At 33.2% G+C, this 121,896-nt stretch overlaps 17 protein-coding genes across 21 annotated transcripts; 7 read left to right on the top strand and 10 right to left on the bottom strand.

Annotated features, from left to right (window-relative positions):
* The first annotated feature begins 270 nt into the window (after positions 1–270).
* Positions 271–3,118, top strand: LOC125822491 (protein SET DOMAIN GROUP 40). Its single transcript, XM_049501893.1, has 6 exons — positions 271–466; positions 559–709; positions 1,056–1,187; positions 1,338–1,478; positions 1,713–1,979; positions 2,254–3,118. Exons 1-6 carry the CDS (start codon positions 318–320, stop codon positions 2,878–2,880), a joined length of 1,467 nt encoding a protein of 488 aa, XP_049357850.1. The 5' UTR covers positions 271–317; the 3' UTR covers positions 2,881–3,118.
* Positions 3,119–5,737: 2,619 nt separating this feature from the next.
* LOC125822473 (uncharacterized) lies at positions 5,738–9,349 on the top strand. Its single transcript, XM_049501873.1, has 4 exons — positions 5,738–6,214; positions 7,705–7,788; positions 7,876–7,965; positions 8,651–9,349. Exons 1-4 carry the CDS (start codon positions 5,804–5,806, stop codon positions 8,912–8,914), a joined length of 849 nt encoding a protein of 282 aa, XP_049357830.1. The 5' UTR covers positions 5,738–5,803; the 3' UTR covers positions 8,915–9,349.
* A 3,178-nt stretch (positions 9,350–12,527) lies between these two features.
* LOC125821806 (sucrose synthase 7-like) lies at positions 12,528–16,952 on the top strand. Its single transcript, XM_049501169.1, has 15 exons — positions 12,528–12,765; positions 12,876–13,030; positions 13,136–13,328; positions 13,416–13,534; positions 13,611–13,827; positions 14,034–14,129; positions 14,212–14,385; positions 14,467–14,583; positions 14,669–14,835; positions 14,976–15,200; positions 15,289–15,855; positions 15,937–16,075; positions 16,169–16,260; positions 16,518–16,541; positions 16,650–16,952. The coding sequence occupies exons 1-15, from the start codon at positions 12,532–12,534 to the stop codon at positions 16,678–16,680; spliced, it is 2,550 nt and encodes an 849-aa protein (XP_049357126.1). The 5' UTR covers positions 12,528–12,531; the 3' UTR covers positions 16,681–16,952.
* Positions 16,953–17,385: 433 nt separating this feature from the next.
* Positions 17,386–19,945, bottom strand: LOC125821807 (DEAD-box ATP-dependent RNA helicase 21). Its single transcript, XM_049501170.1, has one exon. The coding sequence runs from the start codon at positions 19,857–19,859 to the stop codon at positions 17,730–17,732; it is 2,130 nt and encodes a 709-aa protein (XP_049357127.1). The 5' UTR covers positions 19,860–19,945; the 3' UTR covers positions 17,386–17,729.
* A 6,275-nt stretch (positions 19,946–26,220) lies between these two features.
* Positions 26,221–29,864, bottom strand: LOC125822087 (uncharacterized). Of its 2 annotated transcripts, none has more exons than XM_049501453.1 (11): positions 29,558–29,864; positions 28,316–28,421; positions 28,159–28,172; positions 27,864–28,082; positions 27,672–27,743; positions 27,489–27,575; positions 27,360–27,398; positions 27,173–27,277; positions 26,922–27,087; positions 26,649–26,758; positions 26,221–26,469 (listed from the first exon to the last, which is right to left on the bottom strand). In XM_049501453.1, the coding sequence occupies exons 1-11, from the start codon at positions 29,780–29,782 to the stop codon at positions 26,383–26,385; spliced, it is 1,230 nt and encodes a 409-aa protein (XP_049357410.1). In that variant the 5' UTR covers positions 29,783–29,864; the 3' UTR covers positions 26,221–26,382. The 2 variants fall into 2 exon arrangements, with proteins under 2 accessions (XP_049357410.1, XP_049357411.1); XM_049501454.1 differs by lacking the exon at positions 29,558–29,864 and adding an exon at positions 29,113–29,208 and having other exon boundaries at positions 26,255–26,469; positions 28,316–28,422.
* Positions 29,865–31,442: 1,578 nt separating this feature from the next.
* Positions 31,443–35,651, bottom strand: LOC125822274 (NAC domain-containing protein 86-like). The gene is made up of 6 exons (XM_049501661.1): positions 35,446–35,651; positions 34,087–34,364; positions 33,546–33,923; positions 32,776–33,171; positions 32,588–32,663; positions 31,443–32,086 (listed from the first exon to the last, which is right to left on the bottom strand). Exons 1-6 carry the CDS (start codon positions 35,600–35,602, stop codon positions 31,458–31,460), a joined length of 1,914 nt encoding a protein of 637 aa, XP_049357618.1. The 5' UTR covers positions 35,603–35,651; the 3' UTR covers positions 31,443–31,457.
* A 10,469-nt stretch (positions 35,652–46,120) lies between these two features.
* LOC125821986 (pentatricopeptide repeat-containing protein At1g06710, mitochondrial) lies at positions 46,121–49,244 on the bottom strand. The gene has a single exon (XM_049501356.1). The coding sequence runs from the start codon at positions 49,242–49,244 to the stop codon at positions 46,290–46,292; it is 2,955 nt and encodes a 984-aa protein (XP_049357313.1). The 3' UTR covers positions 46,121–46,289.
* Positions 49,245–50,487: 1,243 nt separating this feature from the next.
* Positions 50,488–57,016, bottom strand: LOC125821985 (PH, RCC1 and FYVE domains-containing protein 1). 4 transcript variants are annotated; one of them, XM_049501352.1, is made up of 9 exons: positions 56,862–57,016; positions 56,088–56,174; positions 55,416–55,505; positions 55,229–55,303; positions 54,905–55,099; positions 52,051–54,117; positions 51,407–51,553; positions 50,827–51,224; positions 50,488–50,737 (listed from the first exon to the last, which is right to left on the bottom strand). In XM_049501352.1, the coding sequence occupies exons 1-9, from the start codon at positions 56,910–56,912 to the stop codon at positions 50,617–50,619; spliced, it is 3,231 nt and encodes a 1,076-aa protein (XP_049357309.1). In that variant the 5' UTR covers positions 56,913–57,016; the 3' UTR covers positions 50,488–50,616. The 4 variants fall into 4 exon arrangements, with proteins under 4 accessions (XP_049357309.1, XP_049357310.1, XP_049357312.1 ...); XM_049501353.1 differs by lacking the exon at positions 56,862–57,016 and having other exon boundaries at positions 55,409–55,505; positions 56,088–56,180; XM_049501354.1 differs by lacking the exon at positions 50,488–50,737 and having other exon boundaries at positions 51,097–51,224; positions 51,396–51,553.
* Positions 57,017–66,936: 9,920 nt separating this feature from the next.
* On the bottom strand, positions 66,937–67,952 carry LOC125822490 (glutathione S-transferase U20-like). The gene is made up of 2 exons (XM_049501892.1): positions 67,632–67,952; positions 66,937–67,281 (listed from the first exon to the last, which is right to left on the bottom strand). The coding sequence occupies exons 1-2, from the start codon at positions 67,950–67,952 to the stop codon at positions 66,937–66,939; spliced, it is 666 nt and encodes a 221-aa protein (XP_049357849.1).
* Positions 67,953–69,428: 1,476 nt separating this feature from the next.
* On the top strand, positions 69,429–73,232 carry LOC125822489 (protein ALTERED XYLOGLUCAN 9-like). The gene is given in 3 exon segments (XM_049501891.1): positions 69,429–69,557; positions 69,559–70,640; positions 73,129–73,232. Coding segments are annotated over 2 exon segments (1,086 nt in total). The 5' UTR covers positions 69,429–69,543; the 3' UTR covers positions 70,631–70,640; positions 73,129–73,232.
* On the bottom strand, positions 72,106–74,095 carry LOC125822488 (berberine bridge enzyme-like 21). The gene has a single exon (XM_049501890.1). It carries the CDS (start codon positions 73,693–73,695, stop codon positions 72,106–72,108), a length of 1,590 nt encoding a protein of 529 aa, XP_049357847.1. The 5' UTR covers positions 73,696–74,095.
* A 272-nt stretch (positions 74,096–74,367) lies between these two features.
* LOC125822400 (expansin-A13-like) lies at positions 74,368–77,865 on the bottom strand. The gene is made up of 2 exons (XM_049501797.1): positions 77,132–77,865; positions 74,368–75,070 (listed from the first exon to the last, which is right to left on the bottom strand). Exons 1-2 carry the CDS (start codon positions 77,623–77,625, stop codon positions 74,761–74,763), a joined length of 804 nt encoding a protein of 267 aa, XP_049357754.1. The 5' UTR covers positions 77,626–77,865; the 3' UTR covers positions 74,368–74,760.
* A 3,256-nt stretch (positions 77,866–81,121) lies between these two features.
* Positions 81,122–84,119, top strand: LOC125822390 (protein CLMP1-like). The gene has a single exon (XM_049501785.1). The coding sequence runs from the start codon at positions 81,149–81,151 to the stop codon at positions 83,483–83,485; it is 2,337 nt and encodes a 778-aa protein (XP_049357742.1). The 5' UTR covers positions 81,122–81,148; the 3' UTR covers positions 83,486–84,119.
* Positions 84,120–85,480: 1,361 nt separating this feature from the next.
* Positions 85,481–87,139, bottom strand: LOC125822398 (1-aminocyclopropane-1-carboxylate oxidase-like). The gene is made up of 4 exons (XM_049501795.1): positions 86,955–87,139; positions 86,635–86,861; positions 86,106–86,439; positions 85,481–86,022 (listed from the first exon to the last, which is right to left on the bottom strand). The coding sequence occupies exons 1-4, from the start codon at positions 87,060–87,062 to the stop codon at positions 85,729–85,731; spliced, it is 963 nt and encodes a 320-aa protein (XP_049357752.1). The 5' UTR covers positions 87,063–87,139; the 3' UTR covers positions 85,481–85,728.
* A 9,323-nt stretch (positions 87,140–96,462) lies between these two features.
* LOC125822401 (uncharacterized) lies at positions 96,463–97,209 on the bottom strand. Its single transcript, XM_049501798.1, has one exon. The coding sequence runs from the start codon at positions 97,207–97,209 to the stop codon at positions 96,499–96,501; it is 711 nt and encodes a 236-aa protein (XP_049357755.1). The 3' UTR covers positions 96,463–96,498.
* A 6,894-nt stretch (positions 97,210–104,103) lies between these two features.
* LOC125822397 (light-induced protein, chloroplastic) lies at positions 104,104–106,084 on the top strand. The gene is made up of 3 exons (XM_049501794.1): positions 104,104–104,658; positions 105,323–105,518; positions 105,613–106,084. The coding sequence occupies exons 1-3, from the start codon at positions 104,189–104,191 to the stop codon at positions 105,925–105,927; spliced, it is 981 nt and encodes a 326-aa protein (XP_049357751.1). The 5' UTR covers positions 104,104–104,188; the 3' UTR covers positions 105,928–106,084.
* A 687-nt stretch (positions 106,085–106,771) lies between these two features.
* On the top strand, positions 106,772–113,713 carry LOC125822394 (pyrophosphate--fructose 6-phosphate 1-phosphotransferase subunit beta). The gene is made up of 16 exons (XM_049501790.1): positions 106,772–107,061; positions 107,735–107,896; positions 107,988–108,109; positions 108,219–108,272; positions 108,378–108,484; positions 108,608–108,713; positions 109,291–109,354; positions 111,189–111,277; positions 111,805–111,936; positions 112,083–112,253; positions 112,330–112,445; positions 112,533–112,644; positions 112,818–112,902; positions 113,006–113,050; positions 113,246–113,314; positions 113,457–113,713. Exons 1-16 carry the CDS (start codon positions 106,863–106,865, stop codon positions 113,531–113,533), a joined length of 1,710 nt encoding a protein of 569 aa, XP_049357747.1. The 5' UTR covers positions 106,772–106,862; the 3' UTR covers positions 113,534–113,713.
* The last annotated feature ends 8,183 nt before the right edge of the window (positions 113,714–121,896 follow it).

Genomic DNA, 121,896 nt, shown 5'->3' with positions numbered 1-121,896 from the left:
CTCCGAGTTCTTTCCTTACTCAAACGTCCATCAAAAGAAAAGTCAATAAATGCATATTTTTGTATGATATATGTAAAAATATACATTTTTTGATATAAAATAATGTATAAATTTTGTATATTTGTTTAAATTGTAATTAATTTTGACCAACTGGCTAAATGTGTAAATTGCCTAATCATATTTGGGCCATTAGCTTTTGGACTTGGGCCCAGTTAAGCTGAATTGGCCCAGTAAATGAAACAGTAATCCAATTTGGCCATCAGCATTTTCTCTAACAAAAGAAAAGGAAAAAAACCCAGTTCCACAGCAAAGCCGCCATGGAAGAAGCTGAAGAATTGAACCTGAAGAGCTTCCTGAAATGGGCAGTGGAGCTGGGAATCTCAGATTCTCCATCAACTTGTACAACCCAATCAGATTCATGTTTGGGAAACACCCTTTGTGTCTCTAATTTCCCTAAAGCCGGAGGGTATGTATTAATCACAACTCTTATTTTTATTTTTATTTGGATTTTATTATATGAATCTGATGAGGCATGAATGATTTTTTCAATTGATGAAGGAGAGGTTTAGCAGCAGTTCGTGATATTAAGAAAGGGGAATTGATTCTTAGAGTTCCAAAGGGAGCGTTAATGACTAGTCAAAATCTTATGATGACCGATGAGGCATTCTCCATTGCTGTCAAGAATCACCCTTCTCTGTGCTCCACACAGGTTATTCTTCTCTTTAATATGGAGTATATGAATTAGAACTTGCGTTTTGCTTTGTTTTGGACTAGAGGTAGGAACTTTATGTTTTTGGAGTTTTATATGATCACCTAGTAATATGAATTTAACTCAATGTAATTGTTGTACTTATATGCTGAATTTTTATGTTGAGTCTGCAGTTTCTTCAAGTGTTTTTATAGTTAACGCTTTGCACCAGTTGGTTGTGCAAAGTGAATCAAATATCCACCGTCAGAGTGTTTAACACTTGTTCTACTCTAGTGATTTGTTTGGAAAGTAATGATGGTTTCATTCAATTTCATGTTTATGTTATTTGATCTTATTTTTACTGCAGATATTGGCTGTTGGATTGTTAAATGAAGCGAACAAGGGTAAGAGTTCAAGGTGGTGGCCCTATCTAAAACAGTTTCCCCGCAGCTATGACACACTTGCTGATTTTGGCAAATTCGAGATACAAGCATTGCAAGTTTGTAGCAATCCCTACAAGTTAAAATGTATTTCATAGTTGGAAAACACTTCTTCTGTTCACTGCATTGCTAATGTCTATCATAAAGCATCATAATTGACTGAAATTCACCATAAAAGACTTCATCTTATATATCTCCACTGCTTTTAGATTGATGATGCCATATGGGCTGCACAAAAGGCTTCTCGGAAGGCTGAAGAGGAGTGGAATGAAGTGACTCAGCTTATGCATGAACTGAAGCTCAAGCCACAATTCCTCGCTCTTAAGGCATGGCTCTGGGCCTCTGGTTCTGTAAGTATGGAGTGAACTCAAGTGCTAATCTGGAATAGTGCTATGCCATTTCTTACTCTAGTGGTCTGATTAGAAATCCCTAATCATTGCAAGATTCAAATGCTGTGTTTGATTCGTGATCTATCTAGCACGCTGTCTGTCTCCATTCACAATGTACTTGAGCACCACTGTCTATCAATTAGACAATTTCTTGACATATTCAAGGTTTAACATGAAAAAAGTTTCTTACTGAAGATCTCCTCGCGCACCATGCATATACCTTGGGATGAAGCTGGATGTTTATGCCCTGTGGGAGATTTCTTCAATTATGCAGCACCTGAAGAGGAAACATCTAATTATGAAGATCAAGGTGCTGGAAAGCCTTATTCTTTGCAAGAAAACGGTACACTTAAATCAGAAACTGAATTGGATGCTGCCGCTAGGCTAATAGATGCTGGATATGAGAAAGACGTTTCTTCATACCATTTCTATGCTAGAAGAAACTACCGGAAAGGAGACCAGGTGATTCTGAAATGCTTCCTTCCTTTTAATACTTCTTTTCTTTATGTGTGGCATTCCGTGAATTTATAGAAGTGGTTCCTTTCCATTAATAAGTTGTGAGGTGGATGCTCCATTACTTGATATTCAGGATATCAAAAGAACTACAAAAATGAACAGCGCTTGTATTGCATCAAATGTCCAGTGTCATTATCACGACAGTTCGCCATCTCATTTTGAATTATTTTCTAGTTTGAAGGAGTTGCACTGATCCCACTAGCTTGATTGATTACTGCAGGTTCTTCTAAGCTACGGAACCTACACAAATCTGGAGCTTCTTCAACACTATGGATTTCTTCTGACTGAGAACCCAAATGACAAGGCCTTTATACCTTTAGAACCAGATATGTATTCTCTCTGCTCATGGGATAATGAGTCACTATACATTCATCCAGATGGGAAGCCATCCTTTGCACTACTATCAACATTGCGATTCTGGGCAGTCCCTAAAACCAGTCGCAAATCTGTTGTACACCTTGTTTATTCGGGGAACAGACTTTCAACAGAGAGTGAAGTTGTTGCAATGAGATGGCTAATAACGAAATGCAGAACCGCATTGGAAGTTCTTCAAACAACTGCTCCAGAAGATTGTAAGTTGCTCAACATCCTAAATAAGTTTCAAGATAATCATAAATTCCCGGAGATCAAAGAGATGCCACCACCACTTGCTAGTGAGCTTTGTGCTTTTATTGAAAAAAACAAGAATGTGGTCAGTGAAGGAATTTACTCCATGTCATGTGTAGCTAGAAGGTCCATTGAGAGATGGAAATTAGTTATTCTGTGGAGGTATCTCTACAAGCAAATACTTTGCAGTTGCATTATACATTGTAGTGCTGTAATTTATTATTTAGGGGTCGATCGGTAGGAAGTATTAGGAGAAATAATTCATATATTATTTAGGTATGGTATTATTTAGTACTATGTTTGGTAGGACTTTTGGACCTAAATATAACTAATTCATACATTAGTTATACATCCTACATGGTATTGTAGGATGCATTACTAATACCTTCCATTAGATGGTATTAGTAACACATATGATTTAATATCATGAGTCCATGACATTAATCTATGTAATGACAAAATATCCCCAAAATCATTTTGTTTAGTTTCTTGATTTTATGTTTTATATATGTACTAGTAAATATATTTAAATAAATAAGCTTGTAAATTTTATTATTTAGAGAGAGTTGTTTGCTACTAAATAAATGAAATACAAATCAATACAATATTTGAAATATGAGTTGTTTAACATTTACTTATTGAAAAAACAAATATATCAACACACAACGTTTGTGATCTTAATTAAATATGTTATTGTTGAATATACATGTGGTTTCTAAGTATTTGTATTTTATACGATTTATACATATTAAATTTACAACTTGCAATTTTTATGTATAAATGTAGATTATTTATTTGACTTTACTATTATTTACCGTATTTTCGATTTTAAAACTAGATGATCTATCTTTTTTAAAATTGAAAATTGACAGTAATTTACTAAGATGACAATTATTTACCCAAATAATTCAAGTTAGAAAATAGCAAACATGACAACAAACTTGTTCTTCTCCAAGCTAGTTAGAAGGCCATAAAAAAATAATATGGTCTGACAATTATCTACCTTGACTCGATTACATGAAATAGAAAATCTCATAATAATTCAAGGCTAATCTTTTTGTAGAGTTTTGATCCAAATACAAGTTGAGCTGGGAAGCAATAAACCAAGCATGAGATAAAAAATAAACCATGCACTATTAATTTGTGTATTATTAATCCCTAAGTCACTAATTCCTGATTTATTTACCAAACGACCCCTTATAAAATTTGAGAAGAAATCCAGCTAAGAGTTAAATTAAGGATAAACTACCTTATTAGACATACATCACTACTATATATACTAATATTATCTTTACTTTCAAACAATTACATATATTACCACTTTTAATAATTTATACCATATATTAATATATTATTTGAAGATATAATTAGATTATTAGATACCCACATATCTTAAAACTAGGATTGATTAACTATCTGTTTAATTAACTCTTTCACTCCAAATCAATCACTATCTCTTAATTCTCCCCTCCCATATTTATCACTCAATTATGTGTCCTCCTTTATGATTCAAGAATTTCATCGTACAATTTCATTCCAACAATAGCTAATCTACTCTCTTTTTCTCAAGATATCATCACCATGACAGACAAATTCTCCTGAACTCAAATATTATTTTGTATTGTTCATTTATAACTAGATCAAATCAAAGTAACTGCTACAGAGAAAACTTTAATTCAGAGTGTGTCTTGATTGTTTGTCTCCGGAAGAAATGGATCTTAGTTTTGATTATGTTATACTACAACGCAAAAAGATCAAAGGGAGTATTGTAGAGAGTTTTTGTTTGTTGGTGTTCTTCTAAGGCTTTTTTTGGTTACCGTGACATGGATTTGGTAGTACCAATATCACTTTGATATAGCCCTTGAAACATGTGTATCCAGTAAGTAGTAGTCTTAATTAAGATCTGAGTTGTATTTTTAGTAATGGGGTGTCTGACCATGTATATGTATCCACCATTAAATTTCGGATACATGTTTTTTAACAACACGATGATATTAATGATACGACAAATACTCTACAGTCGTGATTTATTCCTAAATTCATGTATTTCAGCTACATTTCATATTTAGATACATATAATTAAATGTGTATGCTTATTATGTATTCGAGATACATGTTTTTGGATATAACGTATGAAATTTAAATACACATAATTAGATGTATATGCTTCATCTCTTTGTATATTCCATATTTAGATACACATAATTAGATGTATATCCTTACTATGTATTCGAGATACATGTTTTTGGATATAACATATGCAATTGATACTTGATACATGGAATTAATACTAGATACATGTAAAAGATACATGAAATTATATATATATATATATATATATATAGAGAGAGAGAGAGAGAGATACATAATATCAATACTAGATACCTATAACAAATACATAAAATTAATGCTAGATACTTCTATGATACATATGAATGTACTTGCAGGACACTCGTGTATCTAAGTGTTTAGTTTGTTGGATACATCATATATTGATAATAGATATATCAAATTAATGAATTTATTATTTTAAGAGTAATAATTTGAAATTAATCAAAATTCATTACCAAGATATACATGTTTTTATCTTATATTAATAATATTAATGAATTTACTATTTTAAAGAATAATAAAATGAAATTAATTAGCTATGTATTTTGAAAATCCTCAATTACTCCTCTAATTAAGGAAATTAGTTCCAAACATGAATTAATTTAAATAAATAAATTTTGTATCTCAATTTTAAAATTCGGCAGATACATGTATCTCATGGATTCATACTCATGTATCCTAAGCATAAAATATGGTACATGAAGTAATATTTGAAATTATTGGGAATCTTAATAATTAAGACCTAAATTAGTGGGATTTATGTGGTTTGCCCTTAAATTAAAGGATGATTTTTGATAACTTTCCTCTTATTATTTTCAATTTCAAGTTAAATAATTATGTATACCCCATAGCTCATAGTAATGAAGGGACCAAATCTAATACTTAAAACGAAACTTACAAGCTTAAAGTGTGAACAACATAACTTTTACTTAAACTCTATGGACTAAAATGTAATTAAAAAAACTAGTATCAAATTAACAGTACGCGACCTGGCAACTTCACACAAAACTTATAGCAGTAGTCACATTGCTCAACTATAAACCCTAGAAGAAATGTTGAGAAGAAGAATCACTTCACTACTATCATCGTCTACCCTCCAAAATGTTCCAATCTACAGCGAACCCATCAAGATTTCTCAACACATATTCACATCTTCACAAAAGTTTCCATTTTTGCAATTTTCTCAACGCCCCATCTCCAGCGTTGGATCATTGGGGTGTCAGTTTCGCAGAGCTTACAGTCTTCTGAGCCTAAATGATTTGCAAGATAACAAAGGTGCTAGGAAGCAGAAGACTCGTAAGGGAAGAGGTATTGGGTCGGGTAAAGGAAAGACGGCGGGTCGAGGACATAAGGGTCAGAAAGCTAGAGGGACATATAAGTTCGGGTTTGAAGGTGGACAAACCCCACTTCGTCGCCGTGTGCCTAAACGTGGGTTTAAGAACCCATTCAGTCTCACATTTCAGGTATTTTTACTCTTGGGTGGATTGGGATTTCTGCTTTTGGTTTGATTTCAGCAGTTGATTGATTTCGTGCTTATAGCTGGGATCACGTCAAAGTTCAAATTTTGAATAGTCTGAACATTCTCTTGAAAAAAGTTACATTAAATAACATTAAAATGATTAGATAGAGGGTAGAACATTCATTGAGTAAATATGAGATTTCACTAATTAGTTTGTAGTTGCTTGCTGATAGAGTAAAGGAATAATTGTTCCATAACCAAGGCTCTACTTTTTGTTAATGTATGGAATCAATAGAAAGTAAGACATGTGAAATGGGTGTGGCAGTTCGGAAAATTTGGTAGTTTGTTTGTGTGTTATGTGAAGGTCGTACTGAATTAGCCATTTGGTGTTATCTTATTGCGTCTGTTTATACTTTTTAGCTTTGTAGTACTTACTTTTTGTTACGTATGTAGTACTTATTGCAGCTTTCTTGATTTCAGACTCTGTAGCTTCTTCTTTCCTAGAAATGATATTGTCGTGTAGTGATCCAGTAAAAAGGGTAGGTCTTGACTCACTAAATCCATCTGTGATCTTAAGCTCTTCAAGTTGTTGCTTTTGATCTCTCTGTCATCAATCAGAACTTGTCCCTTTATTGGATCATAGAATCTGTCTATCAAGCCAATAATTCCAGAATCACTTTGCCCAACAAGTAGTACTGTTTTTCCAGGTTCGTGCCTGGGAAGATTGATTGATCAGGCTTAGAAGGATTATAAAAGAAGACATTCTTCAGCTCTATCTTTCCTCTTTATACCTTTGTGACTTAAAGCCCTTCAGCATTCTCAAATTCAATCTCAGTTTTCAATCGAAGATGGCATATACAGATGCAATGGCGCTGCTACCTGTGCAAAGTCAGAAGTCATACTTTCAGAATCTGCTATATTTTTCCCGGTACTCATCAAAAGGAAGAAAACTTAAAACAGTTGCTATGAACTGAGTAAGTTTTTGTCCATTAGTCTTCCCCCATACCAATATGTTAGGGCAATGGTAGTTGCGGTTAGAAATTGAGAGCAAAACAAGCCAGCACCAGAAAGTAGTGACTGTCTAATATTTTCTTTTCTGGGGCTTCCTGAGATTTTTCAAAGAGGTCTAACATTCTATATTGAGAAGAGAAGGCTGTGATAGTCCTGTGATTAATCACTGCTTCACTTGCTAGCCTGAAGAAGCTTTCTAAGAGTAAAGGTTGTATAGATATTAGTACAACTTCTACTTAAATATGTTGTTTGCACCATACAGGTGCCATCAATTATCATGACAGGAGGAGGCACATCTTTTTCTTACTAAAATTCCCCCTTTTTTGGATGGTATATGGTAAATACGTCACTAATTATTTTGTCATTGAGTAAAGATATGTTAATATTTGTTTAGTTATTAAAACCATGATGGCTTTAAAACCTTGGAGTAGTGTTAGTGGTTCTCTTCTGATTAATTGTTCCTTGTTTATGTGCTCCATGCAGCCAGTTGGGTTGGGAAAGATTGCAAAGCTGATAAATGCTGGAAAGATTGACTCGTCAGAGTTGATCACAATGAAAACTCTAAAGGTAATTGTAGCTTATGGTGTAAGTATAGCTTTATATTGCTTAAGCATTTAGCACCTTCCTTTACAAATCAACTTCTTATGCCAATAGGATTCCGGTGCAATAGGGAAGCAAATAGAAGATGGAGCCAGGTTGATGGGGCGTGGAGCTGAACATATTCAGTGGCCCATCCATTTAGAGGTAATATTCAGTCAAGACTAATTAATATAGCCTTTTTTTATTCAATTTGGTATTCATTGTTAAAAAACAATACTCCCTCTATTCCATATTAACTAAATTCTGAGGCAATGCACGGACATAATTTAAACCATACTTCTCACTATTGTCCTTTGTGATTTCATAAATATAACTTTGCAATTAGTGCAAGTTATCTCCTAGAAAATATCAAACATCATTAAAGGGATGGGAAACTATAGGAAAAATTTCAAGCATCCATCTTGAACTTTGAACAATGAAAACAGACCTGAAAATTCAATTAATATGGAATAGAGGGAGTAATTTTAAATTTGGTAGTGCGCTTCATATAAAGGTCATTTGGTAGAAATAACATCAATTACAGTTTGTTTGAGTTGCAAAGTGGTTCTCGACCTGTACTGCTATTTATAGTAAATGTGTTGCAAGGTATAAGTATTTGTAAAAGCTCATGTCAGTTTAGCACTTTCAGAAATGTGCTGTGTAAATATATTGATGGTGGAGAGGGGATATTTTCTTGTTCCTTAAACATGGATATGTTTGGCATGATCCTTTTTTCTCTCTTTGTTTATGGTATCAATTTATTGAGAATATCCATCACATTTGCTTGCTAGAATGACCAATGATGTCTGTCATCTCAGTGTACTCATCCAACACTAACTGTTAATGACAGGTCTCAAGGGTGACCGTTAGAGCTAAAGCAGCCGTGGAAGCAGCGGGTGGGTCTGTAAGGAGAGTGCATTACAACAAACTTGGGTTACGGGCACTACTGAAGCCTGAGTGGTTCGAGAAAAAGGGCAGGTTGCTCCCAAGACCAGCAAGGCCTCCACCAAAACTGAAGGATAAGGTGGATAGCATTGGGCGGTTGCCTGCCCCAACCAAGCCACTTCCTTTTGTAACTGAAGAGGGTGAATCCATGTCTGCTGCCCCGGCTTGATAGTGACTAGCTTTCTTCATGTTTTATAGATCTAGGTTCCATTGCAAGGGAGCAGTTTTTGGCTTCATGTAGCTTCCCTACAGCCTTTATACTTGGCTTTGAGTGTTCCCCAATTGCCATAGATATTCAGAAATAAAATCTTTTCACTTGCTGAAGTTTTTGAGTGACCTTAAGTTCACTCAAGGATGTATTTTCATAGGTATTTCTGGATTCCGAACTTTAGCTTTTGCTTCTTTAGATTGAAACCGAGTGTCTTAATGTTTCATTCCAAAAGCAGGCATATGAAGAAACTTTTCTCTAGAGATGGAATCTCTTTTCTTTTACATTCCAATGTCTTCCTTTTCTATTGATAATAAAGCTTTGATGTTCTGAAGATGACAATTTGTATAATTTAGAGCAAAGTGGACTAATTAATTAGCGATTGATTTCATCTAATGTATGATTGGTCATAAGTTCTAATTATGGTGCCTCAATATTCTGGCTGCTTTGCAACTATAAAGATTATGTGAAATAAGAAAGGAGAAAGCTCAAGAGAGTCATATCATGAAGATCCTGTAATATATCTCTTGATTTCTTTCCTTAGATGGGATTCTTGTAACCTTATAAATTCCTTCATATTTATGAATAGAATCATTAAGTTCTTCCACTTCCGGCAGCCTGGGAAGAGGTCTCTGCTGTTGCCTTCCACTTGCTGGCTTGGTTTGGCAGATCTGATGTTGGCTTGCTGCTCCACATCGTCTTGTCATTCATGATACATTACGGTATTCTTCTGATGTAGAATCTCTATTTGAAGGTGTGCTTTTCACTTTGTCTCCTTGACAGTTTCGTGTTATTGCCTTGGAGCTGTTTTGGGTAAAGGTTCAGTTTTTTGGGAAGAAGCTGCTAATTTCTTGAGGAACAGACACTAGTTATTTGCCCTCGTTGTCAGTTTCTTCACTAAACAGTAGTTGAAAATGTGTGATGATAAAGTTTCTGCCTCTTTAACAGTATCCAAAATTACAGATTATAAATTAAATGGGTCTAATTATATAGATTGGAGTAGGAAAATCAGGATCTACTTGAGTAGTGTTGAAAAGGATGACCATCTTAGTCAGGACCCTCCAATTGATGAAACTAAAAATGCTTGGATAAGAGATGATGCTAGACTGTTCTTGCAAATTATAAACTCTATGGACAATGAAGTAGTTGGTTTGGCTCATCACTGTGAATTTGTTAAAGAGTTGATGGATTATCTAGAGTATCTATATTCTGGCAAAGGTTATGCATCTCGAATTTATGAAGTTTGTAAGGCTTTCTACCATCCCGAGAAGGAAGCTAAGACACTCACCATATACTTCATGGAGTTCAAGAAAATTTATGAGGAACTGAACATGCTTTTGCCATTTAGTACTGATATCAAGGTGCAACAAGCTCAGAGGGAACAAATGGCTGTAATGAGTTTCTTAGCTGGACTTCCCACTGAGTTTGAGACTGCTAAGTCACAGATACTCGCCAGTTCTGAGATCACTTCTCTCAACGATGTTTTCAGTTGGGTGCTGCGTACAGAGAGTACTCCATCCAATGAGCAAACCAAAGTAGTTGTTACAAAAGGAGAAGAAAAAAATGATGCTAGAAGAAACTGTTTTGTGAGTTAAAACTTTTGGTTGTCTCCTTTTCTTAAACTATTTTGTGAATCTGTCTTTAATTCATCGATGGAACATGTTATGTTGATTGCAGTTTCAGGCAATGTCAAAATGTTTTTTAGCTGGAAGAGAAACTAATGTTGAAGCTGCTGCAACATCAACAGATGAATGGGTGGAACAGTATCAGCCCGGTGTCTACGTAAGATTGACAATGCTGCCAAGTGGAAAGAAGGGACTGAAGGGATTTAGGTTCAGGTATATTTTCTTTCATAAGTTGTATGAAACACAAACTTCCACCTTTTCTGCTCTTATCAAGTCTTTTGATTAAAATCCTCTCACTTTAAACATCCTTTGTTAGTATGTTAAACTGCTTACTAGATATCTTTTTGATTGAATTTTGCAGTAGGAAAAAGTTTACTGTGAAGGAAGTAGAGAAATGGTGGAAAGAAAACAAGCTTTCTGTCTACAAGAATTATGATAAGTGATTTAATCACTTAATGTGCTTAATATGTGAGGAGAAAAGTGCTATTTTGTACTGCCTATGGAATATGTAAAGACTATCTTAAGATTAATTGGTATTATTTGAGAACTCTCTTTTTCCTAAAGTATGTTTTTTTTTTCCAAATATTTTAATTCAAATTCTTCTCACTTAACTGTTTTGTGTCATTTTCAATATGTAAATTTTATTTCAAAAATTAAGAAATTGATGGCCAATTTCAGAAATTAGATGTTTTGATTTCCTGTCATATTTCCATATGTTAATAAGAAACCTCTTGATGAATGGCAAATATTATCATATTGTTACACAATGAAAGGCAACTCTACCTATAACATTCTCGTTTGGTTGAAAACAAGTTATCCCGAGATAAGTTATCATGAGATAAGTTATTCCACTATGTATATGAATAACTTATCACATCACTAAGGGCTCGTTTGGTGTGAGGTATGATAATCTTAGGATAAAATATAAGATTATATTATCTCATGTTTGGTTGGAGGTATTAGATAGTTATTGGATTAATTATCCCACCATTTTTGCCATAGTGATGGTATAAGTTATCTCATATACATAGTAGAATAACTTATCCCAAAATTAGTTATCTTGGAATAATTTGTTCCCAACCAGACGAGGCTTAAGGTATAAATGGTGGGATAAATAATTTCAGGATTGCTTAATATCTCCAATCAAACACAAGATAAAATAGTCATACATTTTAAGCCTGGAATTATTATACCTAATACCTCACCCTAAAGAACTCTTGTTTAGAACTGAATGGTCAAATTCTTTGGCATGGTATTAGAGTCGCACTCTTCTATTTATTTATTTATTTATTTATTCAATATTGCTTGGGGTTTTTCTTTCTCAAATTACTCTATCCAGTGGTTTTGAGTTTTGAATCCACTTCACTGAAAATAATACGACGCAAATTTTGGATATAAAAAAATTCTTGAATTTCCATTCGCTGACCCGTTTCTACTGGACTCATCTTAATGTGCCAAGTGTAAAATATATTTACAATCCAGTCAAGTAAAAAACAATTATAGTTATATTGAGTAGTAACTTTGGGAAAAAAAGTAAGTTACATGCAAAAACATTAAACAGGGATTGATATAAAGGTACTTGTCTATCCTGATGATCAAGATTGCTATTTTGATGTTCTTTTTGGTTTTCCTCATAGTCTTTCTCATTTGGTATTTGTGTCGTGAGATAGTGAATATTCTCATGGGTTGATCATCAATCAGACAGAAAGAAAAGAATGATACCAATACCTCAACCATTCACCCAAATGACAACAAAATTCCTTTCTTTTCTTTTTTCTTTAGGAGAAAGTTTTGTTCTTTCTCCTTTCTTTCCTCTTTTCCTTGTAACTGTTCATCTTTGTCTCTTGCTAATTACCTATAAATTCCCAAAAATTCTCAACAAAAATCACAAAATCAATAAAAACACAATTCTTTGTGTAAATATCAATACCTTAAGCTTTAAACTCACCGAAAATGGCTACTACACCAGCCTTGAAGAGATCAGAGTCCATAGCTGATAGCATGCCAGAAGCGTTGAGGCAAAGCCGGTATCACATGAAGAGATGTTTTGCCAAATACATAGAGCAAGGCAAGAGGATGATGAAACTGCATAGCTTGATGGATGAATTAGAGAAAGTGATTGATGATCCAGCAGAAAGGAACCATGTTTTGGAAGGCTTACTTGGCTACATATTATGTACTACAATGGTATAGAAAGAACCATGTGCTGCACTTATAATAGTTTTCTTCTATTATTGTTTCCAGATTTTGCATGATGTACATTTGTTCTTAAAATCTTCTGTGATCAAATTTTGCAGGAGGCTGCAGTTGTTCCTCCCTACATTGCCTTCGCCACGAGACAGAATCCCGGGTTCTGGGAATATGTGAAAGTGAATGCTAATGATCTTTCTGTTGAGGGTATTACAGCTACAGAGTACTTGAAATTCAAGGAAATGATAGTTGATGAAAGCTGGTATAGAATACATTGCAGCTTTAATCATACCTTCTATGGTTTTATACCTTCAATCAGAAAAGTGAAAACTTATAAGGATTACCTTTGTGTGAACATGAAATGCAGGGCAAAAGATGAATATGCACTGGAAATTGATTTTGGAGCAGTAGACTTCTCAACGCCTCGTCTGACTCTATCTTCTTCAATCGGAAATGGTCTCAGTTATGTTTCCAAGTTTCTAACTTCAAAGCTAAATGCTAGCTCCACGAGTGCACAGTGTCTAGTTGACTACCTGCTCACGTTGAACCATCAAGGAGATGTATGTCAAGCAAAACTAAACTTCATAAATGAACACTTGTCCTAAGAGGAAAAGATAATAACAACTTTCCTTTATGTTCAACTGCAGAAACTGATGATCAATGAGACGCTCAGCACTGTCTCAAAGCTTCAGGCAGCATTGGTTGTAGCAGAATCATCTATTTCTTCCATACCAACTGATACACCATATCAGAGCTTTGAGCTAAGGTTAATTAGTTTTTCCTCTACTTCCTCCCCCTTTTGGCATGCTACAAAGTACTAAGTGGCTTCAATTCTTGTACAGATTCAAAGAGTGGGGTTTTGAGAAAGGCTGGGGTGATACAGCTGAAAGAGTCCGAGATACCATGAGAACACTTTCTGAGGTGCTTCAGGCACCGGATCCATCAAACTTTGAGAAATTCTTTGGAAGGGTTCCAACTGTTTTCAATATTGTATTGTTCTCTGTTCATGGATACTTCGGCCAGGCTGATGTTCTTGGCTTGCCAGACACCGGTGGTCAGGTAAGCATCTAACTTTTACATACTTCACTATAAAAGAATTTTTAAACTATCAGGTCACCTAAAAGATAATCACAAGTAACCTCCATTAGAAACGGAATAAAATACCTGCAAAAATCAAGAAGGTTACCTGCTACAATAGGTTAAAATACACTATTATTTACACTTATCATATTATATAAGTTAAATCCGTTGCTTTTGATCAACAGGTGGTTTATGTTTTGGATCAAGTTGTAGCTTTTGAAGAAGAAATGTTACAAAGAATTAAACAGCAGGGGCTCAATGTTAAGCCTCAGATTCTTGTGGTGAGTTCCTAGACAATCGACATGAGTATGCAATAACATAGAGGTTGTTTAGAAAAGCTAATATCATATCTTGATTGCACAGTTAACCCGGCTAATCCCAGATGCAAAAGGAACAAAGTGCAACCAGGAACTAGAACCAATCAAGAATACAAAGCATTCTCACATACTCAGAGTTCCATTTAGGACAGAAAAAGGAGTGCTTAATCAATGGGTTTCTCGATTCGATATCTACCCTTATCTGGAGAGATATACTCAGGTGTGTATCTTTATATAAACCTTGCTCAACCAGAGTTTTTCTTTCTTCCTAAATTACATTTTCTTTTTGCCTTGACTAAAGGATGCTTCTGACAAAATCATCGAGCTAATGGAAGGCAAGCCTGATCTAATCATTGGTAACTACACTGATGGGAATTTAGTGGCATCATTAATGGCTAGAAAACTTGGGATAACTCTGGTAACTTTCCCTAATCTTTGTCGATATTGTTTCTTCCCCAAGTTAGTGTCTTAATGTCCACTAACCTAGACCATCTCTGTACTAGGGAACAATTGCTCATGCTCTGGAGAAGACTAAATATGAAGATTCTGACATCAAATTAAAGGAACTCGATCCAAAGTACCACTTTTCGTGCCAATTTACAGCTGATTTGATTGCAATGAATTCTGCAGATTTTGTTATCACAAGCACATATCAAGAAATAGCTGGAAGGTAAGAACTAGAGCAGACGAGTAATATAAAATTAGAATTGTTCTTTTACTACCATCAAATACACATCACAAATCCAGTTATGTATTTACTCTAATTATTGAAACTTCATGGATCTCATTCTTATGTGCTTACATTTGCAGCAAAGACAGGCCAGGGCAGTATGAAAGTCACAGTGCATTTACCCTTCCAGGGCTTTATAGAGTTGTTTCAGGCATCAATGTCTTTGATCCTAAATTTAACATTGCTGCTCCTGGGGCAGACCAGTCAGTATATTTCCCTTACACAGAAAAGCAGAAGCGTTTGACTGATTTCCGACCTGCCATTGAGAAGCTTCTTTTTAGTAAAGTGGATAATGACGAGCACATGTAAGTCTTAGTTCTCAAACTTCAGTTTAATGCCAATAGGAACATCCCACAATTCTACGTATTAATGTTTTACTTCTTTCAACCACAGTGGATATTTAGAAGACAGAACGAAACCTATCCTCTTCACCATGGCAAGGCTGGACACAGTGAAGAACACAACTGGACTAACTGAATGGTTTGGCAAGAACAAGAAGCTCAGAAGCTTAGTTAACCTTGTTGTGGTTGGCGGTTCCTTTGATCCTACAAAATCCAATGATAGAGAAGAAGCAGCTGAAATAAAAAAGATGCATGTGCTGATAGAGAAATACCAGCTTAAAGGTCAGATTAGATGGATAGCAGCTCAGACTGACAGATACAGGAATAGCGAACTCTACCGCACAATAGCAGATTCAAAAGGAGCTTTTGTGCAGCCTGCTTTGTATGAAGCATTTGGTCTTACAGTCATTGAAGCAATGAACTGTGGATTACCAACCTTCGCTACCAACCAAGGTGGCCCTGCTGAGATTATTGTTGATGGGATCTCAGGCTTCCATATTGATCCAAATAATGGAGATGAATCAAGCAACAAAATTGCTAATTTTTTCCAGAAGTGCAGGGAGGATCCTGAGCATTGGAACAGGATTTCAGCCCAGGGTCTAAAGCGTATAGATGAATGGTAACTCACAAATAAACAATTGTTCAAATTGCAGAGAGGCATATGTCTTGTTGACATTTTCTTAATCCTGATATTTTGCAGTTACACATGGAAGATCTATGCAAACAAGGTATTGAATATGGGGTCAATCTACACTTTTTGGAAGACATTGTACAAAGATCAGAAACAGGCAAAGCAAAGATACATAGACACTTTCTACAATCTCGAGTTTAGAAACTTGGTATATTGCTGCATGCCTGCATTTCATTATATTCCAAACATCCTTATGAGATATACTTTTCTTATTTTGTTTCCTAAATTACACTTACTGCAGATAAAAGATGTGCCTATCAGAATTGACGAAAAACCAGAAGGACCAAAGGAGAGGCCCGAGAGGGTGAAAGTTAAGCCACAGTTATCACAAAGGTATGCACTAAAATGTTTTTCAAGAGACGAGTACTAAATTAGAACCATACAGCAAATAGCTTACTTCTTCTATTCACCTTTTTAAACCACCAGTTATGTCAATCAAGTAGACAATCAACAAATTTGGTTGTTTCTTTCCTATATGCTTGACTGTTAATACTCCTACATGGTTTAGGGTTGTCTTCCTTCATTGTTTTTTCCTGTACTTCTTTCCCTACAACTGTACTGATGTATATCCATTTTTGATATGGTACCAGGCGCTCACAATCAAGGTTGCAGAAGTAAGATTTGATACAATTGCTACTGCATGAATCACGGATGTGTCTATTTCTTTTATCCTCCCTCCCCTTTTGAGGAGGTTACTAACGATTTGAAGTGGCATCCTGCAGGTTGTTTGGATCATCGAACAGCCAGTCATGATACTTGTTCCCTCATTGTCAACAGAAACACGCAAATAAAGAGAAAGTGTAATTTTTTTAAGAGTGTGATTTGTAATTCAATTTCAAGACAGAATAAATGAAAACCAGCAGTGGCTGTGTCTTTGCTTGCTTCCAAATTCCAGTTTGATTGCTCAAATCTATCTTTTGAATATTGGAAGTCCAGTGTTTACTTGCACAAGTATGGATATTCTCAGCAAGTAAATCCCTCTTATTCAAAAAGTGTAAATCACAACTTCAACCAATAATGAAACACAGACTAATTATAGAAGATGTTTCAGATTTCAATCAATTTTTCTCAAATTGTAAATTGGAAAAACAATATGGCAATCAAATTCTTAAACAGAAATAACACCAGCTTACAAACTTGGGTGTCTACCCCCAAAAATTTTAAGAAAGGAGGTTGAAATGGTGGTGCATGACTTGATTGACAGATTACTGAGAGTGCATTTGGGTAAAAACTGTGGATTACACAAATGAAGAATGTTAAGTGCAGCTGTGCGAGGCTAGATAGAGTTGAAGCAAATGAGAACCGCAGAACATAACATAATAACGTAAAACAATCATAAAGGAAGTAGGTTTTTCTACTAGAATATGGACTGGTTTACCGAAAAATTCCATACGCACATGTACCTGTTGTCCAAGGAACTTGCTAACTAATGGCAATAAACTTCATACTTCACCAAGGTATTTAAGTTCCTGAGACTATCTTAAGATAAAGTAGTAAAGAAGGAAACACAAGAAATGTTTAAGAGTTTACAGGAAGATCTTCAGTAAAGCCTAGGCATCGACTAACGGAATCAGAATTAAAAAACAAATCCCTTCAGCAAAGCTGACAGCACATTACTACTTGTTAGTAACAGAAAAAAACTCAATTGCCAAACATGTTACCACTTCACTTCCATTATGTTTGAACCTCCACTCTATCTACCAACTCCATCATTCACCCACCTAGCTCCATTTTTCAGCAGATACCATTATAGAAACTCCCAACACTGGACCCCTACAATAGCATATGTAGCAATTCCAACTTTAATGAACAAATACAGTATCATTCCTCCTAGGTGGTCTGTCGGGAATACTTCCTGGCTTGAACTTCGAAGCCTCGTGTCGGGCAAGTTCTGGGGGAACAGGACTGTTGCTTTGTGTGAGCATTTGCTTAAGATCATAAAAGACTTCAGTATCATGCATGGTCAAGAATGTTGTGGCTACACCCGTCTTTCCTGCACGACCTGTACGTCCAATACGATGGGTGTATGCTTCAATATTGTTTGGCATATCATAGTTTATCACATGGGCCACATCAGGTATATCAATACCACGACCAGCAACATCAGTAGCAACTAACACATTGTACCTCTTGGTCCTAAATCCTTCAAGGCTGATTTCTCTTTGCTCCTGAGACTTTCCACCATGCAGTGTGGTTACCCTGTAGCCATTTTTATCCAGATTCTTGGCAACAAAATCAGCCTGCTTCTTAGTGTTGATGAACACAATAGCTGTCTTATCTCCAAGCTCATCCAGCAATTTCTGCAGCTTATACATTTTCTCTGATTCCTTTACCATGAACACGTGCTGAGTGATGAGGTCAGTAGTCTTTCCAGCAGTGCCAATAGTCACAACAACAGGATTTCTCAAGTATTTTCTAGCCAGCCGCTCCACAGCAGGTGGCATGGTAGCACTGAACATATAAGTGGTTCGATAAATCCTCTTCTCATCAAGCTCTTCATCCTCATTCTCCGGTTTCATATTACTTGAAGGCATAGCATCCAGTACACCAACCACTTGAGGCTCAAAACCCATGTCAATCATACGGTCAGCTTCATCAAGAACAACATAATTACACTGGTTCAGAACACAATAACGTCTCTCCAAGCAATCAAGAAGCCGCCCAGGGGTTGCAATCACAACTTCACAACCTTGCCTAATCCTAAAACCTTGCTCCTCTATGGACTGCCCACCAACAATAGAAACAACTTTGATACCCAAATAGTGTGCGAACTTGACAGTCTCATCCTCAATTTGTTGAGCAAGTTCTCGTGTGGGGGCCATAACAACAGCATATGGCCCCTCCGCCTCATTCTCCTCACTCAATGGAGGAAGCCTAGTGATATAAGTCAACATAGGAAGAACAAAAGCAGCAGTTTTACCTGAACCAGTCTCTGCGACACCAATCACATCACGCTGTTGAAGTCCAAGCGGAATGGCAGCCATTTGTATGGGAGACGGCTTTTTGTAGCCAGCCCTATCAACAGCCTTGAGCAACTCAGTAGTTAACTTGCTCTCGACCCAATTCCTCATGGGACGGGGTATCCTCGACCCCTTGTAGGATATATTGTGATCCTCCCTGAATATCCTCCAATCTCTCTCCGTCATTTCCTCCAGCTTCTTGTCTGACCAATGGCGATCGACCCTCATGTCAAAAGTGTCATACATGTCGGCATCCTGTTCCTTCTTCTTCAGGGCAGCTGCTTCTACTGCAGACTCCTCAACGCCATCCTTCTTCCAGATCTCCTCCAGCAGCTCCCTCTCGTTCTTGGCAGCAAGCTTCTTCTGCTCCCTTCTGTCCATTCCAGCACGGAATCCGCGACCAAAGAGTAAGCGGGCTTCGTGAGGGTTTTGGTATAGAGCGTTCATGTCGCGAGATGTGTCCTCGGTGTTCTCCCAATCAAAGGAAAATCGGAATTTCTCACTAGGTTTAATCACCCGCTTCTTAGGTTTTTTGGAGCCGAGGTACTGCTCTTTGATTGCATCAAGCTCTTTCTCTCGCTCTCGCTCAGCTAATTTGTCCAATCGAGCTCGCTCTCGTTCCTTGACCTCTTCGTCGCGCTCCCTATCGCGCTTCCGGCGCTCCACCTCCCGGTCCCTCGACTCCCTTTCTCTTTCTCTGTCTCTGTCCCTGTCCCTGTCCCTGTCCCTGGAGCGATGGTGGTCACCCCTACTATCTCTGTCACGATGATCCCGTTCATGGTCGTTATCGGTGGAGGAAGGGCGGTTGTTACCCTGTTGTTGGAGAAGCTGTTCGGCCCGCCGTTTCTGTTCGGCGATTTCATCGTGGCGGCGCTGTAAGGCTAGCTGCTCTCGCTGTGCTTTGGTGAGGAAGACGGGCTTCTTCGTCGGATCCGGTTTGGTAGTTCCGAGCTCGTCCACTGACCGACTCATACCGTCCGGCTGATGCAGATAGGGTTCTTGTACAAGGGAAAAGTCGCGATACTGTTTTCTCCTTCTGATTACCGATTAGGGTAATTCTTTCTATTCTGTGGGGAACAATATTTCACTTGAGTTGTGCAGGACTCCTATCCTATATATGCATCACGCTTTTAACACATAAAACAATTTAGTAATTGTGACGTTCACGTCTGTTTTTGCGCGCATTAAAATTAATGTAGGAAAATAATTTGGTAATTAGATCTAATTTCGCACGCATTAAAACTAACACAAGAAAATATTATGGTACTCGTGAAATTCAAATCTGTTTTTGCATGCATTAAAACTAACAAGGAAAAGTAATTTGGTTATCGCGATGTCCAGGTTTGATTTCATGGGAAAATAATTTGGCAACTGCAATGTTCAGGTGTGTTTTGCGGGAATTAAAACTCACACGAGAAAACAATTTGGAACTGCGATGTCCAGATCTATTTTCGCGTGTATTAAAATTATTACGAAAAATAATTTGGTAACCGTAATTTCCAGATGTGTTTTCACGTGCATTAAAATTAACACAGAAAAACAATTTGGTAACCGCGATATCCAAGTTTATTTTCGCCCGCATTAAACTAACATCTGAAAACAATATGGTAACCACGATGTTCAGGTTTGTTTTAGTGCGCATTAAAACTAACACACGAAAATAATTTGGTAACCGCGATATTCAGGTTTATTTCGCGTGTATTAAAGTAAGATAGGAAATAATTTGGTAACCACAATGTTCAAGTCTATTTTCACACACTAAAATTAACACGGAAACAATTTGACAACTGCGATGTTCAGGTGTATTTTATTGCGCAATAAAACTAACGAGTTAATATCTCATATGGTCACTCAACTTTGAATTGTTCATTTAGAAAGTCATTCAGCTTTGAGTTGTTCACTTAGAAATCACTCAACTTTGTTTTATAATTCAAAAGTCACTCAACTGTTGATATATCACTTAGAAAGTCACATAACTATTGATATTTCACTTAGAAAGTCACTCAATCAATTTAAATATTTTTTTCTTTTTTATTGAAATTTAATTTTCTGTTAAACTATTTTTTTTAAAGAAATAATAATATATTTATTTTAATTATTTTGTTAATCCAAATTATTTAATTATTAATTTTTTTGAAATCGTACCATAGCAATTGACCGCAGGAAAACCTTTTCTGTTTTAGCAATTATATAACTCGAATCAAATATGTTAAAAAAATGATCCAAAAAAGAAGAAGAAGAAAGAAGTTGGAATTGATGAGAAGCTTAATAAAAAATACGCAGCACAGTACCACTTTTTTTTAATAAAAAAATTATAGGTAAAAAGAAAAATTATACTTCAACAAATTCAATAAAATAATTAAAATAAGCATCTTATTAATTTTTAAAAAATAGTTAATTTTTTTTTTTGTATTTTACAAAATTCAATGAAAAAATTAATTTAAATTAGTTGGGTGACTTTTTAAGTAAAATATCAATAATTACATGACTTTTTAAGTGACTTTTGAGTTATAAAACAAAGTTGAGTGACTTTCGAAGTGAACAACTCAAAGTTAAGTGACTTTTTGAGTGAACTATTGAAAGTTCTGAGATATTAACTCTAAAACTAACATAGAAAAACAATTTAGTAACCGCAATGTCTAGGTATGTCTTTGCGCGCATTAAAACTAGTTCTACATATATTTGTTGTTCGTCTTGTATTCCCAAGATACTTAGAACAAAACTTTGAAGAACTTGGTAAGACACAATAAAGTTTAAGAACATTTTCACAACTAGAAAATTAAAACTAGTAGAGAAACTAGAATCAGAAACAAATTAGATAAAATATACGAAATATTTATTTTTCTTAAAGAAGAATTGTTGTCAATCTGTGTTTAAAGAATCTTACTAATTCCAACAAACTTTGCAGAAACACGAAGTTACCAAAGTTTAATGAACCAGTGAAGAACAGAAGAACATAAATTAATTCACAAATCTAAAATCTGTAACACATACCAGAATCTGGAAAAATAGAAAGAAGATCAAACCCACTGAATGCACAGTGTCCCCTTAAGGAAATTATTCCCCTCTAGTATCCGAGGTTTGATTTGGAATATGTCCTCCCAGGATAGAATGATCTCAATCACCAGTGTATTGATACATAAAACGCTGGTGTCAGCGAGCCACTCAACGGCAGTAAAGTACACTTAAAATACTAGATTTAGTAGTAGAAGAAGTCCAGAAAAAATTCTATTTTAAAATGAGAAGAAATCCCTCAATTTATAGAAAACAAAGGGTAGTGTGAAAAGGTTCTTATTGTGCCTTACCGGAAAGGTCACAAACCTTTGGAAAAGTCACAATCTTTTGGAAAGGTCACCATTTTTCATAAAAGTCGCAACTTTTCATAAAAGTCACAACTCTTCATAAAAGTCGCAACTTTTCATCAAAGTCACTACTCTTTATAAAAGTCGCAACTTTTCATCAAAGTCACTACTCTTCATAAAAGTCGCAACTCTTCATTTTCCATTCACACCTTTTAAAACTCAAAAATCCCCCGCATGAATGGGGAATGACTCCAAGACAAAGAAACAGACAAGTATGTGTACTTTACAAACAAGAATTAATTGCATCTGGATAAGTAGGTTTCCCCTTGGACTTTCCGTAGTGAACATATGTCGGATATACTCGGTCAATTAGTGGTGTATACCTAGACAACCATATGTCACACAATTAACCCTTTACCGTTTATGGTTCTTACGGTTGTGTTCGTTTCAGCCATGAACACCTCCTGGTTTCATGAGTGTATAGAGAATAGGCTTTTGATAATAATTCTCTTTGAATCGGCTTACACTTCACACCCACATAGGTGATTTCTAACCGTGTTATCGCGTAGATACACTATTTGGTCAAATCTGCCAAACTTAGCAAATCATTAAAAACATTAAGCTTTAGTAACTCATTAACAAGCCTTAATGTTGTATCCTTATTCCTGAGCATTGTCTTCATCATGAGAATGGATTGAGTTTGTTGACAATGCTGAACCGTCAGTCACAACTTTGTTTTTCTCCTTGAATCTAGCTCTTGGGATCTCCAGTCTGCTAGATAGAGTTACCGCCATGATGACTTGTCCTAAGCCGTAAACTCATTCCCTTAGATGATCTTTAAACTTTCTCTCTAGTTAGGCCTTTTTGTAAATGGATCCGAAACATTATCCTTTGACTTTACATAGTCAATTGTGATAATTCCACTAGAGAGTAGTTTTCTAACGGTATCATGTCTATGTTTTATATGACGAGACATTCCGTTATACATCATGCTCCATGCCCTACCTATTGCATCTTGACTATCAAAGTGTATGCATACTGATGCCAAATGTTTCGGCCAAAAAGAATATCTATGGAGAAATTCCGGAGTCTTTCAACTTATTCACCGACCTTATCTAGAGCACCTAGCTCAGAGATCATTGTAGAGCTAGCGATACATGTCTCTTTTTAAAAAAAATATTTCCAAGAGATTGCTCCTCTACCAAGAGTAAATACATATCCACTCGTGGATTTCACTTCATTTGTCCGGTGATCCAATTCACATTACTATATCTTTTCAATACTGTTAAATATTGTTATAATGCAAGACATAGTTTTAAGTATTTCTTAAATACTCCAAAACTCTTTTCATTGTCATATAATGAGTTCGATTGGGATCACTCGTGAACCGACTCAGTTTATTAATAGCAAATGCTATATCTGATCGCGCACACTTCGTGATATACATCATATTTCTCAATACTTTAGCACAATCCAATTGTGAGTCACTTTTGCCTTCACTCTTTTGAAATGCAAAACTCACATTTACTGGAGACTTGACAATATTGAAATCCAAATATTTGAACTAGTCAAGTACTGTTTCAATGCAATGAGACCGCGAATATGCTAAACATTATGGAGTTCTAAGGATTCTTATACCTAAGATTGCATCAGCAACTCCAAAATTTTTCATTCCAAACTTGCTTTCTAGCATACATTTAGTAGCATTTATGTCATTAGTGTATTGATAATCAACATATCACCAATTATACAAACAAACAATGACCTAGTGATTTTAATGTAAACACATTTTTCACTTCCGTCGTTCTTAAATCCATTTACCAACATAGTTTGGTCAAATATCTTATGTCATTGTTTGGGCACTTGTTTTAGTCCATAAAGTGACTTAACAAGTTCGCACACTTTCTTTTCTTTACCAAGAACCACAAAACCCTCGGGTTGTTTCATGTAAATTTCTTCCTCCAATTCTCCATTTAAGAGAGTTGTTTTCACATTCATTTGATGAATTTGGAGGTCATATACCACAGCTAATACAACTAACATCCAAATGAATGTAATTCTAGTTACTGGCGAGTATGTGTCGAAAAGATCAAGACCTTGTTTTTGTCTTGTTTTTTATCTGTCAACAGTTCCATCGACTTTCATTTTCCTTTTGAGGATTCACTTTGAACCCAAAAGTTTATTTCCTGGAAGAAGATCAATTAACTTCCAATATGGTTGCTCAAGATTTCATCAATCTCACTATTGACACCATCTTTCCAAAAGGATGAGTCTACATAAGACACAAGAAATGTTACAAAATCATATTCGAAGGAAGTAACTCTTAGAAACTATTTTCCTCCTTAGATAAATAATAAGAAGGTTACCTGGTGTAATCTTTAACCAGAATAACACCAATTTTTTTCTGTACATTCTCACTTCGACCTTGCTAAACAAAGCACCAAATTATGGAGAAGTAATGCCTTAAACTTCTACTTCCATGATCTGTTTCTCTCAATCAGTAGAATACAAGAAATACCAACAGTATAATAATTTCCTTAAGATTGTTGTTCGTCTTGTATTCCCAAGATACTTAGAACAAAACTTTGAAGAACTTGGTAAGACACAATAAAGTTTAAGAACATTTTCACAGCTAGAAAATTAAAACTAGTAGAGAAACTAGAATCAGAAACAAATTAGATAAAATATACAAAATATTTATTTTTCTTAAAGAAGAATTGTTGTCAATCTGTGTTTAAAGAATCTTACTAATTCCAACAAACTTTGCAGAAACACGAAGTTACCAAAGTTTAATGAACCAGTGAAGAACAGAAGAACATAAATTAATTCACAAATCTAAAATCTGTAACACATACCAAAATCTGGAAAAACAGAAAGAAGATCAAACCCACTGAATGCACAGTGTCCCCTTAAGGAAATTATTCCCCTCTAGTATCCGAGGTTTGATTTGAAATATGTCCTCCCAAGATAGAATGATCTCAATCACCAGTGTATTGATACATAAAACGCTGGTGTCAGCGAGCCACTCAACGGCAGTAAAGTACACTTAAAATACTAGATTTAGTAGTAGAAGAAGTCCAGAAAAAATTCTATTTTAAAATGAGAAGAAATTCCTCAATTTATAGAAAACAAAGGGTAGTGTGAAAAGGTTCTTATTGTGCCTTACCGGAAAGGTCACAAACCTTTGGAAAAGTCACAATCTTTTGGAAAGGTCACCACCTTTCATAAAAGTCGCAACTTTTCATAAAAGTCACAACTCTTCATAAAAGTCGCAACTTTTCATCAAAGTCACTACTCTTCATAAAAGTCGCAACTCTTCATTTTCCATTCACATCTTTTAAAACCCAACAATATCTATTATACCTCCAAATAGTAATAACATATACTAGATAACTCGATATGAGAAGAAATGTCTGCTCAACCCACTTCATTACATATTAGTCATATTCATTCTATGTTATCAAAGTTTTCAAAATTGCCATCCATCAAACCTAGCGGATCCCTCAATTATCAATTGAGATATCTGATTTCATTTTTTTGGTCAAATCCGACTTCATTTTATTAACTCGCAAACTAATAAAATCAGCTCTCAATTAAACTATCCGATTTCACATCAGTAATTCATAAACTCGTAATTAATAAACTCTAACTCTCAATTTTATTACCTGATTTCATCTCACTAAACCTTTAATTTCTTCTCGATTGTCTGGATTAATTAGTCACTTTAAGAAATGACTTCTATATCTTCAAAGTAGGTGTTAGCTACACATTACGAACATGTCAAGATGTGAAGCCCATTACAGTTAAAGAATGACAAAAGTCTTATTTCAGTGGATTTCTTATAAAGTTTGGACAATCTTCCTCTCTTTGAGCTAGTTTTTGCCGTATGATTTAGGCGTAAAACCTAATTTTAGATGGTACCAGAGCAAGACTTATGTCACCCAATGTTAACCCTGTAAAGCAAAAAACTGAAGCTGATGGCTAGTACCGTTGGTTTAACAATGCATTAATCAAGCAGAAAATTTGCTTGTGACTATGCAAGACTCTTTCAGAGTACTCCCATTGACTTCGACTTTACTGATGAATAAATTGGTTTCGTTCGAATCTAATCTTATAACTACATAGCAGATCAATTGACAGGCCAAAATGCGACTAAGAAAAAGAAGCGAAAAATCATGAGAAAGAATTGCTAGTTACTGGCAAGCTACAACTGTAGGTTCCATTGGGATGGAAGTATCTCTTTCGCACATTTCAGGACCAATGCTTATGATCCCTTCTCCCTGCAATAGTTTACATGCAGCCAGAATGTTAGAGTGACTTTCAGTTCCTTCTTTGACGTGTTGTGGCAGGTAATATGTCTTGTTTTGGATTTTTCATTTTTAGGTGACAGGATAGTGTAAAAAGTTTGTCATTGTGTAGAAGTTAATCGAACTTGTAATTGTATGCAAAATTGTCATACCTTTGCGATGTTTCTGAAATATGTAGTGTTATAATTTCCTGTAGGATATAAAGCTTCAATAATATCTGATAGGACCAGTTGTGGTTGAGAGACAGCTCCATCATACCAGTCTTCAACAAGCAAAAGGTGAACACTATCAGTCCCAGAAATAATAGAAAACAAGGTTCTCTATTACTACTAGTTATTTCCTAATTAAATTGATTATGCATTCAACTCCAAATAATCTTTGATAAAAAAAGCCTTGATTATGCAGAAACAAGAAGAGAATCCTACCGAGGACTACAGAATTTTGCACTCTTTTATCATATCTCCATATGCTTTGATTTGTGAGAAAAGCAAAGCAAGTTTGATCTTCCAAATTGATGTTTCCGAGAAATGTGGAGCCATTATAAACCGCTGGATCTGAGCTATATGTTTCATCAATCACTACATCCACAGTCTACAAAACAAAACAAAAAAACAAATGAGTGGAAGAAGATTGACATATTGATAATTTAAATGATCAGATGAGTGAATTAACATACACACAAAATGGCATGAATCTCTTCCAAATCATCAGGATTAGACATATTGTATGTGACTTTGTTGATGGAATCATCAACATTGACTCCACCAGCATCCTCTACAAACTGCATTATCAAATCAATATAGCTAAACTCGAGAAAATGATCAAAAAGAACTGTTGAAACTTGGAAGTAAGAAAAATCTAACCTTTAATTTGTATGAATCTCTTGTAAATGACCACACTCCCTATACAAGAAAATAGGTGTATGTTAAAGGGAAACTGCAAAACAAATGATTTTTTATAAAAAAGTTGGGTTCACGAGTCGGTGTACACACATCTTTATACTCCATCCAAGAGACAGTTGGTTTTAATGAATTCCTACTAGTTGCAGCTTTGCTCAAGCACAAATAATTCTCCTTAATCTGTCCACAAACGAAGCAGAATCCGAAATAAACAAGAAATTCTTCTAACTATTGTCGTCATATTGGAAACTGAGGATGTCTCATTTCTTCACTTACTGCATCGTAAACTTGGTTTGCCCTGTATTCCATATTCGCAAAAACTCCCAAGTATTTTATCCACTCTGCACGCTGTCAAAGTAGTACAAATTGCGTGTAACCATCCAACCAGAGATCAAAGCAAAGCTCCATGAAATAGAAAGAACTTAAGTGCATAGTCAGAGTGTGTTAAATCTTTAGTCCCTTATGTACCTGGAGAGGTGCATCTTCACCTATAGGGACAAATGTGGCAAAGTTGCAGGGTTGAGCTTCATCCGTGTTGGCGATGAAGTGAGCTGCATATTGTGCAAGTTGTTGATGGTCAGTCTTGTTGATGCTCTCCACTTGTCCGTCCTGGTATAGTTTTAGTACACATTGGGAGGCCACATATGTTGATGTAATGCCTTTCAAGTTTCCCAGTAGGCCTAGTAGCTGAAATATTCCATGCAAAATTTTTCAATCTAGTAATACAGCTATCAGAATAGTTACTAAAACTGTGCATTCTTACCTCGAAAAAGGAAACTGTGAATTGAAGGAAAGAAAGAAAAGGAAAAAGAGAAACGGTCAGTGCACAAGTTATCCACGTGTACCAAAAAGACATATAAAGCTTATAATATGATGTTATAAAGTGGAAAAAAACAAGGAGGATGATTAAAATGGCGTACCTGGAAAAAAGTTGTCAGTCTCAATTGAGTAGTTTGCTAGTGGGATAACAAAAGACTTTATTCTTGAGGTGCAATATTTTGTTCTACTGGCCATTCTTGTGTTGTTCTGCACAAAATTTGCATTCTAGTAAATCAGGAGAGAATTGGTTTTCTAGAATCATATTGTTATGATCCTATTGCAAGGTAGGGGACTTTGGTTAAAAGAGCTGATGCGGGGCTCATATAGCCTTGGTCTCCCCCACCTTAATAGCTAGCTTTAAAGGTGTGGGCATGTGGCTATATAGCCTTGGGCTCTCCCACATTCACAGCTAGCTTTAAAGAGATGGTTCTCCCAAGGTTGTATCACGTATTCTTAGATCACAAAAGAACTAAGAACTTGCAACTAGCTGGAATTCACACAAAAGCATTTTGTTATAGTAGATGACCAGCTCTAGATTCCAATATTAACGCGGGCACCAAGGGTGTTCAAAATCACTATATATGCATATTCCAGCAATGAACCCCCTCTGTCCCTGTTGCGGATAAATATATATATCTAGTTGAAAGAATTTTAAAACAAGGAATCTTTACTCTCTATAAGTTTTGGTTCTGTCAAAGGTATGCTCTTATACATGGCTGTAAAATCCCCTGGCTTCTCCTAAAAAGGGAAAAAAAAAGAAGACGAAAACGAGCTAATTCATGACTTCATTGATCAATAGAACAATGTAGCTGTAGGTAGTGACACTTTTACTTCTTTTTTTTCTGCAGATTGATCATTAGCCAAGAAAACAATACTAACGGAAAGTTCAAAACTAAGCAACTTGTGCCATGGAATTCAGCAACCAAGAAGTACTTTGTGAGTTCTTGGATTGTCAACTACAGAGGACCAAATGAAAAGAAGTATAACTCTTTTTCTTTTTAAAAAAATATTCTTGACCCTACTACTTCTAAGGTCCAAGTTTTGTGGTCCAACAACCCTTATCATCTTCTTTTCAAGTAATTCTAGCCCTGAAATAACTTCATCTTTTTTTATACAGTTCTACCTAAATTTCAAACAAGACTGAAGGTGTGAAAAATATTTCACCCAATTAAAATTGGTAACAATAAACTACTATTATAACTTAAATCTACACGGACATTGTCAGTGAATATAACTTAAATCCTACTTCTTTCCAGAGCCTGTACGTTCTAGCAATGAACTATACAATAACAATTACATAATCTCTTTCATGGCATAAAAAAGCTAGAAATAAATGTTCTTACCTGGATAAGAAGATAACTCTTTCCATCAAGTGTGTTCTTAATAACCTTGAAGGTTTGTCCATAGTATATCCTAAAATATGCAGAATCTCCCACTTTTGATATATTCCCAACTTTCACTGTTGGAGTTGCTGCATTTGCATACTCTAAACTCTGGATGCACCACAACAAAACAAACAAAATTTGCACCACATACAAATTAGTAGAAAAATGTGAGAGTAAATACATATTTATGGTACATACAATGACAAAATTAGGCTAGGGGATTGAGTGAAAGGGTGAAAGAAATGCTAACACTTATAATCCTTTCTAAAAATATAATCAGTCTAGTCTATCAGTGTAATTTAATCGGTTATCATAGATTCAAATATTAAAGTAGGTAGTGGAGGGTGGGGACATACTTCACAGAAACAGTTGAATTTGGGGTTATGAATTATTTGAGTTCAGTAATGTTGGCATGTGAAAAAAGGACTGTACCTTTTAAGTATAAGTTCTTTTTACTGGTTATTTCCAATTTATGTGACCCGTGAGTATACCGAAAATATTAGACTTGTTTTTGTCATCTTGTTTCTATATGTTTTCTTATTTGTTCTAAAGTGCTCAAAATCTTGTTACTGTTTTAGCATCCATCATGTGCTGTCCATTACCATCTTGCCACCTCCTTAATTCCTTTTATACAATAATCTTTTAAATATTTAGGAGTCATTTGGTACGCGAACTAAATTATCACTCAATCATTGTCTACCCATCATTGTGTGTTACATACATTTGCATTTTCCATATATATATACATGATCAGAAATTATGAGAAGGATTATTTTGTGAGATAGGAGTAATGATATTTCAAACAAAAGATGTTAGTTTATATTTCTTTCATCTTATCTGAGTAATCAAAAGTATACTAACTAACTATTTGGTAGAAACAGATTTAAAATTTGAAGTTTAAGAATTTCAAAATTTATTAAGTATATAAATTTAGATTAGAAGTATCGAATTATATCAAACTGTACTTACCACACACCCCTCCCCCGCACTATTGGAAATCAAATTACTATATGATATAATTTAAAATCCATATTACAATTGGGGAAAAGTAAATTCAAATAGAGATATATATATTCTGCTTTTAAAGATCTTAGAGAGCCAAAACAAAAACTTGGTGCTTATTGTAATCATTTAGACTTTATTGGGAGAACAAACAAGAAGTAATGGAAGTAAAAATAGTGCATGAAAAAAAAAGATAAACAAGAAAAACGTGAAGAGACTGACAAAAAGCATAAATAGTTGAATGTACAAGTACAATATTGGACAGACACTTTTAGGTAAAAAGAAGAAATAAATGAGGACAAAAAGAAACCAAACAAAAGCAAAAACACTTGAGCATGTTAATTGGAGTTTGATGCTTTTGCTACCTTTAAGTCTCATCTTTGCTATATTTTCACAGGCTCAACAGTTCTAAGCGTGAACATTCAACTCTCCACTTGCAAAACTCTAAGGTATTCAATGAATAGCACCACATATCTTTCTTTTTCGGAATTCAATGATCTGACTAAATCAAATTTACATCTTAGTCTAGGAAAAAGACTTGGCTCCTTTCTTATCGCAATGTTCACGATTGAAGATTCCACATTTATTAGTTCACGATAAATACAGGGAATGAAACAAGTTGATGAACACTTTGTCAGCTCAAAATTAAGATAAACATTAAATCATGACTAATTCAGAAAACAAAAACTCACTATTAAAGTATAATTTGATATAGAAATTAAAAAAAGTACATTTTATGTTTTTGGTATCTAATTCTAGGGGGGCTCTTAAAATTAGGTCTTCCCCAACACAACTATAGTTAGCAATACCACAAACTGTTTAGATGTGAAATTAAAAAAAAAAAAAAAAAAAGAAGTCAAAATGAAGGGACAATAATATGATGCAACCAAATGCTAGAAAGAGCAACTACAAGTGTAAGATAATTAGGCCATTTTTTTTCCACATTGCAACAATATTTGATCCCTTTTTCTTCTTTGTCACCAATTGGGAATTTATTTTGCTTATAAAAATCCCATTTATAATCTTGAACTTTCTTGATCTTCTTCTCCACCCTCTCTATTAAGCAATATTCTTCATAAACACCCTTCTTGTCTTCCAATTTGAAACCTTTTGCCTCCAACTCCAAACATTCACCAAAATAGATCCAAAAAGTTTGTAAAATTGCAACCAAAGTTCTCATAGTTGTTGTCCATGGTCTAGTGACAAAATTATTAATTGAATATTTGGGAAAATCATGGAGTGGAACTAGGTTTTTATGAATTTTAAGTGTCCTAGAAGGTGTCACTTGATGATAAAATGTCTTGGATGCTTGCCTAGTAGCTATAAAAAACCCATGATTCACTTCAACTTTTTCACACACTTCAAAGCTTGGGGAATTTGAAAAAACATCATTATCCAAAAAGTTGTCAAATCCTATTGAGAAGTTGTTTGCTTCTGTTTCATTGAATCCATTAATGAAGCTGTTGCTATGACCACTGTTTTCACCTGTAATCTAGGATATATCAACAAAGAAACTTAACAGTAAAAAAAAAAAAAAAAAGTTATTTATTTTGCGTCATTTTATTTTATATGAGGATATGTGACATAAAGAAAAATTGTTTTACATACCAGATTTACTAGTATTAATTAGGAGTTGTGATGATTTTAAACATATCATAATAGATATTCAGAGGCACTATGTGAATAAGTACTAGTAGAACTTAAAGCAAATGTTGAATTTTGAACCTATAATAAGAGGTCTATTGAATTAAGTCCTAGTTTAGATCCTAGCTCTACCTATGATATTTTTATAGCTATAAAACATGTTCATTAAGAATAAAATGAGACATCCAAAATTAAATAACATTCAAATATAGAAACTAATAAGGTGCAAATTTCTTGTTTTGAAACAAAATAAAAAAACAAAAAAAATATTATATAAAATGGAAGAGAGCAATAAAACTGAAAAGGAATACATATATATATATAGGGGAGTCTATATAATACCTTGAAGCTCATTCTCTTCTATGTGAACAGCTGAAACATTTTCTAGTGGAACAGTTTTATAGTCCTCAAGAAATGCCTGTCAAAGTACAAAATAAAAATTAGTAAATCCATAACACAAATTAGATTTAAGGGATTAATTGCGGTTTAATTAATTAGTATATTACTAGTTAGATTAATAAATTTATTACCTTCTCAAGATCCCTGTTTGACATTCCTATCCATCTCAAATTTTCCACCATTCTATCAGATTTAAAGTCTTGATGATGATCAAAATCTCCAATATCAATGGACCTAATTACATTCTCATCTTGTTCCATCATATTGAATGAACCCAAATCACCGTGATGATGGATTTGGTTATTATTATTAAGAGGAATTAGGAAAGAGAAGTCATCATCAATATTAGGAGCACAGGATGTATAATCTTGATTGATTAGATGATTTTGTGAAGCTTGATGGATAAAACTTGATTGAGGCATCTTTGCATGATCAACATAGCTGCCAACTTGAGGGAAGTCTTGAATCTCCAATGGAGGTAATGTGAATCTGTGTTGCAACCTTGCACACTCTAATGCTATATCAACCTGAACAAGTATATATAAATGACTTTTAACTTATATATATCGTTTAATAATAGAAATTTTACACTATCAGACCATCTAAGTAAGTAACGATCTATAAATTAAATAACAAGACTATGTACTAACATGTAAAATGATGTTATCTTTTTAGACTGTCACTCACTAACGTACTTTAAAAAAGATTTACACTATTAAACCTAGTGGGATTCGAACCTCTACCATTAGAGTGAAGGTGTGGGCAGTTACTATGCAGTATATATGCCCCCCACATGTTGGTGACTTTTCATTGTAATACCATATTTATATAGTAAAATTATGATATTAAATTAAACTACAGTAACAAATTTAGCATGTTGACGATCGACGACATTACATACCTTAGATGGGGGAAATGGCAATGTTCCATAATTTGGAATGGGCTGCAGACTGTTGTTGATAGTAAAATTAGGTTCATTTGACAAATATTGCATCCATTTATCATCATCACCATCACTTGGAGCAGAAACATTATTATTAATTGGAGAGCTTCGTCCATGCACAGCCATGGATATTGTGGATGATGATGATGACGGCATTAATCCATGAGAACTTTCCATCATATCATGACATGATCTTCCCCCATCATGAGAGTAAACATGATCAACGCTAGATGATCTATCACTTGTTGCTGCGTTACCATAATACTGCTGCTCCCCTATTTTTGGACCATTGATATTCAAATTCTTCTTTATTACTCGGCAAAGTGCATAAGCATCCTGTGTATAGTATTTCAAGTCAAATTATAATTAGAGGTCTGGTTCAATTTAACGTAGATTTATATTAAAGGGAATATATATGTAGATCAAATGTATTCTGTCAAATTCTGAATCTGTCACTAATATTAGTAAAATCGATTAGTTAGGAATTATATTTGTTTACCTGCAAGCCATTAGCAACTTCACATTCACGTTCATCTAATCGATATTCATGCATAACCCAATCAGTTCTAGCTCCATGAGGTGCTCTCCCTCTATAATACACCAATGTTTTCTTCATCCCCACTGCCCTTGTCTGTGAATTTACTTTCCTGTCCTTCCCCGTCGCCTTCCAGTATCCAGCTTTCGTTGCCCGATTTGTCCTTGATCCATTTGGATATTTACGGTCACGGGGACTGAAGAAATACCATTCTAGATCTTTACTAGGCAATAGAGACTTTCCTGTAGTGAGCGATGATATGAGTCAGAATTTTCACCAAGTAAATTCAAAATAATTTTAAAATCTGCCTATGAAAGTGAGATCTTCTTGGGAATTGAAGAATGATTGAGTATATGAAAATTTTGACAAAAAATGAAAACTGAAAAGGACGTGAAAGAGATTCTTCAAACATGGTAATCATCAAAGGGATTAAAATAATTTTTTTTGATAAAGGGAAAAAGGAAAAAAAAAAAAAAAAAAGAGTTGCAACTGATGAAATAAAACAATATTGCAATCATGTCATTTTCTTTTTGAACACTGACTTTTGACTTCAATAAATCATCATCGAAATAACAAAGGACAGTCTTTAAGATTCAATAGAAGATCAAAAGATGTAGGGGCCAACTTCCTTTAAAACATTTATATATTTTTATAATAAAGCATATGATTTTTAATTTGACTGTTAAAGTGTGATGCAAAGTGTCAATAATCAGAACCTATTAGTCATTAAGCACGCGTATGGAATTACTATATGGATTTAATTATCTTGCAAGTATTTTCATTTTCATTTTTACGTACTCAAACTAGAAAGAAGAAGAAAAAATATCCCTTGATCATTCCATTATTTTTATAAAAATAAAGTAATTAATGGACACTGCCAAACATTTATTGTTATAAAATTAATAAACACATGGTTAATTAAGGAAACAGTGATTGGTAATATCTTTGTTATATATACCTTTCTTGACAATCACTTTGTGCTAAATCTTTTTGGCTAATTAAATATCTTTTCGTTTCTCTACACCTTCAAAATGAATGGACATAGTCTTTAATTATAGCTTCTATGATAAGCTGATCCGAACATCACAATTATCAATTTATTTATTTATTTATCGACAAATAGAAGCCTAATATTACACAAAAAATTAAGCTATAACGTGCATGTTGCACATGGTAATTTATTTTCCTTTCATATAATTATTGATTACACATAAATTAAATTATGTGAACAAGGTGTGCGTATATAGTGTAGTCAAGATTTATTTATGTTTTGGTTCCACTAGAGAAAATCAAAAGAATTAAAAGAGTTATACATATAGGTACCTGGTAAATCCCATGGCTCACATTTGTAAAGATCAACTTCAGGAATGATGTCAAGTTCAATTTTCTTGGCATTGATTTTTCTTTTCAAATAATAAGCCACAAGTTCTTCATCAGTGGGATGAAATCTAAAACCAGGTGGCAATGAAACAGGTGCCATATATATATACTCCTAATTTGGAACTTCTCTCTTCAACTTTTCTTTTTTTTTTCCTAATTTGGCAATATTGATTGAAGAGGAAGATCCAAATTAAGAAGAGAGGGGAACTCAACAGTTAGAGAAGGAAGATGAGGAAGTTGAAAGGAATTGGATGGGAGGGTTTTTATGATAACAAGACAAAAAGAGAAGTAAGTCCAAAAAGCAAATAGGGTGGCTGCCACCCCTACCTTTAGCTACTTTTGCCTTTAAATTTGTTTTTTCACATCAAATGATAGCTTTACTTATCTTTCCTCTCAAGCTCAAATTAACAATATAGTATAAACTCCCCTTTATTTATGTGCTTTCTTATTATATATTCTTTGCGGTTTGATTAATACGAAAAAAAATTCATTATGAGGGATAAAACGCTATCTATTACGTCGAAGTTTGAATCGCAATCTCTAATTTTGATATTAGTAAACAAGGCAATAGCATATCAATAAATATCATGATTGTTACATGACCATCAAGTTGTGAGGCTTGCCCAAGAATTATTCTCAATTAAGTAATTATTTATCATTTCATCACAGCCGTTAATAATATATTCTTGGCTCGCACAAGCAGTATCTAAATCTTTCTCAGAATGCACATAAAAATTGCTGGAGTCAGTGTTTTCAAAATAGTAGATAATTTAATAGGTAGGTATGCATGTATATTATCTATATACAGTATATATGCGTTGACATATATTAGTTTCAACATTTGTAACTAGTACTTAATTTCATTTTAATATGTATTTGCAAATACAAAACTTCATTACTTGAACTATGTATAAAGAGGTGTATTCAAGATAATATGTTAGACTTTGCTCCCAAATCTTTAACTTTGTAACAATTTCTTTAAAGTTTATGTCCAAATAACTAGTTAAAATTTTCTACAAATTGTTTTTTTTTTTTTCAACTTCAATTATTCTGTTCAGTTTCAACTAGAATGTCGTCTAATTCTAGTTGTTCAACTTCATATATTTACTTCTTTATATTTTGAATCCGCTCAACCACAATATATATATATATATATGTGTGTCGTGTTTAATTTTATACATGGTAGTTACAATAATATTCTATGCTTCAGATTTGTCCATTCGGTATTTGGCTAGTAGAGGTAACCAATATACGTATAGGGGTAGTAGCTAGGGGGGTATTTGTGTAATTGCAAGAAAGACAATTCTTCTTTTCTTTTGATAGAAGAAGAAAGAGAAACTGTATTGGCGGCTTTCGTAACTGCCAATCTGCTAAGAATGTTCTTTTCACATGCCTAATGCCTATTCCCCGCTCCCTCTCCTCGCCGATCTACCGACAATTCATCGCCTAATTAAACACAATTCTCTAATATCTTTATTAATTTTAATATTACTACAATAATACATAGTATTAGTCGATTTAATTTCTATAGGATTGATGAGACATTGCTATAAATATTTCCATCACAATTCACAATTTATCAAATTTGGCAATGGATGAAATACTTATAAGAGGCTAGCTAATATTCTACTTTGAAATTTCTGTAATGTATGATTACTTTTGTTATTTTAATTCGAAATGAGAAAATTTTAAATTTATTTAATATAAAACGAAATTCCTTTGTTTATATATGAATGAAATTAATGATTATTTTTTTGTTTCTCTCTGTATCTAAATTGAAGTCCAACTAGTATATATTTGCATTTGGAGGAGGGGGAGAAGCACTCCCTGGATTCATTCATATCTATGATATATAGCTTATGCAGGAATCGGCGAGGAAAAATAAAGAGAAGGGTGTCGTGATGGGGCCTACTTTTGCCACGTGAATGAAAAGATCCGACGTGGCAAGGATCACTTGTTGCAGTCTATTGTCATTGTCATTAAAATTCCCTCTCTTCCACTATTGCTTTTCCTTTCCATCAATCTATCTTTTGGTGCTTTGCTTTCCCCTTTTTCGACGTTTTATTTTTTTTATAAAAAAAGTAGAGGAAGGAAAAATGAACGAGTATATTATAAGGTGCAAAATCAAACTCTTACCAATAAAATACTAAGTAAATATTTAGATAATCAAACAATTGAACTACTTGAACTCGCATGGAATTTTTGTTCATCTTCATTATTGTTCTTCGTAAGTTTTCCTCTTTGTCTTTCTAATTTCAACTTACAATATATATTTGAATTGGATTGGTAGAATTGCATGTTCATTTTTGTCCAATCAAACAATACTTTAAAAAAAATAGTAACTAATATAGTATGTAGTAGATTATCCAATTCAATGAAAAGGTAATAATGTATTTTGGATTAGTATGAATGCAATATAGCATTGTTTTAAAATTAAAAATTCATTTCCCCTCATGCATTCAAACCTCATTCTATTATATAGTAGTATATATAAAAAAGAAAACATAGTTTTATATATTCTATTTTATTTTATATGTGTCTCATTGTTCACACTATGCCCAAATATTATTTAACTCAACAATAATCATTAGTATTCGAACTTTGTCATATTGGAAACCCCATAGAAAAAGAGGGACATGAAAGGGTTCTAACTTATGTAATGAGGAAAGTAGTTTGAACATGCATTCAAAATGACGTAATTATAAAATTAATCAATAATATTAAATTACATAAACAATTCCGACCTTTAATATAATATTTTATAATTCCACTTAATTAAAGAAGAAAACACTTGCCGAAAGAATGTCCCCTAATGCACAAAACGAACGTCACATGAATCGACAGCCCAAAAGAAGAAAAAATTGTTGGGATTATTTTATTTATTACTATATATAATAATCTGAAGAAACAAAAGCAATCACTTGTTTCCTCCTAATAATCGAAGTATTTCGTATTTTTTTCTTGTTAAATTAATCTTCATGACCATAACAAATTAAGACGTGTTAATATAAGCATTAAATAAGAAGGTTTAATTTAATTATTCTACGTATTTTGCTTTATCCAACTCATCAACTAAGATCCTCCATCATTAGCAACAGAATTTTATTGACTGGGGATTAATAATCATGCTGATAAAGTTAATGTCTCAAAATACTTTTTAGTAATAATATTGGATAAGGTTTTTCTAAAAGAAGAAGAAAAAAAAACCGTCGAAGTTTGACTAGATTTACATTGGAACAAGAAAAAGAGGAAAATTAAATCCATTTTAGAGGATTAATTTTACATATAAAGTAACTATTACTAGTCACCGTTGAATAAACTTAGATTTACGTTTTTCTAAATAAACTACATTTTCTGTCGGAGTTGAAAAGCTCCCAAATCTGCCTTTTTCTTTTTACCCCAACTAGAGAACATCAAACATATTGTACTTAGCATTCCGCTCAATTCTAAATACCCTCGACTATGCGAATAGGATAGTGACACGTTATTAATAAATTTATTGATTGGAGTTATCAATTCAAACCATTAAAGATAAGAGCAAAAAAGAGTCAAAAGGTTGACATCAGGTGGATGAAGACAATTTTGTACCAATTTGCGTAGTTAAAGAGCATTTTAAGCCATTTTCCGTTATTAATAACTATAGTCATTCCCTAAAACTTTGAATTTATTATATTCAAAGAGTAATATAATAATAGCATTACTCTATTTATTGCTAAAATTTTTAAGAGTAGTATGGTGGAGTATATATGATAAAATATTGCATACATTAACTTTGTGTATTAGTAATACCTTGTTTGGTACATTTTTTATGCTATATATAATAATACTTCAATTGTGTATTAAGGTGTGTATTACTAATACCATGCATTTCTGAGTATTAGTAATACAAAGAGATTTAATGCGTGTAATAACATAATTAAAGATCCAATTACCCCTAAAACCCTTTTTACATCTTTTCCACTATAATCATGGAAGATATCTTTGTAAATAAATTTTTTTATACAATGCATGCTATTTTTAAGGAAAAGTTGTATAAAATAGCAAACTATTAATTCAAATTAAATGTTATAACCACAGTTTCATTTAATTCTAATCTGTAATAAACACTTGTCATTCGCCCCTCTCCCCAGAAATCTCACTTGCCTCTCTCACTTCATACAAACACAAATGTATAAATTGCATTTGTATAAAGCGAGAGAAAACTATATATACAAATACATATACTTTCATCCTATACACTTATAATTAATACAAACACAAATTATACAAATTACAATGTATAATTTGTGTTGTATAAAGCGAAAGAGATTTGATATACAAATATTTTATTTCGATTTAATTGTATAAAATTCAAATTTTATGTAGATATACAAACATAAACATATACATATACAAATGCAATTTTCATAAACACACTCCCGATTTATACAAATCAGGTGCCAACAATTTTTATACAGATCTGATGCTCCATAGCAAACATAAAATTTGTTATGAAGCGCAATTATGCAAACTATAGCTATAGCATACAAATATGATTTTTATGTTTGCTAAAACTAAAATTTACTCTATTTTTAATACATGAAACCAAATAATACATGAAAAATAATCTATATATAACTAATGCAAGCATTACTAATACACTCCGTTTCACATTCTTCTCATACACTCTACCAAACGACCTTCATTGTAGAAGGAGAAGTAAAGATCCCATAAATTGTTCAGGTACTGTCCCTAGCTATCATGTATGAATTTCGCTCATCCACAGTAGGTTTGACTCAATGCTTGATGAACTTTTTCCTAAACACATACAAATCCCAGGAAATTTGTCAACATGAAACAACATTTTACCCACATGAGAACAATTATCTAATAGGCAGCATTTAGATGAAAGACAAAAATTAGCATTTCCATGTTATGAATATTAGAAACTGACAAAAAGAAAAGGTATAAACAACAAAGGAGATGAGTCAACATGTGGCAGTGATACCCTCTGATTTGGCTTGTGAGAAGCACATTTTACTTGGCCACCAGACTCAGTTATGGGAGAAAATGATATATGACTGTACACTTAGGTACCAAATGGATCTTAAACCATACTACAGAAACTGTCCTTTAAATCATTCTCTATTTATGAGCTACATAATCATAACAGTTGCAAGACTCTATCAAAACTAAGGTTTCGAACATGACCACCTGAGCAGCTACAACAAGTCTCCTTTTTCTTTCTTTTTCATTGTTTTTTTTTTTTTTTGGCTCAAACACAAAGTCTTGCATTTCTTGTAGAGGTGAAATTAAAAACATATCGTGGAGCATCACAAACTACAACAGTTTGTTCAGAGGCACAGAACACACCTGAATTAAGTTCTACAAAGTGTAGCAAGAAGTCCTCAATAACGGACTTATGATCCATGATTTAAAAAGATGGACTTAGGTTTCAGAGGTAGATCAAAAACCTCAACAAAAGTCATGGAAATGAATAAGATACTAAGGACGTTAAACTACTTAGTTAGGGATTGTTTGCTATTGCTTATGCCTCTGCAGAGAAGTAAAGTTCCTGTTTCCTCTCTTTCTCTTACGTATCTAGTTCTATAACTTAATCATTACTTGACAATGTAAGGTTAGAACATAATAGAAATAAATGTGTGGCAATAAGTCGAAACTTTTTGGTCTCCTACTTATGATTCAACATTTAGCTCAATCTAAAACAGATGTCTTTTTTACATCAATGGCATCAGCTGGAGCTTGCACCGAATTACTTACCCACGGAACTCATTTAACCCGACCCTGCATGAGTACCAATGTCCCTTCCCCTTTCACTTCTAGGAAAAACTTTTGGGATGAGCCCTTCTACTCGTCTTTTTTATATAAGAAGGAAACTTCCCGATCCCAGACCAAGCTCTGATCAAGGCATACAAAAGCATCAACCTCATCCTAAAAGGCCTGCTTTAGCTTTAGGGTTGATTTATGTGGCTCAACTCTCAAGATTTTGAGTCAAGAGTTCAGGTGTTCAAAAAAGGTGGTGATGCAGCATTGGCATTTTTAGAAAATTTACGTGGCTATATACTTTGTAGCAAGCAAAGGCCATATTAATTATTTATAGTTGGAAAAGGTAATTGTGTATTGGCCTTTGCTTCGAGAACAGCATTTGTGCAGGCCCACCAATGAATTACGGACAGATTCATATAATAGTTTCTTTAGAAAGTTTGTGCCATGGAGTAATAAATTGATGCACATTATGGATCAAATTGTTTTATAGAAGGAGACGGAAAAGAATTAACTCACAGAGTAGTTACCCTAGATGTCAAAGCTTTTACTACTTCTTTTGCTGCTTTACCCTTGGAAGCTTCCTCTTTAGCCACTGACCAGGCTTCTTCAACTTTTGTTGACTCTTGAATTTTCTCCTTTCTTGTTTCACATAATCTTTCAAGACTTTCAACCTACAGTATATATGCACAGTAGTCAGAATCTTGACTCTTGAGGAACCTAATTAGAACTTAAGACCAATCAAACATTATATGAAAAGAGAAACAGCATATTTCCACCTAATTAGCTTGAGAAGAGAAGCAATCTTCTGCTTATCTAAAGTTCATATAGTAGAATGCCAACGCACTTGGGGGTTGTTTGGTTTGAATTCAAGTTATGATGGGATTATTTTTTATTGAGTGTTTGGTTTGTTGTATTCAAAATAATAAATTTTAAGAACAATTTATTTGTTTACAAAAATTCCCTTCATGAATGTAAAAAATGATGTAACAAAAGGGTTGAAAGAGACATTTTTGTCATTTACCTATTTTATCCCGGGATAAGTTATCCCGGGATTACTATACCACCCAAGGGGAGGGATAACTTATCTCGGTACTAATTATTAATCCCGGGATAAGTTATTCTGAACTTGTCAACCAAACAACAAATTAAAGTGGTACAATAATTTAATTCCAGGACTATTTGGTATTATCCTTCACACCAAACGACCCCTTAATGTTCATGTTATGCCACAAAAGATGCAGAGCCTATGGAAAAATCATACATGTGAAAGGCATACATACAGAAAAATGCCTTGTCAATGTCCATCCATCTGTACGAAGTAGCATATCTAAGCATTCCATTATGCAGTAGATGAATTATGATATCCTATATTGGAACCCATCTTAGGTATTTTCTTCCCATCTCACAATTGTCAAAATGCAAGTTTCCTTTTTAGAGTTGAACTCACAAAAGAAAAGTAATTGATATCAAAGTACAGGTTCACTAACCAACAGCAACATTTGAACACAATGTAGAGTATGACATCAAGCCACATTACGGAGAAGCACGACTAAAGATCTGATAAGGATTATGAAAGTTTTTACATTATCAGTTAAGACTACAATTCCCGATAAAGCTATAGAATAAACATTGACAATTATCTATAAGCAATCCTTTTTTTCTCTCTAGTTATTTCAGCCATTTATTATCGCCAGTAATTTTTAACTTTTCTGTTTGTCCTTCACAGGTTTTCGAACAGACTTGTTACAAATTCAGCGCCAAACTCACCGCTCCACAAACAAGTACTAGATTGTGTACTGGAAACAGAAGCTTTTGGAGTAAATTCATACTGTCAGGAACCAACAGAATTGAAGGACATTCTGAAGATGAAAGAAGATTGCATACAGGGAATAATAGCAGTTACTTAATCAGTAAATCCAAGGTTAAGCATTGAGAACTTAATAAAACAAAGACAGATGTGAAGAACCTGAGAAGGTCTGATTGTCTTTGCTGAAAGTCCAAGATTCTGTTTCCTCCGCGTATAACCCGCTCGACTACTGATGGAACTGTGTGCACGTCTATTGCTTTTCAGGGGATCCACAATTTTGTGATGGTGAGTCCTGGATATTATAGCTCTCAAGCCTACAAACCAAGTCTCAGCCTGCATTTTGTCCTTGCAAGTCTGAAAATGAAATATAAAAAGAAAAGAAACAACAAATTTTAATAAAATGACAAACAGAAATTCAAATCACGCAGGTTTGTACTTTATAAAACATCCCCCAATTAAACTAGGAGGAATGGACAATTTACCAGATCAAGAGTACGCTCGCCATTTCCATATAAAAGTGATATGCACTGACTTCCCATTTCAGGCTGACGAATTTACCTTAATTAGAAAACAAAACACTCGTCACACAAAAGGAAATTTCACGGTTTAAGAATATATCTTGAGAAAATGTCATGTATATTAATATGAAAGGTAGCCTCACTGCTTACAGTACTTTGGCTGCGGATGACATTTGTGATTGAAGTTAACCTCAGTTGGTTTTCCTTCTCACCAGATTACCAAATCAAAAACTTTTCATCCTGGAAAGAAAGAAAAAACCCATATAATTCACCAACAATAATTGAAACATCAAATGGCAATTATTCATAAAATAGAACAAATGAAAATGGTTTGGCCTGAGGTGTGGTGATATAGGTCTAACTTGCTTTTGATAAAAGTAAGAGCTTAAAAGGACAAACATACAAATTTCCTCGGTGGTCCATCTCGAATTAGACTTTCATAGAGACACAGCTTTGTCTTTGGAAGAACAGATTAGACTTTAGTTTAAGATCAAGCACCAAAGGTTTACTTTTTCTACTTTTCAACCTTTCCATGAAATGCAGATGCCTAGACTACAGATTAGAAGAGGTTTAACAGAGAGGAACTTGGTATTGTGTCCATTAGTTAATTATAAATTCTTTACCTATTTGATGGGAAAAAAACAATCATCAACCCTATAGCAAACTAAGAATGCAACCCCTAATTTTAATTTCAAGATTAATTATGCTTAAGCATCCACAGTGACCTTTTTTGGCTTTTGACTACAAAATAGACTTTTCACATTTCTCCGCACATCCCAAATAAATCTTTGCTTTTAAGATGAACAACAGAACATAAACAAGAGAAAGACGATATGTAGTAAAAGAGGTAAAATATATTTGAGTACACACGAAGGACAGAGATTGAAAGTTTGAGATACAAGAGAGAATATATCATCTTGAATGTCTGATTAATAATTAGGAACTTGAACAATAGTTAAGCGTACAATCTCTATCCAAGAGGCACTTCCAGTCTTTCACATACAAATAATAACACTTCTAGCATAGAGGAGCTTTGCCTGTCTCGGATTAACTCATTGTCAAAACAATTTGAATATTATAGTTTATGTTAAAAAAGAAGAATTTATAGAGGTCTAAGTTAAATTCTAATGTACAAGGGTTTACTGTCTTCTTAGTTCTGCAGTTGGAAAAGATCACCGATGCTTCACAATCGGGATCAAAGTAATGAGAGATTCAGCAGAAGGTATGATTTGGTTAAGCTCTTACTTAAACTAATCACAAGAACAGGACTCTCGTTCTACAGTAGAAATGAGAATAAAAATTTCTACTGGTTGACCCAGGAAAGACATAGTTTCTCGTTCTACAGTAGAAACGAGAAACTAAGTTTTTTGCTGAGATCACCCCTTCATTCGTTAGTAGATAAAGTATCAGCAAAAAACATAGTTTCTTGTTCAACAATTTCCAAGAGATTATCTAACAAAAAAAAGGTTATATCTGCAATTCGATCATATGCTGATCATAGAAGACTCATGAGACAATAACAAAAACAACTGTGCCTAAGTCCCGAACAAATTGGGGTCGGTTATATGAGACATTCATCAAGGAAAATAATATTAGTGAGCTAACTTAAGCTATAAGAAGATCTAATGGTGTTGGTGAATGATCAAATTAGAGATATAATCCTTCTGAGGAAACTTTTTTTTTTTTTTGAGATTGAATCCTTCTAAGGAAACTAAAGGTTTAAAATTTAACCAAATATGAAGGGAGGGAAAATGTCAAAGAAAAAGTTCTAATGAGATCATCAAGTTTTCTATTTATCTTTCAAAGCAACAAGAACATAAACATATTTTCATCAAATTTTTCACCAGGACTCTCTGCAAGTATTTTCTGTTATGCTGTGATGTGTATCATCAGCCCTCTAGACCTATATTATGCTATAAAATTGTGAAAAGGTCTCAATAAAGGCAATCAACTCAAGGCCCTGATATATAGCTTTCGCTCAGAATTTGTATACTTTAGGAGGAACAAATACTGCAAAACAAATACAACAATGTCACAAACATATTACTGCTTCCTCATGGAACAATATAGGAGCTCTGAATGCCTTGATCACAGAATTGTCAAAAGAAGTGGTGGATCATACCACAATGCATCTGGTGGACAGTTTGGAGAGAGAGAAGTGGGAAGTGTTTTAAAGATAGATCCAATTCCATTCAGAAAGTTAAATGGAATTGTATAATATCTTTCTACTTTTGGTGTAAAGAAGTAGGTTAAGAGGATATAGATCATTTTGTAGATTTATTAAGATCTCTGTACGTATCTTCTTTTCTATTTGTTTTTTTAAAAATCTAACACTTTTTGATGGTATCCAGTATGTCCTCAATGCTGAGGAATACACATTTAACAGTTTTAAAAAAAATTGTCCTTCACCCATATAGCAAATATCAAGAATCTAGTCCAGGGACAAAAGAATAATTTACTAGACAGAACATTGAAAGCAAGAAAAGAAGAAAAAACAGTTCAAAATTTGAAGAAAGAAAAACCTGTTCAACGGCTCGATCAGAAAATCCTGGCTCATTCAGCTGCCGGACCAGGTACTTGGTAATAACAAGGTCAAACTGCAGCCTGACAACCAGCGCAGCTCCAAGAATGTATATCAGGTGCACAGCAGGTAGTGCCTCAGGATGAGATAGTCTCAATGCATCATATCTCGACCTCTAAAGGAGCTGAATATTGGTTGATTTCGATGCATGTAACATGTAATACAAGCTCTCAGAGAGTTCAAGTGCAGTCTCCCATTTATTCATACTTATTAAACCCTTGATGAGGTTAACAAAGTCTGTCAGCTCTGGAACTGCACCTTTCTTTGTCATGTCCACATATAATTCAAATGCCAGATCAATTTTGTTTGAAACAGAAAGGCACTCGATCAAAGAAGAGTACATTTTCTTATCAAGATGCAGAAATGGTGAAGATGATGAAATCTCTTTAAGTAGCTCAACGGCAAATTCAAGTCTTCCAGCTTTTTGATAGCTATCAATTAGAAGCCTATAAACTGGAATAACCGGAAGAAAATTGATGTTGCTCATGTCTTCTAATATACCCAGACTGACTAAGTACTCCCGTCTGAAGCCTTCAATAACCTTAAGATGGCTGGCCATGTGTTTTGGCCAACTTATTTGTTTCATTTCCTCTAGGAGTTGGAGAGCCTCATCCAGAAGTCCTTCAGCACAACAATGCTTTATTGCAACTGAATAGGTTATGTAATTTGGCGCACAACCCTTATTACCCATACTCTCAATGAGTTCAAGACATTTATTCACTTTTCCAGTTTTGCCAAATCCATCAATCATTGCAGTATAGGTTACAACATTTGGATGACAACCCTTTTCTTCCATCATCAACATAAGTTTATAAGCTTCATCTATTTTACCAACTTTACAAAGGCCATCTACCATCTCTGTGTAAATAACAACATTTGGGGGGCAAGAACTCTCAAGCATTTTAGACAAGACTTTTACAGCAAGATCCAAACGTTTATCCTTAAATAGCCTATCAATTAGAGAGCTGTAGGTGTATATGCTTGGACTATATCCACACTCTGACATTTTAGCAAATATCTCCTGTGCATCATCTAGTTTACCAACCTTGCAAAACCCATCAATCAATGCATCATAAACAATATGATTTGGCTCACATCCTTCCGCTAACATGACATCCAAAAGATTGTGAGCTTCCTTCACCTTGTGTGCTTTGCACAATCCATCAACCATAGCTCCAAATGTAACAACATTTGGTTCCTTATTACCATCAAGATCAACCTTGAAGTATAAATCTACTTCAGGGGTATCTAAACTCCCCTTCATTCTGGCAAAGATCTGGCAAGCCTTCTCTAAATGTCCAGCTTTACAGTATCCATCAATCAAAGCAGTGAAAGTGACAACATTTGGGATGCATCCTTGCATTAACATTGATTCAAAGAGCTCATTTGCATCTAAAATTTTCCGTTGCTTGAGGTAAGCATGGATAATAGCTGTGTAAGTCACTACATTAGGAGTACAGCCCTTTTGAATCATTTCATTCAACCAATTACGAGCCTGTTGAATAAGGCCAGATTTACAAAAGCTATCAATCAAAATTGTGTAAGTATAAACATCTGGAACAATTCCATTCCGCTTCATTTCTTGGAACAACAGGAATGCCTTGTCCACTTTGGAGGCATTACAAAGAAAACCAATCACTTTCGAGTATGTACTGACATCAGGTACAAACCCTTTGCTCATCATTTCCTTAATAACACTAAAAGCATCCTCATATTTTCCAAACGCACAGAGGCATCGAGCAAAATTGACCACATTGACTTTATTCAGTACTAGTCTTGCAGTCAGCATTTCACTATATACATTTTCAGCCAACTCTAGCACATCCTTGCTTGGTAACTCCTCGTTGCCACAAATACCACCAATCAATATGTTGTAAACGACGTATCCTGGCTGGCAGCCACAGCCATCCATTTTTTTTAGCAATTTGTAGGCATACCAGTAATCTCCTGATCTGCAATATGCATGTACAAGAGAATTAAATATTTTCTGACCTGGATAACAACCTTCAGAAAACATAAGATTCAGAACCCTCTTGACGCGACCAAGTTTTCTCCTGTTTAAGAGTGCACAAAGCAAAACTTGATATGTTACAGTATTAGGAATACACGAAATAGTGCGCATTAGGTTGAGAAAATTCATTGCTTCTTCAAAGAAGGAACCTTCACATAATCCTGAAATCATATTAGTATATATCACTGTATCAGGCACAAACTCTTCCTTGTCAATTAAATCAAGGGCATCTCTCCATTTACCCACTTTGCACAATGATCGCGTAAAGCTATTTATTGTATGCTTATCCATCTTAAAATTCAACTCTGACATCTCCTTGTATATTAAAGATGCAGTCTCCAATCTATCTACTTGCAGAAACACCTGAACCAATGCATTATAAGTCACAGCGGAGGGCTTGTAACCAGAATCCTTGAGCCTCCCTAGCTCCTCCAGTGCTGTATTCCACAACCCATTCCTGCAACACTTTCTTATCAACACATTAAGCAACTTTCCAAGCACTTCCTTATCGTCTTTTCCTATATCATTAAAAAAATGTTCTGGTACACCAACACATCCTATTAAATCCAACAAAGCATCATAAACAGATGCATTATGCACATACCCAATTTGTCTACCAGCCCATTTAAAAAACTTAACACCTAATTCAGGGTTATGTATATTTCTCAACACATCAACCACTAAACCAGGGTTGAGTTTCTCCCTAAACAACCTAAGAGCTTTCTCAGTTCTCTCTCCAAACCCATCATGGCCGTTCCTAATAGCATTTATCACCAAGAAAACATCATTTGGAAACTTACCAGTGTCAGTTTTGGAGCTAACTGAACCCAAGATTGAATCTTGCAAAAAACCCAATCCTTGAACTGAAAAAGATGATTCTTTTAACTTATTTTCTTCTTGTGGAGTATATTCATCTTCTGGGAATTTCAATAGTGGGTCTACCAATTTATCAAGTTTATTGTCGGCGCACATGAATCTTGAAGAAATTTTGAATTGATTACCAAGAAAACGAATGGGAAGTGATTGAGGAAGAGCATACTTGAAGAGCTTTAAGGTCATTCTACGGCTAAGGGTTTTATGCCATTGCGGAGGCGCCGGACGACAGCCGGGTTTAAATGACAAGTGAAAGGGCATTCTGTAATTTTACCGATACTAAAAAAGCCAAATAAAAACAATTGTTATTTTGAAAAATTAAGATACGTACTAATTAATTTCTATTCTTACCGAATAATGGAGAAAAAGTAATATGATGAAAAAGTTAATGGTGTTAAATTGAGGTTAATAAAATAAAAGATAATTTGGACAAATATTAATTCTTTTAGTTAATAGTACTTTCTTATAGTCTATGCAGAAGAAAAATATGATAAATAAAATGAATTGGAGAAGTATAAAGTATTACACTAATTTTATACATTTTTCCTTCATTCTATGATCTCCAATACAATAACAAGTCGTTAATAACACTAAATACAGAGAGTATGCTCCATGCTAAGGGTCTGGCCGGACTTGCCCAAAGAGAATTAATTAGAGGCTCAATTAAATAAATTGAGAAAGTGTGTTTCGATAAAATGAACTAAGAAATTAAAAATCAAAGCAATAGAAAATAGATAAATAAAAACCTTCCGTAAAATCTCCCTAATCTTTCACACCTTTATAATTTTTTTCGTGATCTCTTTAACTAATATCATGTTTAAGACAATTTGGTAATCACTCATATATAACAAAATATAAATATAAGCATGAGATGTGGTGTATAATACACTTGAAAAACATATTTTTTTAAAAATATTTATAACTTCCTCTTGTTACTTACTTTGTCTATATTTCTTTTTTTGTTATCATTTTATAACAATTCTGATATCACGTGGAAAAACTTTAGCATTCAACTCAAAACTTTAAGTTTATGGATAAAGTAGCTTAAGTATATAAAAACAATATGATATTATTCGTCATTTTATCAAGTATTTCATATAAAAATATGACAAGAAAAATGCATTTTATTATGATACTTCATCACACAATAAATTCCAAAAATAAAATGACCAAGTTGCTCCACGAGCGTCGGAATTTTTTTATTTTTCTTATATTGACCATCAATTTTTTAAACTATTGGAACAAACTTTATATATTTAGAAATAATAAAATTAAAAAAAAAAAAAAAAAAATCTAAGTCACAAGAATTTAAATTAAAACATTTTTGAAAACATTTAATTTTTTTTCATAATTTAAGAAAAAGAACTTTGACTTATCAAATACTAATAACAAGCTTATATGTAATTATGTATGATAGTCCTTCCATATTCCATTGGCAATACAACATTGCACTTTCCCCTCACATAATAAGCTCATTAAATAATCCTTTCTGTAACATGAATTAATCACTATTGTAATGATGTTCAATTTACATTGTGAAGAAAAAGGAAAGTGGAGACTACTTCTTCAGCAAAACTTGGTTCACATTTTCATATCCTTCAACATCATACTTTTTGTACACAGAAACCTGATTTTCCTCCCACCACTTCTTTGCTTCCTTTTCAGTAAACTTTTTCCTACTGCAAAATTCAACCAAAAAGCCATTTGGTAACATATTAACAAAGGTGGAAAATTTTCTGTATCATACAACTTATGAAAGGAAATATACCTGAACCTGACTCGCTTGAGTCCCTTCTTTCCACTTGGCAGCACTGTCAATGTGATGAAAACACCGAGCTGATATTGTTCCACCCATTCAACTTTTGACGTTCTGAGCCCAGCTTGGCCATGATCAGCTTCTTTACAAGACTCTTCTGCTGATCGGGAGTCCACGTTGTTTTCTTTGTTATAGAATGATCTTAAAGTACTAGAGAATACAATTGGAGAACCACATAGGCTATCAACATTTCTCTCCTCTAGTTGTGCATTTGAAAGAGGCACAACAATTCGGTGTCCACCTATATGATTTTGGCTATCTGAAAATGTTGATGTCGTCTGTAGTACATTTGCAATAGCTTGAACATTAGCTTCTGCTTCAGCAAAAAAGCTTTCTGACATTGCCTGAAGCTGCAATTAGCATAACAAGTTTCAGCAAAAAAAAAAGAGGCATCCCACCGATGAATTACTGACATTTTCATAAAATAGTTTCTTTAAAAAATTTGTGCCACGGGGTAATACATTGATACATATTATAGATCAAATTGTTTTATAGAAGGAGACAGCAAATAATTAACTCACAGAATAGTTACCCTTGATGTCAAAGCTTTTATAACTTCTTTTGCTGCTTTACTCTTAGAAGCTTCCTCTTTAGCCACTGACCAGGCTTCTTCAACTTTTTGTTGACTCTCTTGAATTTTCTCCTTTCTTGTTTCACATAATCTTTCAAGACTTTCAACCTACAGTATATATGCAAAGCAGTCAGAATCTTGACTCTTGAGGCACCATAATTAGAAATTATGACCAATTGAACACTACATGAGAAGAGAAGCAATCTTCTGCTTATCTAAAGTTCTTATAGTAGAATGCTGATGTTCATGTTATGCTATGTGAAAGGCATATATACAGAAAAATTTTATACTAGAAAAATGCCTTCTCAATGTCCATCCATCTATACAATTGAAGTCAGTAATGTAAGTTGAGATAATTGGCAGGGTAAGAACATCTGTTAAACGTGAATCTCGCAAACTATGTGAAATATACATATTGGTTGTGCTATTCACCTCTGCAGATTTTTTTACCAGTTAAATGATAAGCTTCATGCTGAATTACTTCACATAAGTACACAAGCAAAGCAGCATTTATAAACAGAGTGCATCAAAATTTAATGGTCTCAGCCTCTCAGCCAAGTATAAGCAATTGAATAACAATGTAAGAACACTGGATATTAGATTACCTGAGTTCTTAGCTTGCAAACTTCTTCGAGTAGGTTCTTGTCTGATTCTTTCAAGTCTTCCTCCATATTTAGACCAGCAGAGGGGACAAATTTTGGTTCTACGAAATAAGTTGGAGAGGCTGAAGCCAGCGAATTCCTCACATGAGCATTTTGGGTTCTCATCTGTCCATAGTCTCTTCTAAAGACTTTAGGACAAGGAACTTGGCCCCATCTTGGAAAAGTATCCAGCAAGGACGTAACAGGATCAGAGAACTGCCTACTTTCCCCTAGACTGTTGGCAGACCTCCTGTCAAAACATTGATTGTTCTCAGTTAGATATTTTTTTGTTGCCATCATTCGACTTGATGTAGTATTTGCCTCGTCTCGCTCTACTTTCTCGCAAGTAACTGCCTTTAGGGTAATCGGTAAGGGTCTTGGACTATGGTTTTCAAGCTTTGATGACCTGCTTGACTGAGCAATCCTCTGAAGTTGGTAAAAACATGGATCACATACCCGAAAAGCTTTAGTCTTGTCAGGGGCCAGAGAGGCATTTGGGGTTTTCTTGCTGCAGCATGCGCGGCAGAAGAGAAGGCCACAATTGTAACAGTTTTGCTTCTTCCTCGTAATTCCAAAAGACATGTTACATCCTTTGCAAGATGATTGATCAGTACTAGATGCAGACTTGTGCAAACATATTGCTGCTGTAGTACTTGACCCACAAGCAATATGTTCCACCTGCCTGTCTCTCAGTGATTCAACTAAAGTTGGCCAACTTCTATCTTTTGTATCACCTAATCCTAACTGTCCATTTGCTCCTTTCCCCCATGTGTAAACACTTCCCCTTGATGTTAGCACAGCAACATGATATGATCCCGAGGATATCTCTGTAATAAACTCCTCTCTAAGTTTTCCTTGCACAAGCACTAATGATTTATCTTTGGCTTCTGGATTGCCTAGTTGCCCATGCACTGCACTTCCCATCATATAAACTTTTCCTGTGCTAGATAGTGCAATGGTTAGGGTGCTTGCACAGGAAACTTGAATGAAATCATGCTCAACAAGTTTTGCCACACAGGTCGGTAAGAGTTTTGTCTCCTCACCAGGATGACCAAGCCTTCCTTTATCTCCGTCACCCCATGTAAATAGCTTTCCACCTGGATTGTTGAATTTAAGACGATCAACAATGACTTCCACTACCGCAGCTGTATGCCATGGCCCACATGCAACACATTTGACCCACAAACCTCTAAGTGACTCAACTTCTTTGGGCTGAGCAACACTTTGGAGATTTCCATGACCAAGAACCCCAAAAGTTCCATCTCCATAAGTAAACAATTGCCCAGATGTTGAAACAATTGCGGTGTGCCATTCCGCACAAGCAACATGAGAGATTTTTACACCATCCAGAGAACCACATACTCTGTTTGGTAGCCAATGGCTTCTCTTCTTTTCCTCACCTACTAACTCAGCACAAAAAGAGTTGTCACCCCATGTATATAGTTCACCAGAAAAGGTCAGGGCACATGTTTGGTATTCCCCACAAGAGACAGATTTTACCCGAACCCCGTTAAGAGAGTCAACCAGTTTTGGTCGTGCAGTGTCCATATCATGTTTATGCCCAAGCCGTCCATTCTTTCCTTCACCCCAGCAAAAAACTTCACCCTGTTTGGTGACTATGGAAGCATGACTCCTACCAATGGATATTGCTTGTACATCAAGCATCACAGTGGACTCGAGAATTTTGGGTGACAAAGCATCCAACTTCACTTCCCCAACCCCCAAGCACCCCCCTTCTGCTCCTTCTCCCCAGATAAAAACATCCCGCAGTACATTCTTTCCAAATGGTCTTGACTCATTACTGGATGGTAAAAGTGGAGCAAGCATATCAGTTTGGATTTCAGTCCCAGCACAAGATGCTCTCGTCTGGCTTAAGTCATCTGGTTCAAAATATGACGAACATGATGTAAAATTATCCATTACATTCGATAGGCTTGACTCCGAGAAAAAGCTTTCGGAAGTACAGGATAAGCCATCAGTAAAACACCTTTCTGAAAATGACTGAGTGGGACTCCCCGCTAAGCTGCGAACCTTGATCAAATAAGTATATATCATTTTTAGAGTAATGGCAAACTAAGGATGTTTTATTTTTAGTTCTCCCAGATAAGAAAGAACACATTTATTACAGTTCTTACAATACATAGCCACAGAAGGACAGAAAATATAAGAAAGATAATTCTTGAGAAATAAAAGATCAAAATGCAAGTTTCCTTTTTAGCTTTGAACTCGCAAAAGAAAAGTACTGATATCAAAGTACAGGTGCACTAACCAACAGCAACATTTGAACACAATGTAGAAAATGACATCAAGCCACATTACGGAGAAGCACTAATGAGTAATGATTAAAGATCCCATAAGGATTACGAAAGGTTTTACTTAATCGGTTACATACTACAATTCTCAAGAAGCTATAGAATAAATATTGATCACTGTCTATTAACAATCTTTGTTTCTCTCTAGTTATTTAAGCCATTTATTATCACCAGCAATTTTTTATTTTCTGTTTGTCCTTCACAGACTTGATACAAATTCAGCATCAAAGTCACAACTCAACGTACAAGTACTAGATTGTGTACCGGAAACAGAAGCTTTTGGAGTAAATTCACTCTCTCAGGAACTAACAGAATCGAAATCCATTCAAATAAGTCAAGTGATAAAGCTACTAAGAACAATATCAAAGCTAGTTTCCAGACAAGAACAAAACAGTAGGACATTCTGAGGATGGAAGTAGAATGCACACAGGGATAATAACAGTTAATCAGTTAATCACAAGGTTAAGAATTGAGAACTTAATAAAACAAAGACAGATGTCAAGAACCTGAGACAGTCTGATTGTCTTTGCTGAAAGTCCAAGATTCTGTTTCCTCCGCATATAACCCGCTGGACTACTGATGCAACTGTGTGCACCTCTTTTGCTTTTCAGAGAGTCCACCATTCTGTGATGGTGAGTCCTGGATATTACAGCTCGCAAGCCTACAAACCAAGTCTCTGCCTGCATTTTATCCTTGCAAATCTGAAAATAAATTATAAAAAGAAGAGAAACAACAAATTATAACAGAAGGATAAACAGAAATACAAATCATGCATGATTGTACTGTTGTACAACATCCTTCAATCAAATTAGGAGTAATGGACAATTTACCAGATCAAGAGTGCGCTCGCCATTTCCATATATAAGTGATATGCATTGACTTTCCATTTCAGGCTGAAGAATTACCTTAATTAAAAAACAAAACATTCTTGTCAAATAAAAGGAAATCTCACAGTTTAAGTATATATCTTGAGAAAATGTCATGTATATTAATATGAAAGGTTGCCTCACTGCTTACAGTACTTTGGCCGCGGATGACATTCGTGATTGAACTTAACCTCAGTTGGTTTTCCTTCTCACCAGAGTACCAAATCAAAAACTTCTCATCCTGGAAAGAAAGAAAAAACCATATACTTCACCAACAATAATTGAGACAGCAAATGGCAATGACATTAGGAGCTTGAACCAGAGTTTATCGCACAATCTCAATCCAAGAGGCACTTCCACATACAGATAATAACACTTCCAGCAAAGAGGAGCTTTGCCCGTTCCATCATTAATTCATTGTAAAGACAATTTGAATATTATTGTTTATGTCATAAAGAAGGACTAATAGAGGTCTGTGTTGAATTCTAATGTACAAGGATTTACTGTCTTCTTAGTTCTGCAGTTGGAATAGATCATCATTTTGTCACTATCGGGATCAAAGTAATGGGAGATCCAATAAAAGGTGTAATTTGGTTAAGCTCTTACTTTACCTAATCACACTCTCAATTGACTGCACGGAAGTGGACGCCAAGCCATATATTACAGCGAAAACTAGAGTAATTAATTGTATCTCCTTTTTGGACAATAAGAACAATGGGTTATTCAGTTATACCAGACAGTACAAAATTCCAACCATTATATTATTTGTTATGACAATTTTCTTGGTTAAAAGGCAATGATATATGTTTCATTAGAACTTTACCGCGGATAACCTTAGAGGGTAGAATTTGGGCTTCCCTCTTCTGCCATACTTCAAAAGATGTGCCCCCTTCTTCAATGCAACTATTGCCTGGACATTGTTTAAGAGAGGAAGTAACAACAAATGAAGGGGTGATATCAGAAAAAAAACATAGTTTTTTCACTCTACAATTACCAAGAGGTTATCTAACCAAAGAAAATGTCAAATCTGCAATTTAAACATATGCTGATCATAGAAGACTCATGAGACAACAACAACAACAGTAATTGTGCCTAAGTCCCGAACAAATTGGGGTCGATGAGACAATCATCAAGGAAATTAATATTAGTGAGCTAACTTAAGGTATAAGAAGATCTAAGAGAACTAAGGTTTAAAATTTAAGCAAATGTGAGAAAAAGTTGTAATGAGATCATCAAGTTTTCTAATTTAATCTTTCAAAGCAACAAGAACAAAAACATATTTTTCATGTATTATCAGCTCTCTAGACCTATATTATGCTATAAAATTGCAACAAAAAAAGGTCTAAAGAAAATGTTACAAATAATAAATACAAATACAAGAATGTCACAGACATGTTATAACTGCTTCCTCATGTAACAATATAGGAGCTCTAAATGCCTTGATCAACCAATTGTGATGATTTACAAGAATTTGTCCTTAACCCCTTGTTAGTTAACATTACTAAAAATATACAAAAAAAGGGAAAACAGAATCTAGTCTAGGAAAAAAAAAAGAATTTACTAGACAGAACAATGAAATCAAGAAAAGAAGAAAAACCTGTTCAACAGCTCTATCAGAAGGATCAATGGTCAAGTGTTCTTCACCCATTATTACCAAGAATCACATGTAAGTAAAAAAACACAAGAATGACAACAACAGAAGAAGAATATGAAACAATTTAAGTTCCTTCAGTAGAAAACCTTAAAGAAGAATGTATTTAGGACTTGTAAGAATTGTGGGAAAACCCAAAAATTGGTAAATGAATTTGTAGTTGAAAGAATTTAAGAAGCTTAGTACTTGAAGCAAGTGATCTGCAATGAACAAGACAAGTACAAGTAGTTAAAGAAGAGAGAGAGAGAGAGAGAGAGAGAGACGAGAATGAAAATGACTTTTTGGTTTAATCTATTGATGTGATTCTACAATGAAGAATCAAAATCATCAACCAACCCTTGTTTTTTTATTTGTCATGAGGTTTTTTTTAAATTTATTTATTGTATTGTTACTTGTTAGTTGGGTTAGAGTCAATCAATGATTTACTTAAATATAGGCAATATTTTTATCATGAGTTAATTTTTGAGATTGAATTAGCTTTATGGTGTTATAGTCACATTGATTTGCTCGCGATTCATGTCCTTATTTGGGTTTGATGGTGTCAAATTGGCTTAGAGTGTCAAAGTAATTGAAAAATGGACTCATTATCTATGTATGTAAACTCAATGCTCTTATCATAAGTTAATTTTTGGAATTGAATTAGTTTCATGATGTTAGAGTCAGGTTGATTTGCTCGCAATCCATGTCTTAATTTGGGTTTGATGGTGTCTGATTGGCTTAGAGTTACATAGTAGTAATTGAAAAATGTATTATAGTAATTATTTTTTATTTACATAAACTTAAATATTCTTTCTTTGCGAGCTAATTTTTGAAATTTTACATTGAGGATGATACACTTTCCAAAAAAAAATAATTATGGGATTAAATTCGAAATCTCTAACGAGAAAAAGTATCATTGTTATTTATTTTATTCTTTAATTTAATGATGAGTGAGGACTCTTCGTTGTCTTGGGGTTTCTTACATATAAGAGAAGGAAATAAAAATAAGAAATGATTTTCTTAGCTAATCAAGTTGCACGTGTGTACAGTACGAAACTTAAATTACATAAATACATCCTCTTTTAGCCTTTTTTTTAATTTAAGGAAGTCCTATAAAAATTAGCACATGATTAAGCTCTTTTTTCTTTTATATATTTTTCTTCTTTTCCAGTGACATTTTACGATGGAGACCAAAACAAAATGTTTAGAAGCTGTTAATGTTGGAAATTACTTACTCTTAGATAGGGGTGTACATAGGTCGATTTGGTTCGGTTTTCATTAAAAAAAAAAAAATCAATTATGTCAGTTTATTAAATCTAAAAATCAAATCAAACCATGCAAAGTCATTTTTTTTGGTTTCGGTTTTAGTCGATTCTTTTGATTTTCTTCGATTTTTTGGTTTTTTACAACTATACGGTGTTTGAAAAAGAGATCAAATATATTTTCACTTATCTGTGTGATAAGCTAAACTTAAAAAATGTTAAATGAATAGAAATTTTCGTAAACATGGTAAAATTCACATGAGTACAAAATATATATTTTTTGAAATATCAAAGTTCATTATGTTAAATTAATAAGATTAAATGATACAGTCAAACTGAATACAAAACGAAATATTTACAAAGTAAATTGTTAAACATTGAAATTGAAAAACTATAATAATGTAATTGTAACTTCGGATCTTAATACAAAATAAAATATTTACAAATTTTACAAGCCCAAATTTGAAATAAAATATAGGGAAAAGGGTCTGAAAAATACTTCAACTTTGGCCGAAATCGCTGTTACGATACCAAACTTTATGGAGGACCTTTTACCCTCATGCACTATTTAATAGTGTATTTTAAAGGTATATATGTGCCCACATAGACACATTACTATTTATAATTATGCAATATTTATGATGTCCACATAGACACATATATACCTTTAAAATACCCTATTAAATAGTGCAGGGGGTAAAAGGTCTTTTCCAAAGTTCGGTATCATAACAACAATATCGGCCAAAGTTCAAATATATTTCAAACATTTTTCCCTAAAATATATAAACATTGAAAACTATAAACTAACTAAAAATATATTAACAAAGTAGATTATAAATAATAATTTTTTATCTATAAATAAAATAAAATTATATATATAATATTTACAAAATTTTACAAGCCCAAATTTGAAATAAAATATATAAACATGAAAAACTATAAACTAACTAGAAATATATTAACAAAGTAGATTATAAATAATATTTTTTATCTATAAATATATATATATATATATATATATATATATATATATATATATATATATATATATAACTAAACATGATAAAACCTTTATGGTATTTACATGAAAACACTTTAGTAACTATACTAAGAGTAATTAATTTAAATAGATATCTAAAAGAAATAATCTTATAACTCATCATTGATGAAAAATATAGAAAAGAATTTCTTGCTGGTTTTTCCATCATCCAATCCACAACAAATCGAATGAAACCTGGCGAAAAAGAAGTGAACACTTTGCTGAGGAACGAAGTAGCTCGCCTAAAAGGAGAGGAACGAAGCTTTGTGTTTGTTTTTCTTCAAACCCCAATCCGCTCTCGCTATTATGTCGATTTGATTTGGGGTTTGGTTTGACTTTTTTTCTTTTAATACCAAACCAAACCAAGAGTGGTCGGGTTTTTTTTCAACCGCCAAACCAACCAAACAAAACCACAAATCGTTTTTTTTCGATTTTGATTTGATTTATCGATTCGATTTGACTTGTACACCTCTACTCTTAGACATGCAATAATAATATATTTAATGTAATCTTATACATAAAATCTGATGATAATCTTGTTTTAAACATATAAATAAAATGTTTTTTTGGGATGCGTTTCAATTTGCACCCGAAAGTTCATTTTAAAGAATTTTTAAAACCCTTGATGATTATACCAAATTTAATTAAAGAAAAAATAAAAATACTTTAATTATATTTAAGTGATGGATATATATATATATATATATATATATATATATATATAAAATCACGGATTTGATTGCATAAATTGAGTGTCAATATATTTCCCCCCAGAATTTCCTCCGTTGATTGTTTATTTCGATACTATATATATTATCTTTGGACTCGTTCACACAAATTTGATATCCAATTAAGTCAAGAATATTGATTACTCTCTCCGTTTATTTTTATTTGTCATATTTTGATTTAACACGTATATTAAGAAAATTAATAATTAATAGATTATTTTATTACATCATCTCTATTAATTGATGTTTAATAGAATGAAATCTTCGAAAATGATTTGAAAATTAGTTAAACCTAAAAATTAATTAATATTTTTTCTTGATACGTTAAAAATAAAATAAAATAAAATTTATTTTAAAAATTGTGAAAAAAAATAGAAAATATACTCGGTAGTCGGTAGTGTATCCTATTTGTGTTTTCTGACAAAAATATGAAAACACGCATCCCTTCAAAAATTTATGGTGTTACGAGTAATTGAACTTTTGACTGTACTTAAAAGCAATGAAAGTACTAACGTACACTAAGCAATAGTAGAGACAAATTTTCACCAAGTATAAATATTAAAAAGCCAACAGAATTAAACATTAGTAATTCAGATTTTATATATATAATTTTTAAATGGATAAGATAGGATGACCTTCGAGATATTATAGTTTCACTCATGACTATATTCTCGATTCTCTTCAAAAAAATATAGATATTTAAAATATAACACTAAGGTATGTGCTAATATATCATTAGCTATACTTCACTGTACCAAAAGTTATAATTATAATTAACTGTGATATAATTTAAAGGAAAAAAAATATAAGTTTTAATTAATTGAAACTTAAATATACATAATCAAATATTACAAGAATCCCAGAATTTAACAATAACTTAAAGGACTAAGAGTGCAATTATCCCACGATATAAAATAAAATATATATATACATACATACATACATACATACGTAAAAACTTTGAAAATAGATAATAACTATTCCAAACACCATGTGTACATGTTTGGTTTGTCCATATTTACGGCCATTAATTATATATATTTATACTACTAGCTCAATGATGTTATTCTTGTACTTTATTTATGGGGCAAATTTATAGGCTAAATTATCGTACACGGGAATTCCTGGTTTTTTTCATAAAATATATATTTTTTAAGCATTGTATAATATTATTTGCACACATTTATATTTCAAAAAAATATGAACAATGCACTTCAGCACTTAATTAAATATTAAGTTATTTATCTAAAAAATAAAAATCAATTCTATAAAAAATTTAGATCCGCGATCTGACTTTATCCATGGAATCTGAAAATTAATCGTACTTTTAATATCTTAAGTTATCAATGGCGCAGAACTAGGTGAAACCCTTTGGAACTCGTATTAAAAAATAATAACTTTGTGGGCTATATATATACACACACCTAAGTATAGAGTAGGCAACTAAATTGACTAAATATAGGCCTATCATGATATCATCCATGTTGGAACTTATGTTTAGTAGACTTTAATTATTTGAATATTCCTAATGGAATTTGTGCAGCTAGCTATTGTGCGTGCATGTGCAGACCAATATCATTATGAAAAAAATAAAAACTATACTTTATCTCGGTTATTTATGTAGAAATACAAAAAGAGCAAAAAAAATAAATGATTTGCCCTCCATAATAATTAAAAGAAAAATTTATTGTTAGTTCAATAATTGTCCTTTTTCTTTGACAAATGTACTAACTAAGAATTTACTGAAACTAGACAAGGAGATATAGAGTCGAATATTTTAAATGTAAAAATTTAAAGTGATTTATAATTTACTGAAAAAATAGCGAGTAAAATACATTTATTGCGAGATATGACAAGTAATTACGTATGATGGTCCAGTTGAGGACACAAGGAACTGTTATTTTTGAAGAATGAGTGATTAGAGGGGCCAATTAAGACATTAATCACATGATCTTCCCTTTTTAGGGAATTAATGTCATAATGTTACTACTTATATGGTAAACTACCACTACCCTTATAACCTTTTAAATTATGTGATTAAGACTTGAAAAGTAAAGACAAAACTAGCTTTCCAGTGGGAAGGTTAGAAAGTGACTAACAAATTGGTCCAAATATTTTTTGATGAATAAAAAGAGATAATGACTATGGTACATTTTGGGTCCAAAAGTAAGAAAGTGATGACACATAAATTTATTAAAGTAGCCAACAAACAACATCAAGTGGGCTCAATCACACAGGATTAGAAACTACAAAGAAAGATTTGAGTAATTTGGTTACCTTTTTAGAGATGATAGAATATGGCCTACCTGTTGAATGAGATTATAAGTTAGGTTTGAACGTTGAAGGGATAGAGGAAAGTTTGATCTTTTTGTTTTGTTTAATTGGACTTTCTTGTTTCAAGATACGAGAGATAGAGATAAATGTATGTACACACCACGTTTACAAGATCTCACTTGTTCTAAGAAATGGACGCAACCTTTTTGGGTGGGGGTATTTTTGTATGACCATCTCTAAAACGAATTCAAGATTTAAATTTAATGAATTCAAAAATTATTAATCATCTAAGTTATTGAGTTTGAATAAAAACAAGCCATCAAATTTAGCCGAACTTATATTTCACCTCGTATATCCACCCCTATACTATTATCTTATCTATAAACTTATTAATTTATTAGAGCGAGGATACTTTTAATTGCTACTTAATTATATTATAGTAGCACACTCACTAAGATAATTATAGTAGCACACTTGTTAAATTAGGTTTTAGGTTTAACTCACACCCCAAAAACTGGCTCAAAGGGAGGAGGATTGCCCAAGCTTTATAAGGAATTCACCCATCTCATTAACCACCAATGTGAAAATTTTATCATTCTTTAATACCCACCTCACGCCCAGTGCTTAGCATCTGGTGCGTGGGCAATTTTGATTTTGGGGCCCCAACATCAGGTGAGATGGGCCCTGCTCTGATACCATATTAAATTAGGTCTTAGGCTTAACTTACACCCCAAAAGCTAGCTCAAAGGGAGGAGGATTGTCCAAGCCTTATAAGAAGTCCACCCATCTCATTAACCATCAATGTGAGACTTTAGTTATTCTTTAACACCCCACTTCACGCCTAGTGCTTAGCATCTGGTGCGTGGACAATTTTTATTTTGGGGGCCCTAACATTGGGTGAGACGGACCCTGCTCTGATACCATGTTAAATTAGGTCTTAGGCCTAACTCACACCCCAAAAACTAGCTCAAAGGGAGGAGGATTTCCCAAGCCTTATAAGGAGTCCACTCATCTCATTAACCACCAATGGGAATTTTGTCATTCTTTAATAACACTCACTAAGAAATGGCCTTGAATATTATTTATTTTTTAATTTCTTGAATCAAATATATAAAATTAGTTTAAATAATGAACAATATAATAATTAAATTAAAGATTTCTGTCTATATAATCTGATGATAGTTGAATTTTGTGACCACATACATTTCTTATTACTTAGCTATATTATGTTTTAATTAATGGGGTGGGGTTAGTGGATTACTACAATTCATGAAGGATATTGTGGTGGTGGAGAATAGAGAAATATATATGGCAGAAAATAGTTTCATTAAAACAATTATAACTAAACAAAGTATAGTTTGGTATGGTGTATCTGACAATACCATGCTATTAGTTGGTCCACAGATTTATCAATCAAAATATGTGTTGGGACACACAGTCCCCAACCTGTTTCGTAGCCATCTTGTTTGGTGAGTCCCACTCCAGATGTTTAACGGATAGGTGATCTTTTTATTATGGTTTAGACAATTTCCCCCCTCATATAACAACTAGCTTTGAGGATTAAGATGTTTTACGGATAGGTTGTCTTTTTAATATAGTTCGAATAATTTTTGTCCTCATGTACGACTAGCTTCGAGGATTAAGTTAACCCTTATGATATTAAAACATGATCCTCACTATTATTATTTGTTGATAATGACCCCAAGATTTAATTATCCATCCACACATATGACACACCAGATCCAACTTTGAGGGTAAGGTGGGGGTATTGAAGAGTTTGATATTGATCGTTTAAGTGATGAGTGATCTCTTTAATATGACTTGGACAATCTTCCCTTCAAGGACTAGCTTTACATACAAATATTAAAACACGACTCATTCTAACTATTATATACCAATGATAGAGAGTGGAGACCTAAATTAAATTGTCTACACACCATATGTTCAGCCCTGATGTGAAGTTATAAGATATTGAAGATTCCACATCAAATGCTTAAGGGTTCAACTGTCTCAAAATGACTCGAACAATTCTCCTCTAATGAGCTTACTTTTAATATTAAGCCCAAAATTATTTCTCGTGAAACAAACAAAACTGAAACAAGGGTAAATCATTGTGCCCACGTGTCCATGGATAAAAAAAAAATTTCTTTCGAATGCACCGACTTTAATCTGAAAAATATAGTCTTTTCTTGTTGGCATTACAAATTAACAAGGATAAAAAAATAAAAAAGAGAAACACAAATATATGGGAGTTGCAACATTGAAATTTAATTAATAGAGAATTAAGTACTGTGCTACATCTTTTCATTTTACCGGATATTATTGCAATCTCGACATGTTATACGTACTAACGAGTACACGATTTTGACATTATCCTAATAATGGACAACGACATATATAAAAGAAATTAAGGTGATTTGATTTCTTTTTCTCTTTTTTCCTGTTGAATAACAAATCGACCGCACATTTCTCTTTGAAACATTATTAATCTTGAAGTGATTTGATAAGATATGAAGATATGATTCTACATAAGAAGGTATGAAAATTGATGATTAGAATAGTTGAGTAATCACATAGTTTCTTATTAATATTCGGTGTGTTTCTACTATTTGCTATTTTATTTTGTTTTGTATTTGATATTATGTTATTAAATTTTTTATCTTGCAACCCTTCTATGAATAACCTCTCTTTTGAGTTGAGAGTCTACACAAAATTTGAAATTAGTCTTTCACTTATTATATACTCCGTTACGAAAATGGACATTGACATAATATAAATAGATATTTCTAATTCTTTCAACTTTAGATACATAATTGGAGCACTTACGATCAATGTGAAAATTGTTGAATAAGTCAATAATATAATTAGATAGTAGTATAAGCTAGATAAGAGGTCTATTAAGAAAAAGGCAAGAAATGACAGAATAGCATGTCATGTGGATGGCTGTGCATGGAGAGAACAAAGGTCAAGAGTTATATCTCAAAACTACCTAACATATTGACCACTTGGGACAAATCCACATGAGTTTTTTGTCAAGATCCATAGACTTACCTAATTAAAATTGATTGATTTTATGGGCATTTATCAATAGGGTCTGCTACAATGGCTTCATCTCCACATGCTCTTAAAATTTGGACACCAACACATTGGTTTTCACCTTATTGACAATGGCTAGGAGACATGCTTGAGTATTGCCCCAAACCAATAACACTTTAAATTAATATGCATATCACCAAAATCTATACATGCATGCATGTTTTTTGTCAAATAATATAAAATCATTTTGACTCGATTTGATTGCATAATGCACACTTTGTTCCCAAGAATTTGATGATTTGAGTGCATATTAATGCATTAGCTCCCTCCCCTCCATATCCTCACTCAAATCAACAACTTGGATATTAATATAATATAAAATGTTTCTTTCCAAATTCTCATAGAGCCAAAATATATTCCTTTGTTAAGGGAAAAGACATGACTAATTGTACCATCAGATGTGGTTGGTGAAGTCGCAAGTATTTCTTTATTTTTATTCAAAGGTTTCATATTTGAGCCATGAGTATGAAATTGTCTTTGGTACTTGGTAGGGAGCTCTTTAACACCCCAAAGTGTGACTTCCCGGAAGAATCCATCCAGATTAAGCGGAACCTAAAGTGATAACACCCAGTGAAAATTTAACACAAAAAGAAAGACATGATTAATGTTTACGGAGAATATGTGTCATCGATTATGATGAGAGTGATATCTTAAATAGATGAAAATGGTCTTTTGATCAGATCTCATATAAAAATAACATAAAACTAAAAAGTAGATTTATAAAGGACTACGAAACCAAATTTTTCCCCGATCTTGGGTAAGTATTTAATTCATTCTAGCTAGTTATAGGGTAGTACAAGTGTAACATGACATATTTTTATGGGTGCAATACACTCTATTGTTTGGTAAAGTAGGCCTAGCTACTTCCTACAACTCTATAAAGTATTGATATACTAATATCTTTCATTGCTTTTAGTTGAATGGACTTGTGCAGAATTTTCAACTAGTCTATGGATGCCTAAATACTTTATTGATAGATTAATAAAGTTTACTCTTTGTCTCTACTCACTTTTTCTTCTTCTTCTTCTTATTATTATTATTATATATAAATATCTTTTAAATTATATAAGTATCTTCTAAACCGAATCCAAAGTACATTCGAACAAACAAGATCTTTGCTACTTGTTCATATTTAGGATGTATTTATATGAATTATGAAATATGCTAATTTTATGAAGCATTATTAATTAATTAATTGAAATAATTGATTTAATGATCACTTGGCAATTATTTGACATCAATAATTGTGTATACACACGGTACAATCTGTATAATTAACAAAATGTTTTGGCGGATTATCCATTATTAGATAAGCAGTAATAAACAAAAAGATGGCTAAAAAGCACATGATCAAAAGCAATGAACTGACAGAAAAAGAACACTAAAATCAGTCCAGTAAGGCCCAAATCAGCTAGGAGTGGCCCAGTTTAGATCTTCTTGCAACGCATAAAAAAAATAACTGATCTGTTATTCATGCATGTTACATTTCTGTACGTATCATCTGAGGCGAATCTAAGTACTAGTATTCGCAATTTCAGAATAATAATTAGTACAATCTTATTATATGTAGACATTTATTTATTTCATTTTTTCTTTAGTACATTATTGATGTACTTACTGCAATTGAATTGACAGAACCCGTCCTATTCAATGCCATGCATCTTCCTAAGCATGATAACACACTGATAGATCTTTTCAGGATCTGGAAGGACACTAGAAACACTCTCCCTCTTAAGGCATCTCTTCATCCAGCAGCCAAATTTAGGACACTCTTGTTCAACCTTAAAATCTCCGAAAACCTCGTAAGCATGGAACCAAGATGTCATGGCAATGGCTATAACATCAACATACCCAAAGTTGTCTCCTCCAAAGTAATCTTTGTCACCCATGGCTCCTTCAAGCTTCTTCAAGATTTCTATGAAATCTTTCTTTGCAATTTCTAGTTCTTCACCTTTGCTCTTCCATATGCCCATTCCTCCTTCAAATATCTACACCTCAAACACATCGAACAATGTTAAAACAAAATCAAACTAATTAACACATGGTAAATTAATTATGGTATATTCCCATTTTATATGACCTTGTTTGACTAGACGCAATAAAAAATAAAACTTTACACAACTAAAATTTTATTTTGCTTACAACTTATGAACCTTTTAGACCACGATCTAAAGATCACTTTGGAATAATATGAAAATCTTATAACGAAATATTAGATCATAGTCTAAATTTAAAGTTATTTTTTAGGCGTTGTATGGCAATCTAATGTTTTTTCAGTTTCTAAGACGCGCTATACATATGTCGGAGTCTTATATTTTGAATGTAGATAAAATTAGACCTTTTTGTCGATGAAGTCGGCCCAGAAACGTGCACGGGAGCGTCCATAAGCACAAGAAGGCAACAAAGGATTAGGGGAAGGATACTTGTCATCAATATAATACACAATGTTATTGGACTCTACAATTGGCTTTCCATTATCTAACAAAACTGGAACTTTCTCATAAATTGGATTGGATTTGAGAAGCACATCACTTTTGCCACCAAATAAGTCTTCTTCTTGAGATGCATAGGCTACACCCTTTTCAGATAGAGCAATTTTAACCCTCATACAAAATGGGCTTGCCCAGAAATCCAATAAACGCAATTCATCTTTTGACATCTTTTTTTAATAATTAGTAGTAATGCACTCGATCTCTTTTCAAAATTTATATTCTTGATGATTGGTACATGCTGGGCTTTATATAAATGCAAGAATCTGAATTTCCAAAGTAATATTCTGATTGGGCTGAACTTCCAAGATCGCATTGAAAATAGGAAATATCGTCATTTTGTCTGTTTGGTTACGTGACCTGTCATGTACTCCCTCCATTCCATATTAATTGAATTTTTGAGGTATTTCATGCTCTTTAAGAAAAGTAGATTAAGACATAAATTGAACATAATTTTCCATTTTTATCCTTATTAATTATTGTCAAATTTATTCAAGTCATCACATCGAAAATCCAAATGAAGGGTAACATTCTAAAAGTAGTCTTGAAAACTAAACAATTAAGTTAATTTGAAAAATAAAAAATGACTCAAAAATTCAATTAATATAGAATGGAGGGAGTATATTACTCCTAGTAATAATAAGAGAATATTACTATTCCCCCTCTCTTCATAATTACTTGTCTATTTTTCATTTTTTAGTTATCCCTAATTATTTATTCATTTTGACAAATCAAAAAATGACAATTTTTTTAACCTATTATACCCTCAATTAATTACTTTGAAAAAAATATAACTTTTTGAAAATCTTAAGTTTTTAATTCATCCATTTCATAATTAATAGAAATAAAATTGTAAACTCACTATGTCAAATTATTGTTTTCTTAATAGGGGTGCTATTAAAAGTGGACAACTAATTAGGGATAAAAAGAGTATGAATTAAGTGATAAGTTATCTTTTGTTTTTTTAATTGGACAAATAAAAATAAATCGAAGAATTAAGTATTCTTTTTTTATTTTTGACAAAGTGAGTATTTAATTCAACAATACTAAACGGTTATTTTTCCAATTTAGTAAATCAGGAATGCTGAAGACCAGGGTTGCAAATTCTATTCGAGGGAAAAGGCATTGATTTCTTTCCATACTTTCATTTCCTCATTTGGAAACTCTTATTTTTCCTCCTTCTCATTATGTTTTCCCCCCTCACCATATAATCCCACAATTCTAGATAGGATACTTTTTTTTTTAATCGAGGAATGTATTAGAAATAATTTTTATATTTCATAAAAATAGAAATAAGATATAATTATATAGTACAACATACTTTTTTCGAAGGTTTCTTGTAAGGTTATATTCTTATTATATCTGATTTTCGTATTGAAATGCAATTAAATTAGAATCAGCCTCAGAAAGTCCATATTTACTGCCCTTTTAACTTCCAAATATTTATACTGTTCAATTATATTCAACATTCCTGTTCTTGATAAATCTTTGAAGATCTCTGTCATCCACCTTTCCAGTTCTTGAAAAATCTTCATACAAAGTTCTTTTCTTTTTCAATTTCTAAACCCCAAGCAAAGATTGCTAATCTGCTTTCAAAGTTTCTTCCTTTTTTCTTTTAATGGGGATTCCCCGTCAAGAATAGCAGAAAAGACTCTCCATTCCTCTTCAATTGGATCCAACATTCAATTTATTGAAACTCTGCTGTCAAAGCTCTGTTTTCTTTTTCTTTCATTGGATTTAACAGTCAGAATTAGAGATATAATGTGGGGCGCCGTTATTGGCGGACTTTCTTGTACTCTTTGTCCCTCTGGGTATGGCTGGTTGGCACTTGAGTCGCAACAAAATGTTATTTTTCAGCTGTGCCCTCTTCATTACCCTTGCTGTTTGTGTTCATTTGACCCCTTATTTCCCTTCAGTCTCCTCTATGCTTTCTTCATCATCATCATCATCAATGGTAAATCTTGACTCTTGCATTTCTTTACTTCACCAAGTAGCATTTAATTTTCAAGAATTGAATAATGAGAATTGTAGTGTGGAAAATACTGTTAGGAGTAGTAGTGACAAGTCTTGGAAGTGGATTGAGTCTGAACCTGTTGTTCAATGTGATTTCCAAAAGTTGTCCAAGTCTCATGCTTCAGATTTGTTTAATGGGTCATGGGTTGTTGTTGCTGGGGATTCACAAGCAAGGTTATTTGTAGTTTCTTTGTTGGAGTTGTTATTGGGGGAAAGTGAAATGGAGATGATTAGGGGGGATTTGTTCAAGAGGCATAGTGATTATAACATACTTATTGATGAGATTGGGATGAAGTTGGATTTTATTTGGGCGCCGTATGTGAGTAACTTGACTGATTTGGTTCTGGGGTTTGAAGAGAAAAAGAGTTATCCTGATGTATTTGTGATTGGGACAGGGCTATGGGATATGTTACATATAAATAATGCAACTGATTATGGTGTTTCCCTAAAGTTGTTGAGGGATTTGGTGGTATTACTGTTACCAGTACCTTCAGATTTTGTTAATGATGGAGCTGGCATGAATTTAGTTTCAGTTCGTTCACCCAACTTCTTTTGGCTGGGAATGCCAAAGCTGATAAACTCAATGTTGAATACAGATGAGAAGCGAAAGAAGATGACTGATGTGATGTGGCAAGCTTATACTGATGAGCTTTATAGCAGTAAGCTGCTGCAACAATCTGGTGGACCCCTTTTGTTGCTGGACATTCATGCATTGAGTAATAATTGTGGAGCTCATTGTACTACTGACGGAATGCATTATCACGGAGTTGTATATGAAGCTGCAGTTCATGTAATGCTAAACGGATTGCTTATAAAATCTAATCAGAAGCTGTAATGGAGACAGGGTAATAGAATTAGTTTTGTAATTGCTAGAGCTTTCATTATTATATGGGATTCGTTTCCTGGTGTTACACTTATCAACTGAAGATCAGTGGCAAGAAGTTTTTTATGGTAGTCCATACTAAGGTTCATATTCTTTTGCCCCCTTTTTCTTCAATTGTAGGATTACTAATACTCATACAACTTATATATTGGAGCAAGGAAACCCCTAATGTCTCACAACAAACTTCAACAGGAACATGTATAGAGATTCACATCAATGTTTAATGGTTTTAATATCTCGATGAAATGCACCTATATTCAGTTTTTTGCTTTCATTCCATATAAAGTTGATCTAATTTCTTTCAGAGCTAGGCAAATATGGTAACATACATATTGGTGATTCCCTATGTGCCCTTTTCTTCTTTCCCATCAAGTTGAACAGGTCCTCAGACGTATACATCTTAAATTCCTGCTATTCTTTGTCAAAATCATTGTTGATAGTGTAGTCCAAACATCCAATAAGCTAGTATGTATATATATATTCATATCCAACCAAAAGTATGAGCTGAAATTTCATAGCTAAATTCATTTTGACCAATCTGCTGTCACCTGTAATGGAGGTCCTTAGATTTAAACTCTACTCAGTGATTTGTTGCTGCTAACTCCCAAACGATTATATGTCAAGTTGCATAATTTTCCCTCAGACACCTTCTTCGTACTGTTTTATTAACGAAACTTTACTTGTAAAAAAAGGAGACAGGTGAACAATTTCTAAGTTCTGATTATTTTTGAGTAATTTATGGATTATACAATTTAGATATTAGTTCTTTAGTTAATGAACTAAAGTGGACGTGTAGGTTTACAGGAAGTTACATAACTACATTCTAGGAAACTAGTTGCACGATACAGCTTAATCACACTTGAGTTCCTGAATTATACTTATGAGCCAGGGCTGCGAACTTTTGTGAAGTTTGTCTTTGGATGCGTTAGATTGTGATGTAGTTGTTATTTTTTTATTTTTGATAACCGAGAAATCCGTCTGTGACCCGCCCTTTGGACCAATCACAGCCTTCTAAACTCGGTGGATAATGGGCCGGAGGTTCTTATCAAGAGTGTGGGATCAGGGATGTTTAAAACCTTTACTTTGATTGGAAAATAGGTAATTAGAACTAGGAAAAACTTACACCTCTCTCTATAAACCCACCCCCTCCAAAGGAAAGGGAAAAGAGAACTACATATTCTATTTGAGGCTTATTAAGATGTATGAGAACTGAGAAAGGTGTGTGTTGCTTGCATTTCTTAGTCCCTTGAAACAGACTTGATTCAGCATAAAAGGAAGTTGCAAATACATATTATACAGAAGGTTGTCTCTCAAACTAATCTTTTGACAGAATCAAATGGGCCAAAATAAAATGGCTTTGTGGAAATACTGATACCTCAAGGTTGCTCAGACATCACCATACCTTTATTGCCCCTATACTTGGTACTTTACGCTGCTAAAGGAGGGATGCTCTGTTCGTTCCAGAAGAAGTTATCTGGATCAACCAAAGTCTTGACTTTGACCAATTTATTAAAATTATCCTTGAAATACTTCAGTCCATAAACACGACCTTCAATATAGCGGTTGTTTCCATTATGGTTGACCCCTATGTCAAGGTCTCTATAATTTAAATATGCACATCTCGGGGATTTTGACACAAAAGGAGTCATGTAGTTGTACAGTACTCTGGTCTGGTTTATATAGAAGTTCTCTGCTTCCTTTCCTTCTTTCCCCCAATTTGCTGCATACTGGATTTTAAATATATTTCCTGCTCTGTGAGGAAATGGAGTTTCCCATTCTGGTATCTCACTCATCCTTCCACCATATTGATTGAAAACTAACACTGTGTCTCCTAATTCAATCATTTTATCGAATATAGATTTCAGCTTATCCTTGGGAATGGGTTTCTGCAAATAGTCTGACTTGCGCTTCAGAAACTTCGCTCCAGGCTTTCGGTTGAGCAAAGCATCAGGCAGTGTTTCATTAGGAAAACTTGCCCAGAAAAGCTCAGATTCTATCCAACTCATTTCCTTGCAATCCTCAATACGTAAACCCAATTGAGGAAAATCCCTATCCATGATGGATAGAAGTTCTCTGGAATCTCCAAGAAATAATGCTACAAATGTTGCTGTAATTGTCTTAGTTCCTTTTTGCTTCTCATCAATAGGTTTTAGAGCTAACCTTATAAAGAGATTGCTATCTATTTTCTCTGCAATGAATTGCCACCAGTAAACAATGTCAATTGCATTTTCTTCCAGGGTCCTCACTACCCGGAAAACAGTAACAACATCAGGAACTTTTACCAGCCTAAGTTTGTAAGCAGATATCACTCCAAAGCTAGCACCACCCCCACCTCTGATCGCCCAAAATAGGTCTTCTCCCATTGATTCTCTGTTAAGAATTCTTCCATGAACATCTACTATGTGCGCATCAATCAAATTGTCAACTGACAGTCCATATTTTCTTAACAGGTTACCGTATCCTCCTCCAGTTATGTGTCCACCAACACCAACAGTTGGACAAACACCAGCTGGGAAGGCATGGACTTTGCTTTTCTCCCAAATTCTGTAGTAAAGTTCGCCTAGAAGTGCACCAGCTTGGACCCAAGCAGTTTCATTTTGGATATCTACATCAATTGAACGCAGGTTAGACATGTCAAGAAGAACAAAACTGATGTTGGAGACATAAGAAATGCCTTCGTAGTCATGCCCTCCACTTCGGATCTTTAGGTACTTGTCAGTTTTCCTGCAGCAAGTGACAGCAACCTGGACATGAGATTCTTGTAACGGAGTGAAAATAATGTCGGGTTTTGGAGTGGTTGATCTATTGAACCTCTGGTTTCTGATATAGTGTTGTAGCACAGACTTATATGAGGAGTTGTTTGGAGTGTACACTCTTGACAGTATGTGGTCAGATGGATGTGAATGTTTGGATAAGCACTGAAGGAAACTCAGGTATGATGGTGTTGAGGCTGCCAATGGAACAAAATGGATAACAAAAAGAAACGAAGAAAAGGTTAGAAAGAGAGAGTTCTCCATATCGAATCCCTGGTTTCCTTGTTTTCTTTTATTTTTTCGCTATGAGGCTCTGAAAGACAACATGGAGAGTTAAGCTATTCCATGCTAACTAGAAATATAACAAGAGAAGATGCCAGCAAATCAGGTGTAATACAAAGTTCATCAAGCAGACTGGTGTGCCTTGTTTTCTTCTTCATAATGTTGTGAACTGGAGTAGAAAACTATCATTTTTGCCATCTTGCAGTTTGGTAGTACTAAGTGAATGTAGATCCTCTCCATATTTACTTGTCTTGTCACGCCTGTTCTTTAAACTATAGACTCCTAATTGCAACCTTGATTTGACTTCTACCAACTAACAAAATGCATCATCTGCAGTCTTGATTTCTAGTTTATCCAAGTCTTTGTTGATGATGTAACTAGGACAGCAATATGGCATGTGTCAGAAAACTAGAAAAGGAAAATGAACTTTGGATGATATGATGAATGAAAAAACAATGCGGCGTGCTATTTAACATGTCATACACCATAGGTATAAATGTTCCTCCTCCCCCTTAAAAAGAAGTCTCGAGTTTGAGTCAAAGTTGCTAATAACCCCGGCATTATACATTGTGCATCGACGAGTCAGTGGGTTCCGGACACTGAACGGTTGAAACAAATATTTAATGAATAAAGGTGACAAGATAAGGGATAATGTTTTGATCATTTGACAAAAAAATCTACAATATCAAGGAAATATTTGTCTCCTTTTGATGTGTTCATAGATTTCATCAAATTCAAAGAGGAACATTCTTAATCTACAAATCAACAATTCTAACTTTGATTCAAGTTCTGCAACATTTGACTAGCAAAACAATTGCTTGATAACATTGCCTTGCAAGTGGCAAGTTTCTTCTCTGGTTACATTCAAGTTCACAGGGATTTAGTGAACAATAACATACGACACAATCGCAGAGCTTTGCTCTACAACAACTAAATCAGGTAGTCACTTGTCCAACATGAACTCGAACAAAAATGTCCCAACATTGCTAGCCAATCTTGGGAAATCCAAAACGAAAGATGAGCAATAGATACAATTTTGGCATGAGTCTAAGACCCAAACTGCTTGCCTTCAAAGGTCTGACCAAAATTCCAGTTCTTGGGAGCTACATTGAAAGATGTCAAGGTGGCCCCATCACCACTAGTCATCTCAAAAGAAAGCGGCTGATTCTTTAAGTCAGCATTAATGTGCCAGTTTTGGCCCCAATTCCTACCCATAGGAAGCCAGCCTGTTCTTGAACCCTTAACTTTTGCTGCCACTATATCACCTGAACCTGCAACATTACTGATTAAAACTGACAAGAATATTCCAGAGCCGCCAATAGTAAATCGAACTCCACCTTCCTTTCTGCACTTTATCCTGTTCAGAATTAAGAAACCAAGCATATGGTTAGGCGCCATACAGGAAAGATCTTCAACAAAGGAATTCTGGGAATTACTTGCATTGTCGAATTAAAAAGGGAGATAAACATGTAGATGTAGCCTCTTTTGGGATCGGAAGGATTTTTGCAAGTATGTAGATGAGCTACATGAAATTTGCAGAAAATTGTACTGTTTGGCCAAGCGGAAAGAAAAGGCACTTGAAGGTGGATGGTGTAATCAGTCTCAAATCTGTTCATGGTGCTTCTTGGATGGAAAGTACATCTAATTTCTATACCAAATATTATGGAATGCCAATAATACCAATAGGTGCATATTTGGTGGATGGCGACATGGAATACCTCTTATAAGTGTATCCCTATATCTATTTGGACATAAATCACCATTAACTTAAGGACAGGATAGATATTTCTCAAAGGCTCATAAAATTTATTCAAAGTAGAAGGAATGGCCAATATACAGTAAGTAGATTGCAGGCATTTTATGCAGTTTGAAAGTGTATGTTATGTTACCAGTTGGTCTATTAGAATTAAAAGCTCATCCTCTAGGCAGGAAGGAACATCCTTCGAAAACCATGTAGGTCATTTTTTTATGTTAGAAACAGAGAATGCAGAGTAGTTAGGAAAAGAGTAGTGAAACTGATAGGGAGGTAGTTGTTGAAGTGTGTGACTATCTCATCTAAAAGATTAAGCTGTTAGAGAGAACACACTTTTATTATTTGATTATATTCTCAACACGCCCCCTCACATGCAGGCCTGATTTTTTTTTTTTCATGGGCCAAGCACGTGGAAATTCTTTTTTGATTTGGGTGGCGGTGAGATTCGATCTCAGGACCTTTGCCTGCTCTGATACCATTTGAAGTGTGTGACCATCTCATCTAAAAGCTTAAGTTGTTAGAGAGAACACACTTTTATTATTTGATTATATTCTCAACAGTAGTCACAACGAGAACCAATAGTGCTGTTTAGTTCCCAGGAAGCTCTAAATATATTTTCCAATACAAATGAACTTTAGATCATCTTCATCAGAATATTTTTATAAATACGTTTGGATGTTCCATATGTATAAATTTATTGACATGCATTGGCCAAAAGGTTATTAGAGTCTTTCCTTTAAGAGAAACATACACATTACAATTGAGGACAACCTTTGAAACAAATAGAAGATGCAGATACTATGATAATCTACAGAAATCAATACACAGATAATGATTATTCTGATATAGAGCATGCATATCATAAATATTAGAAAAAGATTTGCTCCCTCCCTGGAAGCCATTGAAATTACTTACTGAAGGAAAAAGCCAATGAAATCACAAGTAATAGCTAGTGGTTCTAATATATTGATCCCAAATCCCTCATAAACTGACTACAATCTTAAGGGCCTTGTATACTTCACATTTGTGTTTCCTTCCCCCCCTTCATTTTTTTTCGTATTCTCATAAGCAATGTCTATTTTTTTTCCATTGCTACCTGTCCTAAGCATTCATTCAAATTTCCTTTCAGTTTTCAGTAAATGCCCTTCTGCGACTTCCTTTTCTGTTTTTTTAACCTACCATTAAATATTCAACAATCTCAATCAACTCTTCTCGCGGTCCTCAACTACAGCTGTAAGAACCTAATCTTTTTAAGCTGTAATCAAACTAGTTCAGAGAATGTTCTAGCTGACAATTGGTAGAACCTTTTACCATAAATGGGTAAACCAATATAACAACTAAACCTCAATCCTAGATTATCTGAGGTTAGCTATATGAAAATGAATCCATTCCCCTTTTCTCAGTTCTGTTTCATTCTAATGCTAAATAATTTCAATTTGTTTATCTTGCCTCTTTCCTTTTTTAGCAACTATTTAGTTTCAACTTCTCATCTAACTTGTTTAGGACTAGAAAATTAAAACAGATTTGGTAAGTATTCTTTGCTTTCTTAAACTCCACGTCAAACAAATTTAAACGGAGTAAGTATATCCGATTCTTGCCGTAGGGGAAACATAGAACCAGTTGAATATTTTCTAAAAACACACATATATAAGTAGCTGCACGAACCTGCGGTATTGAATGGGCATATTAGAAGCTTTCCAAATAGCAATCTTCTCAAAAGCCTCAATGGGTAGCACAAAATGGGCATTAGGCGGATTACAGTGACCACCACCATCTAGATCAAACCCATAATTTGGTGCACAAAAATTAGTGGCTGTAACAATTATAGAAGTACCCGGAATGCACCACCGCAGATCCTCCACACACCTCACTTCATAACAAGCACCACAGATCTGACCCTTGTCAAAAAGCACAGTACTTAACCCAGCTGTAGCTTTTCCATACCCATTTCTCTCCAAATCCCCATATCCACAAGCGCCACCCACAACATCACGTGGGTCTGCGGCGGCGTAATAGGTGGCACGTGCAGGACGCCACTCAGACTGAAAATTGGAGGAGGAGGAGGTGGAGGAAGAAGAAGGTGACCAGTTGTAGTGAGAATGGACAAATGGGGTTGGAGAAAAGAGTGTGAATGCTACTAAAAGTGACAGTAGTAGCATACTTACAAATGGAGTGTATATGTTCTTCACTATCAAAGAGATGACAAATTTTTGTTTTGCTTAAACTCTTGAATCTGATGAAGTTCTTTCACTATGCAGGGAATTATGAGAAAAGGGAAAGTTAGTCACTTTTTGCAGAGATATTGCCATGGATGGTCAAGTTTCTTCACTGCTTTTTTTAACTTTGCCAATTGGGCTTGTCGGCGCCCCTTTTCCTCTGTCTTTTTAAATTGAACGATTGAAGTATTAAGTTATACAAAATTGTCTCAAACTATTTAGGGGTGCAGTTCAGGCAATTTGCATTATTATTGTTACCATTTAGGATTAGGAACCTCTCTGAGCCCGCGAGAATAATGTTAAATAAAGTATATTAATAAATTTGTATAGGTAAGTGTTTATATTAATTATATACAAATTATTTTTTATGTATTTTTTGATTTGATATATTAAAAAAATATGTATCGCATAAAATATTTATTTACCAAGATACCCTTTACAACTATGATGGAAAAGATGTAAAAAATATTTTGAGGGGCAATGGGGTTTTTAACCATGCTAATGCATTCATTAAAACTTCTTGTCGTACTAATACCTAGTAATTCATGGTATTAGTAATAGACACCTTAATATACAACCTATAGAGAGTTGAACATATTTTTTGAAAAATATATTTTGTGGTTAGTGTTTTATATGCTTTATATAACTATATATAAAATATAAAATGTGGTTTATATTTCTCTTATATAGTTTCTTTGAAATGATACTCATAAAATTAACTAATAGAAAAATGCAATATCAAAAAGCTAACTGATCAACCGTAAATACATGATGAATGAATTAAAATAATTACTATATATAAAAAAGAACAGAATTGGAAAAGTAAGAGTAATTTTTTTTGGTAACAACTATAAAATATTACCATAACCATCAAAGAACATATACAAATAAAAGAGCACCTATTTCTGAAATAGAGAATAGGCCTCTAACAAAACAAAATACCTAGTTACATAACAAATGCTGAATAAAGTGTCTACATTTATTTGCTCTCTTAGAACTTCTAAGTAAGTGTAATCTTTCACTAATTTCCTTCTTTATCTGTGTTACTGCCTCTTCCGTATGTACACATATTTAAGAGTAATATTACAAAGTACAAAGGAGGTGGTTATTTTATAAGGAGATTTCTTAGCTTAAAATTTATGTTTAACCAAATATTGTTAAACAAATTGGTAAACAAAGCTTCCGTTTGAGTATACATTTTTAAAAATGAAACTTGAAAATTTTGAGTTTAGAAATTGTTATTTTGGGATTTTGAATTTGGGTTACGAGACTTGAATTGGGCTAGGCCTCAGGCCTGCATGCAATTTATATGGGCTTCTCATTTTGGAAAGATAAGACTACTCATGTTTGGGCTGATCCAGGCAACGCAGCCCATTAACAACAAACCAAACGTAGCGATTCCCATGCTGGGTGTACAAAATCGAACCGAAAATCGAATCAAACCGCAAATCGAGTCAAACTGGAAAAAAAACCTGACTAGTGGTTTGGTTTGACTTGGTTTGGTATTGGAACAAAAAACCCTGACTATATTTGGGTTGGTTTGATTTCAACTAAAAAAAACCAACTCGAGACTAAACCAACCTGACATTATATATATAATTTTTAAAATTTTATTTTATACGTAAAAATATTTATTTTGATATAATTTTTGAATATTTCTTATACTTTTTCATAATTTTTATCTTTTAATATATTTATTTCAGGTTTGAAAGTTAGAATTCTTAATAATCCAATAAAGATTATAGTCCATAGATGTTGGTAATTATAATAAAGCCTAAATCAAAATCAAATTAATACTAATGCAAAAAGAAAATCAATTCAACACTAAGAATGACAATAATATTGAATATTTGTTCTTTAGTTTTACATAGGTTTAGACAATTAAAATACATAATCTAATTTTACTTTCCTTTAATATCTAGTCATGTAACCAATACTTATTAAACTTATTTTACCATGATTTAGTACTTTTAAATTATGGTCAATTTCATTATGACTTATTAATTTGCAATATTCGTTTACGCGATTTCATTATTATTTTTTTGTTGGATATTTTAGTGTCATTAATCATATCATATTTTGTGTTATTTTCTTAAGAAACAACTTAGATAGTTGCATTTTGGTAGGACTAAAGAAGTATTTAAAGTACAAGTTAATTATATGTTTGTATGAATACTTTACAGGAAAAATCCGGAAAACCCGAATTTTATTGGTTTGGTTTGGTTTATAAAATAAAAAATCCGACACAAATAATTTGGTTTGATATTTGAAAAACCCGAACCAACCCGGTCATGTACACCCCTACTCATTTACGTGACTTCATAGTTATATTTTGGTTGTTATTTACTTAAATTTTTACCTTCAAATACGATAGTTTTAAATTTTTGTCATTCAGTTATTAAGTAGACACTAAAGTGTCCGGAAATAGGATTGACATCAAAATAACAAATAATTTTCCGCTGATCAAAAGTTCATGTTTTTATATCATAATATACCATAAGTTATATCATAAAAGTCATATAATTCTATAGAACTTATGTCAAATGAGATAAAAATTATTTTTCGAACCCACAAATTATGTCATAAAAGGCATAACAGGTAATGTTGTATAACATAACTTAATTCCTACGAAACTTATGTTGAGTGAGGCATAAATTCTCTAAACTTGTGCGGAATGAATCTAGTCATAAATAAAGTATTTTGGTCATAAATTTTTAGTAAACAGGCAGCACAGGTCAAAATTAAAAAATCGTTGATTTTAAAGACATAAATTAAAGGTCACTCCAAAATATGATTGGATCTTTACAAAATTAGACTTCATATATTCTTAGCTCAGTTGGGCTAATTCTTGAAATATTAATACTATAATGCAAGAAAGAATTATTGATATTCCTGTCATGGAAAGGACTCTTCTAAAATATAAATGGCGCTTCAAGGACTTCAATAGGCATAATAAACATGTAATATGATGTTAGTAAATTTACGAACACTAATCGAATTAGTTAACTGATTGACATAGAAACGAGTTTTAAAATAAAGTTTAGTGTAATATAAAATGAATAAGATTGACGGTGATTATAAAATATGATCATCCATTCGACGGTTCACAATATAGACACCAACAGTGGGTCCTACCATTGGATACTCAGTCAGCTATCTAGGGTTTGAAACCCAAAACCTTACATTAGTGCTTCTCCTCAAAAAAAAAAAAAAAAAACACCCATTTATCCAACCTATCAGATTCTTCAATCCATCTTCTGGGTCTTCAAGATTCAATCAGAAAACTCTAAATTCTGCACGAAAGGTGGAAACTTTATACCTGTAAGTAGCTATTTCTGTTCTCCTTTATGATTCTTGATTTATACAGCACAAAAAAGAAGGGTGAAGTATAGTGATATATTAGTTTATTCTGGCTCATTAGTAATAAAGTTTGAATCTTTATACAAGTTACTGTTAGGATTATTACATGGGGAAATCAGGTGGTAGGAAAAAGAAGGCGGGTGTTAGTCAAAATCAAAACCAGAACCAAGGGGCTGTTGGGAATAGCCATACACCTGTTGTTAATGGTAGTGTTGATTTGGACTCATCAATTTTCTCAAAAAGAGCCCATGAGCTGAAAGAAGAGGGGAACAAAAGGTTTCAGGCTAAGGATTATGTGGGTGCCCTGGAGCAATATGAGAATTCTCTCAAACTTACACCAAAGACACACCCTGATAGAGCTGTTTTTCATAGCAATAGGGCAGCCTGTTTGATGCAAATGAAGCCCATAGACTATGATTCTGTTATTTCTGAATGTACCATGGCACTTCAGGTTCAGCCCTCTTATGTTCGGGCCCTTCTACGAAGGGCTCGTGCATTTGAGGCTGTGAGGAAGTATGAAATGGCGATGCAAGATGTCCAGATACTATTGGGTGCTGATCCAAATCACCGAGATGCTTTGGAGATTGCTGGACGATTGAGGATGGCACTTGGTCCTCGTCCAGAGGCCCAGCAGGACCTCCAAAGCCGCCCATCTCCAGCTGCACTTGGTGCTTCTGCAGTGGGTGCAGCTCCTATTGCTGGCTTAGGGCCATGCTTACCTGCTCGGCCAATGTCTAAGAAGCCAGCACCTTTAGGTGGGGCTTCAGCTATATCAGTTAATAACAAGCCTGAGAAGCCATATCAAGTTACACCAGCTGAAAATGGTCCTCAAGCCAAAGTTCAGTTACCAAAGGTTATTTTGAAGCCTGCAAATGGTCCTTCCAGACCACATGCTGATCACAATAAGGATGGCCAAAGAGAGAAGGCATCTTCATCAGCATCTAGTGTTGTTCATGGACATTCTAAAGATGTTGCCATTCGTTGGAGGCCATTGAAGCTTGTTTATGATCATGATATAAGGCTTGCCCAGATGCCTGTGACTTGCAGTTTTAAAGTGTTGAGGGATATTGTTAGCAAACGGTTCCCTATGTCAAAATCTGTTCTTGTTAAATATAAGGACAGTGATGGTGATTTAGTAACTATTACCTGTACGGCTGAACTTAGATCAGCAGAGTCTTGGGTTGATGGTTTACTGCCAAAAGACCCTGATGCAGATAAAACTGACGCCATTGGGATGTTAAGGTTGCACGTCGTTGAGGTGAGTCCTGAACAAGAGCCAGCCTTGTTGGAAGAGGAAGAGGAGAAGCCTGTCGAGAGCGAAGGGAGTAAAGGGGATGATAGTGGATCCCATTCTTCAATAAGTGATTCGGTGGTTGAAACTGTGGATAATGAGAGCAATAAGGCAGAGAAGGTAACTATCAAAGAGAAAGCGGCTACAACCGAAAATCCTGACTGCAAAGAGGTTGAAATGGATGACTGGCTTTTCGAGTTTGCTCAGTTATTCAGGACCCATGTAGGCATCGATCCAGATGCTCACATTGATCTGCATGAGCTTGGGATGGAGCTTTGCTCTGAAGCCCTTGAGGAAACTGTGACAAGTGAAGAGGCTCAAGTTCTTTTCGACAAGGCTGCCTTAAAATTTCAGGAGGTTGCAGCTCTTGCTTTCTTCAACTGGGGAAATGTTCACATGTGCTCAGCAAGGAAAAGAATTCCAATAGATGATTCTGCTTCAAAGGAGATGATGGCTACACAACTCCAAGCAGCATATGACTGGGTGAAAGAAAAATATTCTCTGGCCAAAGAGAAGTATGAGGAGGCACTCTTAATCAAACCAGACTTTTATGAGGGGTTACTGGCATTGGGGCAGCAGCAATTTGAAATGGCAAAACTTTACTGGTCCTTTATCTTGGCTAAGAAAGAGGACCTATCAAATTGGGATCCTACTGAAACTCTTGCACTCTTTGACAGTGCAGAATTAAAAATGAAAGCTGCAACAGAAATGTGGGAGAAAATTGAAGAGCAGAGAGCTAATGAGCTAAAGGATCCTAGCGCCAGCAAGAAGGATGAATTATTAAGGAGAAGGAAGAAGCAAGCAAGTGGTCCTGAAGGTGAGGCGTCAGCTGCTGGTGGTCCAGCTGAAATTTCAGCTGAGGAGGCCGCAGAGCAAGCTGCTGTTATGAGATCGCAAATCCATTTATTTTGGGGTAATATGCTCTTTGAGCGCTCTCAAGTTGAATGCAAGTTGGCTTTGGCTGGTTGGAAGAAAAACCTTGATACAGCAGTTGAGCGATTCAAGCTTGCTGGAGCTTCTGAAAGTGACATCTCAACAGTTTTGAAGAACCATTGTTCCAATGAGGAAGCTGCAGAGGGATCTAAGCAAATGGTTGAGAGCTTGAACACTGATGAAGGTGCAAATCATAAGAATGATGCTAGTCAAGCTTAGGGCAGCGACCTGCTTTCAGTTTTATTGGATTGCGCTGCCCATCACCTGCATTAGCATTTTTTTCATGCATGTGTCTGAAATGGAGCGACGGAAAGTTCACTTTTAGAAGAGTAGGTATCAGGAAGCTTATCTTCTCAATGCTGGTGGAGAACTGGCATCATAATGTGCTCTCTCTGAAGGTTCTGGATTATGTATGTGTGCCAACACCGTCAGCCTGACACTAATTTTTCTATATGGAGTTTGCTTTCTGAAATTTTTTTATTGATGCGATTAATATTTTTAGCCTCCGCAAATTAACATTTAATTCTGCAGTAATATTGTGATAGAAACAGTTCACGGTTTGAAACCATTAGCGATCTGTGTTTTCAGCAGGCATTTGCTCTTAAGCTGTAGCTTATCCAACATTTATTCGTGAAGAGAGAACCACGGAATGTAATTTCATGCTACTTTCTCGCCTTTTTGGTCTTGTTTGGAGGTTGTAATTTCAGATATCCATGTCAGTACCATGGCAGAAGAGAAATGTCATTGTTGCTAGCATTTCAGGCTGTTGAAATGTAGATGCTAATGGTTGAATTTCTGATAGATGGAAGTTTCATTTGCTGTTGTTGCTTAGTTGTTCAGAAGTTGATGTCTGAACTCTTTTATCAAGTGTGGTGTTGTTGCTATTGGATACTATTCCATTGAAAATTAACCATTCCACATAACAGCGACTCATATTTCTCACCGTTTGAATTTTTTTTATTATATGCTTGAGATGTTGCAGCAGCATGCTCCTACATTCCATAGCAAGTGTTAGTATAAGAATTCAATATCACCAGAGTTTCTGGTGACTCTTATACCATTATTTTGAATTTCAGCCGAGAGAATCAGAACTTTTTAGACTTCAATTTGCCAGAACTTTATTTGTCTTCCTTTATGAAACCATTTGCCTTAACCTTATTGTATCATATATTTGTTGCTGCTGCTATCATCAGCAAATGTAAAAGGAAAGGGAAGCTCTTTTTCTTTTCTTTTTCCGGTCTTCGGTTTAATCATCTAGTATTTGAAGTTTACTAATCCGATTAGAATGGACTAATTCTAATTAGCATTGGGTAGGGGGCTAAGCGTTTTTTTGTTTTTTTTTCCCTTTTATCAAAACAGAGCTTTTGAGAAAAGGAATGAAATGGTGACACTGCAGTGGGTCTCTCTAGTTCTTTTAGATATTTAGATGTTACGAAATGTGCATTTAACAAAATATGATAAATATTAAGTAGTTGACCTTTTTCACTTTCGCGAAGCACCCCACACAAATAAGTGGACCTCTTCAATTTATGCTACATATCAATAGTAAAGTAGTGAATTCAGATGAATCATAATGATGGATCCGCCCTTGCCTTTTCCTATGTTCTTCAAAAATGCTTATAGGTGCATGTCCCATACTCTAAAAGTAGTGCATCCATATATAATTCAGGTTTAATAGTACTTCTATGTTTTCCCCATCCCTTTTCATTGGGGAATCTAAGGTGGTAATTGGTGTACACATAATTGTCAATGACTCAACAGATAATGTAGAGGGAAAAAAAAAGGTGAAACAGAGCAGTTGAGTATCGATACTATTACTTGTGTCTTTTCCTATTAACATCAGAGTTGTTTTGGTGTTCAATTGAGAATCCCTGGAAAATGACAGTCATGATAAAAAGAAATAAATAATTTGAGGTGTTCAAGTTTGCTATGTCATCCAAATTCCTTTTTCAACAAAGTTTTAGAGTCCTTTTCTGATTTTTATATTAGTTGTGCTGTAACACATTCCCTTTTAGATAAATGCGTTTAAAGTAACTTACACACACTGATAATATAAAAACATGCTTAGCGAACATGCAATTTTAACTTTTAGCCGTTGTAACATGTCATTCATATGTTTTGCATGTTATTCATAATTCTCTTTTAGTGTAATTTTTCTTTATCTTGTTAGTGTATATTAATTAAACTCAAACGTGTAGTATGTCATACACAGAGTTTTCTTTTTGCAAGCATAGATTTCATTAAAGTAAAATAGGAAACTTTACAATATACCCCATAGAGAACAACCTCAAACAGCTCACTACCATACAAGAGACAATGACACATCAAGTAACATAAGTTACTTAGAAGCCTTAGTAAATTATTAACTAAAAGGACAACACAACTTTAGAAACCTAAACTTCTTTAATCCTCTTAATTAGTGTCCTATTAATTCATAAACAAATTCCCCCCTCAAAACATTATCAAACAGTTTCTATTGGACCTAAGTTGACAGTAGTCTCCACAGCCTTCATTGCTTCAAACCTAGGCTCCTTAGCCTGAAATTTGAGACTTGCATACAACTTCATATAATCTTCAAACACAAATTTTGGATACTTCAATTTGTTCTCTTCTTCTGTCTTCTCAATCAACTCTGGTGCTGGAAATATGACAGCATCACTTCCTGGATTATAAAAGGAAGCTATTGACATCCTAGTGCCATCTTGTTGAGCAATCACTCTGTGCTCAATACTCTTGTATCTTCCATTAGTAATCACCTTTAATCATTCAAACAAAATCAGTACTACCCTAGAAAATAAGGCAGATTACCTGCTACAACACGCTTAAAATGAATACATACCTCAAGCTGATCGCCGAGGTTGATGACAATAGAGTGTTTCATAGGAGGTACATCAATCCAACTGCCATCTTTTAGCAATTGGAGACCACTGACTTTGTCATCTTGGAAAAGCAGGATGATGCCACCAGCATCAGTGTGAGCGCGAAGGCCTTTGATCAAGTCCGGCTTGGGACAAGGAGGATAGTTGCTAACTTTGGTGCCAAAAGTTGAACCCTTTGAGCCATAAAATGCTTTTTTCAAATAACCTTCCTCTAGTCCAAGATTCTCACACAGCAAATCCAAAAGATTTTCAGCTAGTTTCTCTAGCTTCAGTGCAAAATCTTTCATAACTTTCCTGTCATGAGGTTAGAGGTAATATAAAGTTAGTACAATAAACAGAGCTACTAATCAAGACTCAAGACTAAGGATAAGCTAAATTCTCTGATCAACAGTAAAGCTACAAGTTGAACTGATACAAATCCCAGATATTTGGAGCCATAGATTCTGTTTATAGAAAGGGTAAAAATTGGATCTTTTTTGTTTTATAAACCTGTATTCATCATCCAGGTCTGGAACTTCATACACATTGGAAACAGGAAGATGTTTCAAGAAGAAAGTGCTCTCCCAATCAAGATCATCAATTTCAGTTTGGACAGCTTCAAGTCCATTACTTGCCACCATTTCTTTAAACCTTTGTTCCATGCACTTCTTGTAATGCCCCTTAGTAAAGTTCTCTACTGTGTCCAGCAATTCATGGGAAATCCCATGATTCACAAGCTTTTATAAATCACAAAACAGAAAAAAAAAATCAGAAATCAAGAAAGTAATTTTTCTTCTTCTTCAAGATCTTGTAGTATAATATAATGTTACCTCAAAGAAACCCCAGTTTTCACATGCATCTTTGATTTTGTCCATTGCTTCAGGCCTTTTCTCAGTTTGAAGCAACCCCATATCCACAACTGGGAAATTACTCTCCATTTTTCTGTTTTTCTTTTCTCACTTGGCTGACTCTCTAGTTTGCTTGTGTTTGGTATCTGTTTTATGTGGTGAGTTATAAAGTAATATACTAGAGAGGGGTATTTATAGGCTTTTGATAACTGATGGAATTGATAAAGGATAGGGTGAATTTAATTAAAAAAATTGGCATGCAAATAAAAAATAAAATCTAAAGCAAATAAAGGGAATGTGAGAAGTTGCCTGGTGATTAGTTTCAAATCTTAACACAAATTAGAAAATATGTTGATGATTCTTTGTCAGTTTGTCTAATTACTGGTAAATAGAGTTAGGGCCTGTTTGGATTGACTTTTGGCTTATGACTTGTAAGCCAAAAGTCATAAGCTAGGATTCCTAGCTTATGACTTTTGGCTTATTTTTGTTATTTCAGCTTTAAAATAAGTGCTTATAAACATTTTTTAACTTTACTCAAACATTTCAAAATTGCTTAAAAACTATTTTGGCTTAAAAGTACCTAAAATGAGTCAATCCAAACGGACACTTAGTTGCTAGGTGTACTGATAAGTCAGAAAAAGCAGATGTAGGGTGTTAGTCATGAGTCCATCTAAGTACATTGGTTTTGGTTCAAATTTTGAAAAATTATTAAATAATCGAAACAATTTAAATCGTATGTAATAATGTGAAATAATTGAAATACGTGCAAAGCTAATCCAATAAGTTGCAATATTTTTTATAAAAGAAGTGAGAAGTGGGAACAGGAGTGGTGGATGATGTATGTGTGTACATACTGATGGACCCCTACCAAGTTTGGAAGAATGTCTTGTAGCCATGGCAATGGGCCATTTCTCTCTTTTGGTGGGGTAACTATTAATTAAGTTGCACCTAATAATAAGTGTTCCTTTTATTTTCTGCTACTTTTTCCCATCATCTCCCGCTTGTTCTAGTTAAAGCTTTTATTTTAGATAATAGTATTGTACAAAATTACTCTAACCCCTCTTTCCGAAGTAGAGATAAGGTATTAGGTATGCGTACATTTTACCTGTCTCATACTTTATTATATCAAATATATATTGCAGATGAATTAGGTATACAACTTAATTAGTACTTGTAGAAGTGTCATCTTGACATGGTCCATAAAAAGGAAAAGATGCTCCATTTCTTAAAATACTAGTATTAAATAGTAAAGAAAAATAAAAATGTGGTCATTGATAGGCTAATGAGCAAAAGGAATTCCTTTATTAAAATATTAAAGTTAATGTTGTTGTGTTATACTATTAAGAAGCTCTTAGATTCATCTTTACGTAATTAAATCCTAATCGAAAGCATTAGATGCAAAAAAGGTAATGTCGGCATTGGAAATCTACCTGAGATATATTTTTTTAAAAGAAGTGAGATTAATTAGCCTAATTTTGCAAGTCCCGCCGCCTAAAAAGTTGAGTTTTTGGAATCAAATGACAACTTTCACATCAAAAAAAGATCCATAATATAATCATAGTATAAGTGCGATGCTTTCTAATTTATTTGACATCATTTATATTTTAATTGTTTTTAATTGTAATGGTAGAATGGAACATATATTTTTTTTTTATCCCTCCCTAGGAGCTCCGACCCCTTTTGCTCCCTTGATAACTCGAACTCGCAACCTTCGGGTTGGAAGTGAGGTGCTTACCATCCGAGCAACTCCCTCTCGTCTAGAATGGAACATATGATTTACTGTTTTTTAAAAATAAAAAGCACTACATTCGTTCATTTTTATTTCGTGAGACTCAATACTATATATCAATTAATATAAAAATTGTAATAAAATGTTCATGTTAATCATTGTTCTTAAGAGACGTGTAAAATTCAAAATTTATAAAAAAAAATAAGCAAAAGAAATATTATAAATCACAAAAACTAACATTCAAGATATAAAAACTCGTTTAACTTTTAAAATTTAAATGATGTCACGCATACTTAGAGAGTTATAAATTCTTACCTACTGAGAAATTGTCATTGATGACACGGTAGAAGATTTGAACATCTCCTATAGTTTTGGAAATATTTTCACGCCATTAAAACTTTGTTGACGAACAGCGTAACATTGAATAGACAGTACCGTACACGTACAAAATGCATATTCAGAATTTTAAGTTGATACTCTGTTTGTCCACTTTTAATTGTCATGTTGCGTTTTTTAAAAGTCTATTGAACTAATTTTCAAAGTTAAATTAGATAATATTAATTTGATATTTTAAATAAAAATTTAGATATTCAAAAACTATATGAAAAGTACTAAAAATTTCATTTTTTTGCATATCAATAGTTAAAATTTGTGATCCTAAATATATTGTGGCTAAGAGAGTCCATTCAAATCTTCTTCATCAAGAAATTATATTATATATGGAGTAATTAATTTTGTGTGTGTATATATAAAAAATAATAATATCCTTGGCATATATTTATTTTTTTATATTTTGAATATTCATATAGTGAAAATCATGATTCCTGACATGACATTTTTAGTAGTATTATACAAGCACATATATGGTTCTCGTCTTTTAGGAATTGATAAAAAAAATGGCGTATAAATTTGAACAAAGAAATTATCTCTACATATTTATTCTTCTATGAATTATGATGATCGGTGCAAGCTTAATAACGTACTAGAATGGAACAGTTTGGAGAAAAAATGTGTATATTCAGACGTCCATCTCAAGGACAGTACTGGAACAATGAGGGTGGGTCAGACAGAAATTGACAGACTTCTGAAAAAGGAATACATGTGCTACCTCAAATAAATTAGGAGATGAAAATGTAAAACGCTTAATAAGATATAACACAATTAATTATCATGATGCATGCTCTTTTGGACTCGATCAATGATAATATAATTACCCGAGATAAAATATGTGGTCATGTATGTTGGTGACATAATTAAACTTTGGTTGTGACATGCACAAATTTTTATAATTAGGTAGTATGTATTCTCACTTTAATCAGTAACTCTCAAAATTAAACAATCTGTTTATTGTAAAAAAAATTGGTGCATATAAGTACTATCCATCTAACTAAACGTTAGTATATTGAATTTACCAATTACTTTTTTGAAAACTAGCCAAAAAAAGAACAGAGAAAATTCTACAACTTAACTACCTAAAAAAGAAAAGGGACAAATTATAGTAAAAGATGAAATTACCAAGTATATACATATATATATCTGAAGTTAGAAAACCTACATACTAAAATTCAAAGGAAATATTAATGGCCTGCAGTAGATAAGGTTCTTAAATTCCAAATATAATTCATTTATTCACTCAGAATGTTAGATAGTTGAATTTTACAGGTTAAAGTTATTTATCTTTGACAAAGAAACAAAAGTGAGGGCGAAAAAAGGAAAAGAAAAAGACATCTGCCTAAAGAAACAAATAAATGCATGATATGAAATGGGATAGGGACATCTTCTATTATTTTATGGGTTTAAATTTGAAGAATTGTACAAATGTTGTTGTCTTATTTATGGAAATTACACTGTATATGACAGCTTTATTATGAATGAGACTTTACCTAAAAAAGTTAGTATAATGAGTAAGAAAGAGAGGCAGAATTAAGGGCAATTTTAGCATGCGTGTCTGTAGACTGTACTCCTTCCTTTTGTGGATTTTATTAAATTGAGTTGAGTTATTTACTGCATAGTGTGTATAACTATTTATATGGTTGTTACGTTTGAAATTCATTAATTTGCAATGTGTTGTGACGGTTGAGATGAAATTAATGCTCTTTAATTACCAAGGCAAAGCCGCTGGACTTTATCTTAGACTAAGTGATGTCGCATAATTAAAATGTAAGGATAAAATATTTCTTCGTGTTACATTGAAGAAGAAAAAAAAATGTCTTTAGAGTATGTGTCTGATGATGTTAAAATTTTTGCATAAAAAATGTAATTGTTATACCAATATATTTTGATATTCAGACTTGCTCAAAGAATCACTCTTTCTATTTAATTAGCTTCTCATTATGTCAATAAAGAAGTCATCATTCTTAACAATTTTTCATTCCTTCCATGCCAAGCCATCTCTCTTCGCCATTCGATCTTTCTTGCATTGCTTTTTATTAATAGTAATAATAATAATAATGTTGGGATTTTGTGTTTGATTTGTTCATTTATTTACTTTTTAAAAATATATGTTGATTAATGGTATTATTTCTATGAAACTTTTTGACAATTTGATACCATAGAGTGACAAAGATATTGCAGGGACCTTATTAACTTTGAGATCCAGCAAATATTGTTATCATTATTACTTCATTCTTTCCACATTTATTTCATGCAGCTAAACCAATGGGCCTTCTTGTTTTAAAGTTACTATGGAAAAACCATGGGTAAAACACTATATATACATATTTCGAATCAGTTACTCTACTTTTTTTACTTTTCTAATTTATTCCTGTTTAATTGACATAAGTATATATATTTTCTTTTTTATGATTGTACTTGAAGTTAATATGATGAAGAAAGAAAATAAGCAGAAAAAATCTTGGATATGATGGGAATATTATGAGACCTGAACAACAACAAGATTCCAATTTTTCTTCATTTCTAGATTTCCTATCCAAATCAATCTTTTAGACAGGCAGCAATATCCTTTTATTCTTTCTTTTACTGTATATATAGCCGAAACTCGAACTATATATATAAAAAATTAAAATTTCTAAGTCATTTACAAAATTATCAGAAGACAAATGACTTTTTTTCGATCTTTTATATGTAAATATGAAAATTTCTAATTAAATAAAAACACAAACATGAAAAATATTATTAAAAGAATACGAAACCAATTTTCCTTGACTGATAAGTGCTACACATTAAACTTTATTATTCCAAGAATCAACAAAAGAAAAATGCTGTTGCTTTAAAGTTGCACGAGTGGAGACCAAGAAATATTTTCAAGATTGTCTTTGATTTGGTTACTACTATCACCGAATTTAGAATTTAAATTTAATTTATTTAAAGTTTAGAATTCTTTAAATTTATGTATTCAAAATTTTAATATTTATGAAGTATATTACTCTATCTTTCAGTACTTGTCGTAAACAAATATTAAACTTTGTGTGCAATTGATCGTAAGTAAAGTCATTAACTCAAATAAAAAATCTATACGTCTAATAATAACATTATGGTTTAGCTAATGTATTTAAATTGGTTAATAACCCATCAACTTGTCAAATTGTGATGATGAACTAAATAGTGGATTAACTCTTTAATTCCTCGAGCATTTCCCAAGAGGATAATAATTAGTAGTACTGTAATCTTCATGCTAAATAATATTGTTTCTAGCTATCGAATCTAGGTAAAGTAATTAAAAATTAACAGCAAATCTTCGCTAACTGTTCAACAAATTTATCAAAATAATACGAGTACCTATTTTTATCAACATAAATAGGCGCATAGGCTATAAAATAAAATGCAAATTTATTTCAAGTACTGATATAAATTACTCTAGTACTATATTATGTTATCTCGCTTATACTATTTCAACTCGAAAACACAAAAATAATATAACACTTTTGTTCTTCTTACAACAGGGGTTGATTTTACATATTATATAGATAGATATATCATATATTGATGACGATAACTAACTATATATGGAATTGGAGAATAACAATTAAAGTAGAGAAGTTATATATATTTCATAAAAATACAAAGAGCACAATGTGCATGTTGCATGTTTAATTTGGACTTTTTGGATTGTAGTTTAGGTTCCATGCATGGCTACTTTAAAATTTAATTACCTAGCTATATATGAATTCTAATTTTATTTTTGTGTTTCTCCAACTCATAAAAATTATGAAAATATATAATATAATGGTCCCTCAAAGGCCAAAGAACATAAGTTTCTGGGGCATACTATGACAAGAAATGAAACAACTATGTGTATGTACAATATGACAAAATTAAGAACACGAATATTTATGATCATTATCGTGACTTCTTTATGAATTACTACTTCAAAGATACCATGACTAAATTCAGTGCATACCTCGAAAATGGATTGGATCAAAAATCATATATATATATATTCAGAATTTTATTAATTGATTATGTACGCGTTCTACCAATAAAAAAACATTGCTCTTTACTACAAGCAACAATAAAAGGGGAAAAAAATTAAAACTATATTTAAATAAGAACTTCAAGAATTAGAAAAGAATTTTTTTTGAGGCAAATCCATCTAGTTTATAATGAAAATCTGTTAATAACAAAGTAAATAAATATGAGATAATTGCATGTCAACCGTGAATTATGAATGAATGTTAGTCGATCAAAGGTCCAAAAATAGGCAAAATTATTCAACTTCATTTTTGCCCAGAAAGCCCAAAATTTGGACTCCTTCCCAAATCTTGAATTTAAAGTCGAATTCTCACAAGACTCTTTTCTTCTCTTTTTCCCTATTGGGTACATGCCTACCCAATAGGAATTTGCGAATAAAAAAATAAGCAAGCTGTTCGGAATATATAAGAGAAAAATAAAGTTAGAAAGTATAGAGCATGTTCTGTATAATTTAATTTAAAATAATGAAAATTCTCCATTCGTGATTTAAAGTGGTGGAAAAAGAATAATTGTCGCACAAATGGAGAATAAATAGTATTGGGTGGGAATGTACAAGAATGTCAGTGTCGACACACATTTTTAAAAATTCATATTTTTATTTTATCATAAATTGTTTTTGTTTGTTATGTAAATTAAATTATGTGCCAATAATTAACAAGTTGTAGAAGATTCTAATTTGGCTTCTGCCCAATCCAATTAAATATAGTTGGATCGAGTCATGAAATCAAACATTAATACTTGCATCATGGTAAGTTATATGTATCACACCCTGAAAGATGTGGTCCATCGGCCTCAAATCCTATGCTTATCAATTTATGCAAAATGCTTAATGCATCAAATTAATTTTTGAACAATTCTTTTCTAAGTAAAGAAAACTCTAACCAAGATCTCCTCTCCACATATTTAATGTTATTTATAAATATATATTATATTTATTATCCTTTATAATTTTTCAAAATATTATGTTAATAAATGCAAAATTTAAAAGAGTAAATGAATAGGTCATTGGTCAATTAGGAACTAATCCTTGGATCTCTAACTTTAAAGAGATACCTTTGGATCAAAATATTTTCATTTAAAGAGCATATAATCTTTCTTGATAGGTTTGCAAAATCATGATATGGGCATCTTGTTTATATATATATATATATAGTATTTCAGATTTACTGATTCGACCAATATATAAATTATTAAAGGAAAACTTATTAAAGTAAGGAAGAAGTAACTTCTACCAAGAGTTTCTTCTATTGAAATTATTTTGAAACCTCTAATAAAAAAAACTCATCAAGGGTCTTATTCATCTTAGCATAACCCCAAATGTTGTGATATATCATATATGTGTATCATATATACAATGACTTATACAGTCTACTTATGGAGGTTAGGGTGGGGTCCTTTTACAATTAGAGAAAATAATACTCCCTCTGTCCCTAATTACTTGTCCATTTTGACAAATCAAGAAAGGACAATTTTTTTTTATCTATTATACCCTCAATTAAATGATTAATTACTTTGAAAAATGTAAAACTTTTCATCCACTTCATAATTAATAGGGGTAAAATGGTGAACTCACTATGTCATTAGTTATTTTCTTAATAGGTATGTCAATTCAAAAGTGGACAAGTAATTAGGGATAGAGGGAGTATATATCAAGAACTTAAATGGAATTTCTTCTTCCTCTCCCTCCTTTTTTGAGAGTGGAGGTGGGGGTCTCTTATTTATTAACTTATGTATTAAATTGCTCATTTGAGGTAGCTTCTAGGAAAGATCAACCAAATGAAGATAAAATGAAAAGCAGCCATTAAATTTTGATGTTGATATGTAGAACATATATGGGATTCCTTATACTATCAAATTGGGACCCTTAATTCATTGAGAATGTCTAAAACCATATTTAGTCATTTTCTTTGTTAACTTTAAGAACAGTTGACTCATTGACCAATTTTATATTTCAAAAGTTGTCTGATTTAATGAACTGAAAGTGTTGAGTTACTTCTTGGTTGATTCCTTGTGATTGTGACCCTTATTCTCAAAATTTTATGTGCTATAGCTTGAGAACAAGTACTACTAATTGCTAATTTCTCGATGGATACCTTTGGTAGTCACTAAATGTGCCTTTGGAAGCTTTAGTAAGTGCTTTATATCAATCAATCAACTATCAACTCAACCTAAGTCCTAACTAATTATTAAGATTAATTATATAGTGTAATTGATTTGTACTCGCTCCTACTTATGTATTAATTAAGTATTCAACATATTCATCATAATTAAATTATTTTTACTCGAGCGTCTTTAAACAACTTAATATTGAGAGAGCGTTCTCTTCCTCTCTCTATCTTTTTTTCCATCAGAATATTTAGTTTCATGAAACTGATGAGCTTGTCAAATTAATGCATAATAATATGTTGGTGTTTTTTTCAAATTCTAACTTTACTATATCGATAAATTGTTACAAGTCTTTTGTCTTTTTTCTTCCTTGTTTCCCTCCATTAGTAAGACAATCAAATATCGCTCGACAATGCAAATAAGAATTTCAAATGAGAACTCAAATCACTCGACACCTAATATGGGTAAAAATAATTTCACCCTAACAACTATGTCATTGGAATTCTTGATATTGTTATTGCTCAATTTTGCATTCACAACTGGGCTTTATGCACCAAATCAAATTGGACTAACCAGTGGCAGTGACTATGGATCTATTTGACAAAGCATCGAATAGATTGTCACAATACCTATTTATCTGCTCCAACTTTGTATTGGTCCACCACTTGTCATTTACTCACTGTTTATGGGCTCGTTGTACATTTACAACTAAAAATGTATCCCAAAAATAGGGTTATATGAAGCATTTATCCTTTCCAAAACATTTATTTTAAAGACAACCTCTTTTCTTATGAGCTAAAGTAACTATAAAGACAACCTCTTTTCTTATGAGCTAAAGTAACTCTTCCTCGGCCAGGTTTGGACTATATAGCAAGCAAGTATTAGTAGCATAATAAAAAAAGTCATCCTCGTCAATCATGGTCTAGGGCTTTAAAGATAAAAAAAATGTAATTCTTTTGATGTTTGACTTCAATTACTCAATCACTTGTATACAAACAACAAATTAAACAAAACTAGAATATATACATTTAACTGGCACAAGCTACCATTTTTTCTATGGGAGAGAGACAAATCAATGTGTAGATTTTTTTGACAAATGAAGATCAGATTTACTCGTACGAAAATGAAATGAAGTTTTTTTTTTCTGACCGACTTAAGTGGTATAACTTATGAACAATTTTATTAAATGAAGGTTAGAATTTCATAAAGTCAAATCCATTTGATGAGAAATCTCAACACAATAATCCATGAATTTTTTCTTTAGTAAATGTCGAGAATTTCAAGAATGGATCTATTACAAAGGGGACAACAACCTCGATTTAACCAAAGCTCTCTTGAACACACCCTACAATATGTGTGTCCACATGGTATGAATGCTGCTCCTTTTTTCCTTCCCATGCACACGCAGCACACCGTATCATTACCCACCCCTAATTCTTCCTTCTCATCCCAGCCGTTCGTTTCTTCTAACAATCTCATCAACGACACCCTATACGGCGATCCTCCTCCAGTACCCGGCCCATCTTCGTTGGATCTCAACGGGCTTGTATTTGGGCCTGATCCATCAGAATCTTGGGCCGATCTTAAATTACGCTCCGCCAGTAAAGCCGCCGCTAAGTTCATCCCGGAACCCGTAGGAATATGATCAGCCAAGCATAAAATATTAACTGACTCTATTTCCGGCGGTGTTTCACGGCCTACTTCCGCCTCCTCCGGCGGTGGTTGTAGCGACTCCTCCTCTTCATCGTCCATTACACTTAACGAAGCTGGTCGGAGACATAAAGTGGTCCCACAACATGCAATGGATCCGGTGAATCCTAACCGTTCAGTTAAACTCTTTCGTCGTCTCACAACGCGATCATTACCGTCCATTCTCTCTCTAAGCAATTCCGCCATTGTTCTTCCTTCTATCCCTCTCTTTCTCCTAATTTCCTGCAATCCAAAACCCAACATTTCGATAATTTCACTCATTTTTTTCCAGAAAATAAAAACACCCCAAAATTTGACGAAAATAAAATAACAGACGTATATAAACTTGTGCAAAAGATGCATGAAGACACAAATATAATGCATGTATATATAAGCAGAGGTGTATTTTCGCCTTAAGGTGGTAGAATAAATTAAATGATCGGAAATGAAATGAAGTTAATCACGTGATGATGAGTAATATGAAAGGCACCAACGTAACATAACGTACCACATGAACATGACCTTTGTGATGGGCTGGCTCCTAGCTAATTAAAGAAGAAAGCAGTAACCTTGTGGGTATTAATAAAGTCATGTGGATGATCAAATGGAACTTAGGGATATGAAATATATAGTACGTAAAATATATTGTATAAATTAATGGAGTATATATATATATATACGGTTTTATTCGTCATCAAATGAATCTTTGAAGAAAGAAACAAATGAAAGGACAATTAAGAAGGAGAAGAAGACGAAGAATAAAAGGAACAATTTGGGAGTGGTGGGGCTTAACGTAGATCCACTTCATTTAAATAATTTTTTGGTGGTTTAGATTAGACTATTATCTTATCCTACATTAAACTATTTGCCTGTTTTTGTATTAATATTTTTGGAATGGTCGCCGGCCATAACTAAGTCAACAACTATATATTCAATAAATAGGGTTTTCCAAGTGGCATTGCATTACGTTTTACGAATTTCTTGGGAATTTAATATTTTTTAGGCCATAATAGTTTGTGATCGTCACATATATGGCCAAACTTCTAAGATTTACTTATCGTTTCGAGAAGTAATTTTTTTAGAATAATTGTTTGTGTTTGGTTATATTAATGATCTCCAACATCATTTTAGAATTATTGTACGAGCAAATTGTGCTTGGAGGGGTATCTTGTAAGTGCATATTCAATGAAAAAAATAATTAAAAAGGTTATTATTAAAATTATTTTTATTGTGATTTTGTTGGACTATTGTGTGGTATAATAAAACTCCATTTATTGGTGCAAGGGTATAATCACTAGTTTTTTGGGTTATTTAACCACACGAAAGACAGATAAGCATAAGTTGCACTAATTATAATGAAATGGATACAGGAAAATCCTAGCGTAGTAAATTTTAATTTTTCCATAAATTTTGCTACTCAATGCCAAATTTCTCTGCTTTATTTTTAACGAGTACTAATACTTTGCTAGATCTGTAACATATTGTTGGTCAATCTGATAAACCTAATACCGATTAGGTAATATCTTTAGAGGATTAAAATAATCTGTGAGAATAATTGAAGTTCTTAGTCGTCCATACGGACACAACAAACCTAACCAGAATTGGAACTACATGAATAATTAATTAATAAATAAACTCTAGTTTTTCCTAATTTCTCTGTCACTCTGAGCTTTATGTAATATATAAATTACTACTGTCACAATTCATTATAGTGGTCATTCGTTGCAATAATATTTCATTATAATTGTTTGAGTTTTTTTAAAATTGATTTTTATGTTCAGCTTTATACAAGTTTAAGTGTCTACTTATGCACGTCCAAAATTAAAAGACATATAAAATGAGAATAAGTTAAAAGAATATTTTTATGTATTATGACTTAAAATAATGGTATATCTTGATCCTGAATAAAATAATAATTCAACCCCACTAGATAAAAATTATACTTCTTGTAACTTTGTTGAAGATATTGAAGAAAGGGAAAATTACGCGGTTAAGCAAATTTATACTATTTAATTACTCATCATAGTTATAGTTTGCTATAATTACCACTCACGACTAACATTATACATTAATTACGAGGGCTGACTTCGAGCTTGTATAATTAGTCATGTTTGTATATGTATAATTCGTCAGAATATACAAAATACATATGTATAATATACAATTATCTAACCTATATAAATATACAATTCACCTCTCTCCCACTCTCTGCCCTCTCTCGCTCACCTCTCTCCTCTCTCTCCCAATCTCGCTCGCCTCTCTCCTCCCTCTCCCAATCTCGCTCGCCTCTCTCCTCCCTCTCCCAATCTCGCTTGCTATATATACAATTGCATATGTATAATATACAATTATCTAACATATATACATATACAATTCACCTCTCTCCCTCCCTCTCCCAATCTCGCTCGCCTCTCTCCTCCCTCTCCCAATCTCGCTTGCCATATATACAAATATATATGTATAATTTACAATTATCTAACCTATATACATATACAATTCACTTTTCTCCACTCTTTGCCCCCTCTCTCTCGCCTCTCTCCTCTCTCTCCCAGTCTCGCTCGCCTCTCTCCTCCATATAACATGTAGCTACAAATTGTAATTATCAAACTATAGCTATGGAGAGTAATTAAACTATTTTTGAGTGGCTATATGTGAAAGTTCCCCTTGAAGAAAAGTATTTAGAAGCCTGGACCGAAAGAATGAAGGAAAAACAAGGATAACAGTCGGCCCATTAATGGCCCTTTTAAGTGTCTCATTGTGACTCACAGCGACCATCAGCTCTCAGCCCATTCCAATTATCTATAGACTGTACAGTGTACACAATAGTGGAATCTTATGTCTTTAATTCACCTCACACAGTGTAGCGATACAGTTATTTTTTCCTTAAATAGATACTCCTTTTGAATTCTAACTTTAGGTATTAAAAAATTCTTGGTATGGAACGCTTCCTTCCGAACAGAGCTCTATGTCATACGAATCTAAAATAATCGAACTCCAATATAATATAAGTATCAGACATAGAGTAGAAACAAAAAAGTGTCTTTTAATTTATATATATTCTACTATATAAGAAGCATGAGTTCAAATGTTGGTATCAACATGTGTGTTTTTTGTCCTTAAAATTTAAGTTGAAGGATATTTTAGTCATTGTGTTTAATAGGTCTATCTTGCGTAAAGTATACTGCCAGCAAGCACATTATTCTAATTTTAGAGACTCTCCCCTTTCATCTTCTCCTCTAATTTATACCTTCTTTCCCTTTCTCTTATGTGCTTTGTTCTTAAGAATTTACTGCTTGGGTTTATTTCAATGAAGATTCAATTTTTCTATTTGGGTTTTGGTGAATAGTGAGTATTCCCCCCCCCTCTCTCTCTCTTATGTTTACATGCTTTCTTACTGCAATAATCTGACTAGTTTCTGTAAAATTTCAACTAAAAACAGCAGGTTCCATATCCTACAGAATACAAAATAGATCAGCAACATATATTTAAGAATTTAAAGACAGCTACTTTACATACTAAATTTGACACAAAAGAGTTAAAACTTGGGTATACCTTCAAATTATCCTGTAGACTATCAGCCTTCCTTTTCATCCTTAATTTTCAAGAAGCTATAGAGTTTTACAATTGTGTGCCACGTATAATGATGAAATATATGCTTCTTATATAGTAGAATGCGGTAATTTTTGGGATGAATTTTTATCTCGCGATGATCTATAATTGTAAAAAGTTGCCTAATGCCTATTACTTGTTTGACAAAATGCATGAATGAGCTGTTTAATTTAGCCTATTTCATGTTTGCTTTCATTGGTGGTGTCCAATTCACATATATACCCTGGTAAATTCAAAGACCCAGTCAGAGACATATAATTTAAGTTTTTATGAGTTCTAACCTTTGAAATTTAGTAGCTTTGAACCATTACATTTTAAAATCATGGGTTTAAGACCTACTATTGTTGCAGTTTTAACATATAAAGTCATCTTTACGTAATAATTTTCAGAACCTATGATGTTTGAATTCTGGGTCTGCTACTATATATGCAATAATTTTTATATTTTGTGATATTTGAACGGGCACCAAGGACCATTTATTAAAATAGTCATCGTAAATGTATATGGCTCAAAACGTCTCTACAAACACCTTCATAATTTTGCAAGTTTAGCTTCAAAGAAGCAATGGAACTAAGAAAGGGTCCATGGAAAGAACACTTATTGTTGGAATTCAGAAAAAAAATTCTTTGCTTACAGTGGGGAAATATAATGAACCACGTTTTCTTCAAATAATAAGAAGCCTAAAGTATATGATGTAATCGTGGGAGCCACAAGTTAAGGTAATCTCTGAGATAACATATATAGTTTGATGTTTATTGATTTATCACACCTTATATCTTTTATGTATATGTTTGATTTGAATAATGTGTTTATTGTTTAAAATTTCAGCCAGAAAATTCAACTATTTTCCTATTATAGTGGGCTTGAATCAAGTACAACGAACTTCCTCATATTCTCCTTGCCTCTAAGAAATTTCATCAATAAATTATCATTTATTGATTTGCAGATGTCAAAATAGTGTGGAGCAAAGTTTACTACAACTGAGTGTGCCTGTTATAAAATTGTGCCTTGTGCTAAGTTGAGTGTACATGTTACAAAATTGTCTTGTGACTTTTTTTTCTGTTACAATCACTATGTAGATATGGAGTTGTGCATCAGTTATGTCTTGAACAAATCTATATGTACTCTCTCAAAAAAAAATTATTATATTTAGAAATTTCAAATATAAGTATAATCCTAATTTTGGATTTAAGTCCTCTCAAGTGAATAAAACTATGTATGTATAATAGAGTATAGCCACATCAAATAATATAACATTTTCAAACACTGGCGGTACTTATCTAGTTTTAAAAGACATAGGAACCCCACATACCATATTTTGTATCTAACAAGTTGTAAATGGCAATTCTAACGGCCAACTTTTATATTTCACGTGTGTTGCAGGATTCTTTCTAGTGGGAGGCAAAATATTTATTATTGCATTTGGTGGTGTCGATATGTGTTTTATTACCAGCTTAATCATATTATTAATTGGTACATATACTCACTTTAGTAGGAGTAATTTTAAGACTAAATTATGTAATTTGATGTAAATACCATGTACGATAACTCTTAACTAGATAAAATTAAACTCACGCCTTCTTTTCCTAAAGAATAACACTTTTCATTCTCTCAAGCTTTATTATTGAATGCAAGTTGGGATTTAAGGTATTGTGATTAGTGATACTATTTTTTGTGGTAGTACAACATGCAGGAGAGAAAGAAATTGGTTTTTCCATCCGCCAATTGTGTTTTAAAGTTACTTAGAATAAAATGATAATTCAAATTTAAAAGTCTTTTTTAGAAAAAACACAATATTTATTAAAATTTTTACCTTTTGTCATTCGTAAATACAAAGTTAAAATATATAAGTATTAGCTTAAAATCTTAATTTCTTTGAGTCGAAAATTTATTAGGAGTGATAAAATTTGTGTACATCTCGTCTTCATCAAATCACATTCGGTTACGTTGTTAAAATCCTAATCTCATCATCATACTATTACGAGTATTTTTGGACATTACTCTAGCCAAAATATCGTGTGCAATTAATCTCCTCCACCACTTAAAATGACCTACTTTTTTGGTATTAAAAAATAGGCGAATTGAAAGAAATATGAAAGGATAAAAAAAATTTAGAAAATTCTAGAAAGAGGAGAGTTACGTTACGTGTCTAGCTATCATTCCCTCTCCATATTTTCTCGAAACCCCAAACTACCCCTACCTCATAACTTTTGTAATTGAATCATAGTTGAGAAAAATAAGAATATATATAATTAAAATAAAATACTTTAAAATTCACATTAAGAATTTATAACAATTAAAAGATGAGTGGAAAAAAACAAATCAATGTCAGATCATAATATGTAAAACAAGATGTTTAGCATATAATGAAGTAATTGTTTATATTATTCTTTACAATGACTATTAATGGGGTTAAAGAAAATTCATTTTAAAATTGTGATTGAATTAAGCTTTTAAATTTTATTATTATAAAAGAGATTTATTTTTCATAAAATCTGATCCAAAATAGATTTACAAGAAAATGAGTAGCCTTTCGGAACATTATGTAAATATTTACTTAGTCTATTATAACGTTAATATAATTCATCTTGTCAACTCGACTATAGTATTTTTTATTATTGCAATTTGTTTGTAATTAATTTAGTGTATGTGCATTATGTGTGCTGCTCAATATAAGATTGCATAAAAAATTATATATATTTTGCAACTGAAGTTACAATACATATAATACTATATTCACTTAATTGGCAAAATTATTCAAGTAATGAATTAATTTTCTTAATTTCAAACTTATTCAGGTTAGACAATGTCAATTTGTATATACATTCAACAATTACACAATAATAATAATAATACATTTTGAGAGTTTTCGAAAAAGTAAAAAAATAATGTTTTTGGAATCGACTAAACAAAATACTGTAAGATAAATAAATTGAAGTTTTTAGTTTCTGGTTTTTACGTGTACGTGAAGTCTCATGAATTTAGTTATAGAGATCAATCAATAATTATTGAACTACATGTTTTAGTTATAAAGATCAATCAACAATTAATCATATATATGAATTTAGTTATAGAGTTCAATCAACAATTAATTAACTACATCATCCAATCTTATTTTCTTTTAATCATATATTTAGGATTCTTTTTTTTTTCATGCACACGAAAAAAGAACCATTATTATTAATTCTCCATTATCATATATTTTAGAATTATTTAATTTTTTAAGGTAGTCAATATTATAAAATAATTATATAAAAAATCAAGAAAAATAGTAAATATTGATAGGTTTTCATTTTTGTTTATTTATTCTCTAAGATTAATAAATATATTTTTATTTTTTCATATGATATTCGATACTCATATTAAAATCTGACTAATTTAAATTCACGTTATATAGAATTCCATTCATAGATCTCTAATTAAGGAATAAATAACTCTGGTCTGCAGCACATCGGTGGTCTTAAATTAATAAATACTAAACTAATTCAAGAGGGTACGTATGTCTTTTTACCACAGCTAATCCAAGGCAACACGCTCGTATAAAATGCATCATACAGTATTGTAATTCTCATTCAATCGAGCTTCCCCTGTTCTCTTCATTTCATATTTACAAAAAATAGCATTCTGTTCTTTCTCTATTTCACTCTCAAAAATGGCTTCCATCTCTTCTCTCAATCAAATTCCTTGCAAAACTCTCCAAATTACATCCCAATATTCAAAACCCACATCCAAAATCTCAACTTTACCCATCTCCTCCACGAATTTCCTATCAAAAACAGAACAACACAGATCAATTTCAGTCAAAGAATTCACAAACCCAAAACCAAAATTCACAGCTCAAGCCACAAATTACGACAAGGAAGATGAGTGGGGGCCGGAAGTGGAGCAAATAAGGCCGGGTGGAGTAGCGGTTGTGGAAGAAGAACCACCTAAGGAGCCAAGTGAAATTGAGTTGCTGAAGAAGCAATTGGCGGATTCTTTATATGGAACCAATAGGGGTTTGAGTGCTAGCAGTGAGACTAGGGCGGAAATCGTTGAACTCATCACTCAGCTTGAGTCGAAGAACCCTAATCCAGCACCTACTGAAGCCTTGACTCTTCTCAACGGCAAATGGATTCTTGCGTAAGTTCTTTCATTTTTTTTGGTTGAATTATGTAGTATGAATTGATTCACATGACCAATTGCTTCACTAGCTAGCAATTTTTTATTTGGTAATTACATCTTTGAATTTGTTGTGCTCTAAGCAATCGAATTCTTTTATTAATTTAAAAAGTATCGTAGTTTGCTTATGGGATAAAACAGTCGAGTATGAAAAGGGAAGATAAATGAAAGCCTTGTTGCGAACTGGAAGTATGCTTATACATATTAGTGATAAAAAATTCAAATTTATGGGTGCTAACTACCACAGCTACACAAACATATTAAAGAAATTTCAATCATGACTGCAGCCACATTTGTTGCCATGAACATATGTCAAATATATGTCCATGGTCCACTCTTAATTTTCGAATTTTTTTGAGCTGCAGAAAAGTTAAAGGAGATTATATATTGTAGTTTGATGAGGAGATGAACCTTATTTGAGCATTACTTTCTTTAGTCATGAGAATTCAGGTGGCATCTTTTCGCCACCATATTTGCTTCCTTGTTGCATTTTAGCTAATCATTATCTTTTTGAAAGGGCATTGTTTAGTCCACGAAGAATGTTAAATGTTCTTGCTTCAGTGTATATGTTATAACTCGAGCTTGTTGGCATGAACTCTTGGAATTCTGTACTAAAACACTGCAGGTACACATCTTTCTCTGGTTTGTTTCCTTTGTTGTCAAGGGGCAATCTGCCTCTGGTTCGAGTTGAGGAGATTTCCCAGACCATCGATTCTGAGAGTTTCACTGTCCAAAACTCTGTTGTCTTTGCTGGACCTTTAGCTACAACTTCCATTAGTACCAATGCCAAATTCGAAGTCAGAAGTCCAAAACGTGTCCAGGTGGTTATCTTCTTTAACATTTTTCTAGTCTTGTCATCGTTCCTCATACTTGATCATCATTTTAGTCTCATGTTATACTCTCTGTGTGGTTCAGATTAAATTTGAAGAAGGCATAATTGGAACACCCCAGTTGACAGATTCCATCGTATTGCCTGAGAACGTCGAATTCTTGGGACAAAAGATTGATCTAAGCCCCTTCAAAGGCTTGATTACTTCAGTCCAAGACACAGCTTCCTCAGTGGTCAAGTCCATTTCAAGTCAACCACCAATTAAGTTTCCTATTACCAACAACAATGCACAATCATGGCTGCTGACAACATACTTGGATGATGAGCTTAGGATCTCCAGAGGAGATGCTGGCAGTGTTTTTGTGTTGATCAAGGAAGGCAGTCCCCTCTTGAAGCCTTAAAGACCCATGTTTTTGGAGTTGTGTATGTTTTTCATAATATAGGAGAGCAAACAGTAGAAAGTAAAAAAATTAAAATGATGTAAACTAAAAATAAGTTTTCCTCAAGTCAAACTCTATAGATGGCTTGTCCTCATGATTTGTACTTATGGCATATGAAATATTAAAATATAGCTTGAAAGAAGTAGACATATGAATCACTTTGCAGGAATCCATTCAAATTTAGATGCCTTCATATGCAGATTTACATCGAGCTTACCTCATCTCGGTTCAATCTTCTCATGAACTTGAGTCATTTGTTTTTCGATCATTCTTGCTGGAGAGATGCTATACAACAAGAAATCAATGCATGAAATAATTGTAATTTGTATGGTTACATATGATAATATAAATTGCAAAATTGAATTGAAATAAATCGTATGGTACTAAATCTAGTTCAATTTGGATTTCTACTTACGTTGAGGATTATTAGAATTTCCCAAATCGATCAAATGCCCACCCTGGTAAATAGTGGTAACAAAATAACTTTAAAAGGAAGAGAAATAAATGGAATAAAATCACAAAATAACGGAATATGCTTTTTTAATCTTTCCACCAACCACCTCCACCTACAAAAGGATTGTAAAATAGAAACGAATTATTAATACTCCACTAGTTTTGGAAAATCCCTAACAAAATGGCATACAGTACTTGGTTGGTTGTCTGACGAATATACTAAAATACCCTTTTAATAAAATAAGTTTCTTACTAAAATACCCCTATCTTACTCATCCGGCGGAGTCTCCAAGGACAATTTTGCCCTTTCGCAAATCAAAAGCGACAGAGCAACAATAAAATAGGGAGCTCCGAAAGATCTGATTATTTGCCTCTCAACTCGTTCACTGCTACTCCTCACTAACCCCAAAACAACTCTTCTCTTCTCTTCTCCGGCGATTTCAATGGCCGCCGCCACTCTTTCTTTGCTTAACAACGGAGAGTTAGCTTCTTCCGTCAAGTCTCCGGGCACCGGACGATATGCTGCCGTTTACAGTGAAGTTCAAAACAGCCGTTTAGATCACCCTCTTCCTCTTCCTTCTGTTCTCGGAAGCCCTTTCAAAGTCGTTGATGGCCCTCCTTCATCTGCCGCCGGTCACCCAGGTCTTTTTTCTGCATTCTTCCTTAATATTTTTTTTCCCGTAAATAGATCAAGTTTTTTCTTTCAAACCTTAATAAATCAATTTCTGTACGGTTCTGCATTCCTGTTTAACTGTATTTCTAAGTTTACATTTTCCACCCGTAATAGATCAAGTTAGTTCTGTATTCTTCTAACCATATAATCTTGCATAACATTGTTTTTACTGAAGCAGATCAAGTTACTTTACTGTTTGCATTCTTTAGACTGTTTAATCTTGAACATCAATGCGTTAATAATTGTAATAGATCAAGTTGCTGTATGTATATTCATGTGTTATAATGTTTGTTTCATAATAGACCAAGTGACCGTAATGTTTTGCGTGATCTCTCTTTAACACATATTTCAAGTGAAGTGTAATGATTTCATTCATGAATTTTCAATTGCATATCTAAACATTACTTCAACTTCCAAATACTTCCTTTTCAACCTTCAACCAAATATTTTACAAACTCCAATTAAGGAGGATCAAATCTTGAAAAAGTTGGATTTAAGAAGTTCATAAATTATAATGCTAGAAGTTTACTGTTGCAAGTCGTTCTGCACCATTCACTAAATAAACTTTATAGAGCCTTCTTTAGGAGCATGCTGTTGTTTATGATGTGTATGATAAATTTGAGGATGATTTGGTGATTGCAGAGGAGATTGCAAAGCTTTTTCCTTCCTTATACGGACAACCATCTGTTTCATTGGTGCCTGATGATTCTGGGGATGTTGCGATGAATCAAATCTTGAAAATTGGAGTGGTGTTATCTGGAGGCCAAGCCCCTGGAGGGCATAATGTTATCTCCGGAATTTTTGGTAAGTTCATGGTTGAGAAATTTATGTTAGTTCAATTATTGCAGATTTTTCTCTTTCTTCTTTAATCAAGTTTTGTGTATTTGGATGGTAGATTACTTGCAGACTCATTGCAAGGGAAGCACAATGTATGGGTTCAGGGGTGGACCAGCTGGGGTCATGAAGGGAAAGTATGTGGTGTTGACCCCGGAGTTCATTTACCCATACAGAAATCAGGTATGTTCCCTAGCAACTTTTTTCTGTTAACAAGATATTTTAGAACTTCAATCTGTCTCCCAATTCAACGTTCAGAACATAATTTAAGAGTTCATATTCCTTCTTCTAGGGTGGATTTGATATGATCTGCAGTGGTAGGGACAAGATTGAGACTCCAGAGCAGGTACTTACCATATTCTATAATTATATGAACCTTCTATGATCTATCTAGCTATCATCTTACACATGAAAAAAGTATTTTAGTTAATAACCAATTCCATCATTTCAGTTTAAGCAAGCTGAAGAAACAGCCAAGAAGCTCGATTTAGATGGTCTTGTCGTAATTGGTGGAGATGACTCCAATACAAATGCTTGTCTTCTTGCTGAGAACTTCAGGTAACGTAATGTGCCCAAAAATAAAATGAGAAATAAAAGATTAGCAGTTGATATGATTTTATTTTTTTTGATGTTTTAATCAGTGCTATTGCTGGGGCTAAATAATTTGCTGTGTTTTTTCAGAAGTAAAAATTTGAAAACTCGGGTTATAGGATGCCCGAAAACCATAGATGGTGACTTAAAATCGAAAGAGGTTCCCACAAGTTTTGGCTTTGATACGGCATGCAAGGTACTCTTTCTGATTAACACTTTTTTCTTTCTCTATAAAGTTCAATATCTTTCATCTGTATAAAAGAAAAGTAGAGAAAGTGAAGCTGCATGAACGTGATCCTGGTAATCTGGATAATGATGTTAATTATTCAGGCTTACCATCAGCTAGTCTTAGCTATCAGCCTATCCTGTCTCATAGAATAATCTATTAGTATTAGACCCTTAAACACAAGATACTCACAAACGGAAACCTTGTTGTTGGGCATGTACCTGAATCTTGACTTGCTTCTGGTGGTTGGCATGATCATTTTTTTCTCATATTTTGTTACATATTTGATTCTGGTTGGCGAACAGAAGATCAGTTTCTCTTCAAAGAACAATTTCTCATTGCATAACATGCTCAATGCTAGAAAATGTTGAAAACCTTCAATGCTTTGTTTGCAAATGCTACCATCTTCAAATTTGTTTGTCATAATATTTCCAAACAGGCTGATTTTCTCATTTTTCTGCTTGAAGTTTTAATTGATAATGCATGATCCTGTAGTATATTATCCTGTGAAGGTTCATGTAATAATAATTTCCATTTTACTCTATAGATATATGCAGAAATGATTGGGAATGTCATGATAGATGCTCGATCAACAGGAAAATACTATCATTGTAAGTTCACTAGCCTTATCATATGGTAGGATCAACTCCATCATAGCACTTCTTATCACATGTTTCCTCATTCCAGGACAGGATTTTTGTGTAACGTAAATTATTCATCAAGAACTGAAAAGATACTTTCTCTTACTAACATCATAATTGTATTAGAAATCAATCTTCAGGCTATGGATTGCCCCCCACCCCAACCCCCAGGGATTGGTTGAAGTGGTAAAGGTTGACAGACTTGTGACATAGGGCACAGGTTCGAGCCCAAACCAAGGCTGGTATTTTAGTGGAGAAGAGAAGAGGGGCAGAACCATTACCCAGAGTTTCTAAGGCTGCCTTAGTCCTTAGGGTTGGTTCCAGGTGGATTTCCTCAGTCAATTAGAAAAAATGGCTATGGGTTGGACCAATACTTCCATAAAGAGATATGCCCTCTTATCTATTAGTGCACTTACTCATGTCATCATTCTCTGGCAAAGTTTTCTTTGTCGTGAATGTAGCTTTGGTGTTCATCATCTTGTTCCTGGTCGTGAAATAGGGTTGCTGTTTATTGGATAAACGTAGAGCGTATGAGAGGACCCGAGAGGCATTGAGCATACCTGACCGAAAGAGATCTGATGAATTGTTTTGCTTTACAATGAAGACTTGGACATTCGTTTATGCATCTTTTCTCTTTCTCACTATAATTTTACTACTTACCTGTTTCTTTAATGTTATTTAATGGATTAATATTATTTTTTTGATGATGAATTTTCACTTGATTTTTCTATATCCATTTGCTCTTTTTGTCTTTCCTTTTGGTTCCAGTAAGCAGTTATGACTTTGACATTATCAAACTGTCGGTTGGTTGAACATTTTTGCTGCTCAGAGCCTCTTGCACTGGTTACCTCATACAGGAAATAGCATGTTTCTTGAACCTAAATATATTTGAAAGAACAAACTTCAGATATTTGGATTTTGATTGCTTTCCCCATATGCCATGTGTCTCCACTAGTTTTGAATAGTTATATACTGTCCGTTTAGTTTGAGAAAATAACTGGTTTAAAAAAGAATGACTTCTTTCTTTTTTTGGCAACATTTTAATTTCAGCTTTTTGTACATTTGACATGATTTTAATTTAGGACCACAAGATTCAAAAGTCTTCTTTATTTTCTTAAACTCCGTGCCAAGTCAAACTAGGCCATTCTTTTTTAAATGGAAGGAGTATTATATACAAATGTATCCAATCTATTGAAAAGCAAAGAGAAGTGGCCAGTCTCCATGATATTTATGCAGCAATTCTGTCATGAACTGAGGCTGTCTTTTTGCTCTGTAGTCAAAGCTGAATTTTACTAGTTTCTTATGTATTCCACTCCTAAGAGTTATCTGATGTTTCTTTTTTTATTTTTTCCCATCATTTAATATTTCATTAACTGCAATATCTACCAGTTTGAGTTCATCTTGGTAGGAATTAAAGGGTGTGTGCTGCACGTAAAGGAATTGCCTTATCTAAATGAATGGATTCATCTTCTGCTCATCTGATGTTTGTATTTGAACTTACTTTCCCAACTGCTCATAAATTTCAAAAAAAAAAAAAGAAAGAAAGAAGGCTTAACGTTATTCTTAGTATATGTTAACCATCACTGCTCTTGTATATTTAGTATCTGAAAATTCTAATATGTTGGTGGACTTCATTAGATATAATTGTGTTAAGGCATAAAAGTATTGCTGTTCAAATGTCACAAAGAAGGTCTTCATCGTACTCCATTGTGGTCTTCTTTGAGCAACAATTATCTGCTCATTTATCTCTATTTGCTTTGCATACATCTGAAATATCATAACCTTGTCTGTTAACTCGTTACAGTTGTGAGGCTCATGGGGCGTGCTGCTTCACACATTACTCTAGAGTGTGCTCTGCAAACTCATCCAAACGTTACTTTGATTGGAGAAGAGGTATCTTTCTTAATTTAACACTCCTCTTCTGCACCAAAAATCTTTTGAGAAAATATAATCCTTTGTTTCTAGTCAAATAAGAAAAATAGATGAGTACTTATCGTGAATAAAAAGGGCATCATTTTATAGAAAATGTTGCTCTACGTTGGAGATTTAATTCTCTTGGTGTGATTTGTAAAGGTTTACGCCTTTTGCTTTCAAATATGCTCTCGATCCAAGAGTGTTCAATTAAAGTTCATTGGAAAGAAAAAGATTTGGATTTTTTGGGGGGGGTTGATTTGTGGTCTACTCTTGTTACTTTAATGCATACAAGGGTCAAAATTTAAAATGCAAGGGGGAAAGGAACCAAGATTATTTAAGGTGCACACAAAGGCAGCTAATACTGTGTAATTGCTTTGGCATACGCCATTGAGAAAGTGAAGAAGTAGTTGATCACTTATCTGTAGTTATATGATGCTTATATCACATTCCATTAGTTTAACAAACTTCAAAACCAACTATATCTCAAACGTGTCATATTTTGGCAGGTATTTGCAAAGAAACTGACTCTTAAGAATGTTACGGACTACATTGCTGATGTGGTCTGCAAGCGCGCAGAGTCAGGTTACAATTATGGAGTTATTCTCATTCCTGAAGGACTTATAGATTTCATTCCTGAGGTAAAGCAACGTATAAGCTAACCTAATGTCGTCAATTAAAGTTCTGACCTAAAAATCTTTCTGGTCAAACTATTCCTTTTTCTTATACTGGTAAACCTTTTGAAAGCTAGTTGTATGTGTTCTGACTTTCTAGTGGTGTTTTGCAGGTTCAGCAACTCATTGCGGAACTAAATGAAATATTGGCACATGATGTTGTGGATGAAGCTGGTGTTTGGAAAAAGAAACTTACTCCTCAGTGCCTTGAGCTCTTTGAGTTGTTGCCCCTAGCAATTCAGGAACAACTGCTTCTTGAGAGAGATCCACATGGCAATGTCCAGGTAAATAAATATTGATCATGGTTAAAGTCATTCTACTCTGTGCTACACAATTTGATAACAAGTGGTATTTCTGCAGGTTGCCAAAATCGAAACTGAGAAAATGCTTATTCAAATGGTTGAAACTGAGTTGGATCAGAGGAAGCAGAAGGGTGCATATAATGCTCAATTTAAAGGACAGTCCCACTTTTTTGGGTACTCTTCTTGCACGATCTTTCATTGCTTTAGCTTCATATTATTCAAAATGAGGTCTTAGCACTAACAATTGGTCTGACTTCACAGTTATGAAGGAAGGTGTGGCTTGCCATCCAATTTTGATTCTACATACTGTTACGCATTGGGGTATGGTGCAGGATCACTGCTTCAAAGTGGGAAGACAGGGTTGATATCATCAGTATGTGCTTCTTCTGCTATAAAATAGTTTAGTTCCAAATTGTTTTATTAGATACATTATTATAAGTTCCTAATTAGTCACTATTTGGACCTGTGCGACTCATTTTTGAATATCCTAAAATTCATACATCAGCTATTGTATTGAAGTCACTCTTGATTTTCCTTGTGTATCAGGTTGGTAATTTGGCTGCTCCAGTTGAAGAATGGACCGTAGGTGGAACAGCACTCACTGCGTTGATGGACGTAGAGAGGAGACATGGTACAACTACTCGTTCTTCCCTTCATTGATTTTCTACACAATATACAAGTCCTTGCTGCATCATTTCATTTTATTCGTACTCTAAATGCATTCAATTCTACAGGCAAGTTCAAGCCAGTGATCAAGAAGGCTATGGTTGAGCTTGAAGGTTAGACTCTTGGATATAATATAACTCCTATTCTTTTCCCTGTGACTTTATTTGTTTCCTTCATTCTCAGAGAAACTGATGATCGTACATTTAGTTTCGATGCTAAAATTATCAAAACTGTTTCTTCTTACTGAGAGCAACTACACCCCATTCATGTGCAACCAAGTAGAAAACTAATTTGGAATGTTTATTCAGGTGCTCCATTCAAGAAATTTGCTTCAAAGAGGGAAGAATGGGCTCTTAACAACCGATACATTAACCCAGGTACGTTGAGTTTGATCTTGGTTTATGAAGAGCATTAGTTAGTGATTATTATCAATAACTCTGCTGTCACCTTATACGACACATGTTTAGGATAAAATGGAGCATTCAATCTCACCATCTCTTGTTCGTTTTGTGACTACAGGTCCCATTCAATTTGTTGGTCCAGTGGCAAATAAAGTAAACCACACTTTACTTCTGGAGTTGGGAGTAGATGCTTAGGAGAGGAGATATGAGTTGTTGTGAAATACATTTGTTGTACTATGAGTTTTTCGAGGGAGAACGTAAGCACTTAGCGCTTATGTTTAAGTTTTTTATCGGCTTATGATCTTTGTGAAACTCGAATCTTGCTTTTAACATATGCTTGATTACAAGATATTAGTGTGACATTTGAATAATATAAACCTCTTCTGTTTAATTATGAAGATAAATGAAAAACGAAGTATAAGAAGAGCGCCTTTGCATCTTATTACTGGTTATTGTCAATGGATTTTCCTTCGATGAAACTGGCACCCTTTTGTCAATTTCTTCTTGGACTACAGACTAGAGTCTTTAGCGGCAATAATAAATATGAATATTTATAATAAACACTCTACATTAATGGATGCAACGATATCAACTCAAATTGTTGCTAAATACTTTTTGAGGATATTCTAAAGAAAAGTCTATTGCTATTATATGTTTCTTTGGTTGTATTTTCACATGAAATAGTAATTTTCTTGTTTTGGGCAAAAGCATATTTGGCATAAGACTGTGGTGATGAACATCACATGAATCAGAGTTTAAAAGGGGAAGGAAGGACAGAGAGACAGGTGAATAGTTGTTTGTAGGTATTTCAGACATAAGACTCCAAAAAGGGATGCAAACCTTTTTTACCTTTCACCAAAATCCATGAAAAAAGGTTCATACTTTACATCAGAATTTCCACGTGCTCTACACATATTAGGTCTCTCACTTTCCCGTTAATTTCTCCTTTACTTGCTCTCACTTTTCCGACTTCAAATATTCTCAATTTCAATTAAATATCATTTATACTCTAATCAAGTTGAAAGGATTTACAACAATATGCAATTGTTTATATAAAAAATTAACATATATAAGTGACTTGTAAAAATTGTTGATTCAATATTTCAAGTTGGTAAGAATTACTTATTTCTTGCTATAACTAACTAGAAAGTTTTCATCTTGAGTGTACAGAAACATTAGAAGAAATATCATGATTTTGTCAAACTATTGGATACACCATATACCAAATGATTGTAAACTGTAGTAATTCAGTACTGGTATGAAGATTTTAAAATATAAAATAAGATTTTCCGACTAATATTCCATCTTCTAGATGCTCTTTATTACCCGCGTGGGTTGGGTTGGATGGTTGGGATGACCTCATCCTAAATTAGAAGTATTCGATTTGAGCTCTATGTATGGAAAAAAAAATGTTGTTGGAGTGCCTAAAATAATATGCAAAATGAAATTAATTATATTACAATATGAATATTGGATATCAAGTGGAAACCAAAAAAGCAAGATAGAGGAATATTGGTACCAACTGGAAGACTTTAAATGAAACATATAAATTATTTATACTTGTGATCTTAGATCTTCTCAACTTACTTCTTACAACTATTGGCTAGTAGCTAAGCATAATATAAACAAAACATCTTCTCCTAATCCAAGTAAATTAATTATGTGACGTATTATTATTTGAAGAAGTCATATTTCGAATGGAGCAAATGCTACGAGGGTCAATGTCTGTTTTTACATATTTTTAATAGTACTAGTGTTTTTCTAAGTACTTCCAGAATATGTTGAACTTTGTTTGAAATAAATAAATTTATGTAATTGATGTCTACGTTCACATTAATAATTCCAACTCACTTTGACTTTCATACTGTTTGATAAGTTTTAAAATATTAAATTTATTTTATTTGAGGATGATCTAATAAAATTATTATTGTATTTATTATTTTTTTAAAAATGTGTCAAATCAATACTGAATAAATAAAATAAATGGAGAGTGTAATTACTACACATTTGAGTACGTACTTACATTTTAAACAATTGGTAGGTATGAATCACAATCATAACAGCTTAAGAAAGATATGGTTCTCCTCCAACAAACAAAAAAGAGAAGACAATTTCGTTGTTAATTAGGACAACCTGGAACAACAAGCTAATTATTCCATGGCTAAAACTTTTCTGGGATTAAAAGCTTTTCAATTATACTCGAAAGTTCGAAGTAGAGGCAGATTCAAAATTTGAAGTTGATAATTACTATAGTGATATCAATTCTCAAGTTAATAGTATAGAGAGAAGTATTGAATACTTCTAAACTCGGTGTAAATAATTAATTTCATCCCGAACTATTGATAATCTTAAAAACACTATTTTACTTGATTAATTGAACTTAAATACACTTCGATCTTACAACATTAGTGAAATACACCTTTAAATTCTCACTAAGTTTTGAGCTTTTTTCAACACTTCTTTCGATTATTTATTAAGAGTCTCATATTTCTATAGAAATTTGAAACCACTTATTAAGACTGTTAACATTTTGGGGACAAAACAAATAATTTACGCCAAGTGTAGAAACGTTTTCATTACTTCAAATCTTTTTATAATAATATTGTGTACAAGTACATATTTATAAGTTTTCAATATATGTATATGTTTATTTAGTCCTACCACTCTATTTAATAAATAAATAATATTAAAAAATTATATAGCCAAAAATATATTTTATACATAATGAATATTTTTTTAATTTTTTTGGCAAGCGTTGAAATTATTTTGGTCAAGCAATCAAATACGTCAAAAGCCACTTAATAAGACTGGGAGTTACTCCATGCGTTCTATTCTATGAGGCGTTATTTTCTCATTATTAATGAAGAATTATACGGTATATTTTTATTTTTAGTATAAATTAGTTTAAAATTTCTTTTTATTCTTAAATGAATGGTATAGATTTATTTAATAATTTCATAAATGTCATGTAAGTTGAAGATCATAAATTTACATTGAATATATTAGACCTGGAGGAAGGCTGCACCTACAAAACTAGGATGAATGGCAGCTGATTTTTGGGTCCAATAATTCTTGCAGGTCTTTTTTGGATGTGACACTCAATATTAATTTTTGTCACAATTAATATATTGTTTCTGGTAGAGGGTTGTAATCAGTAATTGTCCATGCCTTTACTGCTATGCAAAAATCTGAAAAAGAAAAAAAGATCATTTTTTCCGTGTTGAGTAGAATTAAAATACCAATTTTTAGCTTTCGATCATAATTTTTGAAGGTGAAACTTGAAATGTAAAAAATTAAGTATTTAAAGTTGTGTTTGGACATGTAAAATCCAAAATCAGTCTGAGAAATTTTTTGAAAACTTGAAAATATTCGAAGAATATTATCAAAATCTGATCAAATTTCATGACTAAACTGATATTTGAAAATAAACTTTCAAAATTCACTTGTTTCTTTTGTTGTTACCTAAAAGTTACTTTAGTTTGCATGTTCGAGCTCTTAGTTTGACATTCTAGTGTTCTTTATTCAGTTTAATCATCTAATTAAAGTTGTTAACCACGTAAAATTAACCTTTCTAAGTCTCAAATAATGTTTTTTTTTTACTTTTACCCGAATTAAAATCATGCAATATTTTTGTTTTTAACCTTGTACCTTAGGTAAATGTACTTGAAATATTCGTCTAGGTTAATCCTTAGTACAACTTATAGTTTTTGAAATTCAAAAATAACGAATTCAATCCTCTATTCCTCTCTACTTAAATATCATGCTTAATTTGCACGATAATTATTAAGTCGAATTGTTCTTGTAACATAACTTACAAACTATTACCTTTGTCACTTGAACTATGCTCCATTGGTGATATTAGTCTACAGTATTATATTCAATAAAAAGAAAAGAAAATACAAACAAACTCAGATTTTAATTTAATAATCGAAGTCGTACCCATTTTGCCAAGTATTTATTCCAAAGAATCAAACAAAGTTTATGAATATGAAAAATATAATTTTACTATTTTTATTTTATTTTTTTAAAAAATACTACTTGGAAATTTGGGATGTGTACGACCTATATTGCATTATTTGCATCTCTTATTTCTGAAAATTTGGCAGGAATTGCCTCCCATAAATCCCATCCCCATCTGATGTCTCGTGCGGCATATAATTTATATAACTTTTTCAAGATTCATCAATTATTCCAAACTTTAATAATTATAAACATACAAATATATATTATTTTTTAAACAATTTTTATGAGCTATAAGAGCCTCAACTACCTGCATGATGAGGCCACCATATAGTATAAAGTCAATAATACAAAAGGGTAACATTCACATTTAATTTGAAACATTTTTTGTCCGATCTGTGACTTAATTATATTTTAATACTGCACTTCCCGTATTCGTCACTTTTAGTTTTAAATATGTAAGTATAAATCAACATATCAATATAATTTACTTACTTTATACATGAAAGTACATGGTTGCAATAATTTCTTAAACAAAATCACAATCGGTCTTTTCGTGATATTTTCCCACTAAACCAACTTTTCAAGTACTTAATAGTACTTTCTTCTTGTATTACTAATAATGTAACATATCAAATTGAATTAATTTCTTTTTAGATATTTTATGCAGTTAAATGTTGCAACATAAAATTGATCCAATGAATCAATATACTCTTCCGTGTTTATTTTTTTCCTCTCTTCAAAATACACATCCATTTATACTTTGAGTTACCTCTGCCGTATTCTGAAATCATTTATAAATTAAATTATGGTGTTGAGTGTCGTACACTACAAGAAAAGTGTGAATTACATGAGAATTTTTCTGGAGATTAGTATTAAAATTTGCAGGAAAATAAGTTTCCTACGAATTTTCATACTAATCCCCAGGAAAATCCCCATATAATTTACACTTTTCTTGTAGTGGTATGCATAAATATCTAATAATATAATGGTATTGTGTGATCAATTTTTGAATTAATCATGTTAATTAGACGTTACATTATGTTGCACCACACATCAAATACCAAACAAAGTGATGATAACAAAAGAAAAAAAGGAAAAGGTAAAATGATTGAAGGATGGACCTTCGTTATTTCTTGACATTAACTACAAATATCCAACAAAGAGGTGACAAATTCTTAAGGCTGAAATTTCTTCTAATTATTAGGATGAGTCCATATCAATCAATTGACATAATAGTGTTAACTAGAACACTTATTTGGAAAATTGAGATTTCATACTATTCATTTTGATCATTCCTTTTCTTTTCTTTGTTAGTTTTGGTGAATAATTGTATAGAAAATTTATTTCGAATCTGTATGATATCAAGTATCTACTTTGAGATTCGACTAATTCGAATTTACATAGAAAAATTCCTACCATGAGTCACTATGAGTGTGATGGATTAGAGTTTAAAGCAAAGCAACAAAATATATTTAATAAAAATAAATAAAAGAAAAAAACAATAATGGTGGCACGTGGCAGTTGTTATCAAGTTGGGGGCTGTTTGTGGGTTAGGGCCCAAAAACAATAAATGGAATTTTAATTTTAATAGATTAAAATGATACTATGGCAGAGGCGTATCTAGAGGGGTGCCGTGGTTCACGTGAATCTATGCTCCCCTCTAGGTCATATATAGTAGTGTTATATTTTCAAAAAAAATATTTAAATATAGATGTGTGAATCCATGTTCAAAGTATCATATAATAATACAATGATGATTGGTTGCACATCTCTAATCGAGGATAAAGATTTAAATCTTATATCTATTTTGTCTTTTTGAGTAACACCTTTTCAAGTGGTTATCAGTTACACTTTTGACGTTTCAACTAATTTTGCTTTTGTTTTTTTCCTTTGATCTTTCAAAATTTTCAAGTGTTACATTGAAAATTCCTAAAAAATTTAGCACTGTACATTTTTTATATAGTTAAATCAAATGTGTATATTAAAATTTAAAACTAGTAGTATTATATATTTTGGACCTATGATTTTTAAAATTTAATGGTTCATATTAAGAAATAAAAGTCAAATCGATCAAATGTATATTTAAGATACAATTTTTTAAAATCGTGCATCCATCTAGCCAAAATCTTGAATACGCCTCTGTACTATGGTATATTTTTTTGGCGTTTGCACATGTGAGTCCAATTATATTTGCCCATAAAAACAAACGCCTTTAACTAAACATATCGCTGTTTAGATTAATTGGTCCCTACTCAGACGAAAAGATTTTAATTCCAAATACACACAGAGCTGTCATATTTTGGACATTTTTATTTAGCATTTTCTGCACTTATACCCTATCCCCACCCCCACCCCCAACCAACTTTATCTATTATAAATTAATATTTATTTTTTACCAAAAGAGATGAGAGATTTTTTTATATCTTAGTCATTGATAAATTATTATGTTAGTTTTTGTAATATTTGACAAAATACGTGTGTAATCTTCAATTAATTGAATGCATGATCCTTTTTAGTAGGAATATTGTATATTTATTCTAATTAAAATTTATATTACAATTAAAAAGTATTAAATAATAATACAAATTTAATATAATATATGTGTAATTAAGTGTTGAAACGATTGATAATTTTATGAATATTCATCGGTAAATATATGAAAAGTGCATGCTTTAATTAATTCATGGTCACACAATCTTAGGAAGATATTAGAAGGACTAAAATCAAAGCTATAGTTTAACCTACGATAACATGCATGTTATCATCACTAAAATACTAATTAATAACTTTATCATAAATATTTGCCCATAATTATTTTTAAATGATTTGATTATATAAATATTATGCATAGACTAATTAATACAAGTAAAATAGAAAGAAATGAACAACAATTTCTTTGGGAGAACGTGAGGCCCATCATAAATTGGCTTGGAACAGAATCTTCCTCCATGTTATTTCTTCAGTCTTATTTTAGAGGTCGTATTTTGTAACTATTACGAGTCATTTCGTTTGAGTTATGATGAAAGATAAATTATATTAAGATATTTTTTTTTATTGAGTGTTTGGTTTGTTATATTTAAAATAATAAATTTTAAGAATAATTTATTTGTTTACGAATCTATCCTTCATAAATGTGAAAAGTGAGGTATAAAAAGAGTTTAAAGGGATAAGTTATCTCGGAATTACTATACCATCCAAAAAGAGGGATTACTAAACTCGGTACTAATTATTAATCGCGGAAGAAGTTATTTCAGACTTGCCAACCAATCAACAAATTAAGTGGTACTATAATTCAATCTCAAGACTATTTACCATTATCCTTCACACCAAACAATCCCTTAAAAACTATTATATTTAATTGAATTAAGAGACTCTAAAAAATTATTTAGTGTGAGATATACAATATAATAATTTTAGGACAAAATATAGAATTATTTTATCCTGTCTTTATTAAGACATTTTTATCCCCAAGAAAATAAGAATCAAAAAGACACATTTGAAGTTCTATAGGACTATATAAAATGTAAAAAGAATGTAGTAATTTTGGGCTCGTTTGGTGTGAGGATTAAAAATAATAGTGATGGAATAAGGAAATAATGAAGGGATAAAAATAATTATGTTGTTTGGTTGTCATGTTTGGGATAAGTTATCCCATATACATGGTGGAATAAGTTATTCCAGAATAGCTAACCCCAAGATAACTTATCCTGAAATAACTTGTTTCCAACCAAACGACCCAGTTCTCAATAGATAGATGCTCTGCTGCTTCCTCTTTTCTCTCTTTTTTTCTTTTTTGGTTTGGGTGTGTGAGAAAAAATAACAGTTATCTAAATGTTTAGTCAAAATTTTAGATTTGAAGATTTGAGCCTTTTAAAGTATAAAATCACATTTATTTAAGAGTGTTATACTTCGAATATGAGATTTTTTATTTTATATACAAATTCAATTTAATTAAATTTTGATAAAAGTATCAGTTATGAAAAAAATTACAACTTGCATTCCCAAAGTCGCAATGCAATGAACATGTGAGATGGCAAATTATTCTATACTTTAAAAAGCACAATAATGAATCTGGATTGTCAACGCTATCGTATTTTCCATCTAACTAAAAAATTTCACCAAAATTTTTACCCATTTTCATTTTCTTTCTTATTAATTTTGAAAGTAAATAAAGTAAAAAAGGAATCTTTTTATCTATCGACATTAAATACAAGTATTTTTAGTTAATTACTACTCCTTCCGTTCAGTTACTTGTTCATTTCTAACTTAGAACATTTCTTAAAAAATAATAATTAGTATGTATATGGGTATATTATAATAATATTTATATTAATTTATATACGTAGCTTATATCCTCGAGAATGAGTAATTAATATTGAGAATAAAACATAAAAAGAAGTTTTTTTTTGTGGACTAAAAACAATAATGTATTCTTAGTATAGTGAACAAATAAAAAGAGATAAGTAAAAATAAAAAATACACTATAACAATAATAATAATTTTTCTCCCCTCTCTCTCTCGCATATATATGGTTCACACTCCTTTAGTTCATTCCTACTTGTTCATTATTCTAAAATCAGATATTCGCTTTAGAA

This window comes from Solanum verrucosum, unplaced genomic scaffold (genome assembly GCF_900185275.1).
Source record: "Solanum verrucosum unplaced genomic scaffold, falcon-dt-bn FXZP01000103.1, whole genome shotgun sequence".
Classification (NCBI taxonomy): Eukaryota; Viridiplantae; Streptophyta; class Magnoliopsida; order Solanales; family Solanaceae; genus Solanum; species Solanum verrucosum.
Note: the sequence above shows the minus strand (reverse complement) of the source record. Positions and strands in the feature narration are given on the sequence as shown.

Bases quoted from the DNA above. Each gene is read 5' to 3' on its own strand.
- LOC125822491 (XM_049501893.1), top strand. From the start codon at position 318: ATGGAAGAAGCTGAAGAATTGAACCTGAAGAGCTTCCTGAAATGGGCA. The intron at 1,188-1,337 runs GTTTGTAGCAAT...CACTGCTTTTAG, and splicing joins TCGAGATACAAGCATTGCAA to ATTGATGATGCCATATGGGC. The intron at 1,980-2,253 runs GTGATTCTGAAA...TGATTACTGCAG, and splicing joins ACTACCGGAAAGGAGACCAG to GTTCTTCTAAGCTACGGAAC.
- LOC125822473 (XM_049501873.1), top strand. From the start codon at position 5,804: ATGTTGAGAAGAAGAATCACTTCACTACTATCATCGTCTACCCTCCAA. The intron at 6,215-7,704 runs GTATTTTTACTC...TGCTCCATGCAG, and splicing joins CATTCAGTCTCACATTTCAG to CCAGTTGGGTTGGGAAAGAT. The intron at 7,966-8,650 runs GTAATATTCAGT...TGTTAATGACAG, and splicing joins AGTGGCCCATCCATTTAGAG to GTCTCAAGGGTGACCGTTAG.
- LOC125821806 (XM_049501169.1), top strand. From the start codon at position 12,532: ATGGCTACTACACCAGCCTTGAAGAGATCAGAGTCCATAGCTGATAGC. The intron at 13,031-13,135 runs GTATAGAATACA...CATGAAATGCAG, and splicing joins ATGATAGTTGATGAAAGCTG to GGCAAAAGATGAATATGCAC. The intron at 14,130-14,211 runs GTGAGTTCCTAG...TTGATTGCACAG, and splicing joins TTAAGCCTCAGATTCTTGTG to TTAACCCGGCTAATCCCAGA.
- LOC125821807 (XM_049501170.1), bottom strand. From the start codon at position 19,859: ATGAGTCGGTCAGTGGACGAGCTCGGAACTACCAAACCGGATCCGACG.
- LOC125822087 (XM_049501453.1), bottom strand. From the start codon at position 29,782: ATGTATTTACTCTCACATTTTTCTACTAATTTGTATGTGGTGCAAATT. The intron at 28,422-29,557 runs GTAAGAACATTT...AATTTTGTGCAG, and splicing joins AGAGTTATCTTCTTATCCAG to AACAACACAAGAATGGCCAG. The intron at 27,744-27,863 runs GTACATAAGGGA...CTACTTTGACAG, and splicing joins GTGAAGATGCACCTCTCCAG to CGTGCAGAGTGGATAAAATA.
- LOC125822274 (XM_049501661.1), bottom strand. From the start codon at position 35,602: ATGGCACCTGTTTCATTGCCACCTGGTTTTAGATTTCATCCCACTGAT. The intron at 34,365-35,445 runs GTACCTATATGT...CGCTCACTACAG, and splicing joins TGAGCCATGGGATTTACCAG to GAAAGTCTCTATTGCCTAGT. The intron at 32,087-32,587 runs GTATTATATAGA...CCTAGATTACAG, and splicing joins AGAAGAGAATGAGCTTCAAG to GTGAAAACAGTGGTCATAGC.
- LOC125821986 (XM_049501356.1), bottom strand. From the start codon at position 49,244: ATGACCTTAAAGCTCTTCAAGTATGCTCTTCCTCAATCACTTCCCATT.
- LOC125821985 (XM_049501352.1), bottom strand. From the start codon at position 56,912: ATGGGTGAAGAACACTTGACCATTGATCCTTCTGATAGAGCTGTTGAA. The intron at 55,304-55,415 runs GTAAGCAGTGAG...TTTTTAATTAAG, and splicing joins TCATCCGCGGCCAAAGTACT to GTAATTCTTCAGCCTGAAAT. The intron at 54,118-54,904 runs GTTCTTGACATC...TATTTGATCAAG, and splicing joins AGACAATCAGACTGTCTCAG to GTTCGCAGCTTAGCGGGGAG.
- LOC125822490 (XM_049501892.1), bottom strand. From the start codon at position 67,952: ATGTCAAAAGATGAATTGCGTTTATTGGATTTCTGGGCAAGCCCATTT. The intron at 67,282-67,631 runs GTCTAATTTTAT...TTTGAGGTGTAG, and splicing joins CCGACTTCATCGACAAAAAG to ATATTTGAAGGAGGAATGGG.
- LOC125822488 (XM_049501890.1), bottom strand. From the start codon at position 73,695: ATGGAGAACTCTCTCTTTCTAACCTTTTCTTCGTTTCTTTTTGTTATC.
- LOC125822400 (XM_049501797.1), bottom strand. From the start codon at position 77,625: ATGCTACTACTGTCACTTTTAGTAGCATTCACACTCTTTTCTCCAACC. The intron at 75,071-77,131 runs GTTCGTGCAGCT...AATTCTGAACAG, and splicing joins ATGCCCATTCAATACCGCAG to GATAAAGTGCAGAAAGGAAG.
- LOC125822390 (XM_049501785.1), top strand. From the start codon at position 81,149: ATGGGGAAATCAGGTGGTAGGAAAAAGAAGGCGGGTGTTAGTCAAAAT.
- LOC125822398 (XM_049501795.1), bottom strand. From the start codon at position 87,062: ATGGAGAGTAATTTCCCAGTTGTGGATATGGGGTTGCTTCAAACTGAG. The intron at 86,862-86,954 runs GTAACATTATAT...GATTTATAAAAG, and splicing joins AAAACTGGGGTTTCTTTGAG to CTTGTGAATCATGGGATTTC. The intron at 86,023-86,105 runs GTATGTATTCAT...GAATGATTAAAG, and splicing joins ACCTCGGCGATCAGCTTGAG to GTGATTACTAATGGAAGATA.
- LOC125822401 (XM_049501798.1), bottom strand. From the start codon at position 97,209: ATGAGTGAAATTATCGAAATGTTGGGTTTTGGATTGCAGGAAATTAGG.
- LOC125822397 (XM_049501794.1), top strand. From the start codon at position 104,189: ATGGCTTCCATCTCTTCTCTCAATCAAATTCCTTGCAAAACTCTCCAA. The intron at 104,659-105,322 runs GTAAGTTCTTTC...AAAACACTGCAG, and splicing joins AACGGCAAATGGATTCTTGC to GTACACATCTTTCTCTGGTT. The intron at 105,519-105,612 runs GTGGTTATCTTC...TGTGTGGTTCAG, and splicing joins GAAGTCCAAAACGTGTCCAG to ATTAAATTTGAAGAAGGCAT.
- LOC125822394 (XM_049501790.1), top strand. From the start codon at position 106,863: ATGGCCGCCGCCACTCTTTCTTTGCTTAACAACGGAGAGTTAGCTTCT. The intron at 108,110-108,218 runs GTATGTTCCCTA...TCCTTCTTCTAG, and splicing joins TTTACCCATACAGAAATCAG to GGTGGATTTGATATGATCTG. The intron at 108,485-108,607 runs GTAACGTAATGT...GTGTTTTTTCAG, and splicing joins CTTCTTGCTGAGAACTTCAG to AAGTAAAAATTTGAAAACTC.